At 40.4% G+C, this 144,179-nt stretch overlaps 6 protein-coding genes and 1 pseudogene across 8 annotated transcripts; 5 read left to right on the top strand and 2 right to left on the bottom strand.

Moving 5' to 3' along the window:
* Nucleotides 1-5,030: 5,030 nt before the first annotated feature.
* Nucleotides 5,031-33,996, top strand: LOC127655528 (ceramide synthase 2-like). The gene is made up of 11 exons (XM_052143412.1): nucleotides 5,031-5,364; nucleotides 18,706-18,879; nucleotides 19,737-19,854; nucleotides 19,993-20,111; nucleotides 22,722-22,779; nucleotides 22,880-22,930; nucleotides 23,662-23,754; nucleotides 24,200-24,328; nucleotides 25,701-25,807; nucleotides 28,961-29,114; nucleotides 31,646-33,996. Exons 2-11 carry the CDS (start codon nucleotides 18,707-18,709, stop codon nucleotides 31,793-31,795), a joined length of 1,152 nt encoding a protein of 383 aa, XP_051999372.1. The 5' UTR covers nucleotides 5,031-5,364; nucleotide 18,706; the 3' UTR covers nucleotides 31,796-33,996.
* A 2,386-nt stretch (nucleotides 33,997-36,382) lies between these two features.
* LOC127655526 (aryl hydrocarbon receptor nuclear translocator-like) lies at nucleotides 36,383-70,717 on the top strand. Of its 3 annotated transcripts, none has more exons than XM_052143406.1 (21): nucleotides 36,383-36,656; nucleotides 45,981-46,080; nucleotides 47,724-47,762; nucleotides 47,873-47,920; nucleotides 49,867-50,080; nucleotides 53,989-54,202; nucleotides 54,293-54,395; nucleotides 54,606-54,671; nucleotides 54,764-54,849; nucleotides 56,283-56,359; nucleotides 56,881-57,015; nucleotides 57,162-57,236; nucleotides 57,394-57,545; nucleotides 58,456-58,575; nucleotides 61,299-61,386; nucleotides 63,075-63,114; nucleotides 63,233-63,329; nucleotides 63,634-63,820; nucleotides 64,291-64,471; nucleotides 64,616-64,758; nucleotides 68,101-70,717. In XM_052143406.1, exons 1-21 carry the CDS (start codon nucleotides 36,638-36,640, stop codon nucleotides 68,185-68,187), a joined length of 2,271 nt encoding a protein of 756 aa, XP_051999366.1. In that variant the 5' UTR covers nucleotides 36,383-36,637; the 3' UTR covers nucleotides 68,188-70,717. The 3 variants fall into 3 exon arrangements, with proteins under 3 accessions (XP_051999366.1, XP_051999365.1, XP_051999367.1); XM_052143405.1 differs by having other exon boundaries at nucleotides 58,453-58,575; XM_052143407.1 differs by lacking the exon at nucleotides 58,456-58,575.
* A 9,712-nt stretch (nucleotides 70,718-80,429) lies between these two features.
* LOC127655603 (cortexin domain-containing 1-like) lies at nucleotides 80,430-83,461 on the top strand. Its single transcript, XM_052143492.1, has 2 exons — nucleotides 80,430-80,540; nucleotides 83,261-83,461. The coding sequence occupies exons 1-2, from the start codon at nucleotides 80,430-80,432 to the stop codon at nucleotides 83,459-83,461; spliced, it is 312 nt and encodes a 103-aa protein (XP_051999452.1).
* A 1,103-nt stretch (nucleotides 83,462-84,564) lies between these two features.
* On the top strand, nucleotides 84,565-96,737 carry LOC127655602 (39S ribosomal protein L51, mitochondrial-like; annotated as a pseudogene).
* A 137-nt stretch (nucleotides 96,738-96,874) lies between these two features.
* Nucleotides 96,875-100,379, bottom strand: tfpt (TCF3 (E2A) fusion partner). The gene is made up of 6 exons (XM_052143982.1): nucleotides 100,165-100,379; nucleotides 99,613-99,837; nucleotides 98,878-98,948; nucleotides 98,675-98,744; nucleotides 97,796-97,918; nucleotides 96,875-97,096 (listed from the first exon to the last, which is right to left on the bottom strand). Exons 2-6 carry the CDS (start codon nucleotides 99,835-99,837, stop codon nucleotides 97,022-97,024), a joined length of 564 nt encoding a protein of 187 aa, XP_051999942.1. The 5' UTR covers nucleotides 100,165-100,379; the 3' UTR covers nucleotides 96,875-97,021.
* Nucleotides 100,380-100,488: 109 nt separating this feature from the next.
* Nucleotides 100,489-102,677, top strand: LOC127655918 (NADH dehydrogenase [ubiquinone] 1 alpha subcomplex subunit 3-like). Its single transcript, XM_052143983.1, has 4 exons — nucleotides 100,489-100,893; nucleotides 101,248-101,319; nucleotides 101,421-101,498; nucleotides 102,476-102,677. Exons 1-4 carry the CDS (start codon nucleotides 100,779-100,781, stop codon nucleotides 102,493-102,495), a joined length of 285 nt encoding a protein of 94 aa, XP_051999943.1. The 5' UTR covers nucleotides 100,489-100,778; the 3' UTR covers nucleotides 102,496-102,677.
* A 1,001-nt stretch (nucleotides 102,678-103,678) lies between these two features.
* LOC127655915 (brain-specific angiogenesis inhibitor 1-associated protein 2-like) lies at nucleotides 103,679-140,510 on the bottom strand. The gene is made up of 15 exons (XM_052143980.1): nucleotides 140,163-140,510; nucleotides 127,223-127,349; nucleotides 126,936-127,011; nucleotides 124,002-124,088; nucleotides 122,927-122,988; nucleotides 115,215-115,286; nucleotides 114,124-114,261; nucleotides 113,065-113,217; nucleotides 112,008-112,187; nucleotides 111,007-111,502; nucleotides 108,359-108,575; nucleotides 108,077-108,142; nucleotides 107,706-107,922; nucleotides 106,182-106,222; nucleotides 103,679-105,746 (listed from the first exon to the last, which is right to left on the bottom strand). Exons 2-15 carry the CDS (start codon nucleotides 127,268-127,270, stop codon nucleotides 105,674-105,676), a joined length of 1,926 nt encoding a protein of 641 aa, XP_051999940.1. The 5' UTR covers nucleotides 127,271-127,349; nucleotides 140,163-140,510; the 3' UTR covers nucleotides 103,679-105,673.
* Between the last annotated feature and the right edge of the window lie 3,669 nt (nucleotides 140,511-144,179).

The following is a 144,179-nucleotide window of genomic DNA, read 5'->3' as shown; positions in this document are numbered from 1 at the left end:
TGTGTTAATGCATGGATTGATGCTGCCTTCACGTGCTATCTGAATTATCGTAAATACGAGTTTCCCACTTGAAAGTTGCACATGAACGATCCCTCAAGTCATAATTACGACTCGGAAACTATGAAATAATTTTGATACCCAAGTTTCCGTGATGGGAGGAGTCCTACATTTTCAACATGGCGGAGGAGAGTGCAGTTTCTCCAGCGAATGACCGGTTTTGGTCATATTCATTCATGTATATCAGCAACCATTCTATGCATATTGAAAATGTTTACACATTGAAAATAGCTTGTATTTGACCAAATTTCCGTCATCGTCAGCAAGCTAACTGAGTGATATGTATTATGGTGTCAAAATAAAAGTTCCTGAAGAAATATGAATGAATCAACCTGGCGTCGTCAATGTTTCCTGTTCTTTCCAGCAACAAAGCATATGAACGCGACATACTCATAATTACCATTTCAGAAGTGGGAAGTAGAATAATTCCGACAGCACATGAAGGCAGCATGAAAGCTGCTTTGTGTAAAATATGTTTGTGTGTCAGAGAGAAAGAGTGTGACATATTAAGAGCACTGTTATGGCCTACAAACAGTAAATAGAGGTAGATTCTGATATGTGTCGATAAGAGTGTTGATTTAATGCGTCGATTCAGTGCTATTAATTATATAAAACCATAATGTGTTAAAAAATGTAACGCATTTAATCATACCACTGCAATAAGGAATTTTCCTACCAACAGAGCAATTCAAGCTTGAAGTTCCACCTCCATGTTTTTGCGAGTCTCAGTAGGGGGCAGTAAGCGCAACAAACCGAACTGGTCAAAGACAGAAGGATGAGGCAGAGTGCAGGGGTCTCGTGACATGGTTTTTTAAATTTCAGACTACATTTAACTTGACACAGCGTCCTAAATATGCAGCTTTTATTGCCAGGGATGCTGAAAATCGTTAAAATGCGACGCAACCATAGTCTGACACATGGACTGATGGAACGCAAGAACGCTTCTACATCGGACCGATTGATGAACTCAATTCTAAAATGCATCTAAAATTTGGACTGTAGGCCAGGCATATGTTCAGTGGTATGGAAATAAGCCAAACAATATTTGTTTTATTTTAAAGCCACTTTTTGTATTGTCTAATCAATGCTATACTCATCTGCCACAACAATGTAATGTCTTTGAATGATCTGATATAGTTTCATAAATTAATATTATTATGTTTATTTTAACAAGGACTATTTTAATATACAATGAATTATCTTTATTCTGGGACCTTTTTTAAGCAAATAAACATGCGATTAATTGTGATTAGCATATCATGTAATCATTCTGATTAAAAATTTTAATTGATTAACAGCCCTAATTTGAAGACAATGAACTAGATGCTTCTGTGAAACACTCTATAGGACAGACAATAGCTATGTTGTCAGACAATTAGAATGTCTGTAGTGGAAAAGATGTGGAAGGCCACATTCACCACTAGAGGGATGCAGTGTCCTTCCTCACACAGTCTGGCACGCATTGTAAACTCAACAGAACTATGATCAGTGAGTGTTAATCTCATTAAAAGCTTATGATATAAAATCACTTCTAGAGCCTGACTGATTTTGATTAAATCAAAGTTAAAGTTTCCACCAGGAGTGCAATTTAATTTTAAAGGCATGTGGTGTCTTGTAACTTTTTATGCTCTTATCCAGCCAACATTGTATTCATCATTTATTATTACATAAATGTTATATTTATGTATGAGAAACATAATAGCATAATGAGAAAAATATGATATAATGCTTAATAGATCAGTAGTTAATGTACATTCAAATGTGAATACACAGTGTGTAGAGTAGAGAGATGGCAGCAGATAGAGCTCCTCCCCATTCTGACTCATGCACCACATTGCCAAGTCTGCACATTATTCTGACTAATGCCAGTCCACCACACCCAGACAGAGTGCGGAGGAGTGCGCAGCATGCATTTAAACAAAGACTTTGAGTTTGCCTATATTTTAGTGCCCTTTGGCAAAAGAAGTGAGTAATTAAAGCTGATTTCTTCTCTCCTACCTGACATACAGTAGTATATCACTAAAAAGATGCCCTGAGAAATCACATTGTGGCTGCCCAACTGTAGGCTCTGTAAACAGTAAATAAGATTCTGAGTGTGCCTGTGTGTGTTAGCCAATTAGAAAACTTGGAAGCGGCTCTCAGACAACCTCAACTAATGGTGTGAGCTTGAGCAGGCATATTCCCGAGTGTTCGGGAAACCTGCTAAGTCATTTGGGAATTCTGTTTGGTGACACTAGTGATGCAAACTCGTTTAAAGGAGCAATATGTAACACTGACATCAAGCGTTTAAAATGTGCACAGCAGTCCAAATTCTAAATTTTGGAGAGTTGTCTCCCCCACCCCCTCCTCCCCAGACTCGAAACTCACACGGGTTGGCCAGGTTGAGGACACGCAACAGGAACGAGCAAACTGCCAATGGCAAGCGACAAGCCTTGCACTGTAAATTGATCAGCTAATGTATACATTTATTTTAATAAACATGCCCAATTTCGTGCATATTGGCACCATTTGTAAAGGAAAAAAAATCAGCTGATAATAATAAAAATAGCAAGTTGATCAGAGATGTTTATTTTATTTTATTATTATTGTCTCCTGCTACCCGATACCTTGCTCTCCTCTTTCAACATACATTAAAGAACGACTCGTGCCCATTTTTAAGCGTATTTGATGTGGATGAAATGTAATTTTATTTTATTTAATTAAAATGTTTTTGTCTTCTGCTTCCTAATACCTTGCCCTCCTCTTGCGCTCTCTCTATATTTCATTGGCTGTGTCTCATTGTCAGTCTTTTCCTCATCGGAACAGTGTGCACACCTGATGACAAGACGTATGGATATCAATCTGTTTTGAAAACTATCACAGCATCTGGGACTCGTCTCAGCCTGTCACAGGAGTGCATACACAACAAGACCTGAGACTTAAAACATCAAAGGAGACGAGTTTGAGTCATGTAGTGTACACTAGGCTTATAGCAACATTGTAGTGGCGTTATTGTGCCTGCTATTCACTTTAATTCTGTTGTTAAAGATAAATGTTACTTTGTACAACCTTCACATTGCATTCCTTCAAAGGTGATGGGAAATTTACTAGGAATTGCTGTCTGGAAACGAAACACGAAGACAATTGCATTTCAGCTTGTACATGGAATGGGGATTTTTCGCACACTCAGTAAAGGGATTTAAGTTTTTTCGTACGTTTTAGTGTCGACGAGCAACATGCAGAAGAAATCACAGACCAATTCTGAAACAGAAGTTATTCAATATTATTTACTTGTTTGTTGAGCTGTTGTATAAAAGCAATATCACACTCACAGTAGTGTTGATATGCAATACCGCACTCTCTGTTGCGAATGTAACCCGATCCTTCAGATGGGTGAATATCCGCAAATTTGTGGGTCCAGTCAGCATTCCAGACTGCACCATCAGAATGTGCGTAAATCTACTAGTGTGAGTCTTGCTATGCAGCTGGATCCTGGACTTCCGGTCAGGCAGATGCCAGGTGGTCAGAATGGGCAGTAACATCTCTTCACCACTGACCCTCAACACTGGTGCTCCACAGGGCTGTGTTCTCAGCCCCCTCCTGTACTCCTTGTACACACACGACTGCGTAGCCACACACAGCTCCAACGTCATTGTGAAATTTGCAGATGACATGACATAAAATATCTGTAATGCAAAACAATTGATATTTTGGTGACACTTTACATTAATGCTCCCTTTGTTAAGGGCTTCATTAAGAACTCATTCGTCATTTACATTATAAATCATTGATATGCATTTATAACAACATTGCAACTTTGGTGCAATACTTGCCAAATATTGAGCAGTTTAACACATGTTATAAATGCTTAATAAATACACATATTCATACTTAAATTAATCAAAAACATAAAATACCATAATTCATGATTTATGTCAGAATGCAACAAAAATAGACAAATATAGGGAGATTAAATGGAGGGATTATGTCATTTTACGGGCAGCTTTGTGTTTATTCAGTACTGTATTGTCTTGACTTGTGTTGTCACTTTCCTTGCAATGTAGATGTGTAAAGAATTGTGCTAATTGGAGTGCTGTCCCAATTGACCTAATTTACTAATTTCCTAAAGTCCTCTGCAAAAACACTTTTCAGATTTAGTTAAAGGAGTAGAGAAGCTACAGCAGAAGTGACCATGCAGAAAGGTAGAAAAATAAAGAAAGAGTTTATTTATAGGAAATGCCTTCGTTTATGGTTGTGGTTTAGTTAAGAAGTCACTGAAGAGGGGGCCTGGGTAGCTTAGCGAGTATTGACACTGACTACCACGTCTGGAATCACGAGTTCGAATCCAGGGTGTGCTGAGTGACTCCAGCCAGGTCTTCTAAACGACTAAATTGGCCCGGTTGCTAAGGAGGGTAGAGTTACATGGGGTAACCTCCTTCTGGTCGCAATTAGTGGTTCTCGCGTGTGGTAAATTGTGCGTGGATCACGGAGAGTAGCATGAGCCTCCACATGCTGTGAGTCTCCGAGGTGTCATGCACAGTGAGCCACGTGATAAGATGCGTGGATTGACGGTCTCAGAAGTGGAGGCAACTGAGACTTGTCCTCCGCCACCCAAATTTAGGTGAGTTATTGCGCCACCACGAGGACCTACTAAGTAGTGGGAATTGGGCATTCCAAATAACGAAAACGTGTTATTAAGTATTTATAACATGTGAGGTTAAAATGCTCTCTATGGCAACTCTTTAATAAATGCTATATATGTGTCCACTTTACATTGAAGTCATAGGTTACTAATGTTGAAAAGTGTTATTAAGTGTTTATTACTTGAGGTTCCCCCTCATGGCATAGTCGGGGTGAGTTTGATCTCTCCTTCTCTCTCATGTGCTTGAGCGTCATGATGTTGAAGTCCCTCCCGTTCCGTTATTCAACACTCTCTCTCTCTCTCTCTCTCTCTCTCTCTCTCTCTCTCTCTCTCTCTCTCTCTCTCTCCACTATCGTAGTGATCATCTTCACCGAAAAAGCGGAAGGGACCAATTACAAGTAGGTGGTAGCACTCTGTAAAACACGGCAGGAAATACCAGTGAGACAAATAACTCACTGCTGTTGCTAGGTGGGGATCTTTCCGTTCAACTGTTTTTACAGACCAGAAAAGTTTTTGAGGTCCTGGAGGAGAGATGCGGGTGGTAAACAGTCTGGCCGGACCGTAAATCCACTAACGGAGCACTTTAAAGTCAGCAGACGTACCGGAGAAGGGTTCACGCACGCGGCTAACATCCATCAACAAGCTCCGGTGTTTCTGTTGAGCGTCAGCACAGACCCCTGACTGAAGTGAGTTCCGTTATCCATGATTAATACAGCATGTCTCTAGAAGTTAGCTCAATCCGAGGGATACAATTTTTTGGGACGTGATCAATGGGAAAAGTTTTCATAAATGTTTTTATTATTTAGTTTTGATTCTACACATGCACAAATGAAGAAATTATTATAGTGATTAATTTAAGAACAATAGAAATCAATGGAAAGTTCCTATTTAGGCCTACCTGTAGAGGTAAACAAACACATCTCTAGAAGTTAGCTACATTAAAAGAAAAGTAATTGAATGGAAATTGTTTATTTATAGAGGAAGAGTTAGTTTAAAGTAATTAGAAACAATAGAAGTCAATGGGATTCCCCATATAGAGATGACCAGGTAAACACGTGTGTGTGTTCATGAACAAAGTCCATTGACTTGGATCATATGATGGACCACAGTTCAAGAGTCCATGAGTTGTCCTTTCCTCATCACTTTTTGTCCATCTGCCATGAAACATTTACCCAAGATCACAGATCATCTAATGACATGATGCACCTTTCACTTTCTCAGGCAAACATAAGTGTTCTGAAAATTCATCTTGAATTGAAAGTTAATTAAAACGTTCCCAACATAAGTAAACGTGACTTATTTGATTATATCAGATCGCAGTACTTGACAGAATGTGCACACTTGAGAAGTGTGTAAGATATGACTAATAAAGCCTCCACAAGAACCAGCACGAGTCGTCATGTCTACACTTTGGCACCCTTGAAACAGAACTTTTTACCTAAAATAGCATCAGTCATGATAACATACAAACAAATGTTAAATTAAATAATAAACAATTGAAAACAATTAAAAATACAAATGTTAATTTGGAGGACATAATTCACAGAATTAGAGGGTTTTGAACTTTGTGTTTGAAACCAGCATACAAACCCACTGCTACAAAAACATCACATTTGTGTAAATGGACTTTTCACTCAAAACCTTATAGTTACTAAGATATAGCCCCTGTGACAACTAGCCCCTGTCTCCCTTATGTAATTATCCTGAGCTCTTAAATTGATAGACACAAGAAGTGGACAATGAGTGTTTAAGATATGACTAATAAATAACCCATACGCATAAAGACGCAGTTGAAACGTAAGTGTTAGAGCTGTAAAACTTTAGCTCTGCACTTAATGCCTGCCATCTGGCCTGAATGTTTTCCATTTGTTCTCTGAAACATTAGTGAAGCACTAATAAGAATTCAGAGTCTTACTGCAGGAGTCTGATTTTAATACCCAAATGAACCAGACAGCAATGCAAAATCACTCCTCTTAATGTTCCATCTTCATGATGGGTGCATGCAACTTTTGAAATGTTCTGACCACAAATTTGCCCACATCCAGGCATCTGTCAAGCATCTCTTTCTTTATTTTCTCTGGGAGTTAACACAGCTTTGCATGGATCTCTTCTGGTTTCATGTTAAATGCATTGGGACTGTTGGGGAGTTGTTTGATGTAATTGATTTATTGTCTGGACATCACTGTTGTGTTATCAAAATTATATTTTTTTCCCAGATCTGTTCAAGTATAACCAAAAGACTTATTAATATTACACATATTAGCATGATACAAGTGTGATAGACCATGTAAATCCAGTAAACCCTGTGACTTTCACACAATATGTGTTACAAAGTATTTTTGTACAGTAAAATTCAAGTAGTATTCCGGGTTCATTACAAGTTCAGCTCAATCGACAGCATTTTCTGGCATAATGTTGACTACCACAAAAATGTATTTCAACTCGTCCCGCCTTTTCTTTAAAAAAAGCAAAAACAGTGAGGCTCATACAAAGTGAATGGGGCCAATCCATAAACGTTACAATACTCATAGTTTCATAAGTATAGACACAAGACAACCCTTAAATGCATGGTCATTTTCCCAAACACTCTTCAGAGACCCGGCACTTATATCTATCACAAATGGATGTACAAAATACCCAGTTATTGTAAATTTTCAAAATATTTTCAAGGGAATTATAAAATTATAAAATATATTTTAAATAATTTTTATTCCAATACACAAAGAAATAGATATCCTGTGATAATAAACTTAATATGAAATAATTAAGTAAATTACGAATAAAGCAGATATGAAATAAACATAAAAATATAATTTATGGAAGTGCGAAACAAAAAAACCCCAGACGCTCTTACATACCTCTGGTCTCTAAAAACCCTATATTCTTTTGGCACTTAAACCATTATAAAAACAAAATTTTGGGGGGATTTTGAAAATTGTATTTATTTATTTATTTATTGGTGTGTGTTACACCGTTTAGATTGAGGAATCCTAAAGAGGGCACAAGCTCCATAAACTGGATAAGGTACAAGGGGTGGAATGAGGTTCCGGGTCACTAAAGACTCTAGGTATGCGTTTAAGGGTTAAACAATATGCATTTTAACATGATTTTAGTGTGATGAAATCATTATTAACCTTTTCTGTGTAGTTATATCCAGTTTTATAACTTTGTTGCCACGACGACGTAAAACAACCATAAAAATTATGATATAAACAACTTCACATCTCAGATATTACACACATTTTAACAGAAGAATTAATGTAAGTCTTATATTAAATTATAAGCAACACATTTCTGACATTAAACCCTCCAAATATTGGCCCAGTTCACTTCCATTGTAAGTGCCTCACTGGTACCTTGATTTTTGTTTTTAAAAGAAAAGGAGGGACTATTCTAAATTATTATGTTAATCAACATTATGCCACAAATGTTGTCGGTTGAGCTTAACTTGCATTAAACCCAGAATATTCCTTTAATATTCAAAGCATATTTAGCAAAAACAATTGCTGCATATTTCTGCTTATTTTTAGGAATGTCTTGTCCCATAGACTTCCATTGTTAGTGCAATACTGTAAACGTCAATATGGTTGTCTTCTATATATTAATGTCACAGATGCTGTTAATAGTGCAAAACTTGTACCTAGAATATTCCTTTAACTTGGCTCCAGTGTTTTTGTGTAGTGGTAAAACCTTTTTTACTTCAGGACTGGAAAAAAAAACAATCTACTAGATTTATAAACCACATATTTAGTTCAATGACACTTTATGCAAATGAGCTATCCAGTTGCCATACTATAATAGAGGCACATCAGTGTTGGTTCAGCTGCCTAAACAAATATACTGTAGCTTCTGTAAATCAACCTTTAATGCCCCCTCACCTCAACCTCAATTTAATTACTGCATACTGCAAACAAGTATACATAGGGCCGATTATATACATTTGACTCACAAATATGTGTCCCTATATCACTTTTCTTTGCAAACATTGACCAGGATGAATGTTTGTTTAGTTTTTCTCATCTTCAGTTCTTTGGCCAGTCACTGACCATCATGAAAGAGTTGCATCACCTTTACTAAACACAACTCCAGTGTTAATGCACCTGGAGTCATCCATCACTTGAGTTGTTAAACCAGCTGTGATTCAACAGGATTTATGATTACTACATTAACAGCTGTAGTGGTGTTGATGTGGTAGGAATGTAATTACGTAAATTATGTTAAAAGTCACTCTTGCATAAATGGCTTCTCCAGTGGTGTAACCAGAAGTGTGTTGCATCAGCAGTGTGGAAGACCTGTGTTCTCTTCCTGTGTTGAAACCAGGAAGTAATTGTGTTTGCATAATCACGTCTGCATGTGTCCTTCATGCAGACGAGCATGATTCAGAGGTTCCATTTTTTCCCACAGCATTACATTTTGACACCAATTAGTTAGGTTTAGGGTTGGGGTTTTGGGGTAGAGTTTATAAAATATGCATTCCTCTTCACTGTATAGCATCCTTTATGGCTAAAAACATTTCACCCGGAAACTTGAGATCACATGTGGCCTTAAATTCAACAACACTTCCCACTTTGGCACCTGGGGGCAGTGTTTTGAATTTCGGTAAGCACAGAACAAGTTTAGCTGAAGAAAATTCAACCTACTCTTCACGAATTCACTGTGAGATCAGTCTGGAAAGTTACAGGATTTACTGGCTATACATAGACAAGGCAGGAATCTATGACAGAAAAACAAGGTCAGCTAGCGAGTTTATCCCACTAGTCTCCTATTAACACATATAATGCGTAAATGTAGCCATACATTAGAAACATTGTGTATTTTAACATTTATCCTTATCCTTAATGGGGAAATTGTCTTGCCTGCACAGACGTCCATTGTAAGTGCAAAGTAGTCAAAAAAACATTTGAAAGGATTTTCTGCATTCTGGCAAACTTGCCACAAATTTGCCTGTCATTGTTTTCACATGCAAATGAGCTTCGCTGCAAATGTTTGCCAGAAGTTTGCAGCTCTTCATCGGTAGTGTTGAACCTCCGGCAAACCTTTGGCAACAATGGACAATTTGATTACTTGCACGTGAAATAATCAGTGGCGAATTTGCCATGAACTCTCGATTTTTGTAAGAGGTCACATATGCTGTCCACCAAAAGGAAATAAGCAGAAAATTAATCTGAAATAAGCATTAACCATTCCAATAAGTTAGGCCTATACAAGCAAATTATAAAAAACAAAAAAAACAATGTTATTGTGAAGTGCCCAATTTACAATACTATTCAATTAATGATGGCCAGTGCATTTGACCTTGTTGAATGAATAATTTATTTGGTTTCATTCTGCTGTTATCAGACATCCCAATCTTGTCCGACACTGCGATGAGTCAAACATGAGTTGCATAAGGCAGTTTTATTAATGTCTGTGTGTTCTATATATATCTAATATTTATCAAGACTCTTTGATAAACTGTCATCTATACAGTACAATATTTTCAAAAACACACACACGTTCCAACATTCATAAGTCACCATTTATACTACATGAGTATATAATTCAACCATTCACTCTGCAGAGTATCTAGCACTCAACAAACCCATGTTCCTCACAAAAGCTTAACACACTTCCTTACTTTCCTACCAGCCACACACATAGTGCACTGATAGGTTCAGAATAGAATGGTCAGAGTTGAGTCACCTGACCTGAGCCACCAATGAAAGCTGAGGATGCAGGCTGTAGTGAGGTGGATGGGGGAGCTGACCCTCACAGGCATGTCTGACTGTGTTGAAAAGGAATGCTTACATTCACAAACAACACAGCAAGACCTTTAAACTGAACTGAATAAAACTATATTATGTGGCTCTAATTCGGTAGCACCAGTTCTATTAATGCATTCAGTTATAGAACAAGTTAGATGTGGACTGACAAATGGGTTGTTTTAAGGATTGAGTAGGACAAATTGAATGTTACTGGACCACTCCTGGAACAGTAAAAATACACAGGCCATAAACTGCACCCAAAAGTACACAAAAGGTCAATTTTACTGGCCTTCATTCCCTGATATTTCATAAAGGATTATACCAGGTTCAATACCATGGAGGCGAGGGATGGTCGTGCGTTCATCTGGAAAGAGAGTAAGCGGTAAGGGTTCTCACCTGAGATGAATTGCTGGTAATTGCTTTTTTCTGTGTTCGCGGTGTGAGACGGGAAATAAAAGGGGGCATACCTCAGAGTGTGGAGAGAGAGTGAGACAGACACTGAAGCTGTTTTTGTGTTGGCCGATGCCATCTATTATTTGAGAGATTGAAGCTTCACCGTTCCGCTTTAGGCGAACATGTTTTATTTTGGGTGCTTCAATCTAAAGTGACATTTTGAGTTGGAAACGCCGTCTCCCGCTTCCTCATTCCATTGAACATGTTACAAATACAAGTTGAGCTCAATCGACAGCATTTGTGGCATTATGTTGATTACCACATACATTTTTTCTACTTGTTCCTCCTTTTCTTTAAAACAAGCAAAAATATGGATTACATTGAGGCTCTTACAATGGAAGTGAATGGGGCCAATCCTTATATGTTAAAATACTCTGCATATACTTTTTTCGACACTGGGGCACAGGCCCCCCAAAAATTCATAAAGTGTCCCCTTTATAGGATAGAGCAGGGGCAAAGGGGAGCAAAGGTATATTTAATTGGATAAATTGCAGATGAGGAAAAACATTCAATTCAACAGGCAATTAAACACAAATAGTCTCTTGTTTTGGAAAGGGAACCATATTTCCCAAATTGGTTTACAGTTCACTCTCGAGATTTATTGGGAAAGTTTACTGGGGCACAGTCTTGCGACACCCCTGGTCAAAACGTAAAGTCATACTCTTAACACGTGTGCACATTGGATAAGAACTCCGGTAAAGGTGTGTACTGTACATGCAACACAAAATCATGGTAATGGGCAAAAATCTACCTGTGTCGATTGGTTTATGCTTAAACCATAAATAAACTTACCCCGATAAAGGAAAACTGTTAAGTTGTTTACATGACCACAGACAGGCTTACAAACATAATTGGTGTAAAATTTTGCATGTAAACGCACTCACTTTGTACTAACCATGCTGCTGTGAACTGACTGATTTCAGGACATTCTGTTGATTGCTTGGTTTCAATTTCAGCGGCGTTGTGCCAGATAGCACCGCCCACTGTGAACTCTCATTGGTCCAAAATCCCCCTCCTCTTAACAGTACGTTAAACATCAAATATGTTCAATAACTGCATTAATGTGTTCAGTGTGGACAGACTTTTATTGCGGTGTAACATTTTAAACTAATTTACAATTCAAGACTAATTCTCTTTATTCTCAAGTTACGTTTAAATTTATTTTTAGCACTTATCTCTTTGATCTTAACTCTGTTAAACCATTTGTGTTATTGTTCTGTGATGGATTGTGTCAGAGGAGATTAACAATGGTTTTAATTTTGCCTGCTGCATCTGGCAGCTATTTTCTATTGATACAAGCAGTATAAAAGTACAGCTCCTATCTACTTAAGTGGGAAAAGACAGAAATCTCCAAAATATTTGGTCAAATTTACAATCAAAGAACACAGTGGTACTGTATCATAAATTGTGCTTCTATAGCACAGATCACGTTCAAAACTCTATTTGTCAGGCTTGTTCAGCTAATGCGCATGCACGTTCTCGAGTTGACTGACAGGTGATCTTTGTATCTAAAAAATCAGAAACAGAGCTTTAGCTAGAAAAGATGCATTTGGCTGAAGCACAATGCCAGAATCATCCGGCAACCAATGCACCTAACCAACTACCTTAACTACCTTTAATGTGGAAGCTGCCTTGCCTGCATCCAAAAGATGTTGCAAAAAACTCTTGAAACCTCACAGTGTGTAGGATCCAACCCATGATCCCTGCATCATGAAGAGAAAAATTCCAACGTGTAGCGTATGACATGTGGATGTAGCCCTAGCACTAGCAATAGTATGAACAACAGCAGGTTCACAATCAGTTAGAAGAGGATTGGACCCAGAGGTCAAACCCAAAGCAGCAGACGGGCTGGTTCCGGGTGCCAAACACTGCCGTCCATCGGCGATAGCAGATCCAATGGGTGGTCGCCTCTGATGCGAAGAAATAAATATCTGCTTTGCCAAACTGATGTCATATGCTCTGCAACACATTCACGTGAAGCCTCCATTCTCCCAGATGCAGAAGATCTTTGATAGAGCATCTGCTACCTGATTGCTCGACCCCAGGATTTAAACTGCCCTCAGTGATGCTAGTCGTGGAAGAGACTAGGTGAGAATCTTGTGAGTGAGATGCAAAGACTTGAGCGACTTTGTGCCACCGTGATGGTTCGGGTGGAACACCATTGAGGTGTTGTCTTAGTGGGAGTGTGTGTGTGTGGGGGGGGGGGGTTTGGGGGTTGGGGATTGCTGGCATGGTCCCCCTGGCAATTGCCGATAATGAGGTCAAAAACCTTGAGCATCATCAGCAGCACGGGGCCGCTGAGGGCTCTGAGGCTGTGGAGTAGGATGCTGGCGGAAGTGTTGTTTTGCCATTGTTTAGCGATGGCAAGCTTGAGCTGTTGACACCTTAAAGCCAGGATTGCGCTGCACCTGTGTCAGCTGGCGAGTGGCCTCAGACAATTTCACTCTCTTTTCCAGCAGTTCTGGAATGTTAGGCCCGAAAAGGTGCACAGAAACGATTAGGAGGTCCCACAGAGTCTTCTTGCAATCCTCTGGCAGCCCGCCACCAAGTCACACTTGGTGGCGGGCTGCCAGAAGTGTGGTGGTAAGTGTACCTAGTTCATGGGTCACATGGCTGCAGGAACTGAGAAGCTGAGGGGTCAGCGTTTGCGGACTCCAATGTACTGGTAGTAGCAAGGAGTAATTGACAGATTGTACTCTCGGCATGGGTTATATAGGCAGCAGATGATTCCACCTTTTTCAGCAGCAAGTCTGTGCGACCACATTGGACACTGGGACATTGCGCATTGTCCTGTAGGGCCCCGTTAAGTGACACCACCAGGGCTGCGACAGGCTGCTCTATTTCCACCCCGATGGAATGTGCTTCAGCCATAGATGCTAGCGTACGAGCGGTCTTTGACCGCCATTTAGGCACACTAGACCCCATGAGGGTGTTATAGAATTCCGACACAAAATCTTTGCACGGTGGCATAGCATAGGAAGTCGCAGATGAGAACAGTCTTAAAAAGACAATGGACTGGGCTGGTTGGGCAGGTGACTTGTCCACCCCTAGACGAGCAACCACCATCTGAAGAACAGCCAAATTGTCATCCGAAGAGGACGAAATCTTGATGAATTAACTGAATCCCCACTTGAAAGTGAATTATTCTCCATGCGATTGCTCTGTGAATTTGCCCTTTTCTTAGATGTGGGGGGGCACCGGCTGCCACAGGTGCACAAAGTTTCCGAGTCCGTGTGGTGGGGGGTTACTCTGACACACCAAGTTTCACAGTTGAACTAGGATCTAACCCAGCTAGATGGAACTGCCTCTCTGACATAGGCAAAAGACTTCAGTGCAAGCACGGGTCCGTGACAGCCTCTCTCAAAGGCTGAATTCCCAAACAAGGTGGACAGACTTCATGGCTGTTGTCAGGGTGAAGAGTATTGGGACACAGTTTACACGTCAGTTGGATGCCAGTGGCAATAGAACCATTAAAAACACCCACAGATAGAACGGAAAGGCTAAGGCGAGCAGAGCGGTAAATATGAGCAGAGCCTGGTCAGTACCTGGATAGGAGACCTCTAGGGAAAACTAAGGTTGCTGCTGGAAGAGGTGTTAGTGAGGCCAGCAGGAGGTGCTCACCCTGTGGTCTGTGTGGGTCCTAATGCCCCAGTATAGTGACAGGAACACTATACTGTAAAAAGGCACCGTCTTTCAGTAGGGGTGTAACTGCGGTGTCCTGGCCAAATTCATTACATTAGCCCTTATCAGCCATAGCCTCCCAATAATCCCCCTCCGTTAATTGACTGTATCACTCTACTCTCTCCTCTCCACCATTAGCTGGTGTGTGGTGAGTATACTGGTGTACTATGGCTGCTGTTGCATCATCAAGGTGGATACTGCACACTGGTAGTGGTTTAGGAGAGTCCCCTGTTCACTGTGTGATGTGCCATTAGTGTAGTGTCAGAAAAGTGCTATATAATTGTAACATTCATTCATTCATTTATTCAGTTGCACCAGGAAAATAGCACAGAGTTTTTTGAATAAAGCGAATCTGTAGCAAGACTAATTTACATAGATAGGCGGTGTGTTTGTGCGGATAGGAATGACAATGACTAATTTGAAATACTCAAGATGCAGTGCTATTTTTGCGCTCATTGCACATAGTTAAACTATATTGTGGGTGGTTAGTGACAGCCATCTAAAATGCGAGTAAATCACTCACATAAATGGTCAAATTGGTTTGCAATTTATGTTACTAAACAATGTCTGTCGTTAGCCACTTGCTAGTAAATATTCAGATTTCTCTAATTGATTGAACTGTGTAGTGGGAATAAAAGATTAACACAGAGATCATTTCACTATGTGTTGTGTTGCATGAGTTTGAACTCCGTAGTTCGTAATGTCACCATCGCTTTAGTTAAGCTGTGATATGCCATATTTACATTTACATTGCATTTAATGAGGTCACCTCATCTTTGGATTAAACTTTCCCAGAATGTTTTCACAATATTCTGTTTAACCGCATATGAGAGTTAAAGATTGTTTTAACTTGTTCCTTGCATTGTTTGTCCAAAGACAAGATCCACACAATCCATTTGTCATGGAATAATTTCTCTTTTAAAACTGTATCTATAAAACTTTTTTAATGAATCCTTCCTGTTATTTAGTCAGTTGTTGATCAAAAAGTGAAAAGAAACATGAATTCTAATGACACATAGCACAGATACAGTAAAGAAACCTCTTAACCAAAACTTGTTTTTAAAGATTTAATGTAAAACTCAATGTACTGTAATTACTACATAGTAGTACATTATAGTACAAATAATGCACATAAACAACAAACAAATCAAAATGTGTAATAAATGTGTAAATATTTAAATGGGCAATCACACATTATAAACTATTTTTATTCAACAAACACACTGTAAAAATCATTTTGATTTTTAATTGTATCAAGGTGCTTTTTTGTTGACACAACAACATTTTTGAGCCAGTCATGTTAATTTGTGATTCTTTCAACTTGTACTTAAATTGAATTAGCAAGCATATTTGTCAACTCAACTCATTAACAAGGTTTTATGAGTGAAAAAAAGATTTTTCCAACTCCCAGCATGTATTGCACCATGAATAAATAATGAGGTTAGTGTTGTAGGCAAGTTTTTTTGCTATTTGCTGACTTTATTTGTGCTGTTGTTGCTGTTGTTGTTTTTATCATCACTGTTAGTTAATAGTCGTGTGGTGATAAGCTTATCTTTTACTTATAATGTTTGTTCAGTTTCACTATTACTGAGGTTTGTGTGTCAAGTGTTGACATCTGTGTGCCTCCTAACATAACTATTGCATACAGCTTGAAATGCAAAGAATGCAGGGCTAATTTGACATGACAGTTAGCATCACCGAGTACTAACTTTACAAGGCATGCCCTAAAGTTCATTGAACTAAAGTGAAAATTAAGTTCTGCTAAATAAAGTGATTAAGTTCAGCTAACGAAACTGAAGTTTTCACAACTAAATTCAGTCAATTTGTGAGACAGACTTTTCCAATGATGTCAGTAAAACTTAAAACATCTTAAAATGGCACTAAATATAATAAGTTGAATAATAAATGTGTTATTACAATGTACTGTAAATATTGAAGGATTTTAGCAAATAGACTCCTATGCAGGGGTTTGGGGAATTCCTTGCAAGGCCCTGCCCTGCCCCGTCTATTGTCTATTTTCATTTTCAGGGCCAAAATTTTTTATATATTTAACCAACAGTATATATGAATCTTTTCAGATTTCAGTTGCATTACGCTTAGGCATACATGTTATGTCAAATGTCTGGTTAGTAAAAATGTAATTTACTAGCCAATCATGACAATTAAACAGGGTTTTAGTTTCCAGGCAGACCAGATAAAAACCTGTGCACCCAGTATCCAGGAAGTTGATCAGACTATAGTGTGATAGATAGAGAAAGTGCTTGCCACTTTTCTATGCAATATGTATCAGATAGTTAGTCAACAGACTGTGGGTTCTTAGATATTTAAGAGTTTTGTTTTAGGGAGTGAGTTAGTGGAAAATAAATTAGATGTAACTGAGTACAACTATATTTGTTCTGGTTAGTTGTTTTACCTGTTGGTTAGACATCCTTTAATATATAAGTGTAAATCAGATTTTATGCCATTAGACTAAATTCCAGCTACTTCCACTTCAAACATGCAACGCTTTTAAAACTGTTTTGTGGTTTCTGGAACTACGAGTCCTCCGGCGAGCATCTTTGCAATCCTCCAGTCCCTTCTGTCAGTTTCGAAAGTGACCTCATCCTTCCACTCTTGATTTTTTCCCACATCTGTTTTCTGAGTATTGTGAAATCTAGGGGTGAGTTCTTTAAGCGCAGATTAGCCTGTGGATTAACTGTGGATCGTGCAGAACTTTAAATGTAGAATAACCATATATTTTCATAATTTTAATCCTAGACTAGAATACGCTGTTGAAATTTTTTTTCTTGCTAGTTAGTGCTGGTTTGGTGCTGGTATAGCTGGTTCATCAGCATGGTCCTCCTGCTGGTTAATCAATGAATATTTTGCCCTTAATATTTGACTGTGGCTCTCCAAACATGAAGCAGCTGTTTGTTTAGACACACATATTCCATCACGAAACTCAGAGATCATTTTTATAAATTTTATGAGTTTCCGAGTTGGGAGGAGTTATAAACTTTCAACATGGCGGAGGAGAGTACGGTTTCTGTAGTGAATGACAAGTTTTGTTAATTTTTCAAAATAAAACTTATTGTTAGCGCTTGCCATTTCAATTATATTCATTTAAGTATATCAGCAGCAACCATTTAATGCATGTTGTATATTTTTACACTGTGAAAATACCTTGTATTTGACATAAATTCCATTATCGTCAGCAAGTTAACTGATAAATACATATCATGCTGTCCAAATAAAGGTTCTTCAAAATGTGTATGAATAAACATAGCGTCGTCCATGTTTCCTTTTCTTTGAGACAAAAACACTTGAACGCATCATACTCGTAATTACCACTTCAGAAGTGGGATAATTCCGATAGCACATGAAGGTAGCATTAGGCCTACAGGTTTTACCAATGTTAGGCATAGGATTAGGGTTAGGGTTAGGGATATGACAGCCATGACAGCAATGTTGGAAAATTGGATAACTTTACACAGACATGGTTATTAAATGATTTTATCAAACTAGAGTCATGTTAACATGTATTAAGTTTAAGTATTGTGAATGTACTTTTGAAACACTGTGTATTCAATGTTTTTGCATTGGACCCATTTACTTGCATGTGCCTTACTGAGCATGATTGTTTTCTTTAGAAAAACAGGGATGAGCCTCAATTATTTTCTATGGTAATCAACATTATGCCACAAACACTGTCAATAAAGTTTAACTCGTATTAAACCCAAAACATATATATGTATATATATAGATATTCATTAATGTGAAGTCTCAAAGCTGTGCTGGTTTTGATGGTAATGTCAACTCTGATTGCTGTTCTCGCTTCATTCTTGAAGGCTGGAATAAAACATTCAAATCTTTGATTGACAAATGGTTCTATCGTCTTCACTCTTCACATGTTCACCATTTTGTCCCATGATTAATATACATCATAGTTTTTCTATGCAAGATTTTACTACGAGCTTTGTCCCAATTAATTGCTGAACCTCAATGCTATTTTTAATGCCAAGATAACCTTACAAAAAAGCTAGAGTTCTGGCAAACTTGCTACAAATTTGCCACTCATTATTTTCCAATGCAAATGAACTTGTGATTCGCCACAAATGTTTGCCAGAAGTGTGCAGCTCTCTCAACTAACTCTCTCTTTGTCTTTGGCAGTATGTTGGAAGGGTTGAGTGAAGTGTTCTGGCAGGAGCGTCTCTGGTTCCCAGAAGGTTTGGGATGGGCAGACCTGGAAGACCGTGATGGGCGGGTCTACGCAAAGGCTCGGGATTTGTGGGTGGCACTGCCAATCGCCCTCATGTTTCTTGTGATTCGACAGATCTTTGAGAGGTGGGTTCAAACCTTTTACTAGGTCTAGGTTTTTGGTCAAAATTACACCTTCATTTCTACAATTAAGCTGTTCAGATTCTGCAATATGAGGTTCTGTTCCTTGTCAAACATTTCAATTTAAATGTGATCCTCCTCCTGCCTTTTATATTCTCAATTGCTTCTCCCAAAAGTTGTATAATTTATTTCCCTTATTAATGGAAATGCTCAAATGTTGTAACCCAGAAATCACTTTTTCTGTATAGAGCTGCAGCTCTGTAATTCAGTAGCATTGCTGTCAGTGTGAAAGCTATACGCACACTTTTCGTTAAAGCCATGCAGCATCACCGCTCCCACCCCACAGGCAAAGTGTGTATTAAACATGCCTTAAAGGGCAGCTGCCTATGTAGGCAGTATATAGCGATACAGTTCAGTGGGTTTTGGAACAAAGCCATAGTATTACGTTCCTATTCATAAATGAATCCGTGGTCAATCCATCCAAAATCAATAGAGCTAACACATAGTCCAAAAAAACAGGACTCTACACCCCTGCTTGTAAAAGAAAGCGCAATAAATGGGCTAAAATTATACACAAATGGTATATAGACTATGACTATGCATGGATACTCAGATATACATGTGTATCAGTGAGGGCATCAGGAACAATTCTTCGGGATATCTGTTTAAGCAAAACTCGATTGGCACACGTACAATTTCATTTTCACTCTGGATGTAAATAACTTTAGTGGTGCTCTGCCAGCTTATTCAGTATGTAATTTTAGTAATGTATGTGTAAGTATATGTTGTGCGCATGTATGTTTACATTTGACATATTTGACATATCTGGTGATAGTGATGTTGTACAGTCTCTCGATGTTTAGAGTTGTTGCTACACCACTAGCCTCATTACTGGGTGTTAAGGAAATGGTCAGACGGCGAGTTACACACAACCAAACACTGGAGTCCTACTACTGCAACGCATCTAAAAACCCCACACAGGTGCATAGACTGCAAACACATTTCACTATTATACAAGACAACACTGCTAAATCACTAAACTAAACAACTACTTAAGTAAATATGATTGCCTCTGTTGATCTGAGACATAAGATGTTTGGTTTTGCTTGCTATCTGCAGAGTTCAGTAGAGAAACTGTGCAAGCAGACAGGTTGGATAGAAAGACAAGTCCAATGCTGGTTCAGACGACGGAGAAACCAAGACAGACCTAATGTTCTCAAGAAGTTTCGTGAGGCCAGGTACAAACACACTTAGACATCTTCACAGGTATGTTGCTGAAACAATGACTAAAGTATTTGAATCTGAATTTTGATATTAACAAACTCGGCCAAAGGTCATGCTTTTTGGCTAATCACAGAGCTACCAGAAATGACTACTTGCAGAACTGCTTCCACGGTCTGCTTAGGTATTTTTCGGATACAGCATTCAGCATGCCTACATGCACAGATTTACTTATGGGAAGGCAGATTATTTTTACCTTTTAGAGCTGTCAGTTGATTAAAATAATAAATTATGTTCTTGGTATTAACGTTAACACCGTTAACAAGGTTAATTAGCTGTTCTCTTATTCTGAGCAACCTTTAAAAAACACTCAGAACAGAATGAAGCAGTTTTAAAGTCAAATTGAATACATGCATTTACTGCACTAAAATGCCATACATATTTAATCAGTCTCAAATTATATAACTAGAGCTGTCAGAATGATCACATGCGTTCAATTAAAAAAGTTTAATACGTAAATTTGTCTTAATCACGATTAACACATTTACCGTTAATACAGCATAAACAGCATAAACACTAGTTTTAAGGGTGGACCTGAGTAAAATATCCGGCCGGAGTCATTACACTAACGCACACTTTTCAACACACACACACCAGAGCCATTCTACCAAGGTGATCCTACAAGCTTAGCATAAAATAACAAATCATTGCCATTGACATTTTATGGGGCGGTACTGTCGTAACATGCTAGTTGACTGTTACGCTCTCTCCTATGGTAGAACCATGGAGTTTGTTATCTCAGTAAATAAAATAACCTTATATTTAGGCTTAACTATCACCAAAACGCAGAACGAAATGTTTTTGTCTGCAAGCGCTTTTCATGTGGAGTTCAAAGTGACGGTTTGCGCTGGCGCTGACTCCTTGACGCGAATCATGAACACGCTTCACGATTGCTGTAACAAAGCATATAGCCACAGTCTACCAGCAGATTAATATTGTGGAGGATGAGAGTTTAAGAGATTTCTTGCCCATTGCATTAAATATGCAACCTAAGTGGGGACTAGTACTTTCAATTAGTCAAACTACAAATTAGACTTTGGGAAACGTTTAATGTTACATAAATTGGTGCTATTTTAGTGCAATTCTTTTTTAGACTGTGGAAGGCTTTGTTTAGAAAATGTTAACAAAGCATTATATTGCTACATTTAGATTAGTTTTTTTGCTAAGATGGAAATAAATGCATTTTGACAGGAAAATTATTATATATAGTGTCAAATTACAGCACTTTCAAAATCTGTGATTAATCGTGATTAACTACTAAAAAATATGCGATTACTCTTGACTTTTTAGCGACTGACAGCACTAGTTATAACTCATTATCTTTGGCAGCTCTTCTACTTATGCATTTACACTTCAACATGTATCGAGGTACTTATCAATAAAACAATGACACAAAATAGATATGAAAATGTGCTTGGAGTGTTTACCAGCCGTTACATTCTCAGATCAACTTGGGCTAAATTAACGCTTTAAAACTCTTCTTTCACTACATTTTAAAGATGATGTATACAGTAATGTTCCGAATATTTCTTCTCCTGCCTCTGAAAATATACATACTTCAAAATCGTCTTCCAAACACTTTAGTTTCGGGAACTAGGCAACTATGACACATTATAAACACAGATAACTGGGAACTTTATTTCAAAGTGGAAGTACGTCATGGCGGTACGGCTCAGTGCAAGTAGTCATTCTCTGGAGCTGTCTGATCCTAATCCTAAACCTACATTGGACTGCACTAGGCAATTCTGGTAGCTCTGTGATTGGCCAAAATGCTAAATTCTGATAACTTCTACTTTACCCTGTGTAACTCGGAAGCTTGACCTTTGGCCTATGATCTGAAGTTCTGAGATCCTAATTTGGGAGATTTGTATTTGTATTTATTAATTGTTTCTTGATATTCAGCTAATTCCACCAAATTCTAAACAAAAAATCTGCTGTTTAAAAATACGGTTCACAAAATATGCCACAAAATCAAACATTTTGTTAAATGTCATGTGTCAAGTATTAAAATGAGCTAAATTCAGATTCAAATACTTTAATCATTGTTCTAGCTCCATGCAAATGGACATAAAACATTTTCACAGTAGCACCATCTTTGATTTTTGATGGGAATGAAAACGAGGCTGTGAGGGATAGACTTACTGTCTCTTCATCGACATGAACTGTTATACATGCACTGTATGAAGCTATTATAAACTCCCAGGAAAAGTAATGGAAAGTAATTTTCAACATTTCATCAATGGAACAATCTAAAAACACTTTAAACAGCTGTACAACCCATTAAATAGACTGTACGTCTATCCCTCACAGCCTCGTAGTCATTCCCGTCAATCAAAGATGCCCCTGTTGTGAATAAGGTTTTTTTTAAGTCCTATTAGCTTGGACCAATTTTTGTGCGCTAAGTCTTAGCCGCTAATGTGTGAGATTAAATAATTGGAATATGAAAGTTGACTGAAATGTTTAGCCTATTAAATCCTTAATAACTCATTAAAATGTCTTTCTTTTACAAAGCATCAGAGCCTTTAACAAAATGGCCAATGTCACTGTGTGTGTGTTTTCTTTTGTAGTTGGAGATTCACCTTTTATCTTCTCTCCTTCATCGGTGGTCTTGGTGCACTAATCAATGTAAGTAATTTGCCATTTGCAGTTGCCACCAGTTTTCATACTGTAATCTCATTTCCTGTACTGACTCCTCAAATCCTCCTCTCTCTCTCTCTCTCTCTAGAAACCCTGGTTGTATGATTTAAAGGAAATGTGGAAAGGGTTCCCCACTCTGGTGAGGTTTTACTGATAACAACACAAAACAACAAACTCCTGTAGTCTATCATCACCACATACAGTAGATTGGAGTTGCGGTCTTGTGGCCCTCATTTGTTGTCCTTAAAGTCCATGATAACATAGGGTGTTCCATTTATAATTTTAGGATTTAAAAACGACCTAATATAGTCCATGCGGCATAGTCTTCGCCAAATATAACAGACGTGAGTTTAGAGGTGGAGAAAAATGATATCTCATATCAAGTGCATTTCGTCTGCAAATATCACAATCGTTTTTTTGCTTTTTAAATGGTTGTTCTGAAACAGTTCACTCATTTTCTTTGTGTGTACAGTTTTTGTGTATCGTGTGCACACGTTTTGGTGTGATATGTATATTTGTTTTACATAGCCATAAAGGCAATAGAGTTTACATTTTTCAAGGGTACCTTGCCATCACCAGTAAATACAATCTAACACGGACAACATACAACAATTTGAAATGCACATAGACCACATACAGTACTTCACACTTGGCAAATAAGTACTAAGCATTTACATAACCAATAAGCTTTAATAGGAACTCTTAAATTACAACTGAGCTATTGCATCTAATCGAATTTGCAGTCAAGTAAAAACATTAAAGTCTGCTTATGAGCAATTAGAGTCAGATAAACATCATAAACCTCATGTTTTCAAACCACTTATTGCTTAAAAAGGTTTAAGGCAGACTATCTCTCTCTGTCTCATTCAGACGCTGTTACCATCTCAGTACTGGTACTACATGCTGGAACTGGGTTTCTACTTTTCCCTTCTGTTCAGTGTTGCTTCAGATGTCAAGCGTAAAGTAAGTTATTCCATCATCCTGCTGTCCATCTGGCATTCCATCATTGATTTACACAGTAAACCTCATTTTTGCATCTCCATATATCATTTTAGTCAAACACACATAATTTCATTTACTGAGAAGCACAATATTCAAAGCAGCAGCTGATGTTTTGAATCATTTCAGGCTGTTTTGTTTTTATGGTGGGGTTGATGACTTTTTAATGTGCTTTCAGTAAAAAGTTAAAATGCTCTTTGTTAAGAGCACTGAACTGTAAATTGGAATAAAATAGCCTAGCTCTGACCACATAAGCAAAACATGACCATTCCATCCAATTGTGTGTGTAAAATAAAGCATAGTATCAACTAGGGCTGTGAATCGATTAAAAATCCTCATTATGTTGTTGTTGACTGCAGATATTGTATATTGATATTAGATTTAAGAGAAACCTAACTCTCTACCTCAGGACTTCAAAGAGCAGATTGTTCATCACGTGGCTACCATCACACTGATCAGTTTCTCCTGGTGTGTGAATTACATCAGAGCTGGAACACTAATCATGTTTGTGCATGATTCTGCAGACTATTTACTAGAGGTAAGAAGATAAACCACCTAAACACATTTCTCATACACTAATATAAAACAGTTTGTTTGGCTCTGTAACAAATATTAGGTGAAGAAAAGATGGGTGTACTAGTGGAGACAGAAGGGAATACCAGTAGGACATTAATGTGAATTTATGTTGTCCACTCTCAGTAGTGTGGACTAATACAGTATACCAGGGGTCGGCAACCTATGGCAAGCATGCCAGCATTGAACAGGAAAATAGAAAATGGCACTCCATGTTAAAAATGTTGCCGACCCCTGCCCACGACTCACTAGGGGCTTTTCCACTATCAGGCCATTGCGAGCCAGGGCTATCAACTGGCCAGCCAGGACCAATCCTCGGTTGGCCTTGTTTGGCCCAAGGGTAATCGGTGGGCCAAAGGCCATTGAGAAAGCCCAGAGGAGGCACAAGGAAGCCCTGTGACAGTGGGAACGCAACTGGCCTTGGCACACACTAGCACACCCTCATTTGGCCCGATAGTGGAAATGCGGCTACTGAGCACTTTATTAAGTGCCCGACATGGTCTTCTGCTGTTGTAGCCCATCCGCCTCAATGTTCAACGTGTTGTGCATTCTGAGATGCTATTCTGCTTGCTACAAATGTACAGAGTGGTTATCTGAGTTACCGTAGCCTTTCAATCAGCTCAAACCAGTCTGGCCATTCTCCTCTGATCTCTCCCATCAACAAAGCGTTTCCATCTGCTGAACTGCCACTCACAAAATTTTGGCTTTTGGCTCCATTCTGAGTAAACTCTAGAGACTGTTGTTCGTGAAAATCCCAGGAGTTTAGAAGTTACAGAAATACTCAAACAAGCCAGTCAGGCAACAACAATCATGCCACGTTCAAAATCACTGCAATCACATTTTTTCGTAATTCAGATAGTTGATGTGAACATTAACTGTAGCTCCTGACCAGTATCTGTGTGACTTTATGCATTGCACTGCTGCCACACGATTGGCTGATTAGATAATCGCATATATTCATTCAGGTGTTCCTTATAAAGTGTTAAGTGAGTGCAGATGTTGGTGTTTTAGTGGGGTGTATTAAGGTTGGTGTAGGTGGTTTAGCTAATTATCCCTGAATGGATGCACAAATGCATACCATCTAGGCTCTTTTGGCATACTGTTTTCAACATATTATCCTAATCTTAAAAATGTATGCATATTATGAACATTCGGAAGCAGCCTGCGATGATAGGATCTCATGACAAACATAGACCAGTAGAAGAGATGCCTCCTTGTGTACAAGATTTTCTGATACTCATTTTCTTCTCTCTCTCTTCTGTGTCCATCAATTACCCCCTAATCCTTTTAATATTTTCCACTTTCTCTTTCTCTCTCTCTATCTCTTTCTCTTTCAGTCAGCTAAGATGTTTAACTACGCAAGATGGAAGAACACATGTAATTACTTATTCATATTGTTTGCTGCAGTCTTCGTCATCACACGCCTCATCATCTTCCCTTTCTGGTACATATCACACCATCACATTATTGCATCACATTTCATCACATCTCATCTTATCACATATTATTAGATCATATCTCATCTCACCACATCTCATCACATCTTATCACATCACATTTCATCTCATCTCAAAACATATCATCTCATCAGATCACAGCACATCTCATCTCATCTGATCACATCCATCTCACCTAATTACATCACATCCCATCACATCTCATCTTATCAGAACAGATCAGATTACATCTCATCTCACCACATCTCATCACATCAGATCACGGCACATCTCATCTCATCAGATCTCATCTCATCTCATCAGATTACATCCCATCTCACCTAATTACATCACATCCCATCACATCTCATCTGATCAGAACAGATCAGATTACATCTCATCTCACCACATCTCATCACATCAGATCACAGCACATCTCATCTCATCTCATCTGATCACATCCCATCTCACCTAATTACATCACATCCCATCACATCTCATCTGATCAGAAAAGATCAGATTACATCTCATCTCACCACATCTTATCTCATCACATCACATTTCATCTCATCTCAAATCATCTCATCAGATCACAGCACATCTCATCTCATCTCATCAGATCACATCTCATCTCATCTCATCAGATCACATCTCACCTCATTATATCACATCACATCCCATCACATCTCTTCTGATCAGAACAGATCAGATTACATGTCATCTCACCACATCTCATCACATCTTATCTCATCACATCACATTTAATCTCATCTCAAATCATCTCATCTCATCAGATCACAGCACATCTCATCTCATCAGATCACATCTCACCTCATTATATCACATCACATCTCTTCTGATCAGAACAGATCAGATTACATCTCATCTCACCACATCGCATCACATCTTATCTCATCACATCACATTTAATCTCATCTCAAATCATCTCATCTCATCAGATCACAGCACATCTCATCTCATCAGATCACATCTCACCTCATTATATCACATCCCATCTCATCTGATCAGAACAGATCAGATTACATCTCACCACATCACATTTCATCTCATCTCAAATCATCTCATCAGATCACAGCACATCTCATCTCATCTCATCTCATCAGATCACATCTCATCTCATCTCATCAGATCACATCTCACCTCATTATATCACATCACATCCCATCACATCTCATCTGATCAGAACAGATCAGATTACATGTCATCTCATCACATTTTATCTCATCACATCACATTTAATCTCATCTCAAATAATCTCATCAGATCACATCTCACCTCATCCCATCAGATCACATCTCACCTCATTATATCACATCACATCCCATCACATCTCATCTGATCAGAACAGATCAGATTACATGTCATCTCATCACATCTTATCTCATCACATCACATTTAATCTCATCTCAAATCATCTCATCTCATCAGATCACAGCACATCTCATCTCATCAGATCACATCTCACCTCATTATATCACATCCCATCTCATCTGATCAGAACAGATCAGATTACATCTCATCACATCACATTTCATCTCATCTCAAATCATCTCATCTCATCACATTTTATCTCATCACATCACATTTAATCTCATCTCAAATAATCTCATCAGATCACATCTCACCTCATTATATGACATCACATCCCATCCCATCACATCTCTTCTGATCAGAACAGATCAGATTACATCTCATCTCACCACATCTCATCACATTTCATCTCATCTCAAATCATCTCATCAGATCACAGCACATCTCATCTCATCAGATCACATCTCATCTCATCAGATCACATCTCACCTCATTGTATCACATCCCATCACATCTCATCTGATCAGAACAGATCAGATTACATCTCATCTCACCACATCTCATCACATCACATTTAATCTCATCTCAAATCATGTCATCTCATCAGATCACAGCACATCTCATCTCATCAGATCACATCTCATCTCATCTCATCAGATCACATCTCACCTCATCTCATCAGATCACATCTCACCTCATTATATCACATCCCATCACATCTCATCTGATCAGATCACAGCACATCAGTTCACAGCACATCTCATCTTATCTCATCAGATCACATCTCATCTCATCTCACCACATCTCATCACATCTTATCTTATCACATAACATTTAATCTAATCTCAGATCATTTTATCTCATCAGAACAGATCAGATTACATCTCATCTAATCTCACCTCATCTGATCAGATCACATCACATCTCATCTGATCAGATCACATCTCACCTCATCTCATCTCATCTCATCTCATCTAATCTCACCTCATCTGATCAGATCACATCTCATCTCATCAGATCACATCTCACCTCATTATATCACATCCCATCACACCTCATCTCATCAGATCACATCTCACCTCATTATATCACATCACATCTCATCTGATCAGAACAGATCAGATTACATCTCATCTCATCTCATCTCACCACATCTCATCACATCTTATTTTATCACATAACATTTAATCTAATCTCAAATCATCTCATCAGAACAGATCAGATTACATCTCATCTAATCTCACCTCATCTGATCAGATCACATCTCATCTGATCAGATCACATCTCACCTCATCTCATCTCATCTAATCTCACCTCATCTGATCAGATCACATCTCATCTCATCTCATTAGAACACATCTCATCACATCGCAATGCATCTCATCAGATCACATTTCAGATCAGATCACTGCACATAACATCTAATCTCACCTGATCAGATCATATCAATCACATCCCTCCTCATTACATCACATCCCATCACATCTCATCTGATCAGATGACATCTCATTAGATCTCATCAAATCTCATCTGATCAGATCACATCACATCTCAAATGTCATGCTGTCTTTTCATTTAGTATTAATCTCTCAAAGGCACCATGAAATTGAGTGTAGATTTTTTTTCCTGTGTTGATATATTTCCTATTGAAATACTATATTGACATATTGTCTGAAAACAGGTTTTATAATCTTACACAATTTTTGAAATATTTGGAAGTATATTTATTTTATGTAATATTTTATTATTATGTGTAATTGAATTTACTGTAATCTCTCTCCCTCCCTCCCTCCTCTCTCTCTCTCTCTCACTCACTCACTCACTCGCAGGATCATGCATTGTACATGGGTGTATCCCGTAACTGTGTACACTCCATTTTTTGGATATTACTTCTTTAATGGGCTTCTGCTGGTGCTGCAGTGTCTGCACTTCTTCTGGGCCGCACTGATTATACGCATGGCCCTCCGCTTCCTCACCTGCAACGTAAGTCTGTGTGACAGGGTTATTTTATATTAACATTCACGCAAGATTTTTTCTTTACAGAGCTCTTCAGTTTGTAGTCCTAATTTCCAATTAGCATTTTCAAATCATGGGTTTCCTGGAGAATTTCTAATGAGTTGAACGAGTAAAATAAGGTCTGTGTTTAACATTACTTGAAAAGACTTTCATGTTTTGCTTTACAACATAATTTACATACAGTCATACCTCAGCCGTGACTTTTGAAGCTGCTGTGTTTTTATTTAAAATGTACATTGCTAAAAAGATGCTAAATTAACACTACATTTACCAGAAGCATGTGAGTTTATGACCTTGATGTATTGGACTACCATATTTGTCCTTATTCAGCAACAACATACTTTTTATTTTCTTTGAAAAACAGTGTTTCCAAATGCACTTTTGAGGTAAGATTGTGTGTAATTTATGGTGCACTGTAAAACGAAATAGTTATTTTATGTCTTTTCAAGTAATGTTTACCCAACCTGATTGTAAAGGGAACAATGGAAAGTAGGAGGCGAGAACCGGCTAGATGATGTAAATCATATTTTAATAGTAAACTTAAAAGACAACATAAACACACATATGACGGACATGTCTGTAAACGATCTCTCTCTCTCCCGCACGATACTCTGCAGTCGACCTTTATACCTCAGAGGCTTGATTAGCCTAATACGGGACCGGGTGTGTATGATCACGACCCGGCCCCGCCCTCCACCCTGCCACATTCCTCCCTCGTTCTCTCAGGCTGGGGAGCCCCTGGCCTGACGTACATCCCCCCCATCTGCGCTGTCTGCCGGCAGGTCATTCCCATCTACCTGGATGAGGGAGGGGACAAGGGGAGGGAAACAGAAATAATTCAAATGGGGGGTACTTCCTGTAACAGTGTAGTACCCCCCAAAAACTGTAAAATTTAAAAGAGGATAAAGGCCAACGCAGAGCGGCAGTGAGAGAGAGAGAGGAGAGAGAGATGAAAAAAAAAAAAAACTCTTACTCACCAGTTCTCCGATACGCCGCAGCTTGTTCCTCGGCCACTCCTCCACCCTCTATCGGACCACAGCCGCGGCTCTCCGGGCGGATCTGGGGCAGTCCTCCAGCCCCTGGTGGACGGAACGCCCCGCCGCGTTCTCGGGGAACAGAAGGGGTCTCCCTCACCCCTGGCAGCGGTTCTCCACCTCCAGGCGGTCGCCAGTGAGCCCCTCCCCGCTCGCGGTCGGCGGTCTTACATCCCGCTGTGTTTCAGCGGCCGGTAGGCCACTCCTGCGCCCCTGGCAGCGGCCTTGACCGCTCCAGGCGGTCGGCTAGGAGCCCCTTCTCCCCTCGCGTTCGCCGGCCATCGTCTTTTTTCAGGTGACTGGGCTCCTCGTCCCCCGGCAGATGGCCGTGGCTGCTCCGTTGGGGTGGACGGTAGTGGCGAGAAGTCTACTACGGCGTATCCCTCCTCCTTCCCGGGTTTCGGCACCAGTGTAAAGGGAACAATGGAAAGGAGGAGGCGAGAACCAGCTAGACGATGTAAATCATATTTTAATAGTAAACTTAAAAGACAACATAAACACACACATGACAGACATGTCTGTAAACGATCTCTCTCTCCCGCACGAGCCTCTGCAGTCCACCTTTATACCTCAGAGGCTTGATTAGCCTAATACGGGACCGGGTGTGTAGGATCACGACCCGGCCCCGCCCTCCACCCTGCCACACTGGTCTAATAGAAAGATGAGATGGTGGAGAAGAATCATCAAAGGAGTGAGGGCAAGCAGCTGCTAAAATGTGCTTGCATTATGATTGACGGGACTAGCTTGAAAGCTCCTCCTGAACCTTTGTTTACAACTCAACTCAATTTAATGTTTGCATTACATATACAACTACATTTAAAGGCTTGTTTAGGTGCAATCAAAATGTGTGGTAGCTCAGCTGGTGTACTTGCGATGCAAACCAAGGTATAAATCCTACAAAACATGCAAGTGGACAAGAGTGAGCCGAAAGTGTCCAGCACCACAAAAGCACAACAGAAAGATGTGGTTGCTTCAGCATTTGCGTTCTCTTTATGACACTATCGGTAAGGTTTAGGTTTGGGATGTAGGTTTTGTTGATTTAAAACTTGATAGAACATTGGCCTTAAAAATCGAATCCATTTGGGAGAAAATATAATTAGCTTTTAGCACCTTTCAGTGGATATTTCACTTTGGAACTGCTAGGATACTTGAAGGGGCAAAAATATCGCCATATTCACATCATTTTCAGGAGATCAGCCTCTGTTTACAGAGCCCATTTTTACAAATAAATCAGAAACTGCTATTCTAAAAACCCATTTCAAACTTCCTTCCGGCCTACAAATGTTGTGACAGAACAGCTCTAAATGGGATAACAGTTTTTCTGTGTATGTTTTGATTCTGTGTTATGTATTATGTATTTCTCTCTCTTTCTATAATTTTCCTTTTTGTCTTTGTGAATATTTCTGAATGACGATTCTCTCCTGTGTTTCTTAAACTCAATGCTCTGTCGTTCTTTCTCAATAGTCGTCAGTAGAGGACGAAAGGTCTGATAAAGAGGAGACGGATGAGTCTGCAGAGGAGGATGATGAGATGAAAAATGGAGAAATAAAGAAAAATGGAGCAATTCAGAATGGTCACACAGCATATAACAACAATCACTCTAAAACAGAGTGATTTCCTGAGAAGAGAGGAGCTTAAAAGAACATTTAAAGAGGAGAAAGTAAAAAAAAGAATGAGCGAAACCCAAAGTGATATTTCCTCTCATCAAGCTGAACATGAAAGAAGAGCGGGGAAGAAACAGATTCCAGTTTTCATGAGCAAAAAATTGCTGTGTACACTAGAGAAAAAACACGCACATGCCACATAATATAACAGTCTGACACATAGGTCAAAATTGTGAACCTCTGAAGTCTTTCCTCTCTCTGGGGGAGAAACGGATTAATGTTGCCTCTATTGGGATTTTGGTCAATACGTGACTTTCTTTGCTTTATTAATCCTTTGTTTCATTGTTTTTTTTATTTAAAAAAACTGAGAAGCCACTTCATATTTTCCAAGGCGTATGAATCTGCATTTACATGTTTTTTATTTTACACTGTAGAATTATTTTTTTTCAGCCAAAATTGTGGTACATCTGAATACCAAGTGTTAATTTTTTCAGGCAAGTCAGTCCACTGTTGGCCATGTTTGGAATGCTCTCGGGAGGCTATTTCCAGTCATGACAGTGCAGCTCCTATCTACTTGAATGGGGAAAGACTGAAATCTCCAAGATCAAGATTACGATCAAAGGACATATTTCAAATCATCAGTAAATTATGACAACACTTGGAATCATAAATTGTACTTCTTCACGTGTAAGCCTCAGGACCAACAAGATCACCAAGCGCTGCCCATCTCTGCTAAATAGTCTCTGATTTAATCAACTTGTTTGACAAGATACCTTTCAAACTGTTGCTCCACCATAACAGATGAAACTGACCATAGAAAAAGACAGTATACTCTAACGCTATTATAGTGCCCCTTGTGTCAACACAGAGAATCCATCGCATACTTGCATTGCACAATAAATTGCATACTGACACTTTTGCGTGCAGTCGAGCTTGCTTAGCTAGTAGCGTTCACACATATGCGCAGAGTATGTTGCAAGCGATTCCTAGTATCCATTTGATTTTAAACCAAGAGTAATGCCATGTCCACACTAATCCATTAAAGTTTGAAAACTCAAAATTAAACGTCATTCTTTTCCAGAGTGTGCAGTCCAAACTCCCTGTTTTCTGTGGAGGAAAATGCCATTCTAGTGTGAAAGTAATACGTTTTCAAACAAAAATGTATGAGTGTGGGCGTGGCCTAAATCTACACCAGAGTTCCTAACACTGTGTAAATACTTATTGGCCAGTTGAAGCATGTTCGTTTTTACATAGATTTCATTTATTCAGTTTCTGAACATTTTAAAGGCACAAGCCAAAGATAGAATGGTTGTGTAAACTTGTGGGATGTGGTGTTTGAACTAGATGGTTTAGATATTTCAGGATGTTATTTATTCTCTGTGGTAATCAGAAATGCAGTGAGCTTTTGTTTACCCATGGGTTCACATGAATGTCAATGCTGGTTTTTCACAAGACTTATTGTGTGAGGAATCATGAAATGTTTAAAACATAACAAGCTAGATCATGAAATTATCTTTACATTTCAACAAATTGCCATCTGGTAATTATGATCTGGCTAGAGTAATATTAGAATAGATGCTTAGAAATGTATTTTTTTTTTTCACATATTCAGTTAAGCTGGGGGTCAGAGTGCAAGGTCAGCCACGATATGGCATCCCATGGAGCAGATAGGGTCAAGGGCCCAACAGTGGCATTTTGGCCATCAATAATCTAAAAAATTCAGTTACTGCTGCTGTGGTGAACCAACACATATATTCTCTTTTTCTTCCTGAAATTGGTGTTATGACACTATCCTTCATTATTCTCACCAAAAGCCTGTTTTATCACATCTTGACCTTTTTTTTTAACAGTGAATTCAAGCTGTTCTTGTTAATACACTGTTTCCAGTTCTGGGGCTAGACTAGTGTTTCCAGGGGTTTCAGCTTTTTTCTTACAAATGCTGTGGATCTATATCGTTCGGTGGGTCAGGGGTATTTGAAAACCTTTAATTACCACGTGTCTTTTTGTCATGATCTTTTATTTCCTGAGTAGCTGTATTAAGCTTTCTCTAAAATAATCACTCCTTTCCCATTGTATTTCTTCTTCCATCTTTGATTTCATCATTCCTCCCATTTTTCAAGTCAGACACAGTGTTATCTTTGTTTTGTATTTGCCTGTGTTTTACTATGATGATGATATTATTATGGAGAATGTTAACAATAAAATACTGAATGGGAGTCACACCTGATGTGTTTTTTAAATTTTTGTTGGAGCAAGTTATTACATTTTATATGTTATAACTTTAAATATATTTGTAGAGATTCATTATTACAGCCAGTTACTGATATTAAGCGAGAAGGATTTGGCTGGTCATGTGATCCTAATATGGCCGCCACAAAGAAGGAGACCCTCTTCATGTTGATTCAAACAGCTTTTATAAGGTTACTGATATGACTGATATGAGTCTTTATCTCATGTAAGTGCTCATGGTTTTAATCATTTGTTTCAAAATTACAATTAATTTCTTTAGGAGTACAATTTATAAAATTAGGGAAAACATTATTAATTGCACCTTTAAATATACTGTATCTTATTTCTCGTGTAATAATGCTGGAAACATTTGCTTTCTGTAGCCAAGATACATTTATATTTATCTCTTCTGCCATACATTCCCTTACTCATTCATTTCTTACGTATTCAGGTATCTTACTGTATTATGTATGTAACAGATTTGTACACACATACATACATACATACATACATACATACATACATACATATATATATATATATATATATAATTTAATTTTTTTTTTACTTTTAATTTTTATTATATTTTTATATCCCTATATAAATATTTTATTTATATCTAATAAAAACGTATATTTAACTTGTAAGCGCTGTCTATGGATGGGTGGATGTACTCAATTAGATTGTTATGGGTCATTCACTAAACCAAGGGATTCTCAAGAATCATATTATTCACAGTTGACTAAGTTTACAGCAAAGGCGTTTTCAATGCAGGGAAGAATGCCACTCGACAGTGGCTTCCGCGTTGAGTCACGTGACCAACAGGAACGGCTCCAATTGGTTGCATGTTTGTAATTTCCGGATATTAAGTTCAACACTCGAAAAACGTCACATATAATGGACCAGTATCACATTATATTTAAAATACACAATTATTCAATTAATATATTCATTGAATAATTTTTTATTTTTTTTCCTCCCCATTTTGGTATGCCCAATTTCCAATGCACTCTATTGCCTTGTTCAGACTGCCACTCAAAATCAGATTTTATTTTGATAGGATAGCAAAAAAAACACATGAAATCAGATTTTTCCAAATCTGATTCAAACCACATCAGGAGGTGGTTTCAAAACTCTGGCTGCTCAATTCGGATTTCAAAAGGTGTTTGCGTCACTCTTAACACTACACACAACGATAATGTCAAAAATTGGTGACTGCAGCACGGAACATCACATTATTTACCAGACTCCTCTGTCGCTGAGTTTTTCTTGTGCAACAGAGGAGTTCTGCACAGTGACTGGACAGGGCGGTTATTTGGAGAGCGAGATGATGCACCTCCATTTTTCCCACATCTGTTTTGAAAGCATCATCATGTGGGTACGCCGCCTATGTCATCATTACCAAAGCAACCCATGCAGATAGGTTGGATACGTATGAACGCGCAAATCTGATTTGATCAATTGCAATTTATAGTGCGGACAGTCTGCCTGAAAAGATCTGATTTGAGAAAAAAATTATTTTGCCTACAGTCTGAACATAGTCCTCGTGGTGGTGTAATGACTTGCCTCAATCCGGGTGGCAGAAGACAATTCTCAGTTGCCTCGTGAGACTGTTATTCTGTGTATTTTATCACGTAGCTTGTTGAGTGCATAACTGTGGCGACGTAGTGCGTGTGGATGCTTCACGCTATTCTCCGCGGCATCCATGCGCAACTTGCCATTTGCCCCACAGAGAGCGAACCACAATATAGCGACCATGAGGAGGTTACCCCAGGTGACTCTACCCTCCCTAGCAACCGGGCCAATTTGGCTGCTTAGGAGACCTGGCTGGAGTCACTCAGCATGCCCTGGATTCAAACTCATGACTCCAGGGGAGGTAGTCAGCATCAATACTCGCTGAGCTACCCAGGCCTCTTACAATGAATATTTATAAAACAAGGACATTTCTATTAAAGCTTGTACGTTTCAGAGTTTATTACTAAGTCTAGTGTATTCTGTATGTTGAATATTTGTATTGTATTTTCTGTACATTGCATATTCTGTATGCCATATATTTTAACCGCTGCTGTTTGAACACAGCAATTTTCCTCTTCTGTGACAGAGAAAATAATTTACCATTGTAGCTTATAGTATTCAGGATGCCAGCAATGATAACAAAATAAAATATACATGTATCAAGTCAGAAATGAACATTAGAAGGCTCGATTAATCCACAGATGACTCTGAGCGCCCTCTAGTGTTCATGTCGTGCAGTAAGGCTGATAATGGATCTGAATGTAGAGTGGCGGGGCTCGCCCGTGCGGCGTCTCTAGTTTCCTGCTCTGACGCGCTTCTGCTGCTTACTGGAAACTACAGGCGCCATCTTGGATCAGAGGAGGGTTTTAAATTGGGAAAAAAAAGTCAACGAAAAACAACCATTAAACATCTGCAGACCTCTTCGTCCAGGACGGCGGCGGAAATGACTCTCGTTTTAAAGTCATGACATTCGGTTTTAAGTACTTTTAGGAGACTTGAAGAGAATTAAAGAGCAGTGCAAGAGCAAACAAACACTAGGGTCAGGGAGATTTGGCTCTGGGCAGCTGTGAAAGTTGTTTTGTTGATCTAACACTTTTACCTGTCGGATATGACATCAACTAATTCAGGTATCGTATGAATATCGAATAATCCACACTGTTATACTGTTTAATTCGTGGTGGTTTTGTCTATTATTAACAGTTGGTCTAGTTAGCCTGAGCTGCTGTTAGCTCAACTGTTCGAATAACACAAGCTTGTAATCAAAACTGGACACATTTGTAATGGTTGGTTTGTGTTTTGTGCAAATAAGGGCTGTTTTTTTCTTCAATAGTAAAGAGCCTCGGGCTCTGTGACAGTTTGATCTGACACTTGTAGCAGTTTGTGGTTGAGCTGTCAGTCACAGAGGCCCAAGACAACACATTTGCATGTGATCACCTGTTTTGGACGAACTACAGAAATTAAATGGTTACTTGGATCTGTCTTATGTTTTGCTATGCAATATATTATGTCTTAAGAGGTTCCCTTTAAAGTTTTGCTTATGAAGGCTCTTATTGCCTTATTGATCTGTTTTACAAAAGTGGCCCAAATGTGTTTGGACGTTTAAGCTATAATGTTGAATATTCCAGGTTCAATAGTTAAGTCAAGCTCAGTCCACATTGTGGCATAATATTGATTACCACACACATAATAATCCATCTATCCATCCATCTTCAACCGCTTATCCGAAGTCGGGTCACGGGGGCAGCTGCTCCAGCAGGGGACCCCAAACTTCCCTATCCCGAGCCACATTAACCAGCTCTGACTGGGGGACGCTGAGGTGTTCCCAGGCCAGTGTGGAGATGTAATCTCTCCACCTAATACTGGGTCTTCACCGAGGCCTCCTCCCAGCTGGACGTGCCTGAAACACTTCCCTAGGGAGGCGGCCAGGGGGCATCCTTACCAGATGCCCAAACCACCTCAACTGACTCCTTTCGATCCAAAGGAGCAGCGGCTCTACTCTGAGCTCCTCACGGATGACTGAGCTCCTCACCCTATCTCTAAGGGTGAAGCCCGCCACCCTTCTGAGGAAGCCCAACCTAGTTCTTTCGGTCATGACCCAGCCTTCATGACCATAGGTGAGGGTAGGAACAAAAATTGACCGGTAGATCTAGCGCTTTGCCTTCCGGCTCAGCTCTCTTTTCGTGACAACGGTGCGATAGAGCGAGTGCAATACCGCCCCCGCTGCACCAATTCTCCGGCCAACCTCCCGCTCCATTGTCCCCTCACTCGTGAACAAGACCCCGAGGTACTTTAACTCCTTCACTTGGGGCAATACCTCCTTCCCTACCTGGAGTACGCATTCCATTGGTTTCCTGCTGAGAACCATGGCCTTAGATTTAGAGGTGCTAATCCTCATCCACATAATAATTATAATAATAATAATAATTGCGACTTGATCATTTTTCACTTGGCATTTATAATGGAAGTGAATGGGGCCTCTTGAGCAGGTTGCACCAAAGATAATGTTTTACTGCACCAAACTTTTAATCTTACTTGGAGAGCAGTGTGTCCCATGGGCAGATGTAAGCTATTGCAGAAATTCTATATAGCACAAGAGGGTATGAGATTAGCATCCGACACATGTCAAATGTGGGATCATTTAGTGCTGCTGAGGGTAATTGTGGTCATCTGTCTGTCACTGTAGCGGGCGACCTGTAAGACCTCTCTGAGTGACATATATGACAAAAAATTTCTTTAGACACATTGACTTGCCTTTGAACAAACGCGAGTTATTTGGAAAAACAGACAAACACATGGCGCATATGAAGAGTTTTCACTCTTCTCGGCCAGTCGTCTGGAAGCAGTTTGCAAGAATAGTGTTGAAAATTTGAAGATGAACACTCAAATGACCTCCGACCATCTCAGGAGCTGCTCTGAGTATAGTTCGGTATATTTCCAAGGAGCAGTTTGTGGTTTTACATGCATTGTGATGGTAACTCTCAGGTTCACTGTATTTTGACATTATAATTCCAAATATTTGTGACTGTATACGTTACCGTACAGAGCAATGGGCATGCAGTCCTAATAATTCAGGACAACCTCAGAATTGGTGCTTGAACAAGAAGTTTCTCTTCTGTGCTTGTCTACTTTTTAGTGCCTATGTGCATGTTGCAAATGTACCCATATGATAATAATAATAATATTATGGGATTATCATGTGTTAAAAATGCTCTCATTTATACATGATGCCCTATATATGTTAAAAATCCAAAAATGATTATTTTAAAATAGACTGCTTGCTTTTAGTTTTATTCAGAGGGAATATTTTTTTAATGTAGAGTAATTATGGCCATTCTCTTCAGTCACTTGTTTCCCAGCAAGATGTGATGCTATCATGTGTTCACTGGTGTACACTGATGAGCCAAAACATTATGTCCACTTGCTTAATATGCTGTTGGTCCTCCGCGTGCCGGCAACACAGCGCCGACCCAACAAGACCCCTGAAGGTGTCCTGTGGTATCTGGCACCAAGACATTAGCAGCAGATCGGCACATCCCACAGGTGCTCAATTGGATTGAGATCTGGGGAATTTGGAGGCCAGGGCAACACCTTGAAATCTTCATCATGTTCCTCAAACCATTCCCAAACAATGTCTGCAGTATGGCAGGGTGCATTATCCTGCTGAAATAGGCCACTGCTATCAGGGAACACCAATGCCATGAAGGGGTGTACCTGGTCTGCAACAATGTTTAGGTAGTTGGCACATGTCAAATTGACATCTACATGAATGGCCGGACCCATGGTTTACCAGCAGAACATTGTCCAGCGCATCACACTCCCCCCACCAGCGACTTCCCACAATGCATCTTGGTGCTATCTCGTCACCAGTTAAACGGTGCACACATACACAGCCGTCCATGTAATGTAAAAAATAAAGGGGCTTATTGGACAAGACGGCCTTCTTCCACTGCTCCAATATCCAGTTTCGATGTGCACGTGCCCATTGTAAGTGCTTTAGACAGTGGACAGGGGTCAATGTGAGCACTCCGAGCGGTCTGCAGATATGCAGCCCCATAAGCAGCAGGGTGTGATGCATTGTGTGTTGTGACATACTCCTCCCATAATAATCATTAAAACTTAATTGAATAGTTATAATAATTATATATATACATATATATACATATATATACATATATATACATATATATATATATATATATATATATATATATATATATATATATATATACAGTGAGGAAAATAAGTATTTGAACACCCTGCTATTTTGCAAGTTCTCCCACTTAGAAATCATGGAGGGGTCTGAAATTGTCATCGTAGGTGCATGTCCACTGTGAGAGACATAATCTAAAAAAAAAAATCCAGAAATCACAATATAGGATTTTTTAACTATTTATTTGTATGATACAGCTGCAAATAAGTATTTGAACACCTATCTATCAGCTAGAATTCTGACCCTCAAAGACCTGTTAGTCTGCCTTTAAAATGTCCACCTCCACTCCATTTATTATCCTAAATTAGATGCACCTGTTTGAGGTCGTTAGCTGCATAAAGACACCTGTCCACCCCATAAAATCAGTAAGAATCCAACTACTAACATGGCCAAGACCAAAGAGCTGTCCAAAGACACTAGAGACAAAATTGTACACCTCCACAAGGCTGGAAAGGGCTACGGGGAAATTGCCAAGCAGCTTGGTGATAAAAGGTCCACTGTTGGAGCAATCATTAGAAAATGGAAGAAGCTAAACATGACTGTCAATCTCCCTCGGACTGGGGCTCCATGCAAGATCTCACCTCTTGGGGTCTCAAATGATCCTAAGAAAGGTGAGAAATCAGCCCAGAACTACACTGGAGGAGCTGGTCAATGACCTGAAAAGAGCTGGGACCACCGTTTCCAAGGTTACTGTTGGTAATACACTAAGACGTCATGGTTTGAAATCATGCATGGCACGGAAGGTTCCCCTGCTTAAACCAGCACATGTCAAGGCCCGTCTTAAGTTTGCCAATGACCATTTGGATGATCCAGAGGAGTCATGGGAGAAAGTCATGTGGTCAGATGAGACCAAAATAGAACTTTTTGGTCATAATTCCACTAACCGTGTTTGGAGGAAGAAGAATCATGAGTACCATCCCAAGAACACCATCCCTACTGTGAAGCATGGGGGTGGTAGCGTCATGCTTTGGGGGTGTTTTTCTGCACATGGGACAGGGCGACTGCACTGTATTAAGGAGAGGATGACCGGGCCCATGTATTGCGAGATTTTGGGGAACAACCTCCTTCCCTCATTTAGAGCATTGAAGATGGGTCGAGGCTTGGTCTTCCAACATGACAATGACCCGAAGCACACAGCCAGGATAACCAAGGAGTGGCTCTGTAAGAAGCATATCAAGGTTCTGGCGTGGCCTAGCCAGTCTCCAGACCTAAACCCAATAGAGAATCTTTGGAGGGAGCTCAAACTCCGTGTTTCTCAGCGACAGCCCAGAAACCTGACTGATCTAGAGAAGATCTGTGTGGAGGAGTGGGCCAAAATCCCTCCTGCAGTGTGTGCAAACCTGGTGAAAAACTACAGGAAACGTTTGACCTCTGTAATTGCAAACAAAGGCAACTGTACCAAATATTAACATTGATTTTCTCAGGTGTTCAAATACTTATTTGCAGCTGTATCATACAAATAAATAGTTAAAAAATCATACATTGTGATTTCTGGATTTTTTTTTTTTAGATTATGTCTCTCACAGTGGACATGCACCTACGATGACAATTTCAGACCCCTCCATGATTTCTAAGTGGGAGAACTTGCAAAATAGCAGGGTGTTCAAATACTTATTTTCCTCACTGTATATATACTTAAGATATATTTCTTAGTCTTGCCATAGACCTTTTTTACACTCAGGGTTTTGGAATGCAGAAGTAAACGTTTGCAGGGTAAACTTTGTCAGCGGTGAATGGGAGAACACAAAAAATAATTTTCACATACCCATTTGCTCCAAGACCAAAAGAATAAACCCACTATTATGTTTGAATTACTTACTATAGAGGAAAAAATAGGTAGCGGTAGATTAAGACAGTAAAGTGGGAGAAGATGCTAAATGTAATTTCACCCTCTCATCAGCTGTAAATGAAACCCCCTCGCAGCTGTGGTAATGAGTTTTTTTTTAAACTAATTCCAGGGTAATATAACAATAAGCATAATGTTATAAATTTACACTCAATATTTAAAAAATATATAGCATAAAAAAAGTAGTATTGGCGCTGACTACCACCTTTGGTGTCACGAGTTCGAATCCAGGGTGTGCTGAGTGACTCCAGCCAGGTCTCCTAAGCAACCAAATTAGCCCGGTTGCTAGGGAGGGTAGAGACACATGGGCTAACCTCCTCATGGTCATGATTAAGTGGTTCTCGCTCTCAATGGGGCGCATGGTAAGTTGTTCGTGGAGCGTGGAGTTTAGCATGAGCCTCCACATGTTGTGAGCCATATGAAAAGATGCGTGGATTGACGGTCTCAGAAGTGGAGGCAAATGAGACTTGTCCTCTGCCACCTGGATTTAGGTGAGTAACCGCGGCACCATGAGGACCTACTTAAGTAAATTGGGCATTCCAAAATGTTTTACGCTGCTAACGGAAACGAATCATCACAGTGTGTGTAAAGGTCTGTTGAGGCTACAAGAGTCCAAAATGAATAAAATCCCAAAAGCAGTTTATTGTGCAATCAAAATCCTAATTATAACCAGAAATATTTGCATATTTGGTGCATAACGCTGGACATTTAACTATAAACAAGCCCCAAATACACCAGGGACTTGGCTCCGTTACCATGCTCTATATGTAAGTATTTACCAAATGAAGCTTTTTATGTTTTGTATATACTGTACATATGCAGAATAAGTATATTCATCACCAAATGAGGTTTATTGATCGTCAAAGATCTTTGCTGATAATCGATAGTTCCAAAAAGGAACTACTGGCACTGATTAATCAGTAAAACCGATATATATCGGTCTATATCTAATTGTTGATGCGGTGCTTTGATTGCTGTAACAGCAGCATATTGAGTAAAAAGACTAAACCTAAAGCATTAAACAAATGAAAGCTCTTGCAGAGGGTTTTACTGAACTGTTATTCACTGTTAAACAGCAAGTTATCATCATGTAAAAACACTCCTTGAAATTGAGTCTCAATTAATTTGAGAATTGCGTCTCCCATTAAAACCAACAACACTAAAAATATTAATGTTAGTTGTCTGCCACACTAATCTCGTAGTCAGTTGTTGATATGTCGGCCACACTGGCACATCCCTAATTCATTCATTTTAAATATTATTGTAATAATAGGGTTCAAAACGGTGTTACTATGAATGCAAACTTTAATACAGTGAAAAATACACTTAGCATAACATACACATATATACAGATAAACATTTCCAAAATGTTTTGTATGTCCGTGTATTAAAATAACATATTTGATGCCATGAGTGTACCTTCATTTACTATTACTATTATTTTTAATGGCCATGGAAAACAAAGCAATGTGATAACAGTTTTACCTGGTCGCAAAGGTATGATGAACTTTCACCTTTTGCTGACCCTTTATGCTTCGCTGAACTAATGTGTGCTTCTAAATCACTTGCAGCTTTATTAACATCTGATACATAAGTGCCAGCTTTACATGTCATACTTTCTGCTTCCCACAGATCTTGACCTGGATGAAAGCATGGGAATTTTTGGTGCAAATCTTCTGTAAATTTGCACTTTCGTTTGGGGATTGTTTCCTCTCAGCTGTCACTTGCTGTGACTGTCAAGCAACTTTTTGATGCCGAACACAACAGCGCTTAGCACGTTTGCGGAGAGATTTGCAGACAGGAATTTGGCCAATAATTGCTGCAAGCCTCTTATAATCGACCAATTGGTGTGTAAGAAGGCGGGACTTACAAAGATGGGTTAAAGCAATGCAAATATGTGCACACACACACACACACAATGATGTATGTGATCAGATGCACATTAAATGCAACTAAAGCCAAATCACTGACATTTTTTCAAATTGAGAAATTCCTGCTGGATGCTTTAAGGTCTGAAAAAGAGGACGTATGGTCACCTTATTGTATGGCATCAAGAGACTACTTAAATGGTTCTTTTATGTTTCTTTTAGGCATTTACACACCAAACACAATTTTTTGCTGCAATAAACATTTTGAATAGTAATGGATTCCTATGAAGCAATTAGTAAACTAATCCATTTAGATAAACACCTCAAATTAATAATCAATAATCTTGTCTTCTGAATCAAATTGTAATCCCAGAATCTGCACAAGTAAATACGCTTTTACTTCTCTCATCTCCATCTAGCTCCATCTGATGTATGCTGGTATTTTCTTTAATACATATTATCTGTTTTCAATATTCAATATACATATTTTCTCACTGGAATTCATCAGTTAACATTTTCAGTGCATTTTTTTAACACTAAATGGCCATTTGTAATGTAACTGGTAAGAACTGACAAACCCTTAAAGCGAGAGTCCACTTTTAGTGAATGGAAAAAAGATTAAGATATAGTGAATGGTGGGTAACATTCTGCCAAACATCTCATTTTGTGTTCCTTAGAAGGGAGAAATTCATATTGGCTTGAAGGTGAGAACTGAAAACAGAAATGTCATTTTTGGCTGAACTTTTGTTAAAGTATTTGTTAAAGGTATTTGCCAAGAACAATAACATAACTGTAAGTCACCACATGATTGCATTATGTCTTGCTGGGAAACAAGTGTCTGAAGGCCAAAATGTAGGTTACATAGTTTAAACGTCATTCCATCTACAGAAAACAAGGGGATGAATTGTGAAAAGTAGCCCCGTGTGATTCGTTTTCAATTCACTTCATTGCGTCACATCTGGTGGGCAAAGACCTTTAATGTCAAATTGGAGCTTGCCAATAAAAGTCATTACACAAAATGCCAGAGTTCTGGAAAGTTCTCTCACTAATGGCCAAGAAAGCGATCACTTCACTTCTGGGGATGTGGACTTTCATTTTCAATGTAAACAATGCTTTTTCTCAATGCTAGTGTTTCTCTTTACGTATTTTAAAGTAACTGTTTCTGTTCAAATTTATGCCCAAGTTAGATGCAAGTAAGATGCTGTCTACCACACCTGGAATCACAAGCTCGAACCCAGGGCGTGCTGAGTGATTCCAGTCAGGCCTCCTAAACAACCAATTGGCCCAGTTGCTAGGGTGGTTAGTCACATTGTGTTAACATCCTCATGGTCTATATAATGTGGTTCTCGCTCTCGGTGGGGCCCGTGGTGAGTTGTTCATGGATGCTGCGTAGGATGGTGTGAGCCTCCATGTTCTGGGTCTCCGTGGAAATGCGCTCAACAATCTATGCGATAAGATGCGCAGATTGACGGTCTCAGTCATGGAGGCAACTGAAATTCGTCCACCACCACCCGGATTGATGCAAGTCACTATGCCACCATGAGGACTTTGAGTGCATTGGGAATTGGGCATTCCAAATTGGGGAGAAAATCCACATACAAAAAAATAAAAAAAATTTGGGCTGAAAACCAAAATATATGAAATCTAAAATTGGCTGGGAAAATTGGGCATTGACTAGCCACTGTGTTAATTTCGTACCTTGTACAGTGTTTCCCATTAATTACCAAATTTGAAGCGGCAAGTGAAAGACAATTTTACTTACCTGACCAGACAAGTAGACTGCTTAAAATGTCAATAATTTTAAGCTATATTTTTGATATCCTAGGCCTATCCTGTCACTTATTAGAATGTTCATATTCTTATTCTGCTGTTGAAAATAATCCAGAGCACGTAATTTTAGAATTCGCTAGCGATCTAGTAACGGCTGCGGCCTGTTTGATTGGCAGATGGCATATATGTGTGTGCTGAACATGCATGCATGTGTGTGTGTGTGTGTGTGTGTGTGTGTGTGTGTGTGTGAGAAAATGCTAATGCGTGCCTGAGCGGTCAAATACATTTCAAAATTGTCTTGGTGAGTTATTCATGTAAACACAGAGAGTGATGTCTTAAGTGAATTTAAACAGAGGAGAAAAAAGTGTATTTGAATTAAAATGCCGGGCTTGTAAGTATAAATGTAAGATAATATATCAGCTGCCGTCTAGTGTGACATTTTATAATAATCAAACAACCATCATCATATGACAATATCCTCCTCCTGAACCCAGTGCAGTTTACATTTCTGTCGCAGATAATTGAGTTGATTGCATAGGTACACTATTAGTTTGGGCATCGGTCACAATTTTAGAAAAATGTACAACATAAACCATGACATGTTACTTGAGCATGTAACTTAAATGTCCTTTTTTTTTTTTCCTCCAGACAAGTAATTTTTTTTTAATCGGACAAGTAATAGTTTTAAAACTGTCCATTGACAAGACTATCAGTAGATTGTGGAGCTCACATACTGTGTATTTGGTTTGTCTTGTAGATATGCCTGAGTCCTCTTCACTAGCCATGGACACATTAACTGGATCTCTTTCTAACAGTACTGCTGTGGTGCCAAAGGCCAACAACAAGCGACAAGCCAAGTAAGTACTGCTTATGGATGCTGAGCCATCTCTAAATTTAAAAGAGCTGATTGTTAGTAAATTAGTGCTGGAATACTTCTGCTCATGTTCAGTTGATCAAGTCATCATTTACTTAACCTCATGTTCGTGGAACACAAAAGGAGTGATTTAGCTCCATGTCCTAGCTGTTATTGTCCCATACAAAAGTGGATGTCGAAAGGGCTTGCACGATTATTCAATTTGGCTGACGATTAATTATCAAAATAATATTTGTAATTATGGCAATTTAATGCCTGTTTTAGGGCTTTTGTGATTATGACGATTAGTTGTAATACAAATATATGTGCTTCATATAAGTATTTAAAAACATATTTAAAACATTGAGAAAGGGAAGATTTTTATTAAGTAAAACTATTGTATGAGTTCAGAAGACTTAAATTATTCTCCACAAAATGAATGGAATACTTTTATTTTATTTTTTTTATTTTTGGAGTGTTAAATTGTTTCACTTTCATTGTATGTAAAATAGCAGCATAAACATTCTGCCTTCTGTGCTATCTTCTCTTTCCACATAAGTCACATAGGTTTAGAACAACTTAAAGCTGAAATATGTAACTTTTTCAGTGTTAAAATACTTTCTTTTTTCTATGTTTAATATGCAGAGACTAGAGGTCGCCCTATAGTGGATTTTGCTAATACCGATAACTAAGGTTTATCGGCCGATGGTTTTAAAAATCGGTATATAGAACGTCAAAAAATAAGTGATTCCTTCTTTACTATGGCGGGCAAAAACAAAAAAGTCCAAAATGACTAAAATCCCAGATGCATTTTTTTGTTCAACCAAAATCCCAATAATAACCAGAAAAAAGGCACATAATGCAGGACTATTAAGTATAAACAAGCCCGAAACACACTGGGGACTCTTAATTTTTAAATGACAAAATGATGACAAAACTATCGGCAACTATCGACATAGATTTTTTCCGATAAGCGATAGTTCCAAAAAGTAACTATCGGCACCGATTAATCTATAAATCCAATATATCGGTCTACCTCTAGCAGACAACTGAGTCAGCAAACACTGTGTCTCTGTAAGAATTCCTGTGTTTGTTTTGAGAGACCCCTTAGACCCCACCCAACAACATTACTCAACCATTGGTGGGAGTTGGGGGCGGGACTATCTGACTGTTTGAACAACAGCAGACGAAGACCGTACACGGAAAACTGTTTCGGGAACATTGTTTCATTTTGGCTAGTCGGTGGCTAGATTGGCTAGTGTCACAGAAATGACATACTTCAGCTTTAAAGATGAGTAAATGACAGAATTTACATTTTTGGTTCAACTACATGCATCCTGTGTTGTCAAAATGGATCTCGTTCAGACATGGGTTTTGTAGAGCTGCACATGGTTCTGCTAACAGTGGATTTCCAGAAACTAATTTCCAGGAATTACATTTTGGTTTTGGGCAACAATAGTGAGCTTTTAAGAATGTCTGTAGTTCATTTTCTTCAATAGTCTGTTTGTTCTCCTCTGACTGTTTATCTGTCGAATGGGTGGCGAAATGCGAGAATGTTTGAATGTGGTCTTTGCAGTTGTGCAATATACACAGTTACTGACTAATATGGTTTTCCCTCCTTCTGTTTATTATCGCCCTTTCTTCCAGCTCAGACTTCGAGGATGATGAGGGAAGCAAATTGTTCAGGTTAGTCGTGAACTGTGATTCAAGTGTTTGACACACATTTGAACTGGAATGATGTTTATGTCTTAAGATTATGATTAAAAATCTTTCTTTTTGTTCTGGCTTTTCCACAGGTGTGATGATGACTCAGGCGGGGCAAATGACAAAGAGAGATTTGCCAGGTATTGATTTGTCCAAATAAGAATGCTGAGTGATTAGAGTAAATGAATATGTTCCTTGGAATAGTTTACAAGAAGTTTGCAAGAATCTGTGTTAGCAGATGAAGTCCCTTGTTAAAACCCCTGCCAACAGACCTATACAATCTCACCTGTCTACAGGGACTCTTGTTCACTGTTCACTGGCATTTTGAAGAAGTGCTGTTGTCTCTATGAGCACTAAAGTTGAAGTGTGTACTTTCTGCTCCACTAGCACCAAATGGCATTGCAAAAAAAAAAAGAAAAATTCCCCATCCTCTATTGTTTGGTTAAACAGGTAGTCCCACCCCAAACAGATGCAATTTGGTCAGTGTTTCTGTGTTGAAGTGCTCAAATGAAGATTTTGCTGTATGTTGAAAGTGCCACTGGGAAATCAACCTAAATATAGCTTGCATATAGTTGTCACCTCATATTAAACTGGAATGGGATCAATTATTTTAAGAGTACAGAAATTACACACATCACCTTTAAAGGAATATTCCGGGTTCAATACAAGGTGGGCTCTATTAACAGCATTTGTGGCACGATGTTGATTACCACTGAAATAATTTCATACACAGTTTCAAAAGTAAAGCCATGAGACTGAAACATTATACATGTTAACTTGAGGCTAGTGTGATCAAATTTCTTACTAACCTTGTCTGTGCCAAATTATATCCAGTTTTACAACTCCTGTCATGATTATTTATACCTGATAAATCCAGTCCACATGTTATTTGCAAAGATGCAAGAGAACGACTACAAAGTCTAAAAAACTGAGGGTTGTTAGAATTCAATTATTGCTTTGGTAATCAACATAATCGTGTTTATCGAGCTTAAAGGTGCACTCAGTAATTTTTTATTAAATGTAAATGTAATATAAGTGTAAACTTTTACACAAAAAAGAAATAGTAGTAGTGATTGAACCATATGTTTATTTTTTTAATTTTTTTAATGGCTAATGCTGATTTCTGGCCAATATAATGCTGAACTCTCATCGCCACAATATTAATCTGCTGGTAGACTGACTATCTGCTTTGCTACAGCAATCGCGAAGCCGGCTTCATGTTTCGCATCATGGCGCCAGCGCCGCTTTGAACTCCACATGAAAAGCACATGGACTCATTCTGCGATTTGGTGATAGTTAAGACTTGGCCTGATTCTTTAGTAATTATATGTGCATTACTTGGGTTGAAAAATATCACTAGTTTCATCTAGGCTTGATTTGTACAGCAAAATTGCCTTATGTCCTTTTCCTCTTGCGTCAAGAGGTCACTTTATCATTGACTCAAAACATGGGCCGATATATCAGTTGACCATTATATAGTTGCATTTTTAAAAAGTATGTTTAAAATGAATTGCACACATATGAGATGAAGACTCAATGTGAGTCATATCAGTCTTCGAGAAAAAGCTGCTTTATTCTACATCTGGTGCTGAGCCAACATTCACGAGTGTCATCATGTTGAGACTTATGCTGCATCACGCACTAGCTGTCAGTGCAGCATACACACAAATATTACAGAGTGCACCTATAACTTGCATTATACCCAGAACATTCATTTTAACAGGCAGGTTTGTTGAATTTACCAACTGATCAAGAGATCACCTACTGCTGCAAGCTCAAATCACTATCTTGCACTTTAAGTGTTTTCTTTTGAGCACCATTCTCTCCTCCCCTCTCTTCTTTTCGCAGCCTGTTTCTTTCAGCTCTCATGAGATCGTTCACCTCCATTTGTTTGTCATTGAAAGATGATGAGCTTATGTCTTTTCATTTTAGGAGCACATTGAAACAGCCTTTTTTTACTGCTTCATACATCTTTCTCGTTCTGCTTTCTCTTTGCCTTTTCTCTGTTCCTGCTGTGTTTGTTTGCCTCCCACAATTCCATTTTGTCCATCCGCCCATTTCTCCTGCTCTGACCTCCTGACCCCAGGGAGAATCACAGCGAGATCGAGCGGAGACGAAGAAATAAGATGACGGCTTACATCACAGAGCTCTCAGACATGGTACCCACCTGCAGCGCATTGGCACGGAAACCAGACAAGCTGACCATCTTGCGCATGGCTGTAACTCACATGAAATCGCTCCGAGGGAGTGGCAACACCAGCACAGATGGAACATACAAACCATCCTTCCTTACAGACCAGGTCAGATGTCAACACCGTTGATTTCTCAACACTCGTTTGAGTTGTGAATCAAGAACTGGGTCTTATTCAGAACCAGTTGCATTGGCCAGTGTTTCCAGTGTCACTACATAATCTACAGAGTCATGGCCAAAGAAGTTGTGAGTTTGCAGTCAGAATAGAATGTGATGAGAATATACAGCATGACCAATTGACTCAGTTCTTTTTATGAATCTGTCTGAAAGACTCACAAAGCAAAAGTGTGTGAATCACCCCTTTTGAATCAATTTTGAAATGACTCGCTCAGTTAATCTGTAAAAAAATTATTGACTCTACAGTAAATACAGTGCTGAATAAAATTATAATAAGTGTATTCATATAGCACCTTAAATTGTTTTACATATCAGGAATTATGTCAAAGAAAGTGACTGCATGAGATAAAAGGTTGAAAATGTATCAATTTACTATCAACTAGATGTAACATTTGAACAATAATTAATAAAAAGTCAAACATAAATGTAAATAAATTTTTTTTTTGAAAAATATTCATGCATACTACATATCAACCAAATACTACTAAAAAAATTGAAATCGTCACATATACACTCACCTAAAGGATTATTAGGAACACCATACTAATACTGTGTTTGACCCCCTTTGCCTTCAGAACTGCCTTAATTCTACGTGGCATTGATTCAACAAGGTGCTGAAAGCATTCTTTAGAAATGTTGGCCCATATTGATAAGATAGCATCTTGCAGTTGATGGAGATTTGTGGGATGCACATCCAGGGCACGAAGCTCCCGTTCCACCACATCCCACAGATGCTCTATTGGGTTGAGATCTGGTGACTGTGGGGGCCATTTTAGTACAGTGAACTCATTGTCATGTTCAAGAAACCAATTTGAAATGATTCGAGCTTTGTGACATGGTGCATTATCCTGCTGGAAGTAGCCATCAGAGGATGGGTACATGGTGGCCATAAAGGGATGGACATGGTCAGAAACAATGCTCAGGTAGGCCGTGGCATTTAAACGATGCCCAATTGGCACTAAGGGGCCTAAAGTGTGCCAAGAAAACATCCCCCACACCATTACACCACCACCACCAGCCTGCACAGTGGTAACAAGGCATGATGGATCCATGTTCTCATTCTGTTCACGCCAAATTCTGACTCTACCATTGGAATGTCTCAACAGAAATCGAGACTCATCAGACCAGGCAACATTTTTCCAGTCTTCAACTGTCCAATTTTGGTGAGCTCTTGCAAATTGTAGCCTCTTTTTCCTATTTGTAGTGGAGATGAGTGGTACCTGGTGGGGTCTTCTGCTGTTGTAGCCCATCCGCCTCAAGGTTGTGCGTGTTGTGGCTTCACAAATGCTTTGCTGCATACCTCGGTTGTAACGAGTGCTTATTTCAGGCAAAGTTGCTCTTCTATCAGCTTGAATCAGTCGGCCCATTCTCCTCTGACCTCTAGCATCAACAAGGCATTTTCGCCCACAGGACTGCCGCATACTGGATGTTTTTCCCTTTTCACACCATTCTTTGTAAACCCTAGAAATGGTTGTGCGTGAAAATCCCAGTAACTGAGCAGATTGTGAAATACTCAGACCGGCCCGTCTGGCACCAACAACCATGCCACGCTCAAAATTGCTTAAATCACCTTTCTTTCCCATTCTGACATTCAGTTTGGAGTTCAGGAGATCGTCTTGACCAGGACCACACCCCTAAATGCATTGAAGCAACTGCCATGTGATTGGTTATTTAGATAATTGCATTAATGAGAAATTGAACAGATGTTCCTAATAATCCTTTAGGTGAGTGTATTTAAAAATGTATTTTTGCAGTCTTTTTGTCTTTTTTGTGTGCTTTATTACAGTGTCAACTTTAGCTTTGCAACATTATGCCCAAGTTACACCTTGCATTAATGATTTTTCGGTGATCGGATCCCAATCGGATAGCTCTTGTCCACATTAAATGACAGATGTAGCTGCACCCAAGACTCATTGTGATCAGATCACTGAAACAACATTCGGAGATGGTCAGGGATGGATTCAGACCACATTTAAAGAAGGTGTAAATGCGTTTTCGTTATCTGGATACAACTACGTAAGTAATTATGTAATGAGGTTGTGCTATAGTCATCGATTGTTAAAGCGCTGCTTTGCGTGTTCTTGCTTTTTTTCTGTATAAAGGGGTGGTCACACTACACCTTGCGCCCGCTTCACACCCATTTAAACTCATTCGAACACGGGAGACCGGAAACACAAGCTCATGCGAAGAAATGTCTTACTCCGCTGCGTACAAGAGTTGGCTAACACTGACCGGCGAGTCTGTAGGATGAGAGGTTGCATGTCCAATAGAAGATCAAAATGTCACACAGTGACCTCGGCTCAATACCAAGAATGCACAGGATTTCAGCTTTCTAATGACACCTAGATTCAGAGGCCGAGAAGTTCGATAAAACAATGGGGGTGATATGTGAACTGAAATATTACTGAATGTCTATAGACAAGCTCATTTGTGAGGGCTAAAATGCATTTGAACGCCACCTACATTTCAGATTGGAATTTTGTTGTGGCAGTTTGTACACGCTGCCATCTAGTGGAATATAAAATACTTTTTGAAGGGAGATGGAGTGAACAGGACCAGAATTATGTACATGCCTACAAATTTAGGACAAATAATAATAAAATAAATAAAAACTCTTTTATCATAAGATTGTAAACGTATACAATAATATTTTCGAATAATTGGGAGTCTTTGTTTTTTTTGTGGCTTTCTGAAACAATTTGACAATTTTTTAGCAATTAGTCCACAGTTTGTAAATGGTGAGCTTTTAAATTCGAGTGTGAAAAAGTTGCAGGTGGAAGCCCAAAATTGCCCGAGAGTCGAAGTGGCTAAACCAGAAGCCCACCCACATGACCATCATAGCCTGGTCCGTTGTGTTGTCCGAAATTAATTCTCATGCTAAGGGTCGGTTACACTACACTTTGCTCTCCATTCACTCCCATTCAAATCCATTTTAATATGGCAGACTTGAAACACAAGCTCATGAGAAGAAATTTCGTACTCCGCTGTGTACAAGAGTTGAATTTTGGCAAATTCTGACCTGCTAATCTGTACAACGAGAGGACTCATGTCCAATAGAAGATCAAAATATCACATGCTGACCTTTTGGCTCAATACAAAGAATGCATATTTCAAAACTGTGTTTTTTTTTTTATTGTTGCTGGAGCTGAGTATACAATATACATGTATTTTAACATTTAAATATAATATTGTTTGTTATTTGTGATTTAATATTTACTTAAACCAAAGCCCTCCCGCGTGACATCGTATCTTTTTCCATTGCGCTGTCCGGTTGTGTAACCGCCCCTATATTCTGCCATTGCAATGTGAAGAACACAGCAGACATCTTGCAATCCAATGAATTATTCCATTGGAATGTTTTTGGAATATCTCGTCTCTCTCATTTTAAAAAGCATTTGAACTATCCAGACAATGTTTTTAAAATTTGCTAAAAGACCATGAATTTTCAGTTACCGCACGCAGCCTCTGATGTAATATGTAAGTAGCGTTTTCCATTTTGCACAGGTAACTTTGATCGGCTCTCTATCCCATTGGAGACACATTTGACTGCAAGGTATAAATGCAATACAGTTAAAGAATGTCCAGATACTATCCGGATATGAATCGCATGTTAATGCAATGGTGTAGAAGGGGCTTTAAAATCCACTGTAAGCATTAGTCAAGTCTGTTGTGTGTTTCACTTGAGGGGTGTTATTTGAGTGTCCTGCTGGAGTTTAAGTTACCAAAGCAAGCAAGCAAGTTAAGTAAGTAAATAAATAAACGGCAAGTTAGTTTGCTAGTTTTTGAGACCCCTCCTATTTTTCCTTTCCCCTTCCATTTCATCTCTATTTCTCTCTGTAGGAGCTGAAGCACCTTATTCTTGAGGCTGCTGATGGCTTCCTGTTCGTTGTGTCATGCGAGACCGGCCGCGTCGTATATGTGTCGGATTCTGTCACACCAGTTCTGAACCAGGCCCAGTCTGATTGGCTTGGGTCCTCGCTATATGACCAGCTTCATCCAGACGATGCAGAGAAACTCGGAGAGCAGCTCTCCACCAGTGAAAACAACAACGCTGGTGAGAAATTGCTCTCATCTCACTTCCTCCCTCACATCAATCCTTCTTTTCTCAGTCCGTTTTCAGTTTGTCCTCATGTTCTTCCTGAAGGTCGGATGTTGGACCTAAAAACAGGCACAGTGAAGAAAGAGGGAGGTCAGTCATCTGTGAGGATGGGTATGGGTGCACGGCGCTCCTTCATCTGCAGGATGAGGTGAGACACCAGAACAACGACTAATGTTAGAGAATCTTCTTTTACCCAAAAATGAAAATTCTCCCATCATTTACTCACCCTCATGTCACTCCAAACCAAAACTTTTTACTCGTTTTGTGTAGTATTTTGAACCTCAAACACATAGAGAATTCATGCTGCTTGCTGGTTTTGCTGTGGTAAAATCATTTTAAATTGTATCTGTCTATTCAGGTGTGGAACTTGTCCAGTAGAACCAGTGTCAATGAACAGACTCAACTTCCTGAGAAGCAGAAACAGGTAAGACTGCACTCTCCTTTTCTCTTTTATCTGTACGTATATGTAGATGTCAAACCACAAACAGGCATTAATTAAGACTCCTCCTTCTGTAGGAATGGTTTGGGTCCTTCCAAGGATGGTGATCCGCAATATGTGGTGGTACACTGCACAGGCTACATCAAATCCTGGCCTCCTGCAGGTAACATCATGCACTCAAACACATGGTTTGCTCTTCAGTTAGGGAAATAATTGTACTGTCCTCAAATCAAAAGGCCATTTTTAATTTTTTTGTTGTTCATCAGTTTGTTATACAGAACAGATTTAAATATAACAGAATATAAATAAATAACAGAAATAAAATTCCCTATCCAGATTTTGGAATATATTTATTTTGAAAGGTGTTCACCCTTATAAAGGGATAAATTCAGTCAAAAAGGAAAATTCTCATCATTTACTCACCCTAATGCCATCCCACATTTGTATGACTTTCTTTCTTCTGCTGAACACAAACAAAGATTTTTAGAAGAACATCTCAGCTCTGTAGGTCCATACAATGTAAGTGCATGGTGGCAAGACATTTGACTGTCCAAGAATCCATATGACTCCAGTGGCTAAGTTAATATCTTCAGAAGTGACATGATAGGTGAGAAACCTATCAATATTTACGTTCATTTTTTTACTATAAATTCTCCTCCCTGCCCAGTAGGTGGGGATATGCACAAATAATGTGAATCCCCCCCAAACAAATATGTGAAAGGGGAAATTTATAGTGAATAAAGGACTTTTATATGAATCTGTTTCTCAACAAAACCTATCATATCTATTCTGAAGACATAGCTTTAACCACTGGAGTCTTGTATGGACCTACAGAGCTAAGATATTCTTATTAAAATCTTTGTTTGTGTTCAGCAGTAGAAAGTAAGTCATACACATCTGGGATGAGGGTGAGTAAATATGAGAGAATATTCATTTTGTGGTAGTAGGTCAACATAAATATATTCCAAATTCTGGATGGGGAATTTTATATTTATGGCTAATAAAAGTTTTTAATAAATAAATATTCTTTCTTCTTTTGGTGCTTCAAAGTTTTGGTTATTTTTCAGCTCACCAGAGTACTAGATTGCTTGCTAGACCCTCGTTCTGTGCATGATTGTATGCATGTTTTTCAAAGTTTTAAATAGTTCTTCCTCTCCTCCATCATAGGCGTAGGGCAGACCAGCTCAATGGTGCATTAAGCAATCTACCGTACCAGATTAAAATGATTTTTTTTTTCAATTAGCGCCACCTATTGTAAAGTCGTGAATGTACTAATTGCAAACATTCTGTGTGAAATGGCTATTCGTTGGCAATTCACTTTGCTTAATCGTGTCATCTCTGGTGTGAAAAGGCCTTTAACCATGTCAAAAAGAAGTGGACTAATGAGTGCATAGACTGAATTTACTGCTGACTTTGTTGTGATAACAGTTATAACAACAATTGTGGAGTTTTAGATGTGGCTGAGAACAAAACCGAGGAAGTAACCTCCTATCAGACCAGCTACTTTTGTCCTCATAGAGCTGATATCCCCAGTGACAATCAGAATGCAGCAACTGGAACTTCTTATTCTACCTTATTCCTCTTTTTCTCTCTTAGGAGTGACTCTTTCTGAAGAGGAGGCTGATAACAGTCAAGGAAATCGTTTCTGTCTAGTCGCCATTGGACGGCTACAGGTGCTTTCAATTTACCCGTTTTGTGTAACATTTGAAGGAATAGTTCACCTACCAACAATATTCTATAATTTGCTCACCCTCACCTTGTTCCAAACCTGTATGACTTTCTTTCTTCAGTGGAACATAAAAGGAGAATTTTAGCAGAATGGTCCACTGCTCTTTCCCATACAGTGTAAGTGGATAAGGACCCCAGGGGCGGTCAAGCTCCAAAAATGTTAAGAAGCACCATAAATGCCCAATTAAAGTACACTATATGACTTTTTCACTATATTCCAAGTCTTCTGAAGCCATACAATTGCTGTAAGGAACAGACCAAAATGTTATGTCAGTATGGTCCTTGCACAACGTTATCGTATGATTTCAGAAGACTACTTTATGGTGCTTTGAGTGAGTCCATATTCGCTTTGTGTATGGAAAAGAGCAGCATGAGGTATTTGCAGGTAAACTTTCCTTTAAATGCTTAAAATAGGACCAGCACCTTAAAGTCTTTTTGCAAACTCTGACCTCTGCTTGTCATTCAGGTAACCTGTTGTCCCAGCGACACCAACATAAATAACATCAGCGTTCCAGTGGAATTTATTTCCCGCCATAACTGTCAAGGTGTCTACACCTTTGTGGATCACAGCTGCGTGACAACAGTGGGCTACCAACCTCAGGTAGGCCTCAAAAGATCCCCAGACTGAGTCAGGGCTGAAGGAAATGTCATTTCAAAGGAGCAGGGTATTCTTGAGGATAACTGATGAGATGGAGGTTTGCATTTCTTTGCAGTGTTTTGCATCTTTTGTGTTTTTGTGTGACACAGGATTTACTGGGGAAGAACGTTCTAGATTTTGCACACCCAGAAGACCAGGGATTACTAAGAGACAGCCTTCAGCAGGTGTGTGTGTGTGTGTGTGTGTGTGTGTGTGTGTGTGTGTGTGTGTTTGAGGCCTTTTGCATGATAAAGGGATCACACTGTCCTGGAAATATCAGGGGAATTTGATATTTTGATGATTATGCTTGGAAAAGTCATGCCTTTTGACCTTTTAATGTAGGTGGTGAAACTACGAGGGCAGGTTCTGTCGGTGATGTTCCGGTTCCGCTCTAAATCCCGAGAGTGGATCTGCATGAGAACAAGCTCTTTCACCTTCCAGAACCCTTTCTCAGATGAGATCGAATACATTATCTGCACCAACGCCAACGTCAAGTGAGTATTGTAATGAACTATAGTTGCCTATGCATGAACACTCACATTTGTGGAAACAGACCTAATTGTTATTAGCTGTTTGTTTGTTTTCTGTTTGATCAAAACTTTTTCATCAAAACTGTTCTTTTACATGCTAGTGTGTTTGTGCTAAAGCCATTTTTTTCACTGCCGTTTAATCTATTATAAACAATACTTTACTATTGTTTAATGTAATAGTTCACCAAAAAATGTAATGTATTCTTCATTTATTCACCCTTATGTCATTCCAACCCCATATGATTTTCTGTCTTCCATGGAACACAAAAGGAGCAATATTGAAGAATGTTCACACTGCTCTTTTCAATACACTGATCATGGTCTGTCAAGCTCCAAAAATGACAAAACACATTACAGTATCATGAAAGTAGTATACACGATTTGTGGTATATTCCATGTCTTCTGAAGCCATATAATTGTTTTAAATGAGAAACTGCCAAAAATGTTTTAGTTGTTATTAACTGAACACAATGCATCTTTTCACAAAGTTTAAATATACAGAATGTGAATGTGAGCCGTTTGGTATGTTCCTCACAGAAAGATATCATACGACTTGTGAAGACTTGGATTATAGTGCAAGAGTCATATTAACTACTTGTATGGTGCTTTTTAATCATTTTTGAAGTTTGACAGCTTCTGGTCACTATATGCTTGCTTTGTTTGAAAAAAAAAAAGTCTTGAGTGACATGAGTCACATTTTGGGTGAATTAGCTTGTTTCTTTAATTCCTGTGAAGGTAATCAATTATAAATGTATCAGTTTCTCTGAAGGCATGTGTGTATATGTTTGAAAGGGAGTGTGTTAATTCACCTCCTCTTTCACTGTAATCTGACCACTCTCTCTCCACCAACTCCTCCGCTATTACGTGACAGTAGAGCTCCAAATCAGGACTCCCTGTCCCCTCTCTCTTCCCCTGGGGTGGCACTGCCCCCTTCCCTGGGGCAAAGCAGTCCTAACTGCATCTCCACACCCAGCCCAGGTCAAATGACAGCCAGGTGAGAGCAGACTGGGACTACGGTGCACTGGGCCTCTATTTCTTCACTTTTCCTTTCTGTCTCCCATCCTCTCTCGGGTAGTCTCGCGTAGCCAGGTCTGCTTCATACTGCAGCTTATTCTGCTCAAGAACAGCCCACTTAGACAGCTAGAGCCATCTGACTGACATGTAAAGCGATCGATCACATTTCTTATTGTTTCACGTATCGTTAAGAGATGTAAATTGTTTTAATACAGTAGATTATACCACAATAAAAGACCGGTGTGCTCTTATGGACGATTGTACAGAAAACACACGTGTAGAGTCTAATTACAGACTATTTCAAAGACATAACTTAGAAAACGAAGCAGAATGTAAAGTGCTAGTCATAGATATTTAGTTAACTTGCTAGTTATCAGTTAACAGACTGTGGGCATGCCGTCTGAGGATGAGACTACTTTCGGGTGAACCTCTTATCTCTATAGCTGTGTCCCAAATGACACACCATACTCTATGCACTTTCAATATACACTATGCACTCAGTCATCTAGTGTATACATTTTCAAATTGTAAAATAGAGCCGTGCCCAAAAGTATTGGCAGTGACACAAATTTTGTGTTTTGCAAAGTTTGCTGCTTCAGTATTTGTAGATTATTTTTTCACATGTTTCTATGGTATACTGGATACATTTTAGAGGCTTTTATTAGCAAAAACACTCAATATATGCAAAGAGTCAATATTTACAGTGTTGACCCTTGTTCTTCATAATCTCTGCAATTCACTCTGGCATGCTGGATATCAGATTCTGGGCCAAATCCTGACTGATGGCGATCCATTCTTGACTTCACTTGACTTCTTGACTTAGTGCTTGGATTTGATCACAATTTATGTTTGTCCGCTCGCTTTTGAGGATTGACCACAGGTTCTCCATGGGATTAACATCGGGGAGTTGCCTGGCCACGGTTCAAAAATGGCAATGTTATGATCTCCGAGCCACTTCATTATTACTCTTGCCTTGTGACATGGTGCTCCATCATGCTGTAAAATGCACGGATCATCACCAAATTGCTCCTAGATCATTGGGAGAAGTTGCTCTTGCAGGACGTTTTGATAACATTCTTTATTCATGGCAGTGTTTTTGGGCAGAATTGTGAGAGAGCCCACTCCCTTGGATGAAAATCAACTCAACACATGGATGGTCTCAGGATGCTTCACTTTTGGCATGTCACAGGACTGATGGAGCGTTCACCTTTTCTTTTCCAGACTATCGATTTTCCAGATGTCCAAAACAGTCAGAGAAAATAACTTTGCACCAGTCTTCTGCTGTCCAATCCTTGTACTTCCTGCAGAATTTCAGTCTATCCTTGATGTTTTTCTTGGAGAGAAGTGGCTTCTTTGCTGCCCTTCTTGACACCAGGCCATTGTCAAAAAGTCTTCGCCTCACTGTGCGTGCAGATGCACTCACACCAACCTGCTGCCAATATTGAGCAAGCTCTGCACTGGTGGTGACACGATTCCGTAGCTGACTCCTCAGGAGGAGACGGCTCTGGTGCTTGCCGGACACTCTGGGACGTCCTGAAGCCTTCACTGCAGTTGAACCTCTCTCCTTGAAGTTCTTGATGATCTGGTAAATGGTTCTTTCAGGTGCAATGTTCTTTGCAGCAATTTCCTTGCATGTGAGGCCATTTTGATGCAAAGCGATGATGGCTGCACGTCTTTCTTTAGAGTTAACCATTGCTAACAAGAACACAATGATTGGAAGCACTTCTTTCCTCCTTTTATAGCGATCAGTCTGCTCTTATAATACAATCAGAATGAAAGTGATTTCACCTGACTAGTACTTGTTCACACTTTCCCTGGTGCTGCTGATATGATTAGTGAAATTATGTTATAGCTGGTCATTTTGTGCCAGGTTTTTATGATAAAGTAAATTTTTTTTTTTTTTTTTTTTTTATTATTTAAAATGCATCTGATAACTCATCACATTAATCTAGAAACAATGTGAATCAACACCACAACAACTGAAGCAGAAAAGTTTGCAAAACAATTTATGTCACTGCCAATACTTTTGGCCACAGCTGTAGTCCTAAATAGGACACTTAAAAAAACGTTTACTACACGGTAGCGTTTGCAGTTTATCAGCTAACGGAAGTGAGGTTTCAAACGCATGCAACTTGTTGCCGTTAGCTTTAGCACATTAGCCGATATCAGTTCAACACTTGTATTTCAAACAACGTACATATTAACACAGCGTGGGGTCATGGAAAAGCATTTAGTGTACGTTTGCAAGGTGCTTTCTTAACTGAAGTTTGCTAGTTGCTACATTCTCCATTATTTACAATTGTTTTTTCAATAACTCCGCCCCCTTCTGCTACTTGCGGCAAGCCGCGAGTGCTTAGTGCACGTAGTGTCCAACATTCCACACTCTGTTATTTTAGTAGAAGTACATCATCCGTGTATTCATAGTACACTTCTTTTTGTTGCATAATAGTGTTAACGTACTACTCGCACTACTTGCACTACAAAATGACGTAGAATAGTGCAGAAGTGTGCGGTTTGGGACGCATGTTATGCTTTAGGTAGTATATTAACCAGCATGCACTCTTTCTGTAGGTAGCTGTGGTTTCCATGGTAACCTGAGAATGCTGTAGGTTGCCAGGTGATGGGTGTGCTGGGTAATGGTGGTGGGAATTTTAATGGTGTTGATGGTTGGACTGTGCTAACATCAGTTTCTCCCTTCTGTAGGCAGTTGCAGCAGCAGCAGCAAGCAGAGTTAGAGGGAGGGATGAGTAGAGATGCAGTGTATGAAACAAATCAGGTGGCTCTTCCTCAGGTAAACGTGCACACTCACTTGCCCTTATAGAATTAGTTGCATTATTTGCTGATTTAATTTAACAAATTAATCACAATGAATTGCATTTATCAATTTAATGAGATTACTAATATTTACTGAGAAAGGCCCACAAATAAAGATAATTTTGTATTAAGCACTGAAATTAGTAAAACTCTCTTGCTGCAAAGTATTTTAATGGGTAATTTCTAAAGCTGTCAATTGATGAATTTTTTGTATAGAATTTATTGCATTATTTGCAGATTAATTAATAGCATATAACAATATTTATTGAGGCCCCCAAATAAAGAATTTAGTGTGTGTGTGTGTGTGTGTGTGTGTGTGTGTGTGTGTGTGTGTGTATATATATATATTTTAATAATTATAAATATGGTATGTAATAAACTTTTTAATTTGAATATATACCATAATGAAGTCAACATACTGTTTGTTTTATTATTTTCATATCAATGAACATAACCTTATTATTGGTCTACACCTGTCTGCACAATTTTTAATTGTTGGCCTGGTCAGACAGACGCTTTTGGGGTCGCTCACTTTGGTTGCGTCTGTCTCACTAGTTTTCAGCATATCTATCATGAGCGCTGTGTTTTTAGGATGCTATGTCACATTAAACTTTGCTTAACTTTGAACAACACATCTTGAGATCCCTGCATTCTATAGTGCTCAGTCCAGCTGTCTATGAATGCAACAATTGGCACTTTTCCACTACACGTTACAGTTGAACTTGACTCTACTCACTTTACTTTTCTGAGCTTGCTATTCCAATGCCGTTTAGTGCCACCTCAACGTGGGAGGGATTATAGGCTGACGTTATAGTTGCGCAGCCTCTACTGCCGTGACATAATTTTAAATGCGACACAAAACAATAACACGGCCACTAGCTGTTAGCTACTAGCTCATTGTGCTGAATAAATCGGTTGTTGCATGGTGATATTACTCAAGTTTAACAGTTAAATTGGCCTGGTTGTTTTAGAAGCAAGCTTCTAGTAGCTGGTCAACTAAATAAAGTGAAGCTTTCAAGCAGAGTATAGAGTTAACATAACAAAACATACCATCCTCCATTGTGGACTCAGCCGTGGGCACTCTCCCTCCCATTGCTCGCCGGTCTAGATAGCGTCCATTTGATCGACCCACTTCCACGTTTCCTTGATGGCTCTGTAGTCACTTAAGTTTTTTTTTGCTTTTTCCTACATGGTTGGTAAGTCTTAAGTTTTTTTTTTACACGTTTTTTTTTAATCATATAATTAATTATAGGAACATTTTTAATTAATGCCTTAAACTGACATCCTTAGTTAATTGATAAAAAAATCTATCTACATCCAATGTAAATTGATAATGCACATTTTTTTTTCAAATATATTAGTGAATTTCTAATAAATATTGTGTTAATAGGTTTATTTTCATTGTATATGTGAACAACTCAAATTAAACAACATTTAAACAATTAATACAATTAAATTACATTAGTCTATATCACACATATTGTCATTATATCGGCCATCCTGCTCTCTAGTTATCTGTATCACTATTGGACATTAAAAAACAAATCAGTTGACCACTAAATAGTAAATAAAAAAAAAAATTGTTTTTTTCAAAGTCCTGTTGAAAACTATGGGGGGAAACTTATCAGTTTTATATAACTATTTCACTCTCTGTCTTTGTCTCAGGTTCCAGTGCAGACTGTGGGTGTGGTCAACACTGATCACAGTAAGACTCCTTATAAGCAAACTCACACATGCGATACATGAGAGGAACACAAATTGACAGTGAAAGTGAGTGACATTCTCTCTCTCTCTCTCTCTCCCTCTGTGTGTTTGTGTGTCAGACTCTAAGGCTCTGTCCTCCACTGCATCCAGTGCACAGCAGGTTTACCCTCCAGCAGCATCTTTCCCCAGTACTGCATGCCCCAGTGAACTCTTTAGGTACCACACACACACACGCCTCACAAACTTAAAATAATACCAAAATACTTTATTCACTGCTGATTAGCATGGGGTGAATAGGTCTATTACACTCATCTGCAACCTGTATCAGTACTGCACAAACAGACACAAACCCATTCATACTTTCTACACACTCCTCAGATATTTGTCAACCTACAATTATCTTGTACACTAGTGATTGACTGATTTTTGGCGAATTTTAGAGTGTCATTTTTTCCGGTAAAAAAAGTAGAGTCAGTTCTTTAATCATCATTGAAGCTCAGAGCCTGTGTTTTGATCTCAGGTCAGCTGGAATGGCTCAGCAGATGGTGTCCGCCAATCATTCAGCGGGTCAGATGCTGGCACAGATGTCACGTCAGAGCACACCCTCTGCAGCCGCTGTCAGCAACAACAGCCCCATTCAGGCCCAGGCAGGAACCACAGCACCACCTGGAGTCTGGAATGCAGCAAGACCTCCCTTCAACACACAGGTACAGAGAGGGAGATTGGCTTAATACCATTGTAAAGAGTGTTTGAGCAGAAGTACTAAATGTAAGTCCTGTTGTGATTTTGTGCTACAATTAGTGCTAAGGAGCCATATAAGAAAATCATAGAGACTTGGAAATGGCCTCTTTTGCCTTGGGCCAGTTAGCAACCACCCAGAACAGAATGCCCTAGCAACCACATACCAATGTGCTAAAAATCTCCCAGAACACCTTAGTAATTGTATAGCAACCACCCATAGCACCCTAGCAGCATGGCAGGGATTTATGAAAACATGGTTAAAGGAGCTGAAGTATTCCCATTCCTGTTTATGAGCTCTTAGCAGTGATTGGTAGCAGTCAGAGAGCAAAAGATGTTCTGAGTTTTTAATATGTGATTTATTTCATTAAATGGAGGGTTATTTGCCCCATGCTCCTGTCTATTCCAGCATGTTGTGATTCCTCTTTATGTCCAACAGGTGGCAGGTCAAGTAGCGAAGAATCAGTCACCTCAATTTAACATGGGAGGTTTTAGCTCCGCTACTACATCCTCCACGTCCTCTTCCTTTGGCCAGATGGCCAGAGCTGCTGCTTCAATAGCAAACACATCGAGTTACCCACAACTCAACAGTTGCACCAACCCCTCGACTAACGGCTACAGTAAGCATTTTACAGCACATTTACATTATCTAGAGTAGTGATACAACAACTAATCGATAATAATTGATTATAAAAATTGACAACTAAATTAATTATTGACTAGTTGCTTATGTGTGGTGTCTTTACTCTTGTTCTTTCACTCAGGTGATGTTGCTCAGATGGGAGCGCAGTTCACCTCCAGGCCATCAGGAGTGTCAGGGTGGCAGCAGTGGCAAAATCAGCCACACACACAAGGAGCTGCAGACACACACCCGCAGTCTCAGAACAACCAGCCGGAGATATTCTCAGTGAGTGGAACAAACACTTTCATGCACACACATAAACCAGCACATGCTGTAAAATGTAAAAATGAAAATCCCTCATTCCAAACCCATATGACTTTGTTGCGTGGAACTCCAAAGGAGACGCTTAGCAGAATGTTGAAGCTGCTCTCTTCCAAACAACAATGATGATGAATGCTATCTAGCTCCAAAAATGACCAAATAAAGCATTATTAAATGCTGTCTATATGTTTCATACTCTATTTTTTTTAAGTCTTCTGAAGCCATACTATTTTGTCATATACATTGTGACCAAAACTGTACAAGTTCTTTGAAATTTGAAGACAAATCAGAAGTTACGTTTTGATAATTTATGAATAATTTTGCTCTCCACATATTATTGTTAAAAACATCAAACTCATCAAATAGCCATGTGTCATATGTTGTTGAAACCTCTCAAAGAGTAGAATACAATCAGCCTATTTTTTTTACTCACAGACAAAAATATACCCGAGTAATAGCCAAGGTTATATCTTTGACATACATGTTACGTGTAAACAGGTGTTGCTAATTTGATGCATTTTTGCTTATAACTTCACGAAAAATAAACAGTTTATCTTGAACTCTTTCCCCGCCAAACACGGAATTTTCCGTGTTTTATGAAAAAACGCTTCCCCGCCAAACACAGAATTTTCCGTGTTTCCGTGTTTTAGGTGTTATACGGTAAGGAAGACCCCTCCGCATGTTTTGAAAGAGTACGCAACTCTTTGATCAAAGAAACAGACTGCGATCGTCTCAAACATGAAGAAGTGGAGTATGAGAAGCTCAAAATATCAGACATAAACATGCCTTTTTCTCAGCTTTTTGTCTGAAATGTTGTTTTTGACAAAACCTACCTCTGTTCAAGTCGCAATAAAAAAGAACAAATGAAGATAAAATAAAATCGTTTTTTTTTGCCTAAAAGCAGAGGCCCAGATCTTTATTTTGATATATAGCATCTTCATATATTCATGGAAGAAAATATTCTGCGGGCCATTAAAGTTTAGCGAAAATCGTCAAAAACCCTGGCGGTGGCTGGCAACTTTTTTTTAAAAACGCTGGCGGGGAAAGGGTTAAAACAAGTTTAAAACACCCATTGCATAGAACATTAGATCATTGACACAGCACGTATTGTGCTTTCTGGCTAAAAATACGTTAGCTTTCCGTGATCAGATGAATTTATCCGAAATGTAGCATTTTTTTCAGCATCATGGAAAGCTAAACCAAACTGTATTAGGATTCAGATCACTGCAACTAGAGGAAGAAGTCATTCAAATATGGGCAGAGAGGATCGTTCACTCAAATTACATATGGCCACCAGGAGATGGCGCCAAGTACATGACACAGACTCATAACTAAGTTTGCATCCAAGGGTTATTTTGTGACAAAAATTGAAGTGCATTAAAACGTTTTTTGGTATAGCTGAGGGAAACTCAAATTATGTATATAACTCATGTCATGAAAAACTGGTTTAGAAATGTTTTTTGTCGAGAAAATAGGCATTAACACGAAATGATTGTGTCACATGATTGAATTTAGCCCAGTTGTTTGCCTGTGTTAATCATGACGACAAGGTATACATCCTTGAAAGACAATTTATTGTACGTGAAGCATTCGTGGATGGATTGGTGTTATCGGCATACCTGCACAGATCTGATGCTGCAAACACATCTACAGTACATCATGTCTCTATGCAAAATAAGGTAATGAAAATGGTGTGGAATTGGTTTGGCTTTAGAATATGCAATACCGAGCAGAAAACAGCGATTTGCAAGGTTTGTGCATTGTGTATGTCGATATATCCATGTGTGCATGTCTATCAGTGGTCAGGGCTTCACGTGAGATAGATAGAACTAATGAAATGCAGTTTTCACTGACTGCTGCACATGTCATTAGATGAAAATCTTTTAAAAAATGCAAGAAAAAATGACACTGAAACTTCTGCGGCATGACATTTCACTTGAGCCACCATCAAAGCAAATTCATTGACATTCATCCCGAGCTCCAAACACGCCTCTCATCCAGACAAGCTCAGCTGGATTTTGTGCGAGTGTTGCACAACACACAAGTGTGCGTGAGTCTTGAAGTCATCCCAGTCCCTTTGTTTGTGCTCCTTTGACAGAAAAAGTGCAGATCACACCTGCTACTCATTCTGGTTTCTCTCAGTGTCAAATGGGTTTATAAAATACAATCAAGAGCCTTTCTAAAATTCTGTTCGAATGATATTTGATATCGGGAAACAAACCAGCCAGAGATTTCTAAAAACACAAAGACCCTAATTAAGTGTTTTATTTATGGATAATTTTTGTTATTTTAGTTTTTGCATTGGTTTGAGAAGATGTTAAGTTGAGAAGTTATAACAATAATCATAAGAACAACAATAATAATAACGACGACAACCATAAAAAAAAAAAAGAAAATTGGTGTACATCATCAGACTGAAATGTAATGTAAATTACATTTATTTAGTATTTTTTTTCTTGGACTGTTTGACAAGTTCAAAATAAAGAGAAAATTATAGAAGATGAAGAGATTTTTATTCATAAATGATTTAATTCACCAACTGAATTACTCAAAATTACACATTGTGACCAGGCTTAATGTATCATAGAATTGTATTGATTTTTCAGAAAAATGTAACTAAAATTGGCCTATATGGTGATTATAGGATTTTGGTCATATCATAAGAACAACAAAAATAATAAGACAACCATAAAAATAATAAAAGGAAAATTGGTGCACATCATCAGCCTGAAATATAATGTAAATGTATCACCCCGTAAAATATTTGTCAATGACCAATTCACAAAAAATATTTCCCTCCGCTAGAGTTCTCAAACATGGCGCATGAAGACGCTGCATGCTAGGTTTGACGTCAATGTAGCCAAATACTACTACTACTACTACTACTACTACTACTACTAACAATAATAATGTATTACTATGAATTATTAAAAATGCAATACAATATTTCACACATTTCATCATGTCCCTTGACCCACCAAACCACACTTGCAGAAAGCATGTAGCAAATAATAAATAAAAAGCACAATGGTTGAACAAGTCGCTCATGGCGTGAGATGCTGAAAAACAGAGAGATGAAATGGCTTTTGATTTGCAATTATCTGCAATTCATTCAAGTAATTAATCAGTGTGCCATTTAATTAATTAAATACATTTATTATAATTTTTTTTAGACAGCCCTACTTGTGACCAGTCAAATTGTAGCACGCTGTGGGCAAATAATATTTAAGAGCTATGGTGTAGGGCAAGATTTTAATTTCCGGGTGAAATATCCCTTTGACATTTCTCGATCTATCTCGTCTTCAGGATGTTCTCTCCATGTTGGATCAGTCCAGTAGCTTTGGCAATGAAGACTTTGGAGAGATGCCCATGTTTCCGCCATTCCCTGAGTGATCCTGCTTCCTACGTCACTTTCTTCACTCCCTGTTCTCACTCTCCATTTCTTTCTGTTTTAACCAAATTGATGGCAGTGTTGAGGTATAGAGGGATCTACCGAAAGAGAGAAGAATGGAAGGACAGTGCATACTTCTTACAAACCATACTGCGAGGATACAAGAGGGAGACATGAAAACGGTGTAGTGCACAGACATCAAAAGCCCCTGTGCTTTGAACTGGGATGAAGATGTGTTCACTTTAAAATCACGCACAATTGCACACTTTGAGCACAAACAGTTCCACACTGTGTTTCTGTCATACACGCTTTTTATTTTTGAGCAGGTAATAAGGATTGATTGTGTTCCTTTTTGTCCACTTACACACACACACACACACACACACACACACACACACACAAAGACAGTCTTATCTGTCTTTATTACTGTGTAGTAATTGCACTGTGATTTGACATTTTGATCACGTTAAAATCTAAGAGAGAATTTGATTCAGTCCCTAGTATGTGACATCTGTGATCTGGAGTGCCATGGCTGCCTCAGACATTTGCCCTGAATGTAAGTTCAAGAGCTCTACATGTATCCTTTTTTATTTAGAATCGGAAATTGTGGCTTGCTTTTTTTTTTTTCTTTTTTGTAGTAGCTTCAATAAGGGTTGGTGAAAATTTCGAATTTAAGTATTGAATAAGAAATAAATGAGACCGAATTCGAATTGAATTGGCCACTACAAGATACTGAATAGCAATTCTAAGAAATTCAACAAGCGCACAACAGAGGAAGTTCATTAGTCCAATACAATTTTGCCATACAGTACCTCAATATGTGCACCATTTTTGGGATAAATGATCTGTGAATTTCAGTCATGAAACTCCATACATGGCCCAATCTGATTGGTCCTTTGACATGCAATCTTTAAAGGGTTAGTTCACCCAAACATTTCAATTATCCCATAATTTACTCACCCTCAAGTCATCCTAGTTGTATATGACTTTCTTCATTCAGCCAAACACAATCGGAGTTATATTAAAAAATATGGCTCTTCCAAGCTTTATAATGGGAGTGAATGGTACCTTAGATTTAGAAGCCCCAAAAAGTGCATCATCCATCAAAAAAGTAATCCATATGGCTCCAGGGGGTTAATAAAGGCATTCTGAAGTGAAGCAATATGTTTTTGTAAGAAAGATATCCATATTTATAACTTTATAAACTATAATCAATGGCTTCCGATAACGGCCATCCGCGCGTGCTTTGAGAGTTTTCTCTTTGAAACCCTCCTCCCCAGCACCACCTGTCTAGATCTGCTTCAAATAATTGTATGTATATCTAATTGTGCAGCGGCAGTGAAGCAGATCTAGTCCCTCGAGACCAAACCTAACCTAACTTGTCAAAACCTTACATTTATCCAGAGAGTTTTCATGACTGAACTTTATCGAAACAAATATTGACATCTTTGACCATGGGGTAATAAGAGCAATCTGTGGAATGCAGTGTGTATATATACAATGAAAGTTTTCATTTTTATTCTTCTTCCTTGTATTTGGATTACAATTCTACATCCTGCTTGCTGCTTCAGTTCAAATTCAGGAATTTAATTTAAATTTTAAGGTATTTTTAATTTAATTCGGAATGGTGCACAACCCGGCTTCTATTGGTGCAGTATAACACATAACCTGCGGTAGTAGTTCTGGACTGCTTTTGAACTCATTACAGGCTGTCGATTCTTCTGATATGTTTCTCTTGTCAATTGTGCAGCTGTAATATATAAAGTTTTAAACTTTTTAAAAGGACGGGCAATTACCTGTAAACACATCTCTTCCTGTGTCCATGTCTTCAAGCACATGTTTCGCCTGTGCTGATGTCATGGATTCACTCTGGCATGTTTTTGTAAACACAATGGAAAAGATTGTAAATCGAGCAATAATGTGCAGGATTTGTGTACTTCAAAGCCATTTAAATGGTTGACTAAGTATTATAATAAAATGTGGTTTAAATATAAAGTGGAAAGAAGAAACTTATAAGCATAATCTGTACAGTAAGTGTTTTTGCTTCTGGATTCAATCTCTCCAAATTAATTAATTTGAAATAGTCATTCTTAATTGGCTTTGTACAGAGAATATTCCAGAATTTCTCATAATTCTTAAGTCAAATCCATAGGATAAGGAATACTGACAGGTTTAATGATTGAATTGTTCATTTTATTTCGACGAAAAGCTTAATTAAATGTGTTTTATGTTTGCTTTTGAATGTGGGTGTATCCGTCTTCTCTCTTAAATACTAATTCATGTATATTAATATTAGTAAACCCATGTGTCAATAGCAGCTTTTTCCCTGATATGAAATGGCCAATGATCTGGTGCATTGAACTGTTTTTGTTTTTTGCTTGTTTTTCACCATCTTGTTCCTCAACCAGATTTTTACAATGATGTAAACTGCAGTTTATGTACTAGTACACATAGAATCAGAAATATATGAGCATATATGTATGAAATATTCAATATGAAAGAGAACTGTTTTTGCTTTTGTATTAAATTGCTATATTGTAAAAAAAAAAAAAAGTTTCATTTGAAGTCTTTGGTTACTGTTTGATAGGGAGATAACTGTAGGAGGTTTTCGTAGTATGACAGTCACAAGAAATACCACGTTATTACTGTATCACATTGCATTGTTAATAATATTAACCGTTTAATCTAAATCTGGACTATAAAAAGACAAGCCATACTGTCAAACATAATTGTTTAATTATTATTTTAATATTTACACTGGTGGCCAAAAGTTTGGAATAATGTACAGATTTTTATGTTTCCGAAGGAAATTGGTACTTTAATTCACTAAAGTGGCATTCAGCTGATCACAAAGTATAGTCAGACATTACTGATGTAAAAACAGCACCATCACTATTTAAAAAAAGTAATTTTGTTCAAAGCTAGACAGCAGCCATCACTCCAACACCTTATCCTTGAGTAATCATGCTAAATTGATCATTTGGTACTAGAAAATCACTTGCCATTATATCAAACACAGCTGAAAGATACATGTTTTTTTTTATTGTATTATTATGTTCCCTTAGGTGCAATTATAGTATTAATATATATTTTTTTAAGAAAAACTTTTAAAATCTAGTGATTTATGACCTTTTCCCACCCTGTTTCTCATCCTCTGATTCAAACAGTCTGTTTTGGGGGCGTTTTCCATTTAAGACTTCAGTGTTAACGCCCACTGTTATGATTGGCTAACGTCAGTGCCTATGTATCAATTATTGACGCCCCCAGCCAGAACAATGCAAGTAAACTAAGTAAAAACACTGTGATTATTCATAATGAATGAAATTGTAGTTTCATTTTCAAATTGTAGTAAAAAGTAGTTTAAAGTTTAAAATAGATTACTTACAGTTTGCGTCGTCGTTGTTCCCAGAATAGTCGGCACGGACTTATCTTTGAGCAACAGTTTTCTGGCAAAGCCAGCATCATATTGAGATTTGTTCTCAAAACAGTCATCCTTAAAATGTACAGAACAAACGCTTAAGTTAACACTGCCGTGACTGGGACGTCCGCAAAAAATAAACTGCATCCATTTTTCCCTGACGTCTGGATCTTTCGGCAGCTTATTCAGAGGTTTTGTTTGACCACAGCCAGGAACAGCACATCTGTGTGGCATCGTAATTTTCCTGTGCACAAGTAGTCTCTGTCAGAGCTCGCTGTCCATCGACTGAACACTTGTGAGGCGCACGGCGATACGAAATGAGCGTAGTCTTGCGCTTAAAGCGTAGTTATCTTGTGCTGGAGGCGGTCATATGCAAACGCTGTTACGTCACTTCTAACCGACACGTCACTTCTAACCATGAATCCAGAACGAGCTGTATTTTGAGCTTGATTAAATAAATGATTCGTCTAGAATGGGGAGGACGTCTTAAAATATTAAACTTGCAGGACGTTTTAATGATACAAAGACCTCTTATATACCAAAAGATCAAGGCAAATTTGGTTTCTCATGTCATGACCCCTTTAAATGAAGCTTAACATTGTCTTTGTGTTTGTTTTTGAGTTACAGTATGCAATAGAGTGGCATGTCTTAAGGTCAATATTAGGTCAAAAAAGGCAAAAAAAGAAACCGATTTCTCAAGAAACTTATCATTCAATCATTGTTTTGAGGAATGAAGGCTATACAATGCTTGAAATGGCCAAAAAAACTGAAGATTTCATACAAAGGTGTACACTGCAGTCTACAAAGACAAAGTACAACTGGCTCTAACAAGGACAGAAAGAGATGTGGAAGTCCAGATGTACAACTAAACAAGAGGATAAGTACATCAGAGTCTCTAGTTTGAGAAATAGACACCTCCACATGTCCTCAGCTGACCGCTTCATTCAACACCAGTTTCAGACTCAGGAGTGCTGACTTATGGGAAGAATTGCAAAGAAAAGCCACTTTTGAAAAAAAAAAAAAAAGGTTAGAGAGGGCAAAGAAACACAGACACTGGACATCAGATAATTGGTAAAGCAGTGTTATGGATCTTAACCCCATTGAGCTTTTGTGGGATCAGTTAGACCGTAAGGTGCGTGAGAAGTGCCCGACAAGACAGCCACATCTCTGGCAAGTGCTACAGGAAGTGTGGGGTGAACTGTCACGTGAGGATCTGGACAAACTGACAGCTAGAATGAAAAGGATCTGCAAAGCTGTCATTGCTGCACGTGGAGGATTTTTTTGATGAGAACTCTGAAGTTTAAGAAGTAGTTTAAATTGTTTTCTTTTTTTAAAAAAAAGTTCAGATATGCTTTTGATTCAGTTATTGGTTGCCTTTTGTAATTTTGTTTGATTTCTTAAAAATTAAGAAAAAATAAGCTATTCATTTGCAGATTGTAAACAATCTTAATTATATTAATTTTAATATAATTAATATTAAAATTAATATCTTAATTTTAATATTAGGTTTTTCCCCCAGTGTTGTCAATTTTCTGCCACACGATCACTGCCCATTTCCTGTATGCCTAAATCACTTTGTAAACCCTATTTTGTACTTTACAAATAAAACATATTATTGGTACTTGTAGTATTAAATACATTAGCTGTGTTTCCATCCAACTATTTTTATGTGCATTTGCAAAATGAACGATGACATGTCATGTACATTTGCACTGAAGGTCTCACCAACAACTCCGCACATGGCTCAAGTTACGAGCTTGGAAAGCGCGATGTCAATGTGCGCGTTGGATGGTGTAAGTGTGTGAGAGCTTGACGTGACTGGCTCAATGAACAGCCTGTCCATGGCACACATTTATTCAAACGTAGCCCTGGATAGTCGAAAGTGCTTCACCAACAGATCAACGTTAATGTGGGTCCTCACAATAGACCAGAACTGTTTTGAGGGCAGGCGCTCCCAGGGATATGTGATCTATTGCACTTATTTTGCGACATCTCCAGGCAGCATTTAATAACATTATATACAATTGCTTTATTACAGCAAATACAACTCTCCCCAAAGCAAAGAGGTAATTCAGATCCTTCAAGATAATGCACATACAGTTCATGGACTAATTGATTTTCAACTCTAACTTACAACCTTCAAAGACAGACCGTGAGCTCTGAGGTTGCTAATCAATGGTATATGCTTATGTTGAAGATATTGGTCCATGTTCTCTTACGAGAGGTTCTCTCGTATTGCGTAAGCTAGCTTACGAAACGGGAAAGATTCATCTTTTCTGAGATATTGAAGCCAAAAAATTATCCTTAATTTTTGTATCCATTGTCAACGCAGTGCGGCAGCTGCAGACCTTGAGCGGGCTAGCTAGCGAGCTCATAGGTTGCTCTGCGGCAACTGCTGCAGCCTATAGACGAGCTTGGGCGAACTCGCATCCAATGAGAGGCGTCCGCGCGCTCACTGCATCAAAGCCCGCCAAAATGGGCGTGACTAGAGTGCATATAAGCGTAGTTCATAGGCTGGAACCCTGATTTTCATCTCTTCAGCGAAGCTCTTCGCATCTCTGAACTGGAAGCCGCGTCGCCGTTCGAGGGGCATCAAGCAAGCGTGGACCGCGCTCGAAGAAGCCGGCCGTCTTCGCCACCTTCAGCCGTCCTGCGAGCTACGCCATCCGGCGACGTATCCTTTTTAAAACAAGCTAGTTCTTACTAACTTCACAAAAGAGTACGAGCGTCTTTTTAAAGATTCCTCGCTCCATTTGCGCCTCATGCCGCGCCCCTCTCAGCACCGGAGACCGCCACGTCATCTGCGCTCTCTGCCTGGGACTGGGGCATGCAGAGCTCGCCCTCGCTGAAGGCGGATGCGATCTCTGCGAGGAGCTTCGATGTCGACCCTGCAGGCTCGACTTCGAGCGCTCAGGACCGAAGCCACCGCGCCGCCTTCCATTCAGCCGCACAGAAAAAGCGCCGCTCTCAAAGGCTGCCGGAACCAGTGGTAGAAGCGATTGCCTCGGCGGAGCCCCTCCCTCGAGCATCGCCTTCACCCTCCCGCCCACCGGGGCCGCGCAGTTGCCGCCGAGCAGCTGCTCTGCTGCCATCTCGGACGAAGAAGCGGAGGATAAGGGCTGTTCCATCATGGCTTCGGACAGCGAGGAGTGGTCAGGCTCACACGCCGCCTCCTCGGCCCAGGAATCCAGCAGGACCCGCGCCGGAGTCGAAGGGGAACTAACGCGCCTCCTCACACAGGCCGTCGACCGCCTTGGGCTCGAGTGGTCACCGCCCCCTGAGCAGGCTCCCAACAGACTCCACGCCGCACCTTTGCCCGCCCTCCACGAGAAGGCGGTCTAAGCTGGTGCTCCCGACTAAGGCCTGCAGAACTACTTCCGCCTGTGTTGGCCGCGCCTATACCGCCGCCGGCCAAGCCGCATCTGCTCTGCATTCCATGGCCGTCTTACAGACAGAGGCTGTTTCAGATCTGACTAGCCGACATGAGAGAAGATGAACGCACTACGCGCCGCTCTCTCTGTCCGGTCTCTTCGGTTCCGCGGTGAGTGGCATTGTTGACCGTTTCTCGAAGCCCAAGCCATGAATCTCTTTCTGCCTCGTCGCGCTAGCTCCTCTGCAGGCCGCCCACATGACCAGCCTCCTGCACGAGCCTCTTCACAGCGCCCAGCTCAACGAGGCAGACTTCTCAGCGTCGACAGGGCGGCCGCCCTCGATCGCGCTCAGACAGCCGCCGCAGACCGCCGCCCCCCTGCGGGCCTCGGCCTAAGATTGTACTGAAACCTGAGCAACTGAAGTCTTCCTAGCGTTGTTGAGAAAACGACGGCTCAGTCCCGCCACGGCTGGACCACCGTCAAAGCTTCGCCCCCTGTCAGTCCCCTTCTCTCAGGCTACTGCAGTGGTGGATTCAGCAGCCAACAAGCCGGTGATACTACCCGTTTGCCTGCACTCAAACGCCGTTTTCACAGCGACCCAAAGAAATCTTGTAAACGGTAAACATGCCTTATGTGTAGAAAATGTGCCCACAATCCAGTGCTCACCCCTACACACAAGCATTACACATCCCGTGTCCCTATCAGAGCACAGTCACATAAGCGGTTACGACCCGCTCGAGTGTTAGAGTTAATAAACGCGCCACGCGAGCCCGTCGCTGCGCCCTCCTCTGCCCGCTCTGTCACACGGCCAGCTGTATGTAAGTCCCGTACGCCCCTGTCAGTCCCCTTCTCTCAGGCTACTGCAGTGGTGGATTCAGCAGCCAACAAGCTGGTGATATTACCCGCTTGCCTGCACTCAAACGCCGTTTCCACGGCGACCCAAAATAAAGCCTTATGTGTAGAAAATGTGCCCACAATCCAGTGTTCACCCCTACACACAAGCATTACATGTCCCGTGTCCCTATCAGAGCACACTCGCGCATAAAGCGGTTACGACCAGCTCGAGTGTTAGGGTTAATAAGCCGCCCATTCTCTGGCCGGTCTGTCACACGACCAGCCTTATGTGTAGAAAATGTGCCCACAATCCAGTGTTCACCTCTACACACAAGCATTACACATTCCGTGTCCCCATCAGAGCACACTCAAAAGCGGTTCACGAACCACTTCGAGTGTTAGAGTCAATAAATGCGCTCACGAATACGTCGCGGCGCCCATTCTCTGCCCGCTCTGTCACACGGCCAGCAAACACTTCTCTGTATGTAAGTCCCGTGCCCGTGGCTATGCTTGCGCACCACTTAACAGACGTGACTCTTTCCCCATTCACCTCAATCGGGAAGTCACTCACAGAACAGCCTGTCCATGCTGTCTGCGAGCAGTCCAGCATAAGCACAGTTAGCGCGCTCAGACATTCTGTTCATTTACATTTATGCATTTGGCAGACGCTTTTATCCAAAGCGACTTACAGTGCAATTATTACAGGGACAATCCCCCCGGAGCAACCTGGAGTTAAGAGCCTTGCTCAAGGACACAATGGTGGTGGCTGTGGGGATCGAACCAACGACCTTCTGATTAACAGCCCTGTGCTTTAGCCACTACGCCACCACCATCCCCACATGTTCAGCGCGCTGTGTGTGACAATCAGAGCGATTTGGCCATTCACCCTCTAACATTACGCTTCAAAGCGTGGGAAGATATTCCAGGGATAACCGAATGGGTGTTAAGCACAATAAAACAGGGCTATTTGCTACAGTTCGATCGCTGTCCTCCTTGCTTCAGAGCGCGGCTCGAAACTACTGTGAACACGGAAGCAGCGTGCATGCTTCGTTCAGAAATAGCAAACCTTCTGTGCAAAAGGGCCATAGAGAGAGTGCCGCCTCCCTGAGCGAAGTCGGGGTTTTACAGCCGTTATTTTCTTGTCCTCAAGAAAGACGGCGGCCTCAGACCAATATTAGATCTCAGGGTTTTGAACAAAGCGCTTGCAAAAGACTGTTCAAAATGCTTACAACCAGCAAACTCCTCGCGCAAGTGCGCCAGGGGACTGGTTTATTTCTCTCGATCTGAAAAATGCATACTTTCAGATTCAGATAAATCCCGTCACAGGCCATTGTTGAGATTCGCCTTCGACGGCCAGGTTTATCAATACACCGTCCTTCCATTCGGCCTGTCCTTAGCACCCCGTACTTTCACGAAGTGCATGGACGCGGCGCTCGCACCCCTGCGGAGTCAGGGTTTGCGAATTCTGAACTATTTGGACGATTGGCTGATTTTGGCACAATCACATACGGAGCTTCTGTCTCACAGGACAGTTCTCCTCAGTCATCTGAACAGTTTGGGCCTTGCAGTCAATTGGACCAAGAGCTCACTACAGCCCAGTCAGGCAATTTCCTTCCTTGGATGACGGCTCGCTTATCTACACAGCGTGCGCGCCGTGTGCAGCGACTAGCCGCGTCATTTCAGATGAACAGCCTCACACCTCTGAAAAAATTTGCCTACATGGCCTCAGCCGCAGCAGTACTTCAGCTGGGTTTACTGCACATGCGCCCGCTTCAGCATTGACTAAACACCCGCGTCTCGCCGGGCTTGGGCCACAGCCCGCCAGCCCATCAAGGTGACTCAGACCTGTATTTCAGCTCTGCAGCCCTGGACAGAGGCCGAATGGTATCAGCGGGGAGTGACAATGGGAGCTGTATCTCGCCGAAAAGTCATCTCGACAGACGCGTCCAACACGGGTTGGGGCGCGGTCTGCGAGGGCTCTCCGGTTTTCGGCTATGGTCAGTTCAGGAAAAGCTCCTTCACATAAATTGTCTGGAAATGATAGCGGTCGAGTACGCGCTCGTGCGCTTTCTCCCGGTCATTCAGGGTCACCACGTCCTGGTCCGTTCGGACAACAGATCTGTGGTATCCTACCTAAACCGTCAGGGCGGTGTCAGATCCAGGAACCTCTTCCATCTGACGTAACGCATACTGAGTTGGTCCCAGTGCCACCGGCGCTCGCTGAGGGCGACGCACGTGCCAGGCCACCTGAACGATGGCCCGGACAGACTGTCCAGAGACAATATTCCCCCAGGGGAATGGTCCCTGCACGCTCAAACAGTCCAGACGTTATGGCACCTATTCGGCAGAGCAGAGATAGACCTCTTTGCGTCCAAAGAGAACTCTCACTGCCCAATATTTTTCTCAAAGCGAGGACGCGCTGGCCCAGGACTGGCCCAGACGCCCGCTTTACGCCTTCCCTCCCATCTCGCTATTGCCACAGGTAATGCAGAGGATCAGGGAAACGCGTCACTCGGTGCTCCTCATAGCCCCGCGTTGGGAGAATCAGACATGGTTCCCGGAGCTTACACAGCTGTCACTGACAGCGCCGTGGCCCATCCCAGTGAGAGCAGATCTCCACTCTCAAGCTCGCGGCACAATCTGGCATCCCCACCCAGAGCGCTGGGCGCTGCATGCGTGGGTGATCAACGACTACCCGTAGCTCTGCCAGAAGGAGTAATAAACACCATCATACACGCTAGAGCCCCTTCCACGAGAAGACTCTATGCGTCAAAATGGTCTGTGTTCTCAAAATGGTGCACCGACAGAGACCTGGACCCGCGGACATGTGGGGTGTCGTCGCTGCTCGTATTTCTACAAGAGCTGCTGGATAAGGGCAGATCCCCATCCACGCTCAAAGTGTATGTGGCGGCCGTTGCGGCGTTCGCTGAACCCCTGCACGGCCAGTCATGGGGTAAAAACGAGCTGGTCATCCGCTTCCTCAGGGGAGCTAGAAGGATGAACCCCCCGCGCCCCCCATCGGTTCCTATCTGGGATCTTTCTATAGTTCTCCAAACTATGAAAGCCCCCCTTTCGAACCACTTCAATCCGTGGATTTGAAATACCTTTCACTCAAAACCGTTTTTCTGACTGCCCTGTCATCAGTCAAACGTGTGGGTGACCTTCACGCGCTGTCTGTCAACGCTGCGTGTCTTGAGTTTGGACCAAGTGACTCCAAGGTCATTTTAAAGCCTAAACATGGCTATGTTCCCAAGGTGATCGGTACTCCTTTCAGAGCACAGGTCATTTCCCTATCGGCGCTGCCAGCACCCGATAGCGAACGCGACGCCAATCTCCTTTGCCCGGTCAGAGCACTGAGATTGTATACTGCGCGCTCCGCCGCTTTCAGACGCTCTGAGCAGCTTTTCGTTTCGTTCAGAGGGCGCACCAAAGGTCTCGCCGCCTCGAAACAGACACTATCTAGATGGATAGTGGACGCTATTGCTGCTGCATACGCGTCAAAAGACCTGCCATGCCCGTAGGGCATTAGGGCTCACTCCACTAGAGGCATGGCATCCTCATGGGCATGGTCCAGCGGGATTTCCATTCACGACATATATGTGGCAGCGGGATGGACTTCCCCCTCCACCTTTGTCAGATTTTAGAATATGGAAGTGCCTGCTCTACAGGCAAAACTACTAGCGGTTTAATACGCTACAGCTCCCCTGGTGAGCTGCACTGATGGGACACATTCCACACAGACCGGCACCGCCGCTCTGTCGTTCCCTTCCCACTATGTGCTTATGTATTACACAATCAATGACCCGCATTCTTGCCGGCCAAATATTATTTCCCCACTCATAAGGGCTCCCCCCGGTTCCCCCCTTAATTCCCTGGGGCTCATACAGTGGATGCTTGGCGCGCACGGCGTTGACAATGGGTTCCCGCAGCGTAAGCTAGCTTACGCAATACGAGAGAACCTCTCGTGAAGAGAACGTATCGGTTACCTAACGTAACCTCGGTTCTCTCTAGATGAGGGAACGAGTATTGCATAGCCGGCCGTGCTTCGCGCCACGGCGACTTTTCGCTTCAGTCAATGAAAACCAGGGTTCCAGCCTACGAACTACACTTATATGCACTCTAGTCACGCCCATTTTGGCGAGCTTTGATGCAGTGAGCGCGGACGCCTCTCATTGGATGCGAGTTCGCCCAAGCTCGTCTATAGGCTGCAGCAGTTGCCGCAGAGCAACCTATGAGCTCGCTAGCTAGCCCGCTCAAGGTCTGCAGCTGCCGCACTGCGTTGACAATGGATACAAAAATTAAGGATAATTTTTTGGCTTCAATATCTCAGAAAAGATGAATCTTTCCCGTAGCGTAAGCTAGCTTACGCAATACTCGTTCCCTCATCTAGAGAGAACCGAGGTTATGTTAGGTAACCGATACGTTATTCAGTTGACTGAAGTTCAGTCATGTAATTATGTGGCGTAAGCTGATAGGTTCTTTCAAATGTTAGCCAATAGGCTCACTCACATGTGTGCTCACTCACAGCTTACACACCCTCATGGTGTATGCTGATTGGTTCTTTGACATGTAATCAATAAGCCAAATCTACTTGTGTCTCTCTCTTTGCCTAACATTTAAAATGCTCAGTTTTGTAGATAACCGGTTTCACAGCAGCGCTCTGCAAGAGTTCTTCTCTGAAAATGTTCTGATGTTTGCTGGGGCTTTTTCTTCTCTCAGCTTGCACAGTAAGGTATGCTTTTGGCCATGACATATAGAAACCTATCTTTTACAAGGTAAGCCTTAGCCAAATCTGGCCAGACATACATTGCTATCTAAGGTCATTTGTATAAATTAATTCAAACATAGCTGGGCTCAGTAAGTAGTTAAATAAGCTCTGGCTTTCCAGGTCCAGATACACATCATTATATGTCACAAGCTGTTTAATCACGTGAGCTTCTCCTGTACTGATGGAACCCCCAGCGTGAGTTCTTTAATGTGCGCTGCAATTAAAAAAAACGTACCTTACACTTCACAGCAGATGCACTGGAGGACAGATTACATCACAGCAGGTGCACTGAAGGTCAGATTCTATATTATCAAACATATAATGTGGTTTTTAGATGTTTATAATGATTGATTATGATAGATAAGATGCGATCATGAATGTGCGTGCCACCATATTGTTTACACTGCATTGCAGAATGGGATTCTGAATTCGTGATAGAAGCATAGAAGGTTCTAAAAACATAGCCCTTTCACTTTCCAGCATCAGAAGTGGTGAGAATGCATGACGGACAGAATGGGAGAAGGCTCAAGTAGATTTACTAGTATGTATATTCTTTATTTGATGTCAGAAAACATGGCTTTATCAAAACAGTGCGCTCCGACGGTAATGGCTTTAAACTTTATTTAGTGATTGTTTGAATGTTTGCAACATAAAAATACAGATATTGTGATGTTGAAAAGACTATTTAAGCAGCTGGTTCATTATGACAACCGCTTCAGTCCCTCTTTTGCTGGTAAACAGGAGCAAGAATGCAGATCACTACAATTTTATCATACGTGTCTGAGACCAGCCTAGTGTAATCACACTGGGTTGATTGCACATATGAAAGGTTTAAGCTTTTCAGCTAATCAGAACAAGGCACACATAGATATTTAGTTAATTAGGGTTACGCTATTCTGCCTGTGGCCATTGCTCCCCTATCTAGCATACACTCGGTGCACATGGCTCATTGGAGCAGCAGAAGTACAAAAGTCATGGTGATAGATCTGCTTGTTTGGGGGTTTGTGTTTTGTGTAGCTTCCCTGCTTTGTTGTTGGATTGAATGTATGTCTATTTGTGTAGAAGCATGTCCTGCTTTTTGTCTAATTGTGCAGCAGATGTCTTTAGAAATCTTTTAAAACTCTTAAGATTTTTTGAAATCCCTATTGAAAACATTAACAGAAAAAATATTCCAGAATGGAGAGTTTTTACACTTTCAGGGGAATCAACTTTTGAATGCATCACTTAGTCTCTGCACATTAAACTGGGATAGGAGTAGTATTAAGACACTATATATTTTGTTCATTTTTAAGCCAAAGGCTGTGCATCCAATTCAACTGTTTAGTATTTTTGGCACAACAATCGAGACAAATAAGGCAGATGCCAACACTGACAGGTTGCTTGACATGTCCTCATCCTCCACAAACATTAACAAAACTACTCAATGTAAAAACAGAATTCAGGTTTACTTGCAACAAGGATAAACATGGTTTGTTTGGACCACAATGAGTTTTGTTCTTTAAATTACTGGCATTGAAGAGCATGAAACCCTCAAAATGTAATTTCACATTATCAATTTGGTACATTGTTAGGTCACCACTTGATGTTCAATGAAAAATCTGATTCTTTGAGCAAAACCAGTTAGCCTGCTCAACTCACCTGTTGCAGATAACATATGCATTGACTTCTGAAGTGCTTGCTAGAATATAGTGTTTCTGAAGCAGGTTTAATCCCATATATGTCCTGATAGTTACCAAACTCCTGTTTAACTATTCATTGAGGACACGGGTGCCAAGTGTTGGTGTGCATGTCTCTCAGGGCAGAGGAAGACATACTAATACCCAAGATAAGAGAACACGTATCCCTTAGCAAAGGGTGACCATAGACAGCAGGGTGAGCACTTACAGGACCAGCAGCATACACAGACAGGTATTTCTTTCAAATGATCTTATTGGTTGTGAATGGAATTGTGAGGTCAGAATCAATTCTGTGCCATTCATGTTGGGGTAGACTTAAATCCGTGGCAGAGGGCAATGGTTTTTCCACCTGGCAGACAGCAGCGGGTCCTCCGTCTCTTGGCGGTCGGCTGCAGGCTCGTCCGTCTCCCTGGCAGACTGCAGCGGCGAGTTCTCCTGGACAGTTTGCTCATCTGCAATATAAGACGTTTCCTTTTGGATGTCAATAATAGATTCAGCAGATGTCTTTAAGACATATATGATTTAACATTTTTGTAAATCTGATCATTCTAAGATGTTTATCAGATATTAGTTAGAATGTGATGCTTTCCAGATGAAACACTCTAAAACAGAAATTTTAGAGATGTACATGTGCTATCTGTGTGATGCTTCTAGAACATTTTTAAAAGTCTTTAAAACATTTTGAAATGTAAAAACGTTTTGGGTTTGCTGTGTCAGTTGTCAGTTAACTGTTTCACACCATTAAAAGCAGAACATTACTAACTATGGTTGCTTTTTTCCACCAGTTTGTACCAGGAAAAACACTGAGGAAATCAGAAAAAGCCACCTTTGAGGGAAGCTGTCACACTTTGACCCTGTATCATGCATCCAAAAGACATGCAAGGATAATATAATGGGAGGTTTCCACTATATTGTTTTTCTCTCACAATGGTCCTGAATTAAGCTTTCCCTTTCTAATCACGTAGGTAAGAGAGACCATCCTTCATATACCTCTGCTTCATCTCTCAGACGCTTCGGATAAACATGGACCTGCCTCTTCCTGTATCTCAACTGGATGTTGATGTGGATTTGGGTTTTGCGCTCTTCTTCTTGGTCCTCCTCTGTTTATTTCTGTTGGTCACAATGGTGCGCTGTACACAGATGGTTTTGGACCCTTACAGTGCGATCTCAGTGTCCACCTATCTGGAAGAGCAAGAGGAGCAAGGTTAATTAAAAGTAACCAAAAGTTCATAACCAGTGACAGCAGAATGGCACCAACGTTGGGCACGTTTAAGGAATAGTTCTCTCATCATTTACTCACCCTCATTCCATCCCAGATATCTATGACTGACTTTCTTCTGCTGAACACAAACAAAGAATTTTGGGAGAATATCTCAGTGTATAAAACAAAACCACAAGTCAGGAGTTTCAGATGTCAGAGGTGTAAGTTTATTTAACAACCAATAAACCCCAGAAGGCCAGCTGTGCGTTCTGCCCTCCCAGTTGCTTTCAGCTTTTTACATTTTTGCTATCCTTTCTGAGCACATAAATCGTTCACTTTGATTATCTTCAGCCAATGAACTTGCATCTTACATAATTTCAGCTCGCCACAATATATATCACGAGTGTCAGTTTTTGCTCTGTGTGTTGACTGAGCAGGTACATGTGCTTTCCTCATTATAATTGGTTATATCACATGTAATGTTTTTTAACATTTTTGAAATTATACCATAGAACCAAGAATTAATTTTATATTGTTTGTGGCTTTATCCATTTAAACTTTTATAATATGCAAATTGGCATCATCTTATTAAATGTGCCTGAATTGGCCTACTTCAAAAGTTAATAGCAAAACAATAAAATACTTTCTCGATGTAAACAAAGAAACATCTATGGGCTCTACATGAGATATTCCATTTCAAACATTAATATACATAATTTAAACGTTGTTGCTATTTGAAAGTTTAAGTTCAGTTTCATATTATTCCAAGATAAAATTTACAAAAAATTTTTTAAACCAGATTTAAAAAAAACAAAAACAGGACCTCTATTTTGAAAAATGTAAGCTTTATTTTTTGTGGCTAGCACAAATCATGCAGCATGTAAACATAGATGCAATGATAGATTTAACTGGAGGATTTCACAAGTATTAAAAGCTCTATAATGCACTTCTGTTTTTATATTCAACACTGATCCATTGAAAGGTAAAATATTCAGTTGAGCACGCAACTGGTTGTGTGACACTCGGCTTGCGATGAGAAGGTCATGATTAAAATGTATCTGTGACTTAACATTGTTTTAGATGTATTGTTTTTGCTATTTTGCATGCAAATATGATTTATAAATGCTTTTGTAGGAAACAGCATGCTTCTGTTTGGAGGACTGTTGAGGAGTGGTTTGACCTTCTGTCAATCATCACTTCTGCTGTGCACGAGACACTTCAGTACAGGTGTGTGTTAAACCTCCAGAAAACATCAGGTTTCCCACTCTTTTTGACCAATGAATTTCCATGACATTTCCACTCTTTTGTGATAAATGGTTATTTAAAAAAAAATCATCCAAATACCGATTCGCTATAGTGCCATTCATAGTGAAAGTAACGTCTATAATTATTAACTCACAAATCATACATCACATTGGCTAAGAATAACTTGAAATCGTCTTGGTTGTGTATGTAATTTCGGTACCCTGAGATGAAGGGAATGAAACATTGTGTCACTAAGCTGACGCTACGAGGCGTGTCCTTCTACAGGACCTAGATGAGACCTTTCTACAATAACACCAGGATTGGCAATGGTGTTTAAGCCCCGCCCTTTTAGGGGCGAAGCTGTCTGGTATACAAGCAAGGGAGCATGCAAACATCCATTCCTCAGAAATTTCGGACTGAGGGACAAAGAATCAATCGCTGGCACCTAAAAAAAACTGTGGCCAGTTTACGCAATGTATCGTTCCCTTTATCTCAAGGAACCGAGGTTACATTCGTAACTTAGATATTCTCTTAAAATTCAGTACACTTGACATTGCATCACTAAGCTGAAACTATGGGGAACAGATGCCCATCACGGAGCACTACACAACATAACCTTCCCAGAGAGGAGACATGACGCAGCAGTCCCACGGGACAGCGACCGAAATGAGTATGCTGCAAGTGAATGACCCTCAAAATGAGCTGGGCGGGGAACACTCAGAATATATATATATATATATATATATATATATATATATATATATATATATATATAACTATTGTCATATAGTATTAATTAACCCCTCCACAAACCCAGTTGGGAAGGAAGTTTATTTGTAATGAAAGTGCCTGCTACTTTTGGGAAATGCAATGGTTGTAATGCAGGCGGTTGTGTAAAATGACAGGGAGCCTGAACTTATACTATCTTCTTCTTAGCGTTTGCATTTGCCCAGCCACAGAACAGCATCTTGTTCAGCCAGGTGTAGAGCTTTGAGTCCGCCATTGAAATAAGTTAGCAGACAGTCATTGACAATGTGCTGAATGGTTTCTGGTTCCCCACAGCTGCAGTTCGGGTTGGTGGCTTGCCCCCACCGAACAAGGTTGACTGCACATTGACCCTGTCCCATCCGGAATCGGTTCAGCGTTGACCAGTGTCGTCGAGCAAGGTCGAAGCCAGGAGGACAGACCGACGGCTCAGCTATGAGGGCGTGGTTCACAACATCAGTTGCTGCCCACTCATCACTCCATGCCGAGTTAGCTGTCATATCCTCTGGTGGTGGGTTCAACCAGACAGGTTTTCTTGATGGTAGGTGGGCTGCTGGATGCAGTGTGATGTCCATGTTGAGTGGCAATTTGTCATTCACTTGGACTTTAGTCAGCAGCTTGGAAGTGGCCTCCTGTCATCGGAGATGTGGTGGTGGTGGTGGTGGTGGTGGTATGTTGCTGAGAACTGGCAGCCATGGTTGTGGTGTAGGATGTAGAGTTCCAGTGATTGTGCGCATAGACATGTTTAACTGAACGTTAACTAGCTTGGTGTGGGATGATCTGGACCAGACCGGTGCACAGTACTCTGCTGTTGAGTAACACAGAGCAAGTGCAGTGTCTGTGCCCTTGTGCCGGCCAGTTTACGGGGTAGATTATTCCGAGAGCTGACTTTGGCAGCGGTCTTCTTCTGATGATCTTGATATGTTAGTTATCGGTCCATGGTAACTCTGAGGTATGTCGGATTTAGGTCACGTTTGATCCGCTGTCCCTTGAGGTAGATATTGAGCTCCCGTTTTGCTTGTGCATGGAAGAGGTGGAAGATACTGGATACAGACTTGGTTACACTGGGCTGGAGCCGCCACTTATTGAGGAAGTCCGCCATCAAGTCCATGTCCTTGTTCAGCACGTTCTCGACCGCGTCAAATGTCCGATGTTGGGTCCCAAGGCAAATGTCATCTGCATAGATGTTGCTGGGAGATCATTAATATATAGATGTTGAAGAGACTTGGAGACAGGACAGACCCCTGCGGGATTCCGTTTGCTTGTTTCCTCCAAGAGCTGTTTTTGTCTGCCAGGTGTACCCGGAAACGTCTATCATGGAGGAAGAGTTCTATGACCTCTACTACCCAAAGCGGTAAAACCTTGGATAGTTTCAACAGGAGGCCAGCATGCCAGACTGTGTACTATATAGTTATACTATAAAGAGGGGTATAAGTATATGTTTGTCCAATGAAATAGCAAGTGCTCTAGACAGAGAGGACTTGCTATGAGAGCAAGGTTGTAAAATCTTGCAAATGTGTTTTGAGAAGACCATCTTGCTGCAAAACATGTCTTGTAAGGACACATCGTTCGTCCATGACCATGAAGAGGCCACACCTCTAGTTGAGTGTGTTTTAACAGGACTAAAGCTGTGGCTCAGTTGGTCGGCCACTAATCGCAGGGTTGGTGGTTCGAATCCTGGCCGAAGTGTCCTTGGGCAAGACACTGAACCCCAAGTTGCTCCCAATGGCAGGCTAGCACCTTGAAAACCGATGGTTGCCTTATCTGTCTCGATTTCAGCCAGCAGGTCTCCTTCACTCAGCTTCTCACCATGGTAGCTCTTGGTGTATGAATGTGTGTGAATGGGTGAATGAGTCACAGTGTAAAGCGCTTTGAATACTGTTAAGGTTAAAAAGGCACTATATAAGTTCAGACCATTTACCACCAACATGATCCAGTGAGAAAGTCTATGTATATTGCTTTCGTGCATCATAGCACACAAAGAGCTGGTCAGACAGCCTGAATTGGCGGATGCACTCAACGTATATGTGCAGTGTTCGCAAAGGGCATAACAAATGCAAGGGCTGTTCCTCATCTGAATAAATTGGAGGAGGGAAAAATGCTTGAAGGTGAACTCTGAAGGGTGTGGTTGGAACCTTAGGTACAGCCTTTCCTGGGTTTGACATTGGTTTTTTAAAGACCCGGACCAAACTCTAGACATGAATTGTCAACTGACAGTGCTTTCAAATCACCGGATTGACGGAGTGAACCCCGCATCCAATCGCTCTTAAAGAAATATAAAAATTTCAGGTATTAGGCAGTTCTTTGGATCTTTGACGTGTGAAAAGTACCAATTATAGCACACATTCCATTTCAGTGCTTTCTGGCCTGTCTGCTGTTTTCCGTTCCAAGGGCACACGTGCAGGCTTCAAATGCCAAATCTTGCCTTGTGGTTGAGAGAGAAACTTTCCTCAGCTGTATTTCCCATGGAGGCCAGTATTTCTACCATCTCCAGAAACCAGGACTGATTGGGCCATTTTGGCGCAGTTAACAGAACTGCTTCCATGTTCACTTGGACTTTGCTGATGACCGAATGGAGGCGGCGCACCAGGGGAAACACATATTTGCACTTCGCCAGCCATACGTGGGCCAGTGCATCCTGGTGACTTCTATACGCCACTACTACTACTGAATATGGTGATTCACGATACCGGAAGGAAAAGCGCTCAAAGCTAGAAAGACAGCCAGTAGCTCAAGGCAGTTGACATGCCATGCCCGTTTCACACCTGTCCAGGTGTCGGAAGTCGGTAGTCCATCATACACCATGCCCCAACCTGTGTTGGATGCATCTGTGGTCAGCACTTTCCTTCTGAAAATGTTACCCAGCATAACACCCTGTTGGTTGAAGGCCGGCGCTGTCCATGATGCTAGAGCCAGAAAGCAGCGAACTTGACTTGGTGCAGAACAATCTGGAATATAATGAAACAATGCAACAGTCCCCTCTTGATGCAGAACAATCTGGAATAATATGAAGCACTGTAACTGTCCACTCTGTGTTGCCTGAACTTGTTCAGATTGTTGAATCTTTTTGACAGCCATGCTAAAAACAATCTAGATGCAGCGCAAAGAATGAAACGGAGCGCAGGTGTCTCAACATGCGTTTTTGAAATTTTGACGTTCTTTTTAACTTGACATGATGTTTAAAATGTGCTGGTCCTGTGTGAGATGCTGAAGAAATGTGAGAGGCGGTGCAAATATCAAATTTGCACATTTATCCAGCATGTGTTAACATAGGAAAACAATGAGAAAATGGAACAAACGCGCACAAAAACACGTTCGGTGTGAACGACTCCTAACTTGTCACTCACATACTGTATCGGCATAGAGACAGTATATGGAGATTGAGGGGCTCGTGGGGCATGTGCCTGCTCAACCTCGCGGCCCTGCTTTGCCTCCTTTTGTGATCCCTTGGGAATCACAGAAGAAGCAGGTGGAAGGGTGCATTAAGATGAATCGTCCCTCAGAACGGGGGCGATTCACAAGTGAGGCGTCTTGAGACTCATGCCCTCACAGTGAGGGTAGACCGTCTCTGTGAGAGCCATCTCTATGTGGGCATGGCCCAGACAGTGAATGTAGCTCTCATGCTGATCTGATGGCGGGATGTGCCCCTCACATAAGAAACACTTACAGAACAACATCTTTAAAAAAAATTTGAACACTTAACCAGCTCTTTTAAATATATATATATATATACAGTGAGGAAAATAAGTATTTGAACACCCTGCTATTTTGCAAGTTCTCCCACTTGGAAATCATGGAGGGGTCTGAAATTGTCATCGTAGGTGCATGTCCACTGTGAGAGACATAATCTAAAAAAAAAAATCCAGAAATCACAATGTATGATTTTTTAACTATTTATTTGTATGATACAGCTGCAAATAAGTATTTGAACACCTGAGAAAATCAATGTTAATATTTGGTACAGTAGCCTTTGTTTGCAATTACAGAGGTCAAACGTTTCCTGTAGTTTTTCACCAGGTTTGCACACACTGCAGGAGGGATTTTGGCCCACTCCTCCATCCAGATCTTCTCTAGATCAGTCAGGTTTCTAGGCTGTCGCTGAGAAACACGGAGTTTGAGCTCCCTCCAAAGATTCTCTATTGGGTTTAGGTCTGGAGACTGGCTAGGCCACGCCAGAACCTTGATATGCTTCTTACAGAGCCACTCCTTGGTTATCCTGGCTGTGTGCTTCGGGTCATTGTCATGTTGGAAGACCCAGCCTCGACCCATCTTCAATGCTGTAACTGAGGGAAGGAGGTTGTTCCCCAAAATCTCGCAATACATGGCCCCGGTCATCCTCTCCTTAATACAGTGCAGTCGCCCTGTCCCATGTGCAGAAAAACACCCCCAAAGCATGATGCTACCACCCCCATGCTTCACAGTAGGGATGGTGTTCTTGGGATGGTACTCATCATTCTTCTTCCTCCAAACACGGTTAGTGGAATTATGACCAAAAAGTTCTATTTTGGTCTCATCTGACCACATGACTTTCTCCCATGACTCCTCTGGATCATCCAAATGGTCATTGGCAAACTTAAGACGGGCCTTGACATGTGCTGGTTTAAGCAGGGGAACCTTCCGTGCCATGCATGATTTCAAACCATGACGTCTTAGTGTATTACCAACAGTAACCTTGGAAACGGTGGTCCCAGCTCTTTTCAGGTCATTGACCAGCTCCTCCCGTGTAGTTCTGGGCTGATTTCTCACCTTTCTTAGGATCATTGAGACCCCACGAGGTGAGATCTTGCATGGAGCCCCAGTCCGAGGGAGATTGACAGTCATGTTTAGCTTCTTCCATTTTCTAATGATTGCTCCAACAGTGGACCTTTTTTCACCAAGCTGCTTGGCAATTTCCCCGTAGCCCTTTCCAGCCTTGTGGAGGTGTACAATTTTGTCTCTAGTGTCTTTGGACAGCTCTTTGGTCTTGGCCATGTTAGTAGTTGGATTCTTACTGATTGTATGGGGTGGACAGGTGTCTTTATGCAGCTAACGACCTCAAACAGGTGCATCTAATTTAGGATAATAAATGGAGTGGAGGTGGACATTTTAAAGGCAGACTAACAGGTCTTTGAGGGTCAGAATTCTAGCTTATAGACAGGTGTTCAAATACTTATTTGCAGCTGTATCATACAAATAAATAGATAAAAAATCATACATTGTGATTTCTGGATTTTATTTTTTAGATTATGTCTCTCACAGTGGACATGCACCTATGATGACAATTTCAGACCCCTCCATGATTTCTAAGTGGGAGAACTTGCAAAATAGCAGGGTGTTCAAATACTTATTTTCCTCACTGTATATATATATATATATATATTATATACAGCTATGGAATAAATTAAGAGACCGCTGCAAAATTATCTTTGGATAATTTGGATAATGTTTCTTTGAATTTACTAGGCAAACATTTAGAGTAAAACATTTTTGTTTTATTCTATAAAGTGCTGTCAACATTTCTCTCAAATTCCAAATAAAAATATTGTCATTTAGAGCATTTATTCCAAACAATTTCAACTGGTCAAAATAACAAAAAAGATGTAGTGTTTTCAGACCTCGAATTATGCAATGAAAACATTTTCATACTCATTTTTAAACAACACAATACTAATGTTTTAGCTTAGGTAAAGTTCAGAAAACAATATTTTGTGGAATAACCCTGATTTTCAATCACAGCTTTCATGCATCTTGGCATGCTCTCTACCAGTCTTTCACATTACTGTACACAAGACTCCATCATGGCCTGCCCAATCTCCAGACCTGAACACCTCTGGAATGTGATCAAGAAGAAGATGGATGGCCACAAGCCATCAAACAAAGCCGAACTACTTGAATTCTGAAATTGAAAATAAGGGTTATTCCACTAAATATTGATTTCTCAACTCTCCCCAAGTTAAAACATTAGTTTTGTGTTGTTTAAAAATGAATATGAACTTACTTTCTTTTCATTATTCGAGGTCTAAAAAAAGCATATTTTTTGTTATTTTGACCAGTTGTTATTTTCCACAAATTAATGCTCCTAAATCACAATATTTTTATTTGGAATTTGGGAGAAATGTTGTCAGTACTTTATCAAATAAAATCCTGAAAGGTTGGGGCTTAAACACCATAGACAATCCTGGCATTATTGTAAAAAGTTTGCAACTAGGTCGTGTAGAAGGATACCCCCCATAGTGTTAGCTTAGTGACGCAATGTCAAGTGTACTGAATCATAATGGAACTATAAACATTAGACATTTTCATGACCTTCCCTTACCTGGAAAATGATAAGGCTACGACTGTAACCACTGTTCTCTGAAAGGAGGGAATGAAATGCGGCATCACTGACACTATGGGTTATCTCCTGGTGTAACCAATATCTGAAACGCTTTAAAATCTTAGCAGTTTTAATTGGCAGATAACGCTTTGTGCTCCGCCTCCCCGCACTTATCATCGGGTGTATATACGGCGACGCACAGTGCTATCTCCTGATCTTGACTGAATGGTACAGAGCAATACTTGGCATTTGTTTCGAAGATTCAGTAGTGTGGCCAGCTTACACAGCAGTTCCTCATTTCAGGGAACCGTGGTTACAGTCGTAACCTTATCGTTCCCTTTCAAGTCGGTCATTTCAATGCTACATCGCTGATGCAATGGGAAATGTATACCATCATGCCGTGCTACTGATTTGCATGTGCAACAATACCTACTATCCAATAGGGTAGATATTCACCCACAGAATCTCCTCATTGTATCATAATATTAAGAAGGGAGAAGTAAAATTATGAAAAGATGGATATACGTGGCGATGACGCTAGCCGATTCGGATAGCGCTGCATCACAGGATGATTTAAATCACTGACATGTGTGAATATGTGTTATGAAGGCACTAACCGAATGTGTAGTGAAAATTCATATAGGGTGACAGCTGACTGCGGCTTATGGAATGAAATTCTATAAATAAGCTGGTGTAACCATCAGAATACAAGGTCTAGCTCTTGGGAAGAGATAGGTGACATCCAAGTTGTAAAAGTGCCTGGGGAAGCCCAACTTGCATTTAGGCAGATTTCTTCAAGGGAAAAAGGTAATGCCCATAAAGAGGCTTTGCCTCTAGTGGAGTGAGCTTTAACTCCAATATCCAATATCAATAACTGTGTGCCTTGCAAGACATATTTGCACTGTGGCATCTACGCCAATGTGAAAGCCTTTGTTTGGATACGGCCAAACCCTTAAAGCAACCTGTTATGAACACAAAAAGCTAATTTGACCATCATTTGCCTTGTATGATCAACATATGCACATAACGGGACATAGTGTTTGCAGCCCCTGCATCTGTCCAAATCAAATGGAGAAGGAGAGAAAGCCTGAAGGGAGTGGTCAAATATTTTGGCACGTAGCCTTTTCTGAGTTTGAGAACAGCTTTTGACAAGCCCGGACCAAACTCATCAAGTCATCGACCAATAGTGCTTGAAAATCAAGAAGCAGTGCAGCCTTTAATGACATTACTTGTAAACTCACTGTATCCAATGTCCCAAACGGCGGTGCCGTGAGTGCTTTTAACACAAACGTTAAGTTCCAAACCGGATCAGTAACGGGGCAAGACAGTCTCAACCCCTTCGCGCCACATAATAATTTCACAATAAAAGGATGCCTGCCAACTGACAGACTGCTTAGTGGGATGTGTACGGTTGCTATGGTATCGACATACACTAAGCATAGACTGGGTAAGACCCACGTCCAAGTGCTCTTGCATAAAGTGAAGTATGGGCTGTACAGCACATTGTACAGGTACCTTGCCTCGAGAGGAACACCAATTAGCGAACACTTGCTATTTCTAGGTGTAAAAACGTCTCATCAAAGGAGCTCTGACCTATAATATGGTGTCGCACTGGTTGTGAGAGCCCTTCTGCGTCAAACATGCACCGTTCAGGTGGATTGGAGGGAATGCATTCTTGCCTCCCACTGACCATTTGTGGGCTAGAGCATCCAGGGGCAGTTGAGCATGAGTCAGGAAATACCATAGGCGACAATGCGTTGTCTCCGGGGATGCAAATAGATCTATTTCTGTTTCCCCAAACCAATTATCCTTGTATAGCGCCCTGTCACGAGAGCAGATCAGCGCACGTATCGATAGAGGTTTCATACATCAGAGGGGGTGTTCAGCCAGAGGTGATAGAACACCCCCTCGGTGATTTATGTAACCCACAACTGCTGTGTTGCTGGTTCTGACCAGAACATGAAAAACCCTGGACGGATGGCTGATAAGACATTAATGCTAGAACAGCGAGTAGTTTCAGACTATGTATATGCCAGGTTGTTTGAGCACCTGTCCAGGTGCCAAAGGCTGGAAGACCATTGCACAGGGCTCCCCAGCCTGTGTTCGAAGCATCCACCATGACAGCTTTGCGTCTGGATACTTGACAGAGTGACGCGCCTATCTGTTAGAACATGGGCATTTTCCAAAAGGTCAACGCTGCCAGACAGCGGCATGATGCCATCTGTGTCGCCATGAAAGATGAGGCATTTTTGATCTGGGCCAGCACCAAAGGGGTCTCATTTGCAGTAGTCCCAGCATAGTGACCTCTGCCACAGGATTCATGCCAAGGAATTCAATCTGGCGGCCCAAAATGTCCCAAATGCTCCAAATGTGCAAGCAACAGGTCTCTGTGTTTGCAAGCATGTTCCACTGACTGCGCTAAATGTAACAAGTCGGCAATTCATAACGCAAAAGCTGCTAAGCATTAGATATAGGGAGGAGAGAGGAATGGTGTCAGCTTCCTCAGAAGCAAGCCCTTGAGCAAAGCGTTTGATTATCATGTTCTCTCAATAAACACGATCAATCTCAAGGAGCGATGTGTGCCTGGCAGGGATAATCTCAGTGACAAAACACCCCTTTAATCATGAACTCAGCCTAACATGATTGTATCATGCTTGCCACGTGCAGATCATCACTGCCTTACTGGGCAGGTGAAGCCACTTGCAGGGAGAGGAGAAACGCAAGGCGCGACTTGGTGACAAATCATCCTTAACTTCTCTGTGCTCTATATACCATCCTCGCGTGACTCCCTTGTGTGGTCCCTCAGGAGCTACAGGAGGAGTACGGCGGGAGGGGAAGGGACTGAGAGCAAAGTGTCGTGTCGCAAAGAGCATGCATTCACAGTGAACACAGTCAGCCTCAATGAGTGCTGCTTTCCATAAAACAGTACTCGTGCCTGCCAGACAGAGGGAAATGTGCTTGTTTTCATGTGCTTATGGAAATATTTACAAAACAGCATCTTTATAAAGACGTTGTTAAACTAACAGCTCTTTTACGCTTGTGAACAGTATACAAAACATTTACATTTATGCATTTGGCAGATGCTTTTATCCAAAGCGACTTACAGTGCAATTATTACAGGGACAATCCCCCCGGAGCAACCTGGAGTTAAGTGCCTTGCTCACGGACACAATGGTGGTGGCTGTGGGGTTTGAATCAGTGACCTTCTGATTACCAGTCATGTGGTTTAGCCCACTACACCGCTCCACAATTCAATGCCAAAAATTCAAAGGATACAGGCCCACAGTCTGTAGGATAATCCAATCACTTTGAATGGCTGAGCAATATCCTCTTTAAAAACAGTAGATGGCGCTGTGCTGCCACATACTTAATTTCTTTTTTCACTCAACGTCGTTATCACTGCATATTAACAACTGTACAGCTCAAATAATACATCAGTTTTAACAGTAGAAGTGCTTTTATGAAATTATAAGCTTCACATTTCTAACTTTCAAACCCTCTAAAAATTGGCCCCATGGACTTCCATTGTAAGTGCCTCACTGTAACCTTGTTACAACCTTATTTTTGGTTGTAATCAATGTTAATAAATCCAGAATGTTCCTTTAAATCTTGATGTTAATTAAAAAAGTTCATGAAATGTATCAACTACACAAGTAACATTTTATACGTTATATTTCTGTCCTCATACTGGCACTTGTGCTAGAGTACGAATGCATGCTATTCCCAAACTGAAGGAAGTGGACCAATGGACAGAGAAGAGAAGCATGTTTGGTGTCTATGGCAACATCGGAATCTTGGGTAAGTGAGTTACTGTTGGTTATTTTCCATTTATAAGATGATTTTTGATCAAATGGGACTTGTATTGGCCTTTTGCTCTCTTTTGTGAGGCATTACCTGTAAAATAATAATAAAAAAAGAAAACAAAATCCTTGAGTGCACATGAACGACTGGAAAAGTCAAGGAGGTTCATTTGAGAAAAGTTTTTTTTTTTTTTTACAGAGCTGTATATACCAGGAGATCAGCAGTTACAGAAATACTCAAACCAGTTCTTATGGCACCACTTAGCATTTTATTAGTTACACTTAGTCCTCTGCTGTTGTAGACCATTCACCTCAAGGTTTGACATGTTATGCATTCTGAGATGCTATTCTGCTCTCTACAATTGTACAGCGTGGTTATCTGAGTTACCGAAGACTTTCTGTCTGCTCAAACCAGTCTGGCCATTCTCCTCTGACCTCTCTCATCAACAATGAGATGTTTTGTTTTTGGCACCATTCTGGAGTATACTATAGACTGTTGTGCTTGAAAATCCCAGGAGATCAGCAGTTACAGAAATACTCAAACCAGTTCGTATGGCACCAACAATCGTGCCACATTCAAAATCACTTACATCAATTGTTCTCCCCATTCTGATGGTTGATGTGAACATTAACTGAAGCTCCTGTCCTGTATCTGCAAGATTTATACATTACACTGCTGCCACACAATTGGCTGATCAGATAATTGCATGAATAAGTAGGTGTACAGGTGTTCCTAATAAAGTGCTCAGTGAGTGTATATTGAAATTTCTAAACGATTTGGTGCTGTGAATGATTCACAGGTTAGTTGGCTGTTCTTTGATGTTGCCCAGGACACATCAGGATGAATGAACATTTTCAACTACCTTCAAATGTAGTTTAGTTCCAATAACTAATCATTTCAGACCCTGTTTACACCTGTATTTAGCAGCGACCACATGTGGATCACCCTAGATGGATAGTATCATGAGTTGTAAACGTGTCACAGACTGCTTAATGTCTTGTTTTTCCTTTTTGAATGCAGGTGAATTTAAAGCCCACTGAAAGGACTTGATCAAAGGCCTGGTATGGCTCAAGGGTTTCAAGGGAAATGAACTTCAGCATCTCATCAGAAAGAAGCGGATAGTAGGAGACCGGATGATGACAGAGGACAGACACGACCTGCAAACACAGATAGACTGAATGCTTGCAACGACAACGATCTGTTGTATATATGTTTCCCTGATCTGTATTTGAGAGCTGCAAGACTAGTTCATTACTCTGCAAAGCATATTGTTTTCTGTCTGTTTTTCTCCAATAAAAAGACAATGCTCTACAGTAAATGGTTCATTTTAATAAAGAAAAACATACAAACATTTCTCATTCACCACCAAACTAAAGTACAGCGACATCGTCCATGTGTAGAGGTCAAATCATTGTATTGACAGTCCTTTGGCTGTAGGCTATCCTGCAGCACTGCTCTGAGATCAGTGAGAAAGGGAACTGGGACTGGGAAAGCCTGTGAACTGAGCCTCAGCCTTGATGGAGTGATCCGATTCTGTCTGTGGGGGGAAAAAAGGATCACTTAAACATGGAAACTGTTATTCAATATAATGAGTGCTGTTTGCTAGGGAAATTATTTGTATTGCTAATAATATTTGATACAAAAATCAATTTAAAAAATAAAAAAGTAAAATCTAGGTTACAATGAGGCACTTACAATGGAAGTAAATAGGGACCAATATTTGAACATTAAAACTTCAATGTTTCAAAAGTATAGCCATAAGACAAACAATATGTGCGTTAACGTGATGTTAGTGAGATAAAATCGCTAACTAACCTTTAGTGTAATGTCTATTTTGCCATAACACTTTAAACCATTCAATGCATTTTTTCACTCTAAAATCATGTTAACATACTGTTTACCGATTGACCCCATTCACTTCCATTGTAAGTGTATTACTGGAACCCAGATTTATCCTTTTTTTAATTAATGATCGAGGGATGAGCTGAAAATATTTTCCACAGTAAACAACATTGTGCCACAACTGCTGTTGACTGAGCTGAACTTAAACCTGGAAAATCCTTTAATCTGTCTATAGGAATCAATCCGACGTACAGTTGTAAAATTGAGCATGTTAAATACATTTACAAATGTAATATTACCCATCCAGTCCATTAAACTGAAACTTGTGACGGAACCAATGCAGACAACATATACCCGATGCTTGTAAGAGGCGTCTCTGTGTCGCTCTCTATACCTTGTCCTTTGGAAGCCGGTGTTTCTTCTTCTTGGAACCACCTGCTGATTGGTGAGGAAATGTAGGGGAGGAGCTGTCCTCATCACCACCAACAATACAATCTAAACCAGGTTTCCTTTCATCCTGACAAACACAAGAAGCAGGATTAATGTTAACTGATGTAAAACAAAGAGAATCATATAATTTACTACAATGAGTGCTTGAACGTAACTTAAAGGGATAGTTCACCAAAAAAAAATTCTCTCATCATTTACTCACCTCATGCCATCCCAGATGTGTATGACTTTCTTTCTTCTGCTGAACTCAAATTAAGATTTTTAGAAGAATATTTCAGCTCTGTAGGTCCATATAATGCAAGTGAATGATGACCAGACCATTGAAACGCCAAAAGCACAAAGGCAGCATAAAAGTAATCCATCAGACTCCAGTGGTTTAATCTATCTGCTGAAGCGATCTCATAAATTTTGGGTGAGAACAGACCAAAAATAACTCCTTTTTGGAGCTTAAAAATGTTGGCCTCCATCAACTTGCATTGCATGGACCAACAGAGCTGAGACATTCTTCTAAAAATTCTTCGTACACATCTGGGATGGCATGAGGGTGAGTAAATGATGAGAGAATATTCGGTTTTGGGTGAACTATCCCTTTAAAGTATTTGAATATGGAAGGGATAACGTAATAACTTTAGTGTCTTAACTTTAGCTTTGAAGTTAACAATGTTGTTTTTAACACATATGTGGAATTGGCAGACACCATACTGAAAACCTAGTTCTAGAAACTGTTATTAGTAGTAGTTTATGATGCCTCTACAATTTGTGCCATATGAAATAACCCCTTTTAAAAAAAGTATCAGTATCCTCCATTGTATAGGTGTCTCACCTCTAGTGGGATGGTGAGCTGTGCTGTCCTGTATTCATCTCCATACGAATCCAGTGTCTTCAGAAGAAACCTGACATACATTTACAGTTGTTCTTATGTTTCTATTATGTTATTATTAAAAAAATAAGCAGAATAAGTTTGAAATTCACAAGTATGTGTACATAAAATACATGAAATAAATAAACCAAAGAAAGTTCATGTACCTCCTTTCTTTCCTCAGTCGACGAGTCAGTCTTTGGACCTGGTGAAGGCGACCCAAAATCTTCTCATTCACCTGAAAAAGAGTTCAGTAAAGTATTTTCTGTTGTTCTGTGCCAATTTGAACTTTAATTTCAAGGAATAGTTCACTTGAAAATGAAACGTCTGGCATAATTTACTCACCCTCATGTTACTCCAAACCTGTTTGACTTCCCTGGAACACTAAAGGAGTTTTTTTTTAAGAATATCCTAGCTGCTCACAATGAAAGTGGATGGGACTGGGAGTGTTAAGATCCAAAATGGAAAAAAAGCATTACAAAAAAAGTAGTCCATACAACTCATGCACTATAGTCCAAGTCTTCTGAAGCCATATGATATGTACATCAAAATTTAAGTCATTATTTACTGAAAATCAGCCTCTGCTGTAGCTCTCAAATCAATTCATTCGTTTCATTATTTCGGAGCTTGAAAGATCCATTCTTAATTCACTTTAATTGTATAGAAAGTGGCCAGGATTTTCTTCAAAAATTCACCTTTCAAGTGCCAATGAAGAAAGTCATACCGGGTTGGAACGTTATGAGGGTGAGTAAATAATGACAGAATTTTCATTTTCATGTCGATTTAAGCTACGTTTTCCTGGTAGAACTAGAAAATACTGCTTTCACCAAACCAAAAAATCTTCAGATCTAATTACACGGTGAGTATGAAGTTACCATATATTTTGTGCATAAACAAATTACCTGTTCTATCTCTTTGCACTTCTTGCTGAGAGCTTGATACTTTCGTTTGTCTAGTTCACTTCTCTCTTCCTCCCCATCCTGTCCAGGTCCAGACGGGGCCCCGTCATTATCCATGAGCTCACTGCCACTGGGGCCCAGCTCTACCCCACCCGTCTCCAGTTCAGCTTCCAGAATGTGACCCCCAAACAGAGGGGGTAAAGCCAGGCCCGAGAAATCCTCCATCATCTAAAGTCAGCACAATGGAAGATTTGTCATACTCAAGAGTGTTGTTCATCAATTGGAAAATCAATAATAAGATACAATCTGCTTGCTAATGTGTGTGTGTGTGTGTGTGTGTGTGTGTGTGTGTGTGTGTGTGTGCATCAACATCAATATAATACACTATCTCAGGATTGAATCATTGATAAACACTTCACTTTATTACATAATTCAGTATATTACTGTGATTAACATTATCCATACAGACTTTACATCTGCTCTCTAGAAATCTCAACCACATCATATTTGCACTCAGATACATTTAAACTGCTTTATTGATTTTAGTTTACTCACCTTTAGTTGCTAATGTTGTAAAGGATCAGACATGATGTAGGCTAATTGTGAATATAATTGAGTAATATGTTACAGTTCCGCCGATACATGACTAAATCAACGCATCAAACATACCCAAGCATACAGAAATACAAATGTGCAAATAACAAATGTTCAAAACATTAACGATTCAGCTCTCAAAACAACGCGTTCAGCGAGGCGCTTGTTTAATACGACGCCAGTCGCTGCGAATGCGTCATTGATGTCAGTCGCTGAACTACAATTCCCATGATGTTTACACAGTGACAAACTACAGACGTAAACATGGCGGCCTGTAAGTACATTGAACATGTTAGCTGGATGAAAGTTGTGATTGCATCAGTTCGGATCGATCGTATTCTACAATAACAGATTCTTTGAAAAGTTCACGAGATAAATTATTATATTTTCGTGTACTGAAAAGTACTTTATTTATAATGTGTGAATACGATGACCTTGGAGTCTCATACTAGCTATCGTTTGCTTTTGCTATGGTTATATATAGTTCTCTTATAGCTAGATTTATGTAGACAATTTCTGTCTGTTTTTACACCTTTACAGTCTTTAAAAAACTGACAAATTCTTCCAAAATTACCATGGTATGTTTTTTTGGCAACGAAGCTATGGTACTTGGGACCTCCACCATGGTAATGTCATATGTATCATTTTTGAAGCAGATTGGAATACCATGTACTATAGTACATGAATATGGTAAGTTTTCAATATTACAGTGGTATATATCAAAGAATCATGGTATTGCCGTCTGGTATTATCACTGTTCCACCACAGTAGGGTGAATTTGGATAATCTAGAAAATTGGTTTATATGTGAAACCATACATTTTGACGTGTACATTTCTCACTTCATCTTGAGCAAAACTATGCTAACATGACAGTATTCTAGTGGGTTGTCATATGATGAAGTCTCATTTATTTGTCTGAATTTTTGGGGGTTATGTAAATGTCCCAAAAAATGTCAAACAAGCAAATTGTGCAGTTTTGGTGTTGAATGCTGATACATCTGTTTGTTGTTGAGATGCATTGACCGCAATCTTTCTGTAATAAGTTGGAAGGTTTTTGAAGAACGCATGGAATAAAGAGCCTGTAGTCACAGCTGCATGTGGTCTCGGACTGCTGGGTGAGTGTGACATGCAGTGAGGTTTGTTCATCGGTGTTCATGTTTACATAGTTATGTCTTTCTGCTTCGTAAATGTAACATTTATTTTGTGTTTCTTTCAGCTTGCATTGTGCCGGTTTTGAGCCCTTTAACGAAGTACACAGGAATGCTGAATGCAGCAATTCCATACAATTATCCAGGTATATTATCCCTATGGAATCATGTATTATTTTAAATGTAAAGTTGTTTAAATCGTCGTTTTTGCGGTCATTTTAGGGTTAAAATGTTCTAACTTCATACAAAAATGTAAGTAAGTGATTTTTATTGCACTAAAATTATGTTAACACACATGTTGTTTACGTCTTGTTGTTATACTTTTGAAACTGAGTATTTTAACATTTACAGATTGGCCAGATTTATTTATTTTGTTAAGATAAAGAGGGACAAGTCGAAATAATTTTTTGTGGTAATCAACATTATGACACAAATGCAGTCGATTGAGCTTATCTTGCATTGAACCCAGAATATTCCTTTAAATGGGAAAATAACCCATATCCTACTTAATGTTCAACATTAATCCACTAAAATTACAACTTGTACATTTGACTGTACAATTATTATTGTAATGTAATTATTGCTATAATTGTGTCTAAATGTGGTTAAAAACTAAATAGTATTTAACTAAGTAGACCAGAAGCACTCAGAAATTATTTAAATGTGTGACAGAGAAAATTATTGTGAAAACGATTCAAACATATTTTCTAAGTTCAATAATTTCCTCCAATAATATCAATAATGTTTCATTAATTATAATATAATGCAAAATTGGCTTATTTGCTTTTGACGCAACGCAACACTCATGTCCGGTATAGATATAGGGTTAGACTTTTTTATTGTGACATTTACATTTTTAATTTTTTTTAAGAGTGTTGAAAGGTGAAATTTGCCTGAAGGGGTGTTTTTGACCCAGACTTTCAACTTCCTCTTTTTACATTTATATAAAGTGTTAAAAGCAAGAAAATGTTACTAAAAAAAACAACAACGATAAAGCTAACTTATTGCTTAGTTTGTACATTGTACACAATGATGCACTTCATGAAACTGATTAATAGTACTGGATAAAATACAATATATATATTTATTAAATTTGATCTTATTTATCATGTTTAACCATCAGTCCCAGTGCGAGATGTTTGAAACATGCCGGACATTCCAGCGCACCCAAGTGACCCACAGGGGGAAAACCTGGAATGGCTGAAAAACCTGTGAAATGTCCTTCAAAATCATGTACAGTCCACACCCACTCTTCCTTTTGTCCCATTAGATGGATTGCTGTCAATAAAAGCTCTTTATTTAATAACACCATTGCTATAAGATTTTCTTTCACACACCTGATAAATGGATGTGTTGTTTTAATAGATAATCATTGCTTCATGATGGATGTTCTGAATGATCAGTAGAAACATAAGTCATATTTATCCAGCTACAGTTTCTTTTTGTATACTGAATTGTTTGCATACTTTTTTCTTTTTGTAGAGAAATGGACACCACAGACCAGAGAGATTAACTTTGTTTATTGAAGTTCATTTTCAAAAGCGATTGCAGGGAGACAGAGTTAGCATAAAGTTAGAACAGTCCAAAATATATAAATGATCTACAGAGACTCCAAACATTCCAATGCCAATCTGATTCAAAACACATCTAGTGATTGTAGTTAATGTGCTTGTCAAGGCAAACCTGACCCAAGAGACCCTGCAAGTGGATTTAATTATCACCAAAATAGTACAGTGAAGTAACCAGACTAACTAACAAGATAATACAGCAAACTATAAATATGGATGTTATTTAAACCAATTAGATGAGCCAGTGTTTCATAGTATGGTTCCCTGGGATAATATAAACAGATCAGCCACAACATTAAACCCACCTGCCTAATATTATGCAGGTCCCCCTCGTACCACCAAAACCACCAACCCGTATCTCATAATAGCATTCTGAGATGATATTCTTCTCACCACAATTGTACAGAGTGGTTATCTGAGTTACCATAGACTTTGCACTGCAGCCACACGATTGGCTTATTAGATAATCTCATGGATGATTGTTGGTGCCAGATGGGCTGGTTTGAGTATTTCTGTAACTGCTGATCTCCTGAAATTTTCACACCAGTTTCTATAATTTTCTCCAAATGGGGATAAAAACATCCAGTGAGCGGCAGTTCTGAGGACAGAAAAACCTTATTGATACGAGAGGTCAACAGAGAATGGCCAGACTGGTTTGAATTGACAAAGTCTACGGTAACTCAGATAATCACTCTGTACAAATGTGGTGAGAAGAATCTCATCTCAGAATGCTATTATGAGATGCAGTTTGGTGCCGTTTTGGTGGCACGAGGGGGACCTACACAATATTAGGCAGGTGGTTTTAATGTTGTGGCTGATCAGTGTATATTTCACATAGATTACATCAGTTTGGAACATATTCTCTGTAGATAGTTATATATATCTATACATTTATATTTTTTGCTTTACTCAATTAAAGATTGAATATAATAGAAAAAAATGAAACAAAATAAACTGATCCATTAAAAACCTCTTGAAGTGGAAAAATATTATCATCGTTAATAATTAGAATAATTTTGATTCAATGCACAAGACAGTTAGGATAGACTAAATATAAACAAGCCAAAAGATCAAATGAATCTGAACTGTAGCATCACATTTTTAATCTTACTTTCAAATCGCTGGGTATAAAAACTTTTACTAAATACACTCTTCCTAAAATGTTGAAAAAGAAAAAAAAGCAAGTAAGGAAGAGAGTGTCTATTTTACAATCCTACAGCTACAGCACTTTACCACAGTCACTTCCTCCAGCACTTCTCCACTTTCCAAACCTTTCTTTCACATCTGCAGAGGTCTTGTCTCTGCACACACAGCTTCACTCTTAGCCTTGTCATGCATCCCTCACCTACAATCTGCTACAACTCAAGACTACAAGCTTTTTGAGATTTAGGATTTAACAAAATATACAAGACTGATTAAAAAGGTGGGACAAGAGACCAAAGCTGAGAGCCTCTTCACTTTAAAGTTTAAACTTAAAAAAAAAAAAAACTAAACTTTTTCCTCTTACCAAGTCCTTCTGTAAATAAACTTTACATTTCAATTCAGCCATTCAGCTGTTTCCTACTCCTTGACTGCACCAGGCAGTAAACCTACATCTCCCTTTTATTCAATAAATCTTTTTTAATAGCTCTGGTTTTCTGGGGAAAGTATCCTGAGCTAACAGATGGTATGTTCATGTGGCACGTGCACTCGAAATCTGAAAACTCTGTTACTATCCTCATGTTATTGCAAACCTGGATGCTATGCCATGGGACATTATGAATTTTGTATAGAAAAGAGCTTCTCTTATAGTGACCACAGCTGTCAAGCTCCAAAACGTCTCGCTATAAAAGCATCACAAATGCAGTCCTTGTGACTTGTGCACTAGATTCCAAGTCGATAACTTTGTGTGAGGAACTGACTGAAATTTAAGTTGTTATTTACTGAAAATCTTGAACTCCGTAGTTCTCAAATCTCATTCTCTGTTCCTAATATTCAAACTTTGCGCATCACGTGCGGTTCAAACATATGCGGGAACATACCCAAAAAGCACAAGGGTTTGGAATGACATGAGAGTGAGAAAATAAGAGACATTTTTATTTTTGGGTGAACTTTTTTCCTTTCCTTTTTTTAAGTCAAATATTGATTTTAACTAAAGAACTGCAAACGTGGACAATTCCACAAAAATGCTTAATGCTACAAAAATTGTAGCACATTCTAACAATATCTTTGGAAATGCTTTCTATATATTTTTAATGCAATAATGATTTTTTTTAACTATAAATCTGTTGTTTCAGATGCAAGAACAGGTCTATGAAGTATTTACAGTTAGCAACTTAAATAACAGTTGATAAAAACTGTTATAAAATGGGATATCACCACAAAGCACCATGGTATTGTGTTTACCACTTGCCAACAAAAAGTTCTCTATTTTACTTCTCTTGTAATTTCCTACTTTGTATTGTAGAAATCATGCTGAAAGATTCATCACACTATATGTATTGATTGTTATCAAGTAATCTCTGCACTATATCCCCATGTGTGCTTTTCCAAAATACAAACCCCCTAAATCTGATCATATTGATTCGCCATAGCTGATATTAATTCATGTTTGGTTAATTCTCTGAGATTGGTTATTGTCAGAATTTAAATAAGACTGAAAAGTCTAGTATCAAAAATTGCATCACAAAGGTTAAATACCTTATTCAATAATACAGAGCCATTAGTGGCCCTGTTATAGACAGCATCACTCTGGTTGTCTATAACTGAAGGTTCTACTGTATAACTGGGGCAGAGCGATCATTGGTCACCGTCTTCTTGAGCCGAATATGGGCAAATGGATTGATCCTATAGAGGGAAAGCATAAATCAGCACAGTTGACCAATTAGACCTGAAGTGATTTAAAATGCTCTTTTAAAGGAATAGTTAACCCAAAAGCGACATACTGTACAACGAAAGTTCATAATGACCACAGCAGTCAAGATCCAAACAGGACAAGAAAATGCCAACAAAGCACCATAAAACTCAAGTTCTCAATCTTCCAAGTCTTCGGAAGCCATACGAGAGCTTTGTGTGAAAAACAGACCAAAATTAAAGTCTTGACCTTCACCGAAGCTCACATCTAGACCATGTTCGCCATTGTGACATCAATGTGCCATTTTTGAAGCTGGATGCAGACACAAAAATGATGGATGAATATAGTGTCCCTCTTTTGCAGTAAATAAGTACAAAATTGTCATGTTTGGGTGAACTATTCCTTTAACCAGAGCTAACTAGCTTTACCTGGTCGGGGATGGAGGTGGGGAGATGAAATCAGTGGACATCTGTGAGGAGAGGAAAAATAATACGAATTGAGAGTCAGCAGAGTAAAAGCCAAGGTTGCATTTGTCAACCATAATAAATGCATTAGGTACCATATCATAATCTAACTATGATCAGTGTTAATAATTCCACAATAGCACATTCTGAAATGAACAATAATCGAGATCAATAAGTGCTGAAAAATTATTGTTCATTGTTAGTTCATGTTAACTAATATAGTTAAGTAATGTTAATGAATACAAACTTATTGTAAAGTGTTACAGAACAAAAAGAAATGTGAACATTTACAGTTGTCCCAATGAAATAAGAAAGTAAAAAGTATAATGTAATATTAATATGAAGCCACAATATTTCAACAATAGCCAAATGTGAAAGAATCCATCATGTGGATACAGTTGATTGATAAAAATTGTAATTTCCGTTGATCACAGTAACAACAAATAAAACATAATAATTGTACATAAGAACTAATTACTCATGCAAACACAACAAGATATGCTTTCTCTCCAAAGCATGCAGGCATGACTAACAAGATCTCATTGATTTCCATTCTGTGTCATTTGAGCCATCATTGAGTCTATGTCATGTACTTGGCGCAATCTCCTGGTGGCCACATGTAATTAGAGTGAACGATCCTCTCAGCCCATTTTTGGATGACTTCCACCTCTTGATGCAGTGATCTGAATCCTAATACGTTTGGTTTAGCATTCCATTGTGTGTGGGCTCATTTATATATAATCACCTCTTCTAAGTAAAGGTATGTGAGATTTTATGTTCCGTTATTTTTTGTGACGTTATAAGCGAAAAACGGCATATAAGCAACACCTGTTTACATGTAACTTATGTCAAAGACACATACTTAGCTATTACTCACTATATTTTTGTCTGTGAGTAAAACAAATAGGCCGGTTGTATTCTACTCTTTCCAACAACATATGCCCCATCCAAGCTTGAAGGGTTAATTATAGCGCCCTTAGGACTATATTTGGCATGTTTCCTTCAACGTTCCTGTAGTCCATGTATAATAAGTTTTGTAACATTTGGATACTGTAGTAGTAGCAGTAGCTGCTTCCAAATACGCATACTGTCAGTGTATGTACTGCATGATGCATTACATACATGATGCATTGGCCGTTAATAATGTATTTTCTTAGGTATGAATGTGAGTATTAGAAATATATTCCGGACATACTTCATCTGGGAATATATGAGAGTATCAACAACCATGAAAATAATTTACTCTGGTTAATTCAACAAGTACAATTTAACCACCAGGAACAACTTTAATGGTATATATAGCACTTAAATAAAAAATAAAAACCCGTCCGATTCGTGGTTCTTCACAATTCAAATACGTATTTATTATAGTGCCAAAATTTGGTATGCCACCTCTTGTAGACACCCTTTGGATCAACTGTTGTTTTGTTAGTATGAACACAACGAGGAATGACATTGCTCTAGTAAAGGGAACACTGTATGTCTGACCCTGTCCCTCAGGCGCTGTCCTGTAAGCCGTGGGCTCATCTTGCTGGTTTCAGGGTTCAGCATGCTATAAGGGCGGGGCCTGAAGGTGCTGACACGCTGGGATACTACACTCCTTTCATCCTCTGAGTCAGGACTGGCCTGCTGCATCTGACCAGCAGGGGGTAGCCTATCCAGCTGCCCTGTGCTTGTGCTGTTCACCTTAGACAGGGGAGGAGGACTGGTTTGGCGAAATGGGTGAGATGGGAGACATGGGAAAAGGATTGAATTATGGGAATGCAAACCCTTTTCAGACACTAGCAAAACATTTTGTCAGCTGACTGATCATTTTGGCATGAATGCATATTTGAGTAAGTGAAATTCTCTAGACAGACCTGATGTCTTGTTGTCTGGGTGTGTTTGGATAAGGCTGTGTGTAGGAGAAGGGAAACCAGCCTTTTCTATGAAGGAGAGATTAGAACATCCACACAAAATATGATGAGTAACTGAACATCTAAAGCTCAAAGTATAGGCTACTTCTGTTTTTACATGTCCGCTAGCATAACAATCCACTAAATGGAGTGTACTATCCCTCACAGCCTTGTTTTCACTTATGTCATACTGTAGCTAATATTTATTTCCCTTCACTCCTGAATGATTGATTTCCAGTTTCCTACCGTCCGGTGCGCTCATTCTGGCCGTAGTGCCAGCCGTCTCTGGGTTCACTGATCAGCAAAGTCAGAGTGTCTCCTGGCAGGAAGGACAGCAGACATGAGCCTCCTCCTCCTCCTCTTCCTCCTCCTTTCTCTCCCTGTGAGGTGTCAGGAGAGTGAGGGAACAGAGCCTCTACATGAGAGGGAGGACAGAGAGGGAGCACACGAGGAAGAGTGGAACCTGGACGAAGACAAAGATGAGAATGAGTTTGTGCAATAGAATGGATGGATAAAAAAAGAACCCAAAGAAAAGAGATGCAATGCCAAATTAAATTAAAGGAACAGTTCAACCAAAAATAAAAATTATGTTCTTATTTTGTTCCAAACTGTTAGTGTCCACAGCTGATGATGATGACATTCAGTCACAAGACACGCAAGAATTAATGAAATTTTATTTATTTGAAATCATCCCATGAAGCATTGCAAATGACTTAATCGAATTTAAAAATATGGAAATATACAAAACTATTGATTTTAATTTGTTAATTACAAGTATAGAAACAATATACTAAATGTTTATTGAAAAATATTCCAATATGTACAAATATATAAGTAGTTTAAGGGTAAAGAGACACGACTTGATTTCATAATTCACAGCGTGTTATGGAAGTGGCCAGTTGCTTGTTTCACGGGCTATGCTAGCTGCGGTTCTCTGACCAACATGGACACAAAAGATTACATTTCTACAAATGTGACGTGTTTTAAACTAGATTTAAAAAATATTTCCCTTTTTTTTTCACCTGGGAAAACCTTTTTTGTCAATGACCCACATACAAAAATACTTGTAATTAAATAACTTAAATAATTCAAATGAAGCCATTAAATTGAATCTGGAAAGTATTCACAGCGCTTCACTTTTTCCACATTTGGTTATGTTACAGCCTTATTCCAAAATGGATTAAATTCATTATTTTCCTCACAATTCTACAAACAATACCCCATAATGACAACGTGAAAGAAGTTTGTTTGAAATCTTTGCAAATTTATAAAAAAATTAAAAATAAAAATCACATAAGTATTCACAGCCTTTACTCAATACTTTGGTGAAGCACCTTTGGCACCAATTACAGCCTCAAGTATTTTTGTGTTTGATGCTACAAGCTTGGCACACTTATTTTTGGGCAGTTTCTCCCATTCTTCTTTGCAGGACCTCTCAAGCTCCATCAGGTTGGATGGGGAGCGTCGGTGTACAGCCATTTTTAGAGATGTTCAATCGGGTTCAAGTCTGGGCTCTGGCTGGGCCACTCAAGGACATTCACAGAGTTGTCCTGTAGCCACTCCTTTGTTATCTTGGCTGTGTGCTTAGGGTCGTTGTCCTGTTGGAAGATGAACCTTTGCCCCAGTCTGAGGTCCAGAGCAAGTTTTCATCAAGAATGTCTCTGTACATTGCTGCATTCATCTTTCCCTCGATCCTGTCTAGTCTCCCAGTTCCTGCCGCTGAAAAACATCCCCACAGCATGATGCTGCCACCACCATGCTTCACTGTAGGGATGGTATTGGCCAGGTGATGAGCAGTGCCTGGTTTCCTCCAGACATGATGCTTGCCATTCAGGCCAAAGTGTTCAATCTTTGTTTCATCAGACCAGAGAATTTTGTTTCTCATGATCTGAGAGTCCTTCAGGACAAACTCCTGGTGGGATGTCAAGTGCCTTTTACTGAGGAGTGGCTTCCATCTGGCCACTCTACCATACAGGCCTGATTGGTGGAGTGCTGCAGAGATGGTTGTTCTTCTGGAAGGTTCTCCTCTCTCCACAGAGAAATGCTGGCGCTCTGTCAGAGTGACCATTGGGTTCTTGGTCACCTCCCTGACTAAGGCCCTTCTCCCCCAATCGCTCAGTTTGGCCGGGAGGCCAGCTCTAGGAAGAGTCCTGATTGTTCCAAACTTCCATTTACAGATGATGGAGGCCACTGTGCTCATTAGGACCTTCAATGCTACAGACATTTTTCTGTACCCTTCCCCAGATCTGTGCCTCGATACAATCCTGTCTCGGAGGTCTACAGACAATTCCTTGGACTTCATGGCTTGGTTTGTGCTCTGACATGCACTGTTAAATTTGGGACCTTATATAGACAGGTGTGTGCCTTTCCAAATCATGTCCAATCAACTGAATTTACCACAGGTGGACTCCAATCAAGTTGTAGAAACATCTCAAGGATGATCGGTGGAAACAGGATGCTCAATTTGAGTGTCATGGCAAAGGCTGTGAATACTTATGTACATGTGATTTTTGTATTTATTTATTTTTAATACATTTGCAAAGATTTCAAACAAACTTCTTTCACGTTGTCATTATGGGGTATTGTAAATAATGAATTTAATCCATTTTGGAATAAGGCTGTAACATAACAAAATGTGGAAAAAATGAAGCACTACTTTCCAGATGCACAATACATTGCAATAAATCTAAATTGGCCTAACACCGTGTGCTAACAAGATGCGATGCCATGACACGCAATAAAAGTATATTTTTTATGTTAATCAGAGTTTTTGTCATAATCAGCCAGAAAAGTCTTCGTTTTCTTTATATAAAATCTTTATTAAACATTTTCACTCAATAGAGATTCACTCAATAACTGACTTTAAATTTGGCAAAAACTAAACAATAACTCACCCATGAACCCTGTCCTAATCTCGCTTGGCTGTCTCCTTGGCAATGGTAGCGTGGAGGTAGCGTACATCTCTGCTCCTTTCAGCACATTAAAAGCAGGGTGTGAGTTGGCCAATCCGTGGAGGGTATTGGAGGACGCAGGTATGAGGGCACGGGACAGAGGGGCACTGTGGGTTAATGGGGGGCTATGAGGGGCAGTTACAGGGGGGGTGAGACCCTGGAGAGAACTGAGGGAAGATGGGGAGGCGTGGTTGACAGAGGGTGGGGACTGTAGACCAGGCACGCTCGCTGTTGATTGGAGGGAAGAATGCTGGGAGTGGGTGGGGCTACTGGAGTTGGTGTGGCCATTACTGGTGGAGTTCTGGTGAGGAGTGGTGCTGGGTGAAAGGCCTGGCAGAGACTGGGAGAGGTTTTCAGACTGAGTTGACCGCTGTTGCTGCTGAGACCGGCTGTTACTGTCACCGTTTAACAATGGCGGGACTTCCTGTACAGACAGCCTCTGAGAAAGGAAAAGGAACTATTAGTTCTACAGTATACCGTCATTCATTTCAGGGAAATTGTGTGTTTGTCCAGTTGCGACTTATATTCAGATGTGGCTTTATTTCTGGAAAATAACGTACACATAATTAATTTACACTTTGTTTACATTACCGAATGATGGATATGACTTTGCCTAAACACCAGAAGAATACTTCCTAGATTTTAAGATTTTAAGCTTCCTAAAACTAAGATTTTCATTTGGATTTTGAATCTGAATGTGATCTGGACATGCTTTTCTTGAGATTCACCCAATATGAATGGTAATATGTAATATGAACATTAGTTTCTTGTGCAAAAAGTAGCTTACTCTAAAATATTGTTAAAATAAAATACTTATTTGGAGTGTTTGTCTGAACACTAAACGGTGCCTCTTCACCAAATTTATGCAAATTAGAGCTATGTAAAACCTGATCTCAGCCTGTATAACCAGTTCTTAAAATACAGTGTATTTTGGAAACCCTCACTTGTTCTCCAGTTTGCGAGATTCCCAACTTAGCATTGCGCAGCACCTCTGCGAGTCCTGCTCCTCCAGAGCTCTGGGGGGCAGTGTGACGCAACAGGTTCAGGGCTCGGTCTGGTAGTTTGGTCGGCTGGGAGCATGACTGTTGCCATGAAGATAACTTCTGCGACAAGAGCTCTCTTACCTAACACACAAAATATTCTTGTTTATAAAGTTACAGTGATTGATGTAAGTACAACTATATTCCATAAGTACTTGTTTAAAGGTTCAGTCATATGGAGTAATAAACAGTTTTGGAAAAGCATGATGTGAGTAAACAAAGTTGTAATTAATGCTGAAAAATACATTTAATTTTTGTGAAACATATTCCTCTAAACGGGGCTGGACTGGGAAGAACCACCAGCCCAAAAGGCTTCAAAAGAAATTAACCTATGAATGGCTTACTTATATTTGTCTCTACATGATAAGCTGGGATAGAAGAAAGTATTTTAATATAAAAAAGTTGCACACTTCAACTTTAATAATTACACGTAAATGCAGTATGCATAGAAATGGGGACTTGCTAAGACAGTAATGGGCTATGGCTTCCCTTACAAAAATTGAGAGTTCATGGCAAATTAGCCGCAAACAAGAGGCAAATTGTCTATTGTTGCCGAAGGTTTGCTGCAGATTTAGCACTACCGGTGAAGAGCTAAAAATGTCTGGCAAACATTTGCAGTGAATCACAAGCTACATTTTTTGTGAATATTTATCCTCATTGGTCGATATACAGTAGCTTGTAGCAACAGCTTTGTGTCTTAATGTGTGATACTTAAGAGCATGAGCTGAAAGATATTGTAACAGAAATGTACCCATATGAATTGATATCATATCGAATTTAGATAAGAATTTAATTGTAAGCTTGTGAATCTGAATCAAATTGAATTGGGAAATGTGTAGCAATACCCAGACCTAATAGGAATAAGCAGCTTCTGGCATGGTGCAATTTGCAATTGCCCCTCTGACCAATTCAGAAGTGTCTGCGCATAGAGTCTACTGTTGGTTCAATTTTGTGCCATTACCTTGCAGTTGTGGTTGATGAGGATCTTGGTGACTGAACACTGACGGTCCACCAGGAAGCAATACCTCCTCCTCTCTTCTGTCAGAGCAGAGCGATAACCAATGGCAACCAGAGTATCCAACTCCCCCTGCCGACGACTTATCAGCTCCACATACTGTTAGAAAGATTTTCAATAAATAACTTCAGTTTCAGTCTGTTCCTCACACAAAGACACTGTATGGCTTCAGAAGAATTGGAATATAGAGCATGAGTCATGTGGCGGCTGTGGCACAGGTGGTAGAGCGGGTTGTCCACTAATCGCAGGGTTGGTGGTTCGATTCCTGGCCCACATGACTCCACATGCCGTAGTGTCCTTGGGCAAGACACTGAACCCCAAGTTGCTCCCAATGGCTGGCTAGCGCCTTGCATGGCAGCTCTGCCGTCATGGGTGTGTGTGTGTGTGAATGGGTGAATGAGATACAGTGTAAAGCACTTGGAATACCGCTAAGGTTAAAAAGGCGCTATATAAGTGCAGACCATTTACCATGTGAACTACTTTTATGGTCATACAGGTTTGAAACAAATTGAGGGTGAGTAAATGATGACAGATTTCAAATTTTTAGATGGAATATCCCTTTAACCTTTCTTGCAGTATCTGTCATTTCACCTTTGTTTTCTTTCCTCAACCTCTTTCCAACTACCATCCTGTTTGTTTCTCTCCTTCAATGTTCCTTTTTTTTCCCCTTCCCTCAGATTGGCTGTAGCGGATATCTGTTTAATCTCATAATAATGACCTGTTATCTCTCTTTCTGACAAAAACACACACACTTTGAGTATTGCACATGATAGCACAGCTAGCACAAACAAAGATATACCGACTCCTGAAACAAAACATGCTGGAGAATTCATGCTTAAACACTTATTTACACACGGATCAGCTTTAATATGTAGTGCACAGACGGCCTTCTAAGCTCACAAAACATCCTCCAGTTTCAGTTCAATTATATTCATCATGGGCTACTTGCATCCTGATCTTCAAAGCTGGCAACAGTAGAACCATGGTGTATTTTAAGGGCAGTACCTGCATCTCTCGGTCTCCATATTTGTTGGGGTGGCGACTAGCTTGACTCTTCCTTCGCAGCTTCTTGAGTTGTGATTGGCAGCGCTCAATCGACTCCACTTTTGACTTCCTCTCACTCTGGTATTTTTTTAGTGTTGCCTAGAAACAGATTTCATATACATTACCAGTCAAAAGTTGATCTTAATTATGTAGACAAATATACATTATGTCTATATATGAATCCCTTTACAAAACAGACCTTCACAACAAACGTGAACACTTGAGAGATTAAGAGTGAGTGACAGGTTACATGTTTATAATTGTATCCGAGTGATGTGTAAACCAATATACTTTTTGCATAAGCAGTCTGGTCATATAACAAACACTTAAATGTGCGTTTAAGGGTTTAACGAGACTAACACTGTGTTGGCTCTGTTTGAATTCATTTGTTCCTTTGAGTAAAGTCAGATGCACACCTAATATGAGAAACGCAATAAGATAGATACACAAAAGTAGATTAAGCTAAGACTCATGTATCGATGCAATCCAATGGGGTTCACATTTCCTTTCTTAGTAAATTTAAGTTTACTATTTCCATTACTTAAGATGTTTTAGTATAAAGTTGTAAGTCGGTAACGGACTCAAAAGTAAAAAAGCATTTAATTCTGCAGTAATACTGTAGTTTATACTAGAGGTAGACCGATGTGTCGGTTTTACCGATTAATCGGTGCCGATAGTTGCTTTGTGGAACTATCGCTTATGTGTAAAAATCTATGTCTATAGTTACCGATAGTTTTTTCATCATTTCAAAATAAGAGTCCCTGTGTGTTTTGGGCTTGTTTATACTTAAAAGTCCTGCATTATGCACCAAATCATAATTTTTTCTGGTTATTATTGGGATTTTGGTTGAACAAAAAACTGCATCTGGGATTTTAGTAATTTTGGACTCTTTTGGCTTTGCCCTCCATAGTAAAGAAAGAACAATTTTTTTGACATTATATAAATTGATTTTAAAAACGATCAGCTGATTAATCATTTATCTGCCCTTCCCCACACCTTAGTTATTGGTACAGGTAAAATCCACTGTCGGTCAACCTCTAGTTTACACTCACTTTGAGATATTTGATGTCCAACTCCAGCTTCTGCTCCAGTTGAGACAGCAGCTCTGAATGGAACAACTTCAGCTGCAGACAGACAAATAGATCAATGTTCTCTACTCAGTAGTATTCACAGAGACATAATATCGGTATATCTTAAAGGTGCACTGGGTAACTTTTGTCTTTGTGTGGCCTTGGACATACACTGACACCTAGCGGCTTGGATGCAGCATCCTTTAAAATCAATAGTTTTCAGTTGCAGATGCCATTATAGAAATGTATTATTTACAGTCAGACAATCATTGAGTGAAAGTGTCAAATAACAGGTCAGTTATTGAAATTAAGTGAGTAGTATTCGGGCGGTCATGTGACTCTAACATGGCAGCCCCCATGTGTAGACCCATGTAGAATAAAAAAGTTTTTTTAAGGTTACTGATATGACTACTAGGAACAATTCAAGCTTGAAGTACCACCAGTTTAAGCAGGGGGCAGTAAGCGCAACTCCAGCTGTACAGACAACATACCGCAATACTGACAGCAGACAGCACAAGATGAGGACATGTTCTTGTGTATAAACCCAGCTGGAAGGAGCTCAATTCTGAATGCATGGGTCTCAAGACATGTTTTTCAAAGTTTCAAACAATGTTCAACTTGACACAGTATCCTCAAAATCTGTAAAACTACACTCATTTAAAACATTTCCTAGTATCTAGCCAAAAACATACTTGAATGAAAGTAAACAAAAGTATTCACATTAAATTGTAATTCCTGTAAGTATTAAAAAAGTTACTTGTTTCTAGCTAGAAAGAGGAGATTATGAGAGAGAATGTTGTGGCTAATTACATTGTTTGTTAAATTGATTTAATTGGTGGAATAAATACAATTTAAATTAATTTGCACAGGAGCGCAAATTCAGTTGGTTCGTCCAGTAAGATGACAGAAATGATCTGCAAAAATTTTAATCTGCAAGTACTTTCAAATCTAAATACAATTGTAAGGAGTAAGAAATACTATTTGCTATTTTGAAATTTAAATTTAACATAAGTCCAAATCCCCCTAAATTAATACTTAAGTACAGTAATGAAGTATAATTAAGTACTTTACACCCCTGTTCATACTGGAATAGTGTTTGCATTTTAGAGGTTTCAGTGTCTATCCAAACTTGCTCACTTTACGTACAAATACAAATTAGATCCCCAGAAAAATAGACACACGATTCAACCAGACAAACAGAGTGATTATGGAGACACTGATAATATTAATTAATTACTCCAGACTAATTTACTAAATTGAAATTGAGACATTCACACTATCTATATTCCTATTAGCACTTAATGATTATCTTTTAGTACGTATTGTAATTTGTTGTATTTAGCACAAATATTGAACAGATAATAGTAGTTCTCTTACGAGAGGTTCTCTCGTATTGCGTAAGCTAGCTTACGCTACGGGAAAGATTCATCTTTTCTGAGATATTGAAGCCAAAAAATTATCCTTAATTTTGTATCCATTGTCAACGCAGTGCGGCAGCTGCAGACCTTGAGCGGGCTAGCTAGCGAGCTCATTGGTTGCTCTGCGGCAACTGCTGCAGCCTATAGACGAGCTTGGGCGAACTCGCATCTAATGAGAGGCGTCCGCGCTCACTGCATCAAAGCCCGCCAAAAGGGCGTGACTAGAGTGCATATAAGCGTAGTTCGTAGGCTGGAACCCTGATTTTCATCTCTTCAGCGAAGCTCTTCGCATCACTGAACCGGAAGCCGCGTCGCCGTTCGAGGGGCATCAAGCAAGCGTGGACAGCGCTCGAAGAAGCCGGCCATCTTCGCCACCTTCAGCCATCCTGCGAGCTACGCCATCCGGCGACTTATCCTTTTTAAAAGCAAGCTAGTTCTTAAAGAACTTCACAAAAGAGTAGGAGCGTCTTTTTTAAGATGCCTCGCTCCACTTGCGCCTCATGCCGCGCTCCTCTCAGCACCGGAGACCGCCACATCTTCTGCGCTCTCTGCCTGGGGATGCGATCTCTGCGAGGAGCTGCCGATGTCGACCCTGCGGGCTCGACTCGAAGCGCTCAGGACCGAAGCTGCCGCGCCGCCTTCCGTTCAGCCGCGCAGAAAAAAGTGCCGCTCTCAAAGGCTGCCGGAAACAATGGTAGAAGCGATTGCCTTGCCGGAGCCCATCACTCGAGCATCGCCTTCACCCTCCCCGCCCACCCGGGACGCGCAGTTGCCGCCGAGCGGCTGCTCTGCTGCCATCTCGGACGAAGAAGCGGAGGATAAGGACTGTTCCATCATGGCTTCGGACAGCGAGGAGTGGTCAGGCTCACACGCCTCCTCCTCGGCCCAGGAATCCAGCAGGACCCGCGCCGGAGTCGAAGGGGAACTAACACGCCTCCTCACACAGGCCGTCGACCGCCTCGGGCTCGAGTGGTCACCGCCCCTTGAGCAGGCACCCAACAGACTTGTTGCACACAGCACACCTTTGCCCGCCCTCCGCGAGATGGCGGTCTAAACCGGTGCTCCCGTCTAAGGCCTGCAGAACAACTTCCGCCTGTGTTGGCCGCGCCTATTCCGCCATCGGCCAAGCTGCATCTGCTGTGCACTCTATGGCCGTCCTACAGATCCTCCAAGCGGACCTTCTGCGGGAGTGGGATGAGGAAAGCAGGCATCCAGAGGCGGTTGCAGACATATGGAGTGCTACGGACCTCGCCCTCCGCGCTACCAAAGCTGCAGCCCAAGCTATAGGGAAGTGCATGGCCGCGCTGACTGTGACCGAGAGACATCTGTGGCTAACGCTAGCCGACATGGGAGAAGCAGAGCGCTCTACGTTCCTCAACGCACTGCTCTCTCCATCCGGTCTCTTCGGCTCCGCGGTGAGTGGTATCATTGACCGGTTTTCAGAGGTCCGAAAAGCCACACAAGCCATGAATCTCTTTCTGCCTCGTCGCGCTAGCTCCTCTGCAGGCCGCCCACGTGAGCCTCCTGCACGAGCCTCTTCACAGCGCCCAGCTCAACAAAGCCAGACTTCTCAGCGTCGACAGGGCGGCCGCCCTCGATCAGGCTCAGACAGCCGCCGCAGACCGCCGCCCGCGGGCCTCGGACTAGAATTGCGCTGAAACCTGAACAACCGAAGTCCTCCTAGCTTTGATGACAAAACGACGGATCAGTCCCGCTGCGGCCGGACCACCGTCAAAGCTTCGCCCCCTGTCAGTCCCCTTCCTTCAGGCTACTACAGTGGTAGATTCAGCAGCCAACAGGCCGGTGTTAACGCCCGCTTGCCTGCGCTCAAACGCCGTTTTCACGGCGACCCAAATAAATCCGGTAAAGAGCAAGCCTGCCATATGTGTAGAAAATGTGCCCACAACCCAGTGTTCACCTCTACACACAAGCATTACACATCCCGTGTCCATACCAGAGAGCAAACATGTCTTATGTGTAGAAAATGTGCCCACAATCCAGTGTTCACCCCTACACACAAGCATTACACATCCTGTGGCCCTATCACGGCACACTCACATAAAGTGGTTACGAACCGCTCGAGTGTTAGGGTTAATAAACGCACCCACGAATCCGTGCGCGCGCCCATTCTCTGGCCGCTCTGTCACACGACCAGCCTTATGTGTAGAAAATGTGCCCACAATCCAGTGTTCACCTCTACACACAAGCATTACACATTCCGTGTCCTCATCAGAGCACACTCAAAAGCGGTTACGAACCACTCGAGTGTTAGAGTCAATAAATGCGCTCACGAATACGTGCGCGTGCCCATTCTCTGCCCGCTCTGTCACACGGCCAGCAAACACTTCTCTGTATGTAAGTCCCGTGCCCGTGACTATGCTTGCGTATCACTTAACAGACGTGACTCTTTCCCCATTCACCTCAATCGGGAAGTCACTCACAGAACAGCCTGTCCATGCTGTCTGCGAGCAGTCCAGCATAAGCACAGTAAGCGGCTCACACATTCTGTTCAGCGCTGTGTGCGGCAATCAGAGCGATTTGGCCACTCACCCTCTAACATTACGCTTCAAAGCGTGGGAAGATATTCCAGGGATATCCGAATGGGTGTTAAGCACAATAAAACAGGGCTATTTGCTACAGTTCGATCGCCGTCCTCCTCGCTTTACAGCGCGGCTCGAAACTACTGTGAACACGGAAGCAGCGTGCATGTTTCGTTCAGAAATAGCAAACCTTCCGTGCAAAAGGGCCATAGAGAGAGTGCCGCCTCCCCTGAGCGAGTCGGGGTTTTACAGCCGTTATTTTCTTGTCCCCAAGAAAGACGGCGGCCTCAAACCAATATTAGATCTCAGGGTTTTGAACAAAGCGCTTGCAAAAAGACCGTTCAAAATGCTTACAACCAGCAAACTCCTCGCGCATGTGCGCCAGGGGACTGGTTTATTTCTCTCGATCTGAAAGATGCATACTTTCAGATTCAGATAAATCCCCGTCACAGGCCATTCTTGAGATTCGCCTTCGACGGCCAGGTTTATCAATACACCGTCCTTCCGTTCGGCCTGTCCTTAGCACCCCGCACTTTCACGAAGTGCATGGACGCGGCGCACGCACCCCTGCGGAGTCGGGGTTTGCGAATTCTGAACTATTTGGACGATTGGCTGATTTTGGCACAATCACATACGGAGCCTCTGTCTCACAGGACAGTTCTCCTCAGTCATCTGAACAGTTTGGGCCTTGCAGTCAATTGGACCAAGAGCTCACTACAGCCCAGTCAGACAATTTCCTTCCTTGGAATAGAACTAGACTCAGTGGCAATGACGGCTCGCTTATCTACACAGCCGCGCGCGTGTGCAGCGACTAGCCGCGTCATTTCAGATGAACAGCCTCACACCTCTGAAGAAGTTTCAGAGAGTGCTAGGCTACATGGCCTCAGCCACAGCAGTACTTCAACTGGGTTTACTGCGCATGCGCCGCTTCAGCATTGGCTAAACACCGCGCGTCTCGCCGGGCTTGGGCCACAGGCCGCCAGCCAATCAGAGTGACTCAGACCTGTATTTCAGCTCTGCAGCCCTGGACAGTGGCCGAGTGGTATCAGCGGGGAGTGATGATGGGAGCTGTATCTCGCCGAAAAGTCATCTCGACAGACGCGTCCAACACGGGTTGGAGCGCGATCTGCGAGGGCTCTCCGGTTTTTGGCCTATGGTCAGTTCAGGAAAAGCTCCTTCACATAATTTGTCTGGAAATGATAGCGGTCGAGTACGCCGCGTGCGCTTCCTCCCGATCATTCAGGGTCACCACGTCCTGGTCCGCTCGGACAACAGGTCTGTGGTATCCTATCTAAACCGCCAGGGCGGTGTCAGATCCAGGAACCTCTTCCATCTGACCGAAACGCATACTGAGTTGGTCCCAGCGCCACCTGCGCCGCTGAGGGCGACGCACATGCCAGGCCACCTGAACGATGGCCCAGACAGACTGTCCAGAGACAATATTCCCCAGGGGAATGGTCCCTGCACGCTCAAACAGTCCAGACGTTATGGCGCATATTCGGCAGAGCAGAGATAGACCTCTTTGCGTCAGAAGAGAACTCTCACTGCCCAATATTTTTCTCGAAGCGAGGACGCGCTGGCCCAGGACTGGCCCAACCGCCCGCTTACGCCTTCCCTCCCGTCTCGCTATTGCCACAGGTAATGCAGAGGATCAGGGAAACGCGCCACTCGGTGCTCCTCATAGCCCCGCGCTGGGAGAATCAAACATGGTTCCCGGAGCTTACGCAGCTGTCACTGACAGCGCCGTCGCCCATCCCAGTGAGAGCAGATCTCCTCTCGCAAGCTCGCGGAACGATCTGGCATCCCCACCCAGAGCGCTGGGCGCTACACGCGTGGGTGATCAACGACTACCCATCGCTTTGCCAGGAGTAATAAACACAATCATACACGCTAGAGCCCCCTCCACGAGAAGACTCTATGCGTCAAAATGGTCTGTGTTTTCAAAGTGGTGCACCGACAGAGACCTGGACCCATGGACATGTGGGGTGTTGCCGCTGCTCGTGTTTTTACAAGAGCTGCTGGATAAGGGCAGATCCCCATCCACGCTCAAAGTGTACGTGGCGGCCGTCGCGGCGTTCGCTGAACCCCTGCACGGCCAGTCACAGGGTAAAAACGAGCTGGTCATCCGCTTCCTCAGGGGAGCTAGAAGGATGAACCCTCCCCGGCCCCCATCGGTTCCTATCTGGGACCTTTCTATAGTTCTCGAAGCTATGAAAGCCCCCCCTTTCGAACCGCTTCAATCCGTGGATGTGAAACACCTCTCACTTAAAACCGTTTTTCTAACTGCCCTATCATCAGTTAAAGGGGTGGGAGACTTTCACGCGCTATCTGTCAGCGCTGCGTGTCTTGAGTTTGGACCAAGTGACTCCAAGGTAATTTTAAAGCCTAGACACGGCTACGTCCCCAAGGTGGTCGGTACTCCTTTCAGAGCACAGATCATTTCCTTGTCGGCGCTACTAGCATCTGATAGCGAACGCGACGCCAATCTCCTTTGCCCAGTCAGAGCACTGAGATTGTATACTGCGCGCTCCGCATCTTTCAGAAGCTCCGAGCAGCTTTTCCGCCTCGAAACAGACACTGTCCAGATGGATAGTGGACGCTATTGCTGCCGCGTACGCGTCAAAAGACCTACCATGCCCGCTAGGCATTAAGGCTCACTCCACTAGAGGCATGGCCTCCTTGTGGGCATGGTCCAGCGGGATTTCCATTCACGACATATGTGTGGCAGCGGGCTGGGCTTCCCCCTCCACCTTTGTCAGATTTTACAATCTGGAAGTACCCACTCTGCAGGCTAAACTGCTAGCGGTTTAATATGCTACAGCTCCCCTGGTGAGCTGCATTAATGGGACACAGTTCACACAGACCGGCACCGCCGCTCTGTCTATGTGCTTATGTAATACACACACACTGGCCCGCACTCTTGCCGGCCAAATATTAATTCCCCACTCACAAGGGCTCCCCCGGGTCCCCCTTAATTCCCTGGGGCTCATGCAGTGGATGCTTGGCGCGCACGGCGTTGACAAAGGGTTCCCGTAGCGTAAGCTAGTTTACGCAATACGAGAGAACCTCTCGTAAGAGAACGAATCGGTTACTAACGTAACCTCGGTTCTCTCTAGATGAGGGAACGAGTATTGCATAACCGGCCATGCTCGCGCCACGAGCGATTTTTCGCTTCATTCAATGAAAACCAGGGTTCCAGCCTACGAACTACGCTTATATGCACTCTAGTCACGCCCTTTTGGCGGGCTTTGATGCAGTGAGCGCGCGGACGCCTCTCATTGGATGCGAGTTCGCCCAAGCTCGTCTATAGGCTGCAGCAGTTGCCACAGAGCAACCAATGAGCTCGCTAGCTAGCCTGCTCAAGGTCTGCAGCTGCCGCACTGCGTTGACAATGGATACAAAATTAAGGATAATTTTTTGGCTTCAATATCTCAGAAAAGATGAATCTTTCCCGTAGCGTAAGCTAGCTTACGCAATACTCGTTCCCTCATCTAGAGAGAACCGAGGTTACGTTAGTAACCGATTCGTTATCCAACTGGCACATTGAGGTTTTGCCTTAGTAACTACTTGTTCTGTTGCTAAAAATGTAATGTAACTTAATCTAAAATATAATGCATTGATAATATAATGTCAAAATATAATGCTTACATGCTGTATATATGAAAATAGGATGTAACTTAAGGTGTCATTAATGACAATGACATGCATACATAAACACATTTTTTCCTTTACTCACCACATCCTCGAGTTGGACCTGGATCTGCCGATGAACCTCCGCCATCTGGAATAACGTGTCACCTAAAACATTGAGAATTACATTTAATATTATGATATAATGTAGGGGTTTTCAAACTTTTAAATGTCACAAAGGTTTTGTATATAAATGTTCATATGTTTATGTATAAAACCCATTTATACTCCATAGTGTGATATTATAAAAAATTAAACAGTAAGTAGATATGTAGGTAAAGTTTGTCAAGCCAACGTTTGATGTTGGTTTCACAAAGCCTTGTCTGAAAGTTTAATCAGTTTTAAAAATATGAAACCCTAACCCTAATATGATGGATGGATGGATTCTGTCAATGTAAGTCAATGGGTTTTTTCAGAGTTTTGATTGTCCACTGTGTGAAAACCGCAAGACTGGTCAGCAAAGTCTCTAGGTCTTTGGTGGAACACCAAACTTGTAGCTTAAAAACTCTAGAACTAATTATAATTTATCATTTTTGTGTAAGTTAAAGGGATAGTTCACCCAAAAATAAAAATTCTCTCATCATTTATTGATGTTCTTTCCACAGCTGAACACAAAAGTTTTTAGAAGAATATTTCAGCTCTGTAGGTCCATACAATGCAAGTAAATGGTGACCAGAACATTGAAGCTCCCAAAATAGTACTCCACTAGTTAAATCCATGTCTTCAGAAGTGATTTGATAGATGTGGGTGAGAAACAGATCAATATTTAAGTCCTTTTTTTTGTTTTGCATTTGTGGTTCCACTGGGCTGAGCAGTGGATGTTGGCTGTCTTTATCCCCTACTGAGCAACTGTGTGTGTGGAGTTTGGCATCTCTCCCTCTCCTTCTCTGCCCTCTCTTCCTCCCTCTCTCTCGTCCACCCCTACTGTTTTCAGCCATACAATGAGATCATGTGGTGTTGTTAATCTTTCAACAAAGGCCTCTCTCTCTTTTACCCCTCTCTTGCATTCCCTCAGTTTCTTCATCTACATTTTATTGTTCAGGGTTGCATCTTCATTTTCTTTTTCTTTAGTCACTTGCTTTTACACTTTCATTTCTGGCACTGACACATCACTCTCTTACCCAGCTCCTTTGAGCCCTGACTGTCACTGGCCAGCTCCCCTAGTTTGACTAGTGTGTCAAAGTATCCCTTAGCTGCTACTGTCACCCCTGTGGAGCAGATGAGAAAGAGAAAGAGAGAGAGAGAGTGTGTGTGTGTGTGTGTGTGTGTGTGTGTGTGTGTGTGTGTGTGTGTGTGTGTGTGTGTGAGTGAGAGAGAGAGAGAGAGAGAGAGAGAGAGAGAGAGAGAGAAGTGGGCATGTTAGGGCAGTTTGTGCACTACAAAATACATAATTGTTGTTGATAAACATAGTCCGGTATCATATTATCCAATTTTGATAATTAGAATTTTTCTCTGAAGTCAATCCATTAGATACAATTTCTAATTAATTTAATTACATAATATGCAAATTAATAAATACAATTAATTGCTATTAATCACAAATCAAAATTAGCTGAGAAAGGCCAACAAATACAAATAATTCAATATATCATGATTAAATAATTCCAAATTATAAATATAATACATTGAATAAAAGTTTAGATAATTTAAATATATTATTATACATTAAATACACAGATGAGCCAAAACATTATGACCTCTCACAGGTGACGCGAATAACGTTAGATTAGATGGTAAATGAAGAATCGGTTCTCGTGGTCAACGTTTTGAATGCAGGAGAAATGGGCAGGAATAAAGACCTGAGCAACTTTGACAAGGGCCATATTTTTTATGGCCAGACAACTAGGTCAGAGCATCTCTAAAACAAAAAGGCTTGTGGGGTGCTCCCGGTCAGCAGTGAGTACCTACCGACAGTGATCTGAGCACAATACCACAAACCGGCGACAGGGTGTTGTGCACCCAAGGCTCGTCGATGCGTGAGGGCAACGAAGGCTATCCTGTCTGGTCCGAATCGACAGAATGTCTAACATAGCACAATAAAATATTCTGAAAATATTAATGATGGTTACGGGAGGAATGTGTCACAACACACAGTGCATCGCACCCTGCGCAGATGGGGCTGTGTAGCCGCAGACTGGTCAGAGTGCCCATGATTACCCCTGTCCACCTTCGAAAGTGCCCACAATGAGTACACGAGCATCAGATCTGGACCTTGGAGCTGTGGAAGAAGTTTGACTGGTCCGACGAGTCCCGTTTTTTTACATCAAGTGGACAGATGTGTACGTGTGCGCCGTGTACCTGGGGAAGTGATGGCACCAGGATGCACTGTTGGAAGTGTGATGCTCTGGGCAATGTTCCCTGTTTCCCGCTATTCATGTGGATGTCAATTTGACATGTGTCACCTACCTAAACATCGTTGCAGACCAGGTACACACCTTCATGGCAATGGTGTTCCCTGATGGCATTGGCCTCATTCAGCAGAATAATACAACCTGCCACACTGCACACATTGTACGGGAATGGTTTGAGGAACACAATGAAGAGTTCAAGGTGTTGCCCTGGCCAACAAATTCCACAGATCTCAATCCGATTGAGCATCAGTGTGATGTGCTGGACCATCAAGTCCGATCAACGGCGTCTCCACCTCCACACCGTGACCTTTGTTGCCTGCAGAGCAAAGCCGTTTGCCGAGCGCAGCTCTGCATCAATCCTGGGTCAGGACTACCCTCATGCAACTCTTTCAGAGCCTTGGTATGGTGTACCTGCAGGATGGCCATGGCATGTAAGGTGGAGGCGGCCTGTCCAGCAGCACTATAAGCCTTGGTCATCAAGGATGACGTGAACTTACAGGCCCTGGACGGGAGCCTAAGATGATTCCACCTGGTGGCTGAGTTTTGTGGGCTCTGGTGCACCGCAATCGCCTGCTCCACCTGAGGAACCTCCGTGTGCCCCCTGGCCACCCTGCCATCAAGGGTAGTGAGAGCAGAAGAACCCACAAAACGGGACCGGGCAGTAAAAGTGCCCGCCACGACTTTGTGATTTCCTCATGCTCCTCCGGGAAGAAAGAAACTGGTGAAGAGTGTGGCTGTGTGCAGCATTCTGAGCCCAGGAACCAATCATCAAGCCATGAACGTTCCACTCCAGCCTGATGCTCACGGTGGCAAGGCAAGCATGGCCGTCGGCTCTGCATTGGCCTCCGACTGGGCGACCACACCAGATGGTGGGAGCCCAATTGAGTCCTCAGCATGAGATTGTAAAAGCCCGCTCTCCGATGCTGTGATCGATACCTCATCCTCATCTCGAGCCCCGAATGAGACATTAAGCACGCCCTGGGGCAGGCCACCTGACTCATCCATGAACTCGACCGGTGGAAACAAGCGTGCTAGTGCTTCAATGGGCTCCCATTGAAGACCCGAAATCGCCCCCAGCAATAGCCACTGCGGCCTCATGTATGCAAGCAGAAGGACCAGGACAGGGAGTGGCTTTCCCTCGATGAAATAAAGAAAGCCATGATCACAATATTGCCATGGTCATACTCTCGCAGCAAGAACATGAGCTATCCACGAACGCTGTCTCAGCGGCCCAAACACGTGAGTCAGCGATCGTGGCCGTCACATAGACGGAAAGGCATCTTTAAAAAGACGCTCTCCGTCAGTGCTTCACTCTTTTAGAGAAACTTTCTCTTTTAGTTGTGTGGCTGCTGAAGCGCCCAGGGGCGTTCTCTGCACTTATCCGTGCGAGGAGAGAGAACCCGCTGTAATGCGCTGTATATCCAACAGCCTGAAAACTTCTTTGAGGTGAATGAAACATCAGTGAGCTGGTGTGGAATTAGTTCAGCTAATTCATTGTATTTCAAAAAGAAATGTTCCACAGAAGAAAGAGTCACACAGATTTGGAACAACATGAGGCGTCTATACTTGAACACCGAATAGAAATCATTTCAGGATATATACTGTATATATATATATATATATTAATGAAAATGCATTTAATTAAATTACATTTTATTTTGAAAGATCAATAAAAATGCCATAAAAAGTCTTAAAATGTCTGACCTGTCAAAGCTTTTTCATAGTGTTTACCCATAGTGACAAAGTTCTTCAGACTGGGGTTAAACTGGTCCAGAATGCCCTGAACACAGAATCAACAGTAAATCATGACATAACTATTAACAAATGAATTAGTAATTATATATATTTTTAAAAACAGATAAAAAATAAATGGATGGATAAATTCTCACATGCACAGATTTGCTTTTTAATTGAGAGTGATAAATGAGGAGGATTGTGGAAAAACAGCTGTGCATCTGAGAGATGTCACTAATCAAGGTAAGTACACATACCTTATAGACATTTTCTGTCATCTTGTTGACCTCATCCGAACGTGACATAGTGCTGCTTTCTCCTGTTCCAGCTTTAGTTCCAAAGTAAACCTCACTTATACACTTTAGGAAGTCAGAGCACACGCCACTATATGAAGAAAAGAATAAGAAATACAGAGTGAGAATGAGAGGAAGGCATACAGATGTTTATGTTCATTTAATTCATGCATTTGTTTTAACCTGTAATAAATAAGAAGTGCATTCAAACGAGAACCACAGTTTTCATGCATTTAAAAGTAGCTTGTCGCTGTCATAGAATGGTAGCACAACTGATATCGGACCGAGGTAAGAAGTCGACACATGAGCCAAACGTGTGATAGAAGCAACACAAAATGTTGTAACCAGTGATTCAGTATCAAGTTAATACTAAATATAAATTCATTTGTTATTTTTATAAATATAATGACACTGTATTTTAAAGATAATTTTGGAAATTCAAATAACTTTACTGATCTTTATTGTAAAGGGTTTAAACAAAGTCTTCCATACTTGTTCAATGAACCATAAACAATTAATGAACATGCACCTGTGGAATGGTCATTAAGACACTAACAGCTTACAGATGGTAGGTAATTAAGGTCACAGTTATAAAACTTAGGACACTAAAGTGGCCTTTCTACCGACTCTGAAAAACACCAAAAGAAAGATGCCAAGGGTCCCTGCTCATCTACGTGAACATGCCTTAGGCATACTGCATGGAGGCATGAGGACTGCAGATGTGGCCAGTCTGTACTGTGAGACGCCTAATACAGCACTACAGGGAGACAGGAAGGACAGATTATCATCCTCAAAGTGGCAGTCCTGCACAGGATCGGTCATCCGAATATCACACCTGCGGGACAGGTACAGGATGGCAACAACAACTGCCCGAGTTACACCAGGATGGTGCAATAGGCTGAGAGAGGCTGGACTGAGGACTTGTAGGCCTGTTGTAAGGCAGGTCCTTACCAGACATCACCAGCAACAACGTCGCCTATTGGCAAAAACCCACCTTCGCTGGACCAGACAGGACTGTCAAAAAGTGCTCTTTACTGACGAGTCGTGGTTTTGTCTCACCAGGGGTGATGATTGGAGGTGGAGGGTCCATCATGGTCTGGGGCGGTGTGTCACAGCATCATCGGACTGAGCTTGTTGTCATTACTGGCAACCTCAACACTGTGCATTACAGGGATGACATGCTCCTCCTTCATGTGGTACCCTTCCTGCAGGCTTATCCTGACATGACCCTACAGCATGTCAATGCCACCAGCCATACTGCTCATTCTGTGCATGATTTCCTGCAAGACAGGAATGTCAGTGTTCTGCCATGACCAACGATGAGCCCGGATGCAAGAACTGGCAAATCTAGTGCAGTCCATGAGGAGGAGATGCACTGCAGTAATTAATGCAGCTGGTGGCCACACCAAATACAGACTGTAACTTTTGATTTTGATGTAATCCTTCATCATGATTAAGCATTGTGTTTTCATCAGCTGAATGGGAGGATAAACACTATTATAGAGTGACAAGACTTGCAATGCACGTGCAAGCAATTCAAGCATCATGAGCCGGCAGCGCATCACTTTCGGTTAATCACGCGAATAAACGCGCTCACTTTGCTTCGGTCAGGATGCATTCCGGGGTTTCATTTGTTTCTTTTTGCATTCAGAGCAGCATGTCATGTAATAAAGGAAACATCACTATTAATCCTTGAGATTTCCAGCCCAGCACAATGGTACACCCTCCTTAAACCAGTCACACTCTAAATTACATTAAAAGATTAAAAGAGAAAACATGAACTCACATCGAGGGGCTCAAATATCTGAGACTATTCAAAATATAAATTAAACCTAGAAATAAGGTTTTAGGATTTTGCAGATTCGCCGAAAAGGGCTAAAAAGCTGATCGGCTTGTGATCGGCACAGCCATTGACTGGGAAAATAAAAAATGGCACTCCATGTCAAAAAGGATGCGATCCCTGTTCTAAACGAACTCTGTAAACACTGTGGCTGAGTTCGACATGGCGTACTAGCATACCACTCATACTATTTCTGCCATAGTAGTAAAGTAGAGTAGTATGGTTAGTATGCCGTTCCAAACTCAGTATATGTCTCTGTGGTGCTATAAAAATGCTTGTTTTAAGTGACCCACTTAGACCCGCCACAACAATGTACTCAACCAATGGCTTGAGTAGGGGGCGGGGCTATCTCTTTGTTGAACCAATGGCAGATGAAGCACATAATCAAAAAGCTGTTTTGAAAACATTGTTTTTTTTCCAATTCCATTAGGTGCTGCTAGTGTTGCAGAAATTATATACATCAGCTTAAACCTTAAAAACCTCATCTGTTTGGAAGAAGTTTTAACTTGCTTTTAGCGCCACACAGTGGACAGCATTGTGGCCATCTACTGTATATGCTTATCCTAAAAAGTTCTTAAAATGATCTTATAACAGATATACACATTGGGATGTAGATAATCCTTTTTATTACATGTCCAAAAGATATATTGCACTTTTATGTTAGCCCACATCAAAAGAACACAGTATCACTGTATACATAAAAAAGAAAGAAAAAAAAACCGTGAAATACAGAGAAACTTTATGATAGGGTCAGCTCAGTTTCCTTTTTTAAATCCAGTTAACTTGAATATTATATTCTTGTAATAGAAAGATTTATTGTTATTATATTATTTTTATTATATACAGTACAATATGAATATATTTCTGTAATAATCTCTTAACTTGCTCGCAGCATTGCTATGCAGTCTCGAGTCTTTATTTTGGTGTAAAACTAAAGGAAATGTTTCTGTGTGAAGTTGACAACAAACTATGAGGTGCCCCTAGGGACATTATTCAGAATTACCATGCACATACACATATGAAACTAAATTCATTCACATACTATAAGGAAATGCTCACACACACACAAGTGAAAAGCTCTCACACACCCAACTGAAACGCGCTCACACACACAACTGAAACGCTCTCACACACACACACAACTGAAACGCTCTCACACACACAACTGAAATGCTCTCACACACACAAGTGAAACGCGCTCTCACACACACAACTGAAATTATTACGCTCACACACACAAGTGAAAAGCTCTCACACACGCAACTGAAACGCTCTCACACACACAACTGAAATTATTACGCTCTCACACACACAACTGAAACGCTCTCACACACACAACTGAAACGCTCTCACACACACAAGTGAAACGCTCTCACACACACAACTGAAACGCTCTCACACACACAAGTGAAACGCGCTCTCACACACACAACTGAAACGCTCTCACACACACAAGTGAAACGCGCTCTCACACACACAACTGAAATGCGCTCACACACACAACTGAAACGCTCTCACACACACAAGTGAAATGCGCTCACACACACAACTGAAATGCGCTCACACACACAACTGAAATGCGCTCACACACACAACTGAAATGCGCTCACACACACAACTGAAATCGCTCACACACAACTGAAATCGCTCACACACACAACTGAAACGCGCTCACACACAATTGAAACGCGCTCTCACACACACAACTGAAATGCGCTCACACACACAACTGAAACGCGCTCTCACACACACAACTGAAATGCGCTCACACACACAAGTGAAACGCGCTCTCACACGCACAAGTGAAATGCTCTCATACATACAACTAAAATGATTACACTCTCACACACACAGCTGAAAAGCATTTCAGTATGTTGTATGAAAGCATTTCAGTATGTTGTATGCAAGCATTTCAGTTGTGTGTGTGTGAGAGCATTTCAGTTGTGTGTGTGAGAGCATTTCAGTTGTGCGTGTGAGAGCATTTCAGTTGTGTGTGTGAGAGCATTTCAGTGGAAACGGAAGCACATTTCAGTTGAAACGGAAGGTGGTTAAAGTACCCACTCCACTCCAGTTGGTGGCAGTAGTGTATGGCGCTTAATTTTGGACAAAACAGCGCAGCGCAAAAACACAGCGCGCAAGTGAACTTCAACAGTGTGAGCACCATGACACAGCTCGCACGTAAAATTTAAACATGCAGAACTTGCAAATCACAAACTCGAGCACAAAAATATGATTGTGCACACAAATTAACAAGTCCCACACACGCGAGAGTTTTTTCTGCACGCGCAGCAGAACTGTACACACGCGCGAGTTCTTTTCTGCACACGCACGAGTTCCATACAATGGGAAGCCAAACAAAGCAAAAGTGGGACGAGACAGCGGGGTTTACAGAGCTCGCGACCGCGCTGACATGTCATCTGCGCGGTTCAATGGTCCGAGCCAGCGGCCAGTTCGTCAGCGCAGCGCGGACGTGTTTCCTAGCGACACCCAATGGGCAGCGGCGCGAACAATCCTCAACAGCGCTGCGCTGACCAATTTAAACAGCGCAGCGCAAACCATACATGCAAATTAATGTACAATAAAGAAACCCCTCCTTCCTTACCAAAAATTGGTTCTCTGCTGAAATTTAGCAGTTTTTCCCTACAGAAGACAAAGAAGAAGAAAGACAACATGAAAATGCATACATTTCTTATGTTTATTATCTTTAATAGTGTTAGTAAAGAGTAGTGTTGTGATATATATATATATCTGTATAATGTTTTAGAATGACCTTAGCAGAAGGTTGGCGTGCTCCTCAAGACGACTACGATATTGAAAGTCATTGAAGTTTCTGCTTTGTACAGCTCTTTCCGTAGCCTCTATACATATGTGCAGTTCTTCAAAGTAGGGTATCGACGCACAACACTACTCTTTACTAACACTATTAAACATAAGAAATGTATGCATTTTCATGTTGTCTTTCTTCTTCTTTGTCTTCTGTAGGGAAAAACTGCTAAATTTCAGCAGAGAACCAATTTTTGGTAAGGAAGGAGGGGTTTCTTTATTGTACATTAATTTGCATGTAAGGTTTGCGCTGCGCTGTTTAAATTGGTCAGCGCAGCGCTGTTGAGGATTGTTCGCGCCGCTGCCCATTGGGTGTCGCTAGGAACACGCCCGCGCTGCGCTGATCTAACTGGCCGCTGCTCGGACCATTGAACCGCGCGAGATGACATGTCAGCTGTGCGAGCTCTGTAAACCCCCGCTGTCTCGGCCCCACTTTTGCTTTGTTTGGCTTCCCATTGTATGGAACTCGCGTGCGTGCAGAAAAGAACTCGCTGGTACAGTTCTGCTGCAGAAAACTCGTGTGGGACTTGTTAATTTGTGTGCACAATCATATTTTTGTGCTCGAGTTTGTGATTTGCAAGTTCTGCAGGTTTAAATTTTACGTGCGAAGCTGTGTCATGGTGCTCACACTGTTGAAATTCACTTGCGCGCTGTGTTTTTGCGCTTGCGCTGTTTTGTCCAAAATTAAACGCCATACACTACTGCCACCAACTGGAGTGGAGTGGGTACTTTAACCACCTTCCGCTTCAACTGAAATGTGCTTCAGTTTCCACTGAAATGCTCTCACACACACAACTGAAATGCTCTCACACACACAACTGAAATGCTTCATACAACATACTGAAATGCTTTCATACAACATACTGAAATGCTTTCATACAACATACTGAAATGCTTTCATACAACATACTGAAATGCTTTCATACAACATACTGAAATGCTTTCATACAACATACTGAAATGCTTTCATACAACATACTGAAATGCTTTCATACAACATACTGAAATGCTTTTCAGCTGTGTGTGTGAGAGTGTAATCATTTTAGTTGTATGTATGAGAGCATTTCACTTGTGTGTGTGAGAGCTGCTTCAGTTAGCGTGTGTGAGCGCATTTCAGTTGTGTGTGTGAGAGCGATTTCAGTTGTGTGTGTGAGAGCTGCTTCAGTTGTGTGTGTGAGCGCATTTCAGTTGTGTGTGTGAGCGATTTCAGTTGTGTGTGTGAGCGATTTCAGTTGTGTGTGTGAGAGCTGCTTCAGTTGTGTGTGTGAGCTGATTTCAGTTGTGTGTGTGTGAGCGATTTCAGTTGTGTGTGTGTGTGAGCTGCTTCAGTTGTGTGTGTGAGAGCTGCTTCAGTTGTGTGTGTGAGCCGATTTCAGTTGTGTGTGTGAGCGCATTTCAGTTGTGTGTGTGAGAGCGCTTCAGTTGTGTGTGTGAGCGCATTTCAGTTGTGTGTGTGAGCGCATTTCAGTTGTGTGTGTGAGAGCTGCTTCAGTTGTGTGTGTGAGCTGATTTCAGTTGTGTGTGTGAGAGCTGCTTCACTTGTGTGTGTGAGAGCATTTCAGTTGTGTGTGTGAGAGCGCTTCAGTTGTGTGTGTGTGTGAGAGCGTTTCAGTTGTGTGTGTGAGAGCGTTTCAGTTGCGTGTGTGAGAGCTTTTCACTTGTGTGTGTGAGAGCGTAATAATTTCAGTTGTGTGTGTGAGAGCTGCTTCAGTTGCGTGTGTGAGAGCTTTTCACTTGTGTGTGTGAGCGTAATAATTTCAGTTGTGTGTGTGAGCGCGTTTCAGTTGGGTGTGTGAGAGCTTTTCACTTGTGTGTGTGTGAGCATTTCAGTATAGTATGTGAATGAATTTAGTTTCATATGTGTATGTGCATGGTAATTCTGAATAATGTCCCTAGGGGCACCTCATAACAAACTTTCTGCTCCTCATTCTAAACATGGTGAAATTAAAGCTGTAACTTTGAGCTCACTAGCGACATCTGTGGTTGAAACTTAAAATTGCAAGCAGCATGCAAAAGAACACTTTATGTGAGTTGTTTCACACTGCTCTTCAGCATGGATGAATCTCATGATTTGAGGTTACCTGGACATCGCCTGTGATCACTCAGATTTTCATCAGCGGAGCCGGAGTAATAACATGTTATTTTCATTTTGATATTATGTTATTCGATTAAACATTTATAAAAAAAAAATGTACTTGCTTAAATAGATAAACTGTAAAAAAGGCCACCCTTCAGAAATGGACTATTCCAAACTCCCCCCGCATCTGTTCGTGATTTGGACTGTTCCAAAACTTTCCAGGGAGTTGGAAAACAAAATGTTAAGGAGGATGTGTAGATGTGCTTGTTAATAGTGAATAATAGTTAAATTAGTCAGAAGTGTTGCCAGCTAAGGAATTTGTGGATTATATGTGTGCATGCAACTAATTAACCACACACAATAAATCCACAAATAAATAAGTACACCCTGGTGTGAGACTTAATTTTCTAACCGGACATCCTGTAACCGCTCAATTACTCCAAACCAGAGTTAGAATCAAAAGTGAACAGCAGTTTTTACATAAACTATCCTATATACTATATATAATATATTAATTTTACACTTCTGACACTACATTAAAAGCACATTTACATAGAGAACAGGGGACTCTCCTCAACCACCACCAGTTACCAGTATATTTTTATATTGTGTTTTATTTGCACTCAAAAAATATTTTTGCAACTTGTTCAATTTACTTTAATCAAATGTACTAAAGCAACACGAATCTAGAACATTTTGTCACAACTTGATTACATGAGGAATGCTTAACACTAGATGTTAGAACATTGCTGAAGGGATTTGTTTCTATTCAGCAACAAGAGCATCTGGGAGGTCAGCCATTGTGTGAATGTGTGGTAGGCCAAGCTCGCAGCCATTACCCCAATTTATCCCTATAATGTTTGGATTGAGGTCAGGGCTATGTGCAGCCCAGTCAAGATCTTTCACACCTGTCACGACAAAGGGCATCTTGAAACCAGTGCCACATTGTTGGAAGCCCCAGGTGGTTGTTTGGCTGGCTAGTAACACTCATTTAGGTAAGCCCCTGCTGGTAAATGTCATAACTACACCAATGGTGACATTTTTGCTAAATGAAATTACGTGGTTCATTACACATATTATGGCAGTTCCACTGGGCTTTGAGACTGGGCAAGCATCAATGATTTTTAATACACATTATTAAACACTGGCTTAGAACCCACCAGTCAATGGAAACAATTACAGTATGTCACAGTGGCAAACTTCATGACCAAATTATATTAAATTCAGGACAGTCACAGTGCATTTTAATAACGTATTAGTTACGTGAACTTGAACATTTTGACGCAAAACAAAAATCTAGCCTATCAGATAGCGTGACTTAAGGAAGGAGCTTTTGATTGGCTTACTCATTTAGGTAAGCACGGTTACCTTGGTCATTTGTAGTAGTGATTTGTTGCCGTGATTCAGTTTGAACGAACGTATATGATGAATGAAAGGACAGTAAAAAATTATTTTAAACTATGGGTGTGTTCACACTTGTAGTTCGGTTCTCTTGGTTCGAACCCCCCCCAAAAATGATACATTTAGTCCTGGTTCGCTTAGCATTCACACTGGCATTTTTAACACTGAACCTAAAGATACAAAACAAAAGGCCTAAGGATGAGGTCACAACCTGATTGGACAGATTTTATGACGTATATTTTGCGACGGAATTTGCCGAACATCCAAAATAAGCTGGCTGCTGGGCTAAATGTGCTCGTGGACCCACTTTCCCTTAACCAATCACTGAACATTTTGAACACTTGAGCATTTGGTGCGTTTTGTCCAGTCTACTGGAAATATGCTCGTCGGACCAAATGTTAATAAGGAACTGTGAAAAGGGACACAGTCATGTGTCTGTCATTGGGGAGAGAAGAAGCGGTAAGGGCCATCACCTGGTGATTATTGATACGTAACACCTGTGTTTCATTATAGTGATGGCAGAGATGGGCTTAAAAGGTTGCCGGGAATGCCAGAGAGGGAGCGAGAGACAGATAGACCAGTGACGTTGTGTGTGTGCCTACTGGAAACTGTGACCATGTGCTATTTGTGAAGCTGAAATGAAATGCTTAAGACTGTGTAGTTTATATTAACAATTGTATTTAAATATTTCATAGTGTCATTTTTCTTTTCACTCTTCTATTTGGTAAGCATTGCTTCCCCTGCTTATATGGACGGCACGTCCCTGGGCAGTTCCAATTTGAAATGTCCACTGTGTGGCGATAAAAGCAAGTTACTTGTTTTTCAGAAATGCAGAAAGGCATAAAAGCTCTATTTTAAATTCTGCGTTCTTACATGGCCGGAAAAAAACGAAAATCATTAAAGACTTCTTATTAAGTAAGAGGGCTATGTACACTTTTGTAAAGGCACTGCAGACACTGCTCTTTTACCCAGTTCTTTCCATCTCTTGAGCTTCAGATAGCGCTAAAGTCTTTGATGTTTTGAGTCGCCGACTGGTCTACAACGATATCTGTCTGATCTCAAAACAAACGTTCGTATTGTGTGTGCACTCCTGCGACACACCAAGACAAGTCGCAGATGCCAAGACAGATTTCAAACCTGCTTGATAACTAGATGTCTTGATGTCAGGTGTGCACACTGTCCATATGAGCGAGAGACTGTCAATGAGCCACAGCCAATGAAATATAAAGCACAAGAGGGCAAGTTATTGGGAAGCAGGTATAAAATGTTACCCTATATCTCCCTACCAACTGTCTTTATTATTTTCAGCTGTTTTTTCTTAATTTTTTCCCTTTGCAAATAAGCGCAAAACATGCGCGAGCCGTTCTATCATGTTTGTTGAAAAAGGAGAGCTAGATATTGGATAGCAGGAGACAAAAGATTATTCTAAAATAAAATAAAAAAAATTCACCCACATCTCCCTATTCGGTGTCTTTATTATTTTCAACGTGTTTTTTCTTATTTATGTTCCTTTGCAAATAAGCAATAAAACTGGCACAAGCCGTTCTTTTATGTTTGTTGACATTATCACAAATAAACTTTGTGAGTTTGTGAATTAATTTCGTTATCATAATTTTAAGATGTATTTTTGACAATCCGTTTGAAACGGGACAATGCTAAAGACAGTTGTAACGGTCCAAAATGTTTTGAGATTTGTCACATTCAGACATTGGGCACATGGTGCCACAGCAACGGACTGCCACCTAAAACAATAGTTTAAACTTTGACGGTAATGTGCGGATTTAAAAGGGAATAACACAGGACGTTCAAAAATTTTAAAAAGCTTAATAACTGGGTACCATGGCGTAACATCAAAATCAGGACATCAAGACCACCCCTGTTTGTGTGAGCCTTCTTAGTTTGGGCCAAGCTATCATAAGACATAGTTATTGCATGTCTTAAGTTCATGAAATTGAGTCTGACATGTCACAGTGCCCTGAAGGAGAACAATGTTTCCCAAGCGCAAGAGTCAACCCACTGAATAAACAACTCCAGCACTGTTTCCCTGTGGAAAGATCCTGAATAAAAAATTCCAGTCAGGATTACCCACCACATAAAGGGCAGTGTTTACACCAGGCCGCCGGTCTCATGAAAGTTATTGGTGGATGATTAGGAGGAAGAATTTGACCCATGTGAAGTGATATAGTGAGACCATCAACCTCCCTCCAAAAAACATTCCTATTGTATTACATCCATCTCGCCTCTTCCCTTCCTTTCTTTTTCGGTGTTTTTCAGCACACCAATCACATACAGATTAAACATGAAAAGAAACACCAAACATTTATATCCACAATTCACAGCAGTTATTTATTTATTTTTAGATTTTGAGAAGACAGCCCAAATTGAAGGGTTTGTCCCTTTGAATAGTCAATTGCCTTTGTTTAGTCACAGCCCTGAACCCTGTTATTTCTAGCCTGAGGCAGGAGACTAGCACTCTGGAGTGCACGATGAGTCATCAATTTTTTTGTCTGTTTTTCAGAAGAGAAATTTAAATTTTAAAGAGACTGTACATTTTAAATGTGTTCATCTGTTAAAAGTTTTTCTTTTTTTTTCAAATACACTTTAGTATTGTAGCAGTACACTAGCATTTAAAGATGGCCTCAAAACTCATGGTACGTTCAAGTCATGTCAGAATGATCGTATTTACTCCGACTTGCCCCGAGTTGGGGGTGTGTCAATTTAAGAATCATGTTGGAAGCAAATTGTAATTGGTAATAATTCAGTTTTCCTTGTGGATTAATTGCAGTGCAGTATAGTTTGAATACATTTTGTTTTACTACAAAAACTACACAAGTCCTTGCTAGAGAATAAGACTCATTTAGCTGTTTTTGAAGCCACAGGCTTGTGCATCAAAACAAAATTTCCCAAATTGATACAGTATATGGCTGCATGAGAATAATAAAATTAATAGATAAAGCATAATTTACACGCCTAATGCATGGCTTTGCTATTAATTTTGTTGCATTGGTGCTAAACAAGTTTCTTTTTCAGTAAGTGAAAAAAAAGAGAAAGAAATATGTAATGGGTCCATTGTTTCTTAAATCACTTGAATGCAATTCACATTGTATTTGCGATCTCTGACCTTGCAAGTATGAACTTCCAAGGAGGACGTGAATGCACTATAATAAACGGACTACCAGACAACAAATTGTTGCATTTTGATTTAATGGGGTCTTTAAAGGTCATGAAACACTAAAACATATTTTTCTAGATGAACAGATATTTAAGTGGCAATGATTGCATGAATTTGTTTTTAGTTTTTAGTTTTTTTATTTAAAGGCAAAAGGGGTTTATTTAAGTATTTTGGGCCATTTTTCTTCTTTCAGGTTTTTATAAATGAAAAAGAAAAAGACCTTGCATGCTTCCATAGCTATTTAATGTGCAGTTGTTACCAAGCAACAGTTCAACGAAAAATAAAAATGCATGTCATCATTTACTCATCCTCATGTTGTTTAAAAAAAACTGTATAACTTTCTTCCATGAAACACACAAGGAAATGTTTGGCCTCAGTCATCATTCACTTTCATTATTTAGAATAAAACGCCAAACGTTTCCTTTTGTGTTTAAGATACTTGTTAAAATGTCGCGGATAGATAGATAGATGTATTCCACTACAGATTACAGAATACATGCTGTAAAATGTAATTTGTAATGTATTTCATTAGATTACTCAAGGTCAGTAAAGTATTCTAAATACTTTGGATTACTTCTTCAGCACTGGTAGATTTTTCATTTGTTTTTACTATAAAATCTCCATTAAAGTACATTAAGGCAAAATACACATGTTAAAAATACATTGTCTGGAAAACCTAAATATCTTATGCAGTGTTGTTTCTAAAACAAGATAAATCAAAATGATCTTGTTTTAAGGATTTTTAGATATTTTTACAGGAAAACAATAAAAACATTATTATCAAGAATATAATTTTTGCCCTAATATCAAAGGTCTTACTAGAAAAAAATTAATTATGATCCAACGTGAATTTTCTTGATAAAACATACGATTGTACCAGGAAACATGTGCATGTAAAATGGCTAGAAATAGCATTTTAGCTTAGCGTAAAGCTAACAATTTACACAAGGTTTATTTTTATTTCTTCTGCACCAAACTTACTTCAAACTTACTTCTCTGTCTGCTTGTATGAATGTAACACATCATAAGAAAGTGTTTCACTGCTGTTCAACTGCACTTTGGATCACATCATTTATATGTATAAATGTTTTCCATCTGAAAGACTAAATATCAAATGTAACAAATGGCAATAAAGTGCAAAGTAATCTCTTCAGTAATCAAATTACTTTTTGAATATAACGGTATTCTTATTACCAATTATTTAAATTGTAACTGTAGTGGATTACAGTTACTTATATTTTGATTTTAAATACTTAATCACATTACATGAATTCTGTTACTCCCCAAACCTGATACATGACATTTTAACACGTTTAGTAGAGTGACTCTAACTACACACTTTGATATTCACTTATCAATGCAATAATTAATAAATGACCTCATTCAAAACAAAAATATGAGAAACAAAGAGCGACAGATATAATAGTCACGTCCACCAGTTTTTTTTTTTCTTTCTTTTTTTCCTGTATTAATACAAGAGTGCACTTGTTGAGCAGGGCGATCTTTCGCAGATCAAATATTATTTTAGATGAGCAAATTAACCATCTCCAGTTTTAACGGCGCATTACATGTTACTTGTAAGAATTCCTACCTTTTCTATGTTCATCGTTTCCTCGCCGCTTTGTCTTATCTGTTTTTTCTTCTTCTTCTTCCCTGTCGCTGCACTTTTCCTTTTACAACTTTTCCCTTCAATGGTGGGGGGTAGTTTGTTTGACCCAGCAATGCACTAAATCCTCACCAGCCCTCACCCCCTCACCCTATCTTTCCAAAACTCCTAACGCGAATCCAGGTGCCGTTCAGTGCCGCTCCTCGTTGTTCTCCCGATTACACCCATTCCTCCAAACTTTAAATCTTCATTCCGCTGAAAATCCCAATTAACACGCTACACTGTGGATATCTACTGTCCGTGCGCCTCAATCGCTCTCTGTCTCTCTCTCTCTCTGTCTCTCTCTCTCTCTCTGTCTCTCTCTCTCTGTCTCTCTCTCTCTCTGTCTCTCTCTCTCTGTCTCTCTCTCTCTCTGTCTCTCTCTGCATGTCAATGAGGTAACGGGACTGGCCTCTGAATAGCGGCTCTACTGAATAATGACTTGAGGTTTTTTTTTAAAGCGCAGACACGTCGCTCATTACTGGACTATACCACATTCAACACCCAATGGCACTCAGATCCTCATTCTGAGACAATTATTCAAATGGTCAAATAATTGTCTTCTTGTTTTGCATTATTGCCTGGACTGCTGAGATTGATTTAATTGCCAAATATCAAAGCAAACGGTATCTACAAACAAATAAATCTAAGCGTAATAACAATGTCAGTTCTCCTCACCATGGGCGTAGAAGACATTTTAAAGTGGGGGGATACAGATGTCTGTTTGTGGCTCACACAGACCCAAAACTTACAGTGCAGTATTAATACATTACAGTATATATTAATGTAAGTATGGTTTAAGTATTATATTTATGTATACATATTATTTACTTTTAATATTTGTAAGTATTTCAAAATAATTGCAAAATTAGCTGCAAAAAAAATGGCATCTTCTGTTTCACACATGACAATAAAAGACTGAGCACAAGCTGGTCCTTGAATAAATAATTTAATCTATTACAATAATGACAATTGTGCTTGTGCACAATTACATTTTTTACTCTGTGCTTGTGCATTGTGAGATTTAAATGTACCAAAGTGGCTTGAGTGTTTTGACTACATTCACCAAAATTAATTCATATACATTTAATGATTAGTTCAGTGACCATTTCTGGTGATGCCAAAGGCAACAAATTAGTGTTTTGTGAACATTTTAATCCTTTAAAAGTTTAATGGCTACAGACCTACAAAGAGATAAGCATTATAAAAACAAAGCAAATCTGTAATTTCCCTACAGTTTGTGAGCTGCTGAGCATGATTTTTATCAAAAGTCATACATTAATTGTCTTATAATAATTAGGAGTTTCAATAACATCCATACGGTTTCATGTATAAAAATGTGTGTATATATCTATTGATTTCAGTCTAATGCATGTGTTCTAAGAACACAGCAGATAAATCTTTTTTCCTACAGTTTGTCCACTGGACACCAACCTAGAGGTAAAAAAAAAAAGAGCTGATATTAAAAATAGCTTTACATATTTAACACAGATGTAGTAATACTTAAATGTGCAAAAACAACCGATCAAACTATTACCTCACAAACTGTAAAAGCATAACTTAATGAAGACTCATGCGGTGATATAAACTCCACTTACAATGTGTGCTTCTTTTAAAGTAGGAATCCTTAAAAGAAGGATTTTCCTTCGTTTTTTTTCTGCAGTGTATTTCAAGTAATGCTAAATAACACACGTTTGTGTGTTCCTCATCTCTAGATTATAAATTTAGATCAATATCAATGCTGATAAAAAACATGGATAAATGAGAACTGTTGAAAGCAACTTTGTAGAAAAGAACTCAGTCTTGATTAGACTGTCTGACTGACGACCTATTGCGTAAGGGTTGTTTCGGTTCATGAAAGTCACCTGTGATTGGCTGGATGGATCAATCAGCCCAAAGTAACAAAACGCAAAGAATGCTGTATACAAGTCCCACATATGGATTCGGAATGGTTTAGCTTGGAAAAGTGTGGGGGACAAAAATCGCCTTTTTAAAGAGTGCGAGGGACATGTTTGCTACGCCCATGCTGCTCAATTTCACATAGGTGTCCAAGCAGAGTAATTACAGGTGTAGTTCATCACATTAACTAGCTATATGATCAAGTTCCTCTAATATTCAATTCTCCACACCAGAAAGTGTCAAAAACACTTTTGTGGCCACTGCATATCTTTATATATATTTAAAGTAAAATATTGATGTTGAATAAAATAAAATTCACGTCCCCTTTGCAACAAAGAGCATATCAAAGTCAAATGAAAGGTTATGATTAATTGACAGCATTTTGGCATAATGTTGATAATATTTTATTTGTTTTTTTTAAATGTATCTCGATTGTTCCTCCTTTTTATTAAAAAACACAAAAAGAAAAAAGAAAAGCAGAAATGGGAGTGAATGAGGCCAAGTTTTGGAAGGTTTAATAGGCAGAAATGTGAAGCTTATAATTTTATGAAAGCACTTGCAATAATTCTTCAGTTAAACTCATGTATTATTTGAGCTGTAAAGTTGTTTAAATTTTAATTTTTACAGTCGTTTTAGGGTTTACAGCAAGGCTAGTCAACTGGTGGCCCACTTGCCAAATCCGGCCAGGCAGTCATCTTTATCTGGCCCTCTGACTGATTTCGGATGAAATTGCCAGGCCGTGTGAAATACCAAAACGTTCTCTGCGGCAGTCAACATTCATAGGCGCGAGCATCAGCAATCAGTGGTGAGTTTAACAACGCTCTACGGCGCGTGCAACAGCATTCAGCCCTCATCAGTCCGAACAAGACAGCGCTTGTTTAAGCTTTTCTGGCGATAGTTTAGTTACACTGCTTTGCTAAACATTGATCACACCATTTAGGTGAGCATTTGATAGCGTCTTTTTCAATCAAATGTATTTATATACATTGCTTAGTTGTGTGGAGTGCGGTCAAATCTACAGATGTAAAAAATGATCATAGCAATTGTAACAGAAACATATTCACATCTTAGACGTCTCACAATATGTGCAAGAATAATTTTCCTCCTCACTGAATAAAATGATACAGTATTGTAGAGAAAAGTGACGAATAGAAATGTTCTCTCTTTTTTTTCCCCAAAAAGAAAATTCTATTTCAATGAATGCTTAAGAAAACATGACAGTTCTATTTGGCCATTGTTTTAGGTGGGTTAATTTTGTTTGAGAGTTTTAGCAGTCTAAATGTTCCTCCTCAGTTTTCATTATTTGTAAACAAATCTTGTTTGTTAGTTTGTAAGATAAGCCATGTTTGTTCTTCAGACGATCTAATGAAGGAATTTATGGCCAGATCTTAAAAAAAATGATAATTCAATAAACAGTACCAGTGCCTATTTGAATACAATACAATATGTTGGCCCCCTCCAAGTTTTCATTTGGATAATCTGGCCCCTGCAAGAATGTAGTTGAAGAGTCCTGGTTTACAGCATTAGATTTTCATGGCAACAAAGTTGTAAAACTTTACACAGAAAAGGTTAGTAAGTGATTTCATCATGCTAAAATCATGTTATCATGCATATTGTTTACATCATGTGGCTACACTTTTCAAGGGTATATTTTAACGTTTACGGATTGGCCCCATTGACTTCCATTGTAAGTGCCTCACTGGAACCCAGACTTTTGCTGTTTTCAAAGAAAAGGAGGGACCAGTCAAAATAATTTTTATGCTAATCAACATTATGCCACAAATGTTGTCTATTGAGCTTAACTTGTATTGAACCCGATCTTTTTTAAACTATATAAAACATTGAAGTACTGATATGAAGAACCTGGCTGAGTTCAGAATGGCACACTACCTGTACTAATCTTGATATTTAAGATATGGCAGAAATAATAGGAGTAGAATAGGTTGTTTGACTACTATGGGGTCTAGAGCTTTTAGTTATTCGGCTCCTTGTGTTTGGAATTCTCTACCACAAGATATTTGAAACTCTGTTAACTTTAAAATCACGTCTTAAAACCCATTATTT

Source organism: Xyrauchen texanus, chromosome 15 (assembly GCF_025860055.1).
Source record: "Xyrauchen texanus isolate HMW12.3.18 chromosome 15, RBS_HiC_50CHRs, whole genome shotgun sequence".
In the NCBI taxonomy this organism is placed as follows: Eukaryota; Metazoa; Chordata; class Actinopteri; order Cypriniformes; family Catostomidae; genus Xyrauchen; species Xyrauchen texanus.
Note: the sequence above shows the minus strand (reverse complement) of the source record. Positions and strands in the feature narration are given on the sequence as shown.

What these genes read in the sequence shown, in the direction of transcription:
- LOC127655528 (XM_052143412.1), top strand. Translation starts at nt 18,707, where the DNA reads ATGTTGGAAGGGTTGAGTGAAGTGTTCTGGCAGGAGCGTCTCTGGTTC. An exon ending in CATCTAAAAACCCCACACAG is followed by an intron (nt 19,855 to 19,992) that starts GTGCATAGACTG and finishes TGCTATCTGCAG; the next exon opens with AGTTCAGTAGAGAAACTGTG. An exon ending in GTCTTGGTGCACTAATCAAT is followed by an intron (nt 22,780 to 22,879) that starts GTAAGTAATTTG and finishes CTCTCTCTCTAG; the next exon opens with AAACCCTGGTTGTATGATTT.
- LOC127655526 (XM_052143405.1), top strand. An exon ending in CATCCTTCCTTACAGACCAG is followed by an intron (nt 50,081 to 53,988) that starts GTCAGATGTCAA and finishes TTCTCTCTGTAG; the next exon opens with GAGCTGAAGCACCTTATTCT. An exon ending in TGCCCCAGTGAACTCTTTAG is followed by an intron (nt 63,330 to 63,633) that starts GTACCACACACA and finishes TTTTGATCTCAG; the next exon opens with GTCAGCTGGAATGGCTCAGC.
- LOC127655603 (XM_052143492.1), top strand. Translation starts at nt 80,430, where the DNA reads ATGCTCAGTTTTGTAGATAACCGGTTTCACAGCAGCGCTCTGCAAGAG. An exon ending in CTCTCAGCTTGCACAGTAAG is followed by an intron (nt 80,541 to 83,260) that starts GTATGCTTTTGG and finishes TTCATCTCTCAG; the next exon opens with ACGCTTCGGATAAACATGGA.
- tfpt (XM_052143982.1), bottom strand. Translation starts at nt 99,837, where the DNA reads ATGATGGAGGATTTCTCGGGCCTGGCTTTACCCCCTCTGTTTGGGGGT. An exon ending in CGACTGAGGAAAGAAAGGAG is followed by an intron (nt 98,745 to 98,877) that starts GTACATGAACTT and finishes AATGTATGTCAG; the next exon opens with GTTTCTTCTGAAGACACTGG. An exon ending in ACCGGCTTCCAAAGGACAAG is followed by an intron (nt 97,097 to 97,795) that starts GTATAGAGAGCG and finishes TTCCCCCCACAG; the next exon opens with ACAGAATCGGATCACTCCAT.
- LOC127655918 (XM_052143983.1), top strand. Translation starts at nt 100,779, where the DNA reads ATGGTATGTTTTTTTGGCAACGAAGCTATGGTACTTGGGACCTCCACC. An exon ending in TACTATAGTACATGAATATG is followed by an intron (nt 100,894 to 101,247) that starts GTAAGTTTTCAA and finishes TTCTGTAATAAG; the next exon opens with TTGGAAGGTTTTTGAAGAAC. An exon ending in ATGTGGTCTCGGACTGCTGG is followed by an intron (nt 101,320 to 101,420) that starts GTGAGTGTGACA and finishes TGTTTCTTTCAG; the next exon opens with CTTGCATTGTGCCGGTTTTG.
- LOC127655915 (XM_052143980.1), bottom strand. Translation starts at nt 127,270, where the DNA reads ATGTCACGTTCGGATGAGGTCAACAAGATGACAGAAAATGTCTATAAG. An exon ending in CAGAATGAGCGCACCGGACG is followed by an intron (nt 108,143 to 108,358) that starts GTAGGAAACTGG and finishes TCTCCTTCATAG; the next exon opens with AAAAGGCTGGTTTCCCTTCT. An exon ending in GACAGCGCCTGAGGGACAGG is followed by an intron (nt 106,223 to 107,705) that starts GTCAGACATACA and finishes CTCTCCTCACAG; the next exon opens with ATGTCCACTGATTTCATCTC.